At 38.6% G+C, this 123,416-nt stretch overlaps 1 protein-coding gene across 3 annotated transcripts; it reads right to left on the reverse strand.

Annotated features, from left to right (window-relative positions):
- Positions 1-2,907: 2,907 nt before the first annotated feature.
- Positions 2,908-102,389, reverse strand: EPM2A (EPM2A glucan phosphatase, laforin). 3 transcript variants are annotated; one of them, XM_045805285.2, is made up of 5 exons: positions 101,976-102,386; positions 90,426-90,524; positions 60,186-60,360; positions 13,055-13,296; positions 2,908-5,294 (listed from the first exon to the last, which is right to left on the reverse strand). In XM_045805285.2, exons 1-5 carry the CDS (start codon positions 102,274-102,276, stop codon positions 5,017-5,019), a joined length of 1,095 nt encoding a protein of 364 aa, XP_045661241.1. In that variant the 5' UTR covers positions 102,277-102,386; the 3' UTR covers positions 2,908-5,016. The 3 variants fall into 3 exon arrangements, with proteins under 3 accessions (XP_045661241.1, XP_045661242.1, XP_045661246.1); XM_045805286.2 differs by lacking the exon at positions 90,426-90,524 and having other exon boundaries at positions 101,976-102,380; XM_045805290.2 differs by lacking the exons at positions 13,055-13,296; positions 90,426-90,524 and having other exon boundaries at positions 101,976-102,389.
- Between the last annotated feature and the right edge of the window lie 21,027 nt (positions 102,390-123,416).

Consider the following 123,416-nt stretch of genomic DNA (forward strand, 5'->3'; position numbering starts at 1 on the left):
CATGTGAGGATGAAGGCAGAGGTGGGGGTGTCTACCAACCAAGGAATGCCAAAGACTGCCAGCAAACCAGGAGAGAAGGCGTGCAACAGACCTTCGCTCACAACCCTCCCAGGAAACCAACCCTGCAGATACCTTGACCTCACACCTCCAGCCTCCAGGACTAAAACAGTAGATTTCTGCTGTGTAAGTCACCAGATTGGTGGTATTTTAAGGCTGTCCTACCAAACCGACCCATGTGCTGCATGATGCCCAGAGTTTATACAGGGGGGTCCATAGGAGCTTTCTCCCCCAAACCAGGGGTGAAACTGTCTTACTTACTAAGAATAAGTTAGTGTTTTCTCTATGGCTCTTTTCTTATCTGCAAAATAGGGGTAATAACGATATTTAGCATGGCATTGCTGGGAAGATGACGTAAGCTAAGAGATGTAAAGCCTCGGAGCACACTACTCGGAGGGCGTATGCTTGCGTGTGATTAGCTATTCTTGTCCTGCACTCATTGGACTATACACCAGGCACTCTAGGTGCCTCACCAAACCAGATACAAATCTTGGCCTTTCTGAAGTTTACGTTGTAGTGAGAGGATGCAGACAATAAGACAAATAAGCAAATTATGTAACATATTGGCCAGGACTAAGTTCCATGAACAGAAACGAATCAGAGAAGGAGGAGGGGGAGGGCTGGGGTTGGGGATGGTAGTTGTTGAGAGGATGGCCCAGAGGGCATCATGGAGAAGGTTAGAGACTGAGCCGATGCACACCGGGCAGACAGAACAGCATGTGCAAGTGGCCCGTGGTAGGAGCCAGTCTGCAATACTCAAAGGGCAGGAAGTCCAGTGTGGCTACAGCAGAATGAGGTGGGAGGCGGTGAGAGAGGACATCAGAGATGTAACAGGGGACAGGTGGATATGCCCTGGAAGGGCTTAGGCTGGCACCCTGAATGACATGGCAAGTCAGTGGAGGTTTTAAGCATAGGAATGACATGACATGATCTGACACGCATTTTTATAGGATCACCCTGGCCACGCGGTGAGAGTAGATATGAGGAAGAAGAGAACAGAGAGACCAAGTTACAGTGCTGTTTCTGGAGTCCAGTCAGTGGAGGGGGTAAAACGTAATCAGGCTCTCGATGCTTTGACAAGAGAAGTGACACGCTTTCCTGATGGACTGAATGTGATGTCTGAATGGAAGAGAGGAGTTAAGAATGACTCTGAGATTCGAACCCGAGCAACAGGAAGTATTTTTCCATTAATTGAATTAGGGAAGACTTTTGGAGCAATGGGTTAGGGAGAGAACGAAGTTGTTATGATCAGTGTCCTGCCTCTTACCTTTAGTATTTTGTCTTTATTGTTAGAATGAACGAAGTAGTTGCTAATATTGTCCTTCCTCTTTCTGTTACTATGACTGCTGTTGTTATTGTTAGAATGGACGAATTTTTTGCTACAGTTGTCCTTCCTCTTCCTGTTACTATTACTGCTGTTATTATTTTTAAATTGAGAGGCAGTTTAATCCACCCTTTCCTGTTTACTCTTAATCCCATCTTCTATGGGACCTTCTTTTCTCCTTACAGGTAACAAGCCACTTTGGGGTCATACATTCCACCCAGCTGCTCCTTTTTCTTCTTCTTTTTTTTTTTTTTTTTTAAGATTTTATTTATTTATTTGAGAGAAAGAGCACGAGCAAGAGGAGAAGCAGACTCCCTGCTGAGTGCAGAGCCCAACATGGGGCTCAATCTCAGGACCCCAAGATCACAATCTGAACCAAAGTCAGACGCTTAACGGACTAAGCTCCCCAGGTGCCCCCCCCTTTTTTTAAGATTTTACATATTTACAGCTGCTCCTTTTTCCTGCTGTAATCTAGTCCCAGAGGGAAGTCAGTGGCTACAGAGCACGCCCCTCTCTCTCGGGAGCATAACCCTGACTCACCCCTGTTCCTACGGTCACACCTTCCTTCTCAATCTCCCAAGACTGTCTTTGCAAAAGGGAATTCCTGCCTTTTCTCCCTTTGGAAATGTCATTGCCCTTTGCTTTTTCTCATTTTAGCCATTTTTCTTCCACTTACTCCAATTTCCATTAATCCTCGCACCAACTCTTCCCTTCTCCCAGTACTGGCTGTTGTCGCTCATGAATTCTGCTGTGACCCTCAGTAAATCTGACGAGATCCCCTGGTCTGCCTTCCTCGCTTCTCCTTTCCCTCTGGGCCTCAATTAAAACTCGCTACAGAAATTGTTGCTTGGTGTCTCTGGGGCTCAGTTTGCTCCTCTGTACAATAAAGGGATTAACTAGGTTATCGGCTAAGATCCTCAGCTGTAACTTTTAAGCACACTGACTCGGTATTTTTCCTGTGTGCCAAGTTCTCCCTTCTACCTAACTCATCTTCAGAGCCTGCCTTTCATTACTCTCTTACTACCAAGGCCCCAAGCACATTTTTTCATCATTCTTTCTTAGGCAAAGCCAAGTGGCTTTCACCCACGTGTTAAGTTGGTCAAAAGAAGGTGTTTATTTTTCTAGATATTTCCTAACGTTGCACACAAAATATGTGAGAGATAATGATTTAAGTTTAAAGAAACAAACTCATTCAGACATTTCTTAACCATGAATGAGATTTCATGATTAAGAAATCTATCACTGGAAGGTTTTGTTAATGCCAGTGACAAGCAGCTCATGGCATCATTTCTGCTTTGATTTTCCGTGACATACTTTTGAGGTTTTCATCCTCACTTCTTTGAGGGGCCCTCACCTTTGTCTTCCTTTTGCCCTGTAACTGCCAATTTTCATCAGCGATTGAGAAAATAAGAGTGCAAGGAAAAACAATTTAGCTCAGCTGACTGCTTCTTCAAGGAAATACAGTTTGTTCTTTTAGATTTCAGACTAAGTTAATAAAAAAAAAGTTTTAATCCTATAATCAGAGGTCATTTTTAATGCTTTTATTCAGCAAAATTCCAGGTGATTTTGAAATACACTGGACATCCATTTATTGAGGACAAGAGAGGTTATTCCAAAACATTCTTTAATAGCCCAAACTGATTTTTCCTATCAGAGGAAAAAGGAAAATCCACCCAGAAAGGTCTTTCCAAAGTGGAGGTTACATAGCTGAGCTTCTTAGGCATTAGAGAAATTCACACACACACACACACACACACACACACACACACGTATATAATTGGTTAGAAATATTCCATTTTTAGGATTAAGTTTTACACAACACATTATGACCATAAATGGGTTACTTGGATATAATAGTTATCTCTAGTTATTTTTAGCAAGGGAACTAGATTTCATAATAGTCAATCCTGGCTTATCAATTGAACTTGGTAAACTTGCAGGAGAAATGTGAACTGTCTAGCGTTCTCTGACAAATCAAAAGCCATCCCCTCTGAGTCCCACAGTAAAGACAGCTCTGCTGCCTCTGAACTCCAGTGGCTCTTACCTTGTGTCCTTCTTATCCCCCATACTTCCTAATTCAGAGTCTCTTGTATCTATCAATAAATAATTACAGAAGAGAAAAAAGGAGCTGAAAAATAAGCGGGCATTGCAGTTTAATAGAAAAAGCACAGGTGTTGAATTAGACAAACCTAGCTTGGTATCTCATTTCATCTATTTCTTCACCATGTGATGCTGGGCAGTTGGCTGAAGTACCTGAGCCTTCGTTTTCTCGGCTATTTATCGGAGGTAATGAACTGCCCTCGTAGGGTACCGTGAAGGTTCAATTAAAATTGAAAAGCACCTGGCACATACAAGGTACCCGATAAAAGCTACTTCTCCTTCCTCTATTCTGGTATATTGTTCATAGATCAATCCTGCGGCATGGTTGATTGAACACCGGCTGTTTCGGGGCTGGGAGCCTTTGGAAGGCAGAGACTCGCTCCTCTTTGTATTTCCTGTAGAACCGAGGGGAGTGAGCCACATATTCTGGGGCCACAGTAACTGTGTACTGTTTTAAACTGAGGGCTGAACAGCATCGCTCCAAGCTGTGCAACAGTCATCTATGGATTTGGGCTCTTCTGGTAGGATGGCTCCTCTCGTGAGCTAGGGCTCAGGCCTCTTGGGTGTTGAGACAGCTCACCATGTTTTAAATCAGGTTGCACAAAATAGAACTACTTTCCTAAATTCCTTGGCAACTGACCAGAACGCTGTTCCATTTCTCACTGTAGAAACTGCTGCAGAGAAACTGACCGTACTCTCAGAGAGAGAAGCAGAATTCACTACACTGTGGCTGGAAAACCAACAAGTTGTGTTGAAAGCACTGAGTCACATAAACGTGGGTTTTAAACACCAGCTGGTCCCTGACTAGCCATGAGACCTTGGGCAAGCTGTCTACGCTGGCTGAGCCTCAATTAAATGAAAGAGAGGGACAGTAACTCCTCTGTGGTTGTCACAGAGGGTTGTGGGTAGATGCCCTGGAACCAACTCGAACACCTGGGAAGCAGGGTGCCAACACCAAGTCTAGAAAGCCATCACTTTTCAGTCATGGGAGCTCCTCCTCTGTCATAGTCCACACTCGTACCCATATTCCCTTCTTCGGCAACTGACCAGCTCTCATTGTATCATTTCAGTTCAGTGCAGCAGAAAAGCTGTGCACGTGTGTGTGCGTGCGTCAACACGCAAGTGTTGTAACGGGCGGGTCACATTACAATGCCACGGAAGGTGCAGTCGTTAATCCGCACTACAACAAATGAGACATCTGCAAAGCCAAGGCCTGGTGTGCCTGCAGGCAGCAGGACCTGCATGCATTGCTTTTCCGTCCGATGCTAGAACACTGCCCCATCCAATTGCTTGTGTCTTTTTCTCAAGTGTCCGTCAGTCACAGCTTCCACTGAAAAATATTTCAAAGAAAATACAGCCCAGCCAAAGCATAAGAGAAAGTCAGCCCCAGACAAAAGGGGGCAGGCTGCGGGCAAAGCACTTGACCAGTCTTTTCAGTTCTGGTGCAATCTTTGTTTCTAGGTCATTCTACTAGCATCACCTAAGGAAATTGGGTTCCTAAGGAAACTGAGAGCATGGGGAGGCAGATGGGCCACCTACATACCGCACATGGAAGAACGAACCTTCCCAAATTTCTGAATAAAGTCGGCTTCTGCCCGGGTCAGTGCGTCTTCGTCAATGTACACAGCCGGCCTTTTGGCCATGAGGAAGTACTGCACCTTCCTCAGATTCCAGCCCATCACGTACTGGAGCCAGCCGCAGACGGCCGCGGTGGACCTGCCGACCCCGGCGTTGCAGTGAACGTACACGGTGTGTCCATTCTCGAGCAGCGCGTGCAGGAGACAGACCGCCTGTGGCAGCATCTGCACTCGGCCTGGGATTGAGAAAGCACAGCACATACACATGAATAATGAAACCCCAATATCGCCACTAATGATAACTCCTCCAGTGCCTGGTGCGATCAGTGCCATGCAGGGAGATGCAGGGATATGAGAGCTCGCTCCGTTCCTTTGTTTTGATGGAAAAGGTGAGACAGTATCAAAACCTGCTAATAATAAAGTAGAAAGAACCCTCCAGAGGCAGTGGGTCAGCTCTGAACCTTCCCTGGATTTTGCTTTGAGTGACTTCTGCATCAGTGCAAATTTCCTTTCAAAGAAAAGTTAACCGTTGCCTATGGTCAGAAGAATGGATTTTTACATCCATCAGAAGGGTTTGTATAGATTGGGCAGAGATTTAGAGGATCTCACCCGGACTTTCTTTAATCCAAACAGATCTTCCAGATCAATGCAAAACACAGAATTAGTCCATACTGGTTAAAGGAGTCAATCTTATTCACTCAACATATGCCAATTTTCATTTGGCCAATGGGATGGCGAACATTAATTGACACACATGTGATAACCAATCATTCATTTATTCCCTCATGACACAGTGAGTGTTGAAATGGCTCCATTTCTCCTTTACTGGGCAATTGTGATTATAGTTATTATTACCTCATGACTACTATTTTGATTATTAGGTGATCAAATGTCTCCTTTACACACTGAGAGGATACACAATGCTCTGCTCAGGCCTGCCAGACTCTTGTCTCAAGAGGCAGAGATCCCCCTAAAGCCATCAAACTCTTGGAGGCTGGAATTTCTTCTGCACACAGGTTCTCAGAGCAAAGACAGTGGATTTGGTGGGGGATGTGGATGACGGTCAATATACATTACTTCAAAGGGGGATGAAAGAGGGACACTGGACAGAGTCCTGGATTATGTGCCCATGACTTGACATTCACCAGGTACTCTGTGTTCTTAACCACACAGGGCCACAACGGTGCTTCTCATTGCCGTCCCACTGGATGACGGGAGCGATGGGAAAAACTCCCCCCTGAAATGATTTCACTGCAGATCCTGAGGCTTAGAATTCCATGGTGGAATGGAGCCAGGAGGTCATGAGCCACTCAAGTTTAGACTTCCCTCTTTAGACGTCCTCTTTTAAAACGCAAATGCCACTTAAGGGCCAACACAACACACAGCAATCAGGCATCAGCACCTTAGAAGGACAGAGGTTACAAGACCCCATCATGGTTTGAAGGCCCTCTCAGTAACTACTCCAACCGGGTGGGTCTACCTCAGCTACATGCTAACCCTTCCCTGAGTTAGGAGCAGAAAATCTACATGGAAGCCAAGATAATACTCTAATTTTGCTGCCGGTGCTCTATCCATCTGTCCTACCAAGGTATCTCAAGCTACAGGTCCCACACAGCCGTGCAGACATTTTTAACTGGAATGCTTCTGGTCAGGACACGCTTTGCAACCCCTCAGCCTCTATCTCCCTGCTGCCTGTCACCCTGTGTTCATGTTCCCTGCCTGATCTCTGAGGGCACCTAAGGGGAGCCCCGCCTGCTCCCCTGTGCCACTTGATTTCTCAGAGTCCAAACTCAGCCATAACCTACCACTGACTTGCACTTCCTCACTAGGTTTCAGGGTACTCCGAGGTTACTGCCACACGATCAGGTGCTCATGGCACTCCCCCAGAGGCAGTAAAATAGCCCCAGAAACGGAACCAAGTGCAGACGGTCCTATGTACCAGAGAGACATCTCACCGTCTGTCTCAGGGAGAGTACTGTGTAGCCGATGCACCACTGGAGCCGGAAGATCAGAGGACGCAAAACTTCTAAGGAATGTTTGAGCAACCCTGCCAATATGGGTGAGGTCCTCCCATGTGCAAGGCTTTTGTCCTGCTGTAAGGGTGTTAGAAGTGTAGTCCCACTAATACAGCTGGGAAGGGAATGACCACTGATCAAACTGGGAAGCTGGGCTCTTCCTGCCACGGCTGGCATGCCAGGACAAGTTCCCTATTACAGATACCTCTCCAGCTACGAAGTACATTGCCAGGAGATGAGCAGAAAAAAAGACTTTTTTATTGAAATGTAGTGGACATACAGTGTTAGTGTCAGGTGTACGACGCAGGGATTCGACAATTCTATACTGTATGCTACGCTCAGCACAATAAGTGTAGTTACCATCTGTCACCATACAACGTTACTACAAGGTTATGGACTCTATTCCCTGTACTGTACTTTTTATCCCCGAGAAGTATCTTTAACATGGGTTTTCATTACATGCCCAGTGTAGAAACAGACCACAGTGGCCATGTGCAGTAGGAGCTTCTGGAAGCAGGGTCCCAGCCACTGGGGCTCAGCTTCTGCTGCATCAGTGTCACTGACCTGCCCAAACCGGGGTTCACATGGACCCATAAGGATCCCCTCCTCCCCCCCAACCTGCTCTCTGGCCACAGATTCCCTGAGGAAGGTCTGCATCAAATGGCCCAAATGATGCACTATCTCTCCCTTTCCTTTTTATCTGTAAACGATTCTTCAAGAGGCATGCACACAGTTTAGAAGTGGAAAAGGGCTATGTGTGAGCTTGGCATTCTATGACTTCAGCCATGCAATCCTGGAAGGTGAGGGACAGCTGCCAATGGGAAGCTCCGGAAGGCTCCCAGTTTAAACACAGGGTTCACCCCCCAGTGGTCTTCTCCTAGAATCACTTAGCCACCCCACTTAAGAACTATCAAACAAATATTTAAAAAACATAAAAAGGACGCCGGACAAGGACGTGGTCCAGGATGCCCGCCTGCCTCAGCCTGGTCTCCACTGGAACTCTTGCTTATTTTGATTTCTAGGGACTATAAATCACTCTGCTGTGATGGATGGCAGCTCACATTTACTGAGCCCTTTATACCTGCCAAGTGCTGTTCTAAGCACCCTGCAGGCAATGGTTCATTTGCAATCACCTTTTAACAACGATGGGATTGGTACTATTTTTATCCTCAGATTGTGTCTGAGGGAACTGAGGCAAGGAGATCTGACCAAGGTTATTCCCCCACGGCCACTGAAACCCAGCCGGCACTACTCCAAAGCCTCTGGTCTGAACCACTGCACTAATGCCCTCCCCTCACCTACCTGGCCAGTGGTACTTGCTGGCCGCCATGCTGTCAGCCGGAATTCTTAGTCTCTGCCCCCCACCTACCTGGTCACATTGTTGCTCTTAATCCTGGTGAGAGCAACATCTTCCTGGGGTGAGCCCCTCCGCCCCACCCTAAAGGGGCTCTCTGTCCTCAATGGGTCATGTGCCTCTGCTAGAAAACCCATTCTAGGGAGCTGAGCTAATCCACAACCCACCAAGGAATAAAAAGAGGGTGCCCAGAATCAGAACTTGCACAGAGTCAACAAGAGCCCCTAATTTTTTATGTTTCATATATTTAGGCTCCATTTAGAATTTAATTGGATAAAAGGTTTCCATTCATAAAATGATAATACCTAAAGGCAAGACAGAAATCCAGAATTTTTATATAAAACATTCCAAATTTTAACTGTTGACAGCTAAGTTGAAAATTTTCAACCCTGTGCAGGTCTAACAAAGCATTTCACTGTCTATGATTCTTACTCTGGAATTTAAAACAGGCCTTGGCTCTCAGTAGATGCTCAGTAAACATTCATTAAGTGCATGAATATAAAATAAAATGAAACAAAATCCAACAATCCTGATTAGAGCTGAGACACTACTAGACTCCTCCAATCTAACTTGTGGCCCACACCTGTTCCAGGCTAATCCAACTCCGGAATGATTAAAAGCTTCCTGAAGCATGCATTGAGCAAACAAAGGTGGGAGAAGAGGGACAAGGACATGCTGCTGTGGCATTAGGGCCTGAAATCAGGGAGAGGAGTGGAAATGGCCCTGAAGATGCCCTTTACCTAAGGCTGACCTTGAAAGAAATGATTTCTGGACCGACTTTCAGCCTTTCCAACATACACACACGTGCGTATATGCACGCCCCCCCCCCCCCAACACACACCCTTCCTTTTTTACTCCAGGCAGATTTAAGGCTGAATATATTATTATTTTATTTGAGCGGATCTCCTTTTCTGCCTTTGCAATGTAATAGAGATAAGGTCCATATTATCTAGTACATCCTTCAGGAGAAACTTAAGAACTTGGGACTAAAAATACAGTCCCAACTTTGTGGTTTTCAAAGTCCTTACATACCAATCGTCTTGTTCTACTGTTATAACCCTGTAAGGCAGAAATGATTACCCATTTTTCCAAATGCAGGAAGTAGCCCGCTCACTATCACGCAGCTGGGCGGTGGCGACGAGGCTCAAGGCCACGTGCCGTGGCTCCAAGGTCAATGTCAGCATCGTGGCAGATCCGCACGCAGCGCTGGGTCAGAGACAACTATCACAACAAAGGGGTAGCTGGGGACTCCGGGAAGCACACGCCCTCCTTTGGGAGGCAAGGGCAGACCATTTGTTATCACCAGCACTGCACTGACAGAGGTCAAAACACAATCTGAGTACTTCCTATGAAGGAAAACGGAATTTTAATTAACAGATTTAGGTTTTTTTCAGGTGAGTGATAGATTTGGGAGCTTTTCATGTCTCAGGTGAAAGGTACAAACCAAAATTAAAAAAAAAAAAAGAAAGAAAAAAACCTAACTAACTCTTCTGCATGTGACAAAATGTACAAGAGTAAGGATCGATAGTACAATTGATTGTAACAGGTCTGTGACAACCGGGGGTGACAGTCAGGCCTAACAAACTGTCTTCTCTCTCAGACTTTATCTGACAGCATTATGCTACAGCTCAAAACACTTCCAGATGGATTTTTCTCTAGCGTTCCAAAAATAGTCAGCTGAATTAATCTATACGTTCATTGTGCTAATATTGTCAGCCACACAGATGAATCTATTGGTCAGAACTTCCTCTACCATTCGGAATGGTCGTTAACCCTTTACTCCCCTGGTCATGCTGAACCAAAGAAAGCTTTCATTTAGTCTAAGTGTCTGGCCTTTTGCAAGTGGGGGCTTTCCTTCTGCTGTCATGGTTGTTGCCAGATTGCCTCAGTGTGGCAGGTGCTCCCCTGTGGTGACTGGGATGGGACCTGGTGACCCTGGGAGCCCTAAAAAGGTTTTAACACAACTACAGTACGCCTTTGGAGATGGAGTTTTCCCTCGGGCTTCTGCACACCCCAAAGTATCGAGCAAATGCTTACTGGTCCTCAGGGCCCTCCGGTTATCAGTGCAGGGAAGGAACGGGACGCATGCCAAAGTTAGCAGGTCGGCGATGCTAAGCTTTGTCTCACGTTATACTCCTATGGGTAACAATGCAGAAGCAAAGAAGCAAAACTCAGAATGCTCTCTGGAAGCCACAGGCACGTGAACCTAACAGTCTTCTCTGTTTTGAAACCAGAGAAACAAAGCACTTTCGTATCAATCATCTTACTCTATTGTTCTGATCCCGTAAAGCAGAAATGATTACCCCATTTTCCAAATGCAGGAAGTAGCCCACTCGAAATCACACAGCTACTCGGGAACTTTCCTTCTGCAGTCACAGGTGTTGCCAGACTGCCTCAGTGTGGAAGGTGCCCCACGCTATGGCTGCGATGGGACCCCAAAAAGACGTTAACACAACTACAGTGGGCCTAGATTCAACCAATGATCTGCTGTGCAAGTAAAGGGATTTTTTTTCTCCTTGAAAACGAGCAGAGCTCTTACGGCTACACCCAGTTTCTTTGGATCAGCGTTTCCAAGGGGAGTAACCAAACTCTCTCTTCCTTCAGGAATAAAAAATTATACCTCCTCCCCAGGGATGGATCAGTCCAGCCTGAAACCACCTGAGATTCCTAAACAGCCAAGGTGGCCAACGTCCAGGCTCTCTAGGATCCTTGAGATCTTCCATCCCCACCCGCATCTTGGACTGTTGACTCTGGGGAGACAGAGCTACCTGCCTGGCCACTCATGACTGTGTCTAACTCCCCCCCCAGGTGGTCATGACTACAAGGGACCGCAGGTGTGTTTGTCTGTACCATGTGCACGAAGAGCCCGTGGGAGCGTGCAAGGAGAGGTGTATAGCACAGCGTCTGCAGCAGTGTTCTGAGTCTGAGTGCCTGTGTTCAAATCCAGGCTGTGTCTCTTCTCCTATGACCTTGGCCATATTCCTTCACATGTTTGTACCTGTCTCTTCCTCTGTGAAATGGAGATAAATGTATCTGCCTGGAGTCTTGTCAGAATTAAACGAGGTAAGGCATGAAATCGCTTAAGAGAGTGTCTGATACATTAGGTACTTTGGGGGACAGAGGACTGATGGTAGAGACGTTTCTGACCAGGCGCAACTGCCTTCCTCCTTTCCCCCCAGAACAGCAGTTCACCAAACTCCCTTAGCCTGCACCATTCCCACAGCTCTCTGCTGCCCCCTGCTGACAGCTGGTTGGTACTAGTGTAAGAGCTCTCAGCTTCAGATATCTCCTCCATTCCTTTCCCCGCAAGCACCCTATTCGACCACCAAGCTGAAACACAGAGCACTCCTGTAAAACCCCATGCCTTGCGCCTAGACCTATGCTGTTCCTTCCATCTGGCATGCCCTTCCTCCCTCCCCATTGACCTGTCAAAACCAGGTCCACCTCAAATGCCATGACCCTGATACAGCCTCCCTGTTCTCCCCTCCATGCCCCATAACCCACCAGGAACACTTGACTCCTTCCTCACATCACATTCTTCTCTGTGTTGTAATGAGGTTTGAACTTCTCTTACCACCTCTTGCTAGGAGGTCAAAACTATGCCTTAGTTGTCTCTCGTTTCCCCAGCAGCACCCAATGTCATAAACCCCTCTTCACAAAGACATGCTTGGCCAGTATTTGTGCTGTCACTACAGCCTTGCTATTGCCACCCTGCCCCTAGCTGTGCAATCTCTCACGATCTCCCACTTCAGCTATTACAGTAATCCCCTAACTGGGGTCCTCAGATCCACTTTGGGCCCATCTCCCATCCACTGTCCACAGTGCCAACTGCACTTCTGAAGGGAAAAAAAAAAAAAAAAAAAGGTTATCTTGGCATATCCCAGCCTCCCACCCTTTCAGCCGCTTCTTACTGCTTTTAGGATAGAGTCTAAAATCCTTACTATGGTCCAAATTGGCAAGACTCCCTCCCTTCATTCCCTGACCTGCAGCCACACTGGCCTTTCAGGTCCTGTAACACTCTGTTCTCCGGCAGCAGAGACTTCCCAAGCTGGCAGCCCTCTTGCTGGGACCCTCTCTCCCACCTCACCCCCTAGCCTTCAGACTTAGCTCAAATCTACTCAAGCAAACCTTCCTGGACCCTCTTCCTACATGTGATTTGCCTGTGCATGCTCTCAGAGCAGTATCTTCCTAACAAAAATGTCATCATAGTTGTGAATTTCTATTTGTGGTCATTTGATGAGTGTGTGTCTTCCCTTTAGGACTATAAGCTTCATGGGGACAGGAGCTGTGCCTGCTTTTCCTCACCGTTGTATTCCTAGCTGCCAGCATAATGCCACACATACATTAGATACGCAATAAATACATACGCTTAATAAATAAACAAATCAAAGGAGCCATGTTAAACAGAATCTTTGCCAAGGTGCCAAAATACATTAAATATATTAAATCTAAAACATTATACTGATTCCATTTCTATCGTTCATATTTAAGTCATTCAATTATAGACAGAAAGGTATGTAGGTAGGTAGATAGACAGGCAGACAGGCAGGCAGACAGACGGACGGACAGCAAGGGCTTCTCTGAAACACATTCAACAAGAAGCCAGCAAGATTCTTCTGATGCTTACCTTCGGTGCTCATATCTGGTGTCGGCATCCAGATGTAGACCAAGCCTTCTTCCCGATAGAGCTTAATCATGGTGTCTGGTGTCATTGGCTCTGGGTAGCGGTTACAGCCGGAGGAATTCTGTACAATATCCCATTCAGTCTGGAAATTCATGACAGCTGTAATCCCCAATTCATGCTTCAGTTTGATGGTTATATGTTCCACTTGACGAGGGCAGCTACCCAGCCAGATATTTGGTAGAATTCTAATGAGAATATATAGAGGCAACTATTATTATTGTTATTGTCATGGCTTGAGATCTGAGGAGCTGCAGAAAATACATTGTAATAAAATGCAATTAACCTTTAAATCTAGCACAGGAAAAGCTGCAGTAACAATATTAGATGGTGTAACAATATTATTGATATAATAACGTTATTATTGAAAGAAAAAATACTGGTGGTGTCATTTTTAGGGAAATAATTCTATTAATGAAAATGCTAGGAAATAAGCATTAGCAAGCCAAATCTAGCAACATATTAAAATAAGCCCACTAAGTTGTATTTATTCTTTGAACGTATATATGGTTCAACATTAGGAAACTCATCAACATATTTCAAACACTAACAAGTTAAAGGCAAAACTCCAATGACTGTATCAGTAAATTCTGGAAAACATTTGCAAAAACCAGCCATTATTCCTGTTTAAAACTCTACATAAAAATTTCAAATAGTAGGAGAACTTTTAAACACCAGAAACTAACAAACAACAGTATTCTTTTAAACAAAATCAAAGTCAAGCTTATATCCATTAGTACCCAACATTGTCCTATATGTTTCATCTAATGCTGTAAGTTAAGAAGAAATAGATTTGAAACAAAAAAAAAGAGAAAAGAAAAGAAAATGTTGTCAATATTTTTTCAAGTATGTTTCTATAATATCCCAAAGGCTGGACCCAACCCTCAAAGTTTCTGAGTCAGTAGATTTGGGTTGAGAGTCCAATAATTTGGACTTCTAACAAGACTCACGCAATACTGATGCTGCTAGTTCAGTGCAAAACCTTGAGAAGCACTCCCTAAAAGATTCAATTACAAAAGCTATGTGAAGTATTAAAAGTATTAAGGTATCTGGATGAGGGAAAAGGTACAAAAATCAAACAGCTCCTCTCTGTGCTCTCAACAGCCAGGTAGAAATGGGGAAGTGGAGGTGAATCTCATTCAAAAATAAAAACAAAATTATATTGGGGCGCCTGGGTGGCTTAGTCATTAAGCATCTGCCTTTGGCTCAGGTCATGATCCTAGGGTCCTGGGATCAAGCCCCGCATTGGGCTCCTGCTCAGCAGGAAGCCTGCTTCTCTCTCTCCCACTCCCCCTGCTTGTATTCCCTCTCTCTCTATCTCTCCTTCTCTGTCAAGTAAATAAATAAAATCTATTTAAAAAAATTATAAAACATCTAGGAATACCTTTAACCAGAAAGATTTATGAAATTTTATTGTACATTAAGAAAAAAAAACAGATAGACATACTGTGATATTATGATTTATAATAAGAAATATGTATTTGGTCTTCATCTCAGTTTCCAACACAGTTTTCTGAGTGAAAAGAGCCATAAAAGTGTCGTTTGTTACCTTAACGAGGTAACTTTTGGACAGCACCTACAGTTGGGCTGGTTGTCAGGGGAACCAACTTTGTGACTAGAGGACAGAACTTTCAGTCCCACCCCTTGGCTTCCGGGAGGAAAGAGATCTGGAGGTTGAACCAATCACCAATGGCCAATGATTTAATCAATCTTCTCTATGTAATGAAGCTTCCATAAAACACAAAAGGTCAGGATTCCAAGAGCTTCCAGGTTGGCGATGCAGGAAGAGTGGGGCTCCCTTGGAGGGTACAGAAGCTCTATGCCATTTCCCACGTTCCTTGCCCTGGGCATCTATGCCGTCTGGCTGTTCCTGAGTTATACCCTCTTAAAATAAGCCAGTAATCTAGTAAAATGTTTCCTGAGTTCTATGAACTGCTCTATCAAATTAATCAAACCCAAAAAAGGAAAGGGTCATAGCACCTCTGATTTATAACCAGTCCATCAGAAGTACCGGTAACAACTTGTTTGCATGTGGCATCTGAAGTGAAGAGAAGGAGAGAGTCTTATAGGACTGAACTCTTAACTTGCAGAAGCTGATGATATCTCCAGGTAGACAGGGTCAGAATTGAGTTGAATTGTAAGACAGCAAGTTGGTGTCCAGAAAATCAGTTGGATGTATGGAGAAATCCTCTCCCCCCACACATATTGGAATTGGGCCCCAGAACCAAAAAGACATACCATGCAAACATCATAAAAATGCAAATATTTTCCAAATAATATATAAATTTAATGTAAATTATTATAACTTATTGCAGGTGGTATATATTGTCTTGCTCACTGATTATTTCACATGTGTACCTCCTCTCCAGAAGTATGGGCTCCTCCAGAACTAATACTCTATTTCAACTTTATCTGAATCTTGTCACCTAGAACTTGACTAGGTTCAATACACAGCACTCAGACAACAGTTCATAAATGATGATGGTAGACATCACTTGATGCTCACCAGTGTTCCCAGTTATCCTCTTTCAAGCATGGAGGACTAAACTACTTCTCTGCCTGAACGTTAGAGCTCTCTGACAACTTTTGTCACTAGAAAGTGAGCTGAGGTAACATGTCCCTTCCAGAAGGACATATTTAGGACATCGTGCACAATGCTCTATGCTCTGGCTTTCCCTGCTATGATGACCATGGAAGCACATGTGGATACTGAGCCGTTAGAAGACCAAAGTAGCTTAGAACGGTAAGCTACCTTGGGAGGCCAGCTGCCCTGGACAGCCAGCGGCTCCTTGACTTAAACCATGTTGACACTGTTTGTTCCCACAGTGTAATCTGACTTGTTCTAATACAATGCCTAAGTAATTAATTCCTCAAAGTCCCTAATGCGCAGGAAAGAAGCTGAGCACAGGGATTACACTTTTATTCAGTTACTTTCATATTGGGCTTAAAGCAGTCCTTCTCAGTTGGGGACAATATTTGGCAATGATTATGGAGACATTTTAGAGGATGACATCGGGTGGTGCTGATGGCACCTCGTAGATTGAGACCAGGAGTGGTGCTAAGCATCTACAATGCACAGCACAGCTCCCACAACAAAGATTATCAAGGCCAAAATGTCAATAATGCTGTGATGAAGAAACCCTGGTTTAGGGGAATAAAGTGGAACAGAACTCCTTACTATATGGAGGAAGAAAGGGAATATGGGGCAGGAATAAGACCAACGTATCTGACAGTTTGTGGCTCATCAGTGATGTCATTCTGATAATACGGTATTCCATGTCATATTTTAAAATATGTATGTATGTATGTATGCATAGAAAGAGAGAGCCTAGAGAGTGAAGCAAAAGTCTAATATTGCAAAGTTGAATAGCACTACAACATTTGAAGTGGTGTGTAATGGAAAGGGTACTAGACACAAGCAAGAAAAAATGCCAATCATAACATGATCATTTTTATTTATTTTTTTTTTTTTTAAGATTTTATTATTTATGTGACAGACAGCCAGCGAGAGAGGGAACACAGCAGGGGAGTGGGAGAGGAAGAAGCAGGCTCCCAGCACAGGAGCCCGATGCGGGACTCGATCCCAGCACGCCAGGATCACGCCCTGAGCCGAAGGCAGACGCCTTAACGACTGCGCCACCCAGGCGCCCCAACATGATCATTTTTAAAGCATTGGTAATAACTGTCTGACATTAGGCCACGTTATTTATCATCTCTAGGCCTTTGGTGCGCTCCTCTCTAAAATGGGTCTAAAAATAACTAGTTTGCAGAAAGTAAATATAATTAAATAAGGTATTTGAATGGGACTGATACCAGGGGATGTACAATAAATGCAAGTGGTGTTTATGTCTAGTTGTTATAATTTACTTATTTTAGTAATTTATTTTGTATTGTCCTGACTATTCAGATAATTTTCCTATTGTTCTGTGTATCCTTCATTAGAATGCTGCAGAGTTTAGAATACTCTCCCTATTTTCTTAAATGGAATCTAGCTTGCTTTTGTGTTTTGGTTCCTTTTTTTTTCCTTTTGGCTGTTGTTGCTGTCATCGTTAATGCTAATGTGAGAAACCAAGTGACTAATCCCCAAATATGGGTATTATCCATCCTCAATGAAAATATCGTTCAACATCTGACATCACCTAAAACTTGAATCCTACTTACCCTCCAGGAGAAGATAAACCAATTTTTTATTGCTGCTTGGGCTCTAAGTCTAATAGGTTATTAAACATTTCTTATGGGCTATTGAAGGTGATTATGGAAAAAATAAAGGCAATAAAATTTAACATAAAGAGAATATTTAAAACACAGAAAAGACTTAATGGTGTTGTGAAGATGAGCATGGGATCCAAAGGCCTTTCACTTCATTCTTGACCCTAAAGAATTCTCAGATATCCCATTAGGCCAGTAGGCTGACAGACAAATCATTAGCAGGGACAGTTTGAGAGTGCTCAAGAGATGTGTTTTGACCAGGACATTGTCAGCTGAGTATTCAGCATTCACAGGAATGGAAAGGACACAACACACACCCTGGGTCACTGGCCCCTCGCTCTGGCTGTTGAGTGAGAGCCCGGACCAGCTCTATCTAAATGCTCCATCCCTCCTTCCATTGTCCCTTAAAGATTTCTCCTCCAGTTCCCTGCTGGATGCCTAGCGGGCAGCAGGGGTGGGCTGCCATACCATGCTGTGGGGTTTAACTGAACATACTGAAGTATCCGGAGCCGGAAAAGAGGGCAGTAGACACCCCAGTGATATGACCAAGAAATATAACTTTCTGAACTACAATGGATTTTTATTGGTAAAATTTTGAAGTGGACCGGCAAAATGTTAAAAGGAATGTTCACGACAGGCAAGCTAAGTCCCGGACGTTACCCAGAGTTCTCCTGAATACTGCCCTCTTGGAGTGCACAGCACTTGGTACGCAGCTAGAGAATAAATGCCAAATGAAGTGGCTGGCATGCAAGGTTTGGATAAAGACAAAAGAAGAGTTCATGGACATATACACAAAGAGCAAATCAGACAAAATAAGAAATCAGAATGCCAAACCAGAGTCAGTATGTAGAATCACACGGTGTTACTGGGGGAGGGGGAAAAAAGGTGTTTACTCCACCATCTCATTCAGCCCTGGTCTTCAAGTGTATTTCTACTAACCGGGGACCTCAGGGAACTCAGAACAAGTCAAAGGGAAACAGGCCCAAAGTTGGTACATTTCCCACATCAAGTTTCTAATGGAAATAAGCCCTTGAAATACACACTTCCCACACACATATAAACACTAGCCTCTGAATCAGGTATTTCTAACTTTTTCATAACAATTCTTCCTCTAAAAGTGCCACAAGTCAGAGTCCATATTTAAGAAATGAGTATAAATTCTTAAATTCCTGATATGTTAAGCAAGATGTGCTGAAGCTAGGAGATAGATCACTAAAGATAAATTCTGACAAGTGCTGTGTTGAAGAACAGAGAATTAAAGTTATAAAGTAAATCGTACTGAACCGTTACATGAGATGTGGAGCCAAAGGACTGAGTTTGTTGGAAACACACAAATCAATGGCTCCTGCTTCCTCAGACAGCTAATGTGCCCTTTATATGCATCCTATTTCAGCTTGTTGTCTCTAATAATAGGTGATATATTTCTAGTTACATGATACATTGAAGGTAATAAGATGCATGATGTACTTTCTAAATAGTAATTAGACTTGTATTTATCCATTCAAAATCAATTTTTACTCATCTCATCCTACTTTTAATCTTCTTTTGGCATCGATGATACTTTAAACAATTTTAAAAATTGGATCTTTTTAGGTACAAAGAAGCTTGTTGAAATATGGGATTCAGGGAATAAAAATCCTCTGTAAAGGTAGTTTCGATGCAAGACATACCAAACTTCAAAGATATAATAATGAAAATAAAAAATATATAGCTCACAATTATATCATAAATTATACTGTAAAACTTCCAGAGAATTACTTTATGAACAGCTCACTACTGGTCATGAGTTACATCAGATTTCTGGCAGCTCAATTATAGATTATCTGAAAAGGTCAGAGGAAACCGCTGCACCTAATGGGTATTGACACCCAGTCAACCCAGAAGTTCCCAAACCTGACTCTGCATTCAAGCCACAAGAGTTTTATAAAAACTTGTATTACCAACATCTAGTCCTAAAGGTAGTCATTAAGTGGCTGTGGAGTGAGGTCTATGATTCTGTGGATTTTTTTTTTCAAGAAATTAACCAGGTTATATATATTACATATGCAGCCAGATTCCAAAACCACTAGCCTGGGCGATCCCAATAAACATGTAGAAATTTAGTATAGAGATCTCAATATCTTTCAATAGCAGCAAAAATTATGGCTATGGGAGGGCATGGATTGCTCAGCGCTAGACACGCACATAAGAGTTAGGTCCTTACCATTCTCCAAAAATACTTTCAAGACTAAAAATGATTCCCAGACAGAGAGTGTGGAATGGGAAACTATCTGTTAGGAAAGAGTAGCTATGACGATGTGTGTCTATGTGTTTAATGGGTAGCATCTTCTAAAAAGTTAAAACTAAATCTACTTCTGAGTCATGACAAATATTTAATATAGCAATATTCATTAAGAATGTACTTTGGCAAAAAAAATGAATGTACTTTTGCAGATAAAAGGTTTATTGAGTTTGGCTATTGCCACCATGACTCAACAAAATTGTATTTAAATAAAATCTATCCTACTAATATTACAATATTAGCTAAAGACTGGGTGGGGGGGGTTGCCGATTGGGGAGGGGGGATGGATGGCTGACATTCTGGAACCTTACTTCGTCGGACTGCAAATCAAAATCAATTTCACTCATTTGGGTGAATCTGGATTTGTGGTTCCAGGTAATCCCACCACAATACTCCACTGTTCGCTTCACCTGTCGGCCCAGGCCCACGTTACAACAGCAAGTGAAGTGTATGAATCAGAGCTCACTTGTTCCATCTCAGCTGTCGGTCAAAGGAGGCCTTACTGGCAATACTGAGTACATCAGAAACAATGAGCATCCGAGCATTTGCAAAAAATACCACCGGGTTTTGACAGGAGGAGGGGGCATGGGAAAAACAGAAGATATCAGCAAATAAGCCCATTGTATGGACTCCAGATCTCAAATTCTACCACTAATGGCCTTGAAAAATGGCAGAATAACCTTTTCCTGAAGGTGAAAATTAGCATCATATTTTGTCCATAAGGAAAAAAAGTTAGGAAACACAGGATGATGGGATCAGGGTATGAATATAGGATTTGTTTATTTCTTATCACCCCAAGAGACCACAACTATCTAAGGCAATGCCTTCTTCCTAGCCATAAAAACACAGCTCCATTTCAAAGAGGGAAAAAATGGATTTTGCTGAGATTCTTTATAAAACCCAGCTAATGATTTAGGAGCAAAAAAAAAAAAAATTAGCACATTTCCTAAGTTGGATAATTTTGTTGCATTTACCTTATTTAATATTTTATGGGCAAATCAATGTGAAATTAAAATGTGATCCGGCTTTTAAATAATGGGTAAAGAAAAAAAAGTCTATCAGTCCTGTCATTTAGATCTCATTAGTGGGAAAGCAAGAAAAATGTTAAAATCAACCTCCAGTAAGCTCTAAGCTTCATTAGCACATGTAAACCCTTCTGCTAAAAATCCGTCTTCTAGTGTTAAGTGTTATGTTATTAATACCAAACTTCTCCCCAAAGACTCCACTTAAGGCTGAATGACTGCACAAAGACAAATTTCAATTTAGAGAGTGATACCAATTTCTTCATTTAAAAAATAGTCTTCTCATAGTTAGCTTATAGGTTATAGACTATAGTATATAGACAGCATATGCTAATTTCCACAGGTAAAATTAGTTTCTTAGATTTTTGGGGGGATGTGCTATATAGTTTATAGCCTCATGAAGCAAATATTTTTGACATATGTTTTTATTTTCTATATTAAAAATGCCATATAATAATTATCAAGGTCTGTTACAGGTTGACTTGCATTTCCCCAAAATTTCCATGTTGAAGTCCTACCCCCAGCACCTTAGATGGGACCTCACTTGGAGACAGGGTCTCTACAGAGGTAATCAGGTTAAAATGAAGCCATTAGTGTACACTCTAATCCAGTACGCCTGTCATTCTTATAAGGGGAAATACGGACACAGACACATACAGAGAGAAGACGATGTGAGGATAAAAGAAGACAGCTGCCTACAAGGCAAGGAGAAGGGCTTGGAATAGATCCTTCTCTCGAAGCCCTCAGAATGAATCAACCCTGTAAACACATCGATTCTGAACTTTTAGCCTCCGGAACTGAGAAAATAATTTTCCGTTGTTTAAAAGCCACCCCAGTTTGTGGCACTTCGTTAGTGCAGCCCCTAACTAATACGAAGTCTAAACATGCAGACCTAAAATATATAATATCCAATCATCCAGATTCTTCCAATATCCATACATCAGGGATACCAAAGTAAAACACTTTAATAGATATTTTTCACCTTTCATCCTGATCTCTGAAATTCTACAATTAACTTTTTTGACTGTGGCATCCCAGTTGTCCTCTTATACAATAGGACTACTACCCACTCTCACTCCTTGACTCATGTCCTTCAGTCCATCACTTGAGCATCTCCAACATGGCAGATGAGATCATCAGGCCCCTGGTTGTGCTATTTGGGCTTCCTTCTTAATCTAATAACTCAGTTCTGAAGTTCTGAACTTTAGAACTAGATACCTAGTTTTGATAAATACAATACAGTCTTGGACCTCTTTGCTTGGCTTTCAGAGAATGGATCTCAATGGAGAATCACCTGAAATGTGTAAGAGCACAGTCTTCAGACTCACAACTTATTAAGATTCTGAGTCCAAGGGTGGCTCAGTCAGTTAAGCGTCTGCCTTAGGCTCACGTCACGATCCCAAACTCTAGGAATCAAGCCCTGTGTCAGGCTCTCTGCTCAGTGGGGGGGTGCAGTGGGGGGGGGTGTCTTCTTCTCCCTATGTCCTCACCCCACTCATGCTCTCTCTCATGCTCTCTCTCAAATAAATAAACAAAATCTTTAAAAAAAAAAAAAAAGATTCTGAGTCCAAGAGAGTTTGGCTTTCTTGGTTTTTGAGCATTTGTTGCCCTGAAATTCAGTTTATATGCCACATTGACAGATTATAGCAATAAATAAGGCAAATGGCATACTTCACCTTCTTAAAGTCAGTCAAGGTAACACAAAGACTGAGGCAAATAACTAGGCTAAGCAGCCTCGGCTGGTTACTGTGATACAAATTTCAACAAAATGTTCTATTAGAATAGCCTCTTGGCATGTTAATTTTGTTTCCAATGCTGAGCACTCCTTGAAAGCCTAAAATGTCACGTTTAATACTTTCTCACATAATGAACTTGAAAGGATTTGTTTAAAATTAATCACTTGCATAATGAACTAGGAACCACTGAAGATCAAGGAAGTAATTAAAAATTAAATGTAATATTTTTTTTCTGTATTTGGTTTTAAAGTCATTCCACCTATTTAACAAATACGTAAGGATGCCTGCTTTTTGCCAGGCACTCAACAATCCATGGTGAGCAAGACAGTCAAGGTCTGCCCTCAGGTAAGTCACATTCTTTGAGGAAGACAGGCAGTGAGCGAATAAATATGCAAAATGTATAAAATTTATTTGTAATGTGCTACTGAGGATATAAACAGGGAGTTAAAATAGAGAATCACAGGAAAGCCAGACTTCAGATAAGACAGTCAGGAAGGTCCCTGAAAAGGTGACATTAAAACAAGACCTGTTGTGGGAAAAGGAGTGAGACATTTAATGTTCTTATGGCGAGAAAGAGTGAGGCAGACTTTAGGACCTGAGAGAAGCCTAGAAAGAGCAAGAAAGGAGCATGGCATGAGTTACAGTGAGAAGACTCTGTCAGGCCTCACTGACGTGCTAGGGAATTTGTATAACAGTACAAATGCAATGAAAGAGCAGTGACAGGTTTTTAAGTAGAGGAGTCACATGGACTTGTTTTAGCATTTTTCTGGGTGTTATACGCAACTAATGAATCATGGAACTTTACATCAAAACCAGGAAAGTACTGTATGGTGACTAACATAATATAATAAAAAAAAGAATATAATAAAAAAAAGAAAAAGAAAGGGTGACTCTAGCTATTAGTGGAAAATGGATTGGGCAGAAGATAGAGCAGAAACTATAGAGGAAAAAGGAAGACCTTTGGGATAGTGATGGCTTGGAATACAGCTATTGGTGCAGATAGAGAAAAGTAGATTAACTCAAAATTTAGCAGTAGAACCAGCAGGATTTGCACATGAATTAGATGAAAGAGTGGAGGGACAGTGAAAAGTCAAAAATGACTCCAAGTTTACTAATGTGATATTATAATCTATAGTTTCTTAACCAGGTCTGCCTTCAGTGAAGCCTACAGCTCTCTAAGTTTGTTTACTATGTATTTTTACAAGTTTCAGACTAACCAACATTTTATATACCAGGCATTATACTAATGGTATCCACATGCTTACAGGCTTGATGATATCAAACTATTCAAGCTTCCTTTCAGTTTTCCATTCAAATCATTATTTCCATTAAAAAATGTTAGTAACATAGGGTTTTTGACGTAAGAACTTTGTACTCAGAATAAGTTGACCATCAACTAGATTTATCTCATATCAAGGAAATATCCACTGTAGACAAAGTGGTACACAGGAAACTGATTTATTTATTTAATCAACTCACTAAAGAGATATTATTAAATTTATTTTTTTATACCTGTGGGTCTTTATTTCAGCTCTAGAACAAAAAAAGAATTTAAAACACATGACAGCAAATGAAAAAAACTCATTTTTCTTCTTTTTTACAGTAATTCTTCATTGCCAACCAATCATCTGATTAATTAAAATACAAGGAATTCCTAGCATGAAAAAAAATTCTATTCAGTACTTTGAACACGACAGGTGTTTTCACTATAGTTTTCTTGACCAAAAAAAAAAAAAAAAAGGCGTGGGGTAGTTGTACGATTATTATTCATCCAGACCAGAGCTTCTCAAATATTAATGTGGAGACGCATCATCTGGGGATCAGCTTAAGATGCAGAGAGTGATTCGGTAAATCTGGGACGGAGCCTAAGATTCTGCATTTTCACAAGCTCCCCGGTAGTACCAAGGCTGCTGGCCCTTGTAGCAAGCAGTACTCTCCGAATGGTACTCAGTCTAAATACGATCATTATTGTATTATATATCACAATGGTTCGCTACAATTCAGTACTCAGCACATCAGTATTCAGGCACACTGATGAGTAAGTGAAACAAGATTGTCCTGCTAGAACAAACAGAAAGACGAGCATTTTCTCTCTACTCCTGATGCTAGTATTAGAGGCCTACTATTAACCATGTAGAGAGAATGCTATTTTTTTACATTCTAATTACAGAACATTTTAAGATCTCTTTAGCCCTCTTTCTTGATTTCCCAGTGAAGAACCTGCAAGAAGCCAAATGACTGTCTTATGTAACAACATTCCTTGGCTCTAAAACATTCCTCTTTTCTCCTTTTTTACAGTGCTCATCAGCTTCTTGATAGAGACCTACAATTTCCTTTTGTGTTATCTTTTTAAAATGTAGTTGGAGATTTTTTACAAATAAGATGCTGAAAATCAGGGAAAATTCACATAAGACTTGAAATTGATGGGGTACCAAGGGAATTAAATGGTTGAAAACTCTGAGGCCATTAGCAGTGTTGCAGCCAGGGGTGTTAGAAATTAGGTAAGGTTCCAGAAGGACAAACAAACACCTCCTCTTCCCCTATGAGATGCTAGTAGTTAGGATGGTAAGAACAGGAGAGATGTTAAACCACAAATATTCTAATGTTGAGACCTACAAAATCCCTGGGACATTTTGCTTCTTTCATTCAGCCTGAAGTCAGGGCACATAACAGTACATTTCACAATGTATAGCGAGAAGGCACGATAGCCAGTAAACCCTCCTAAGGATATGCAAATCAAAAAGGCCTCTGTTTTAAGTTACCCGGAGATCCTAAAGATCCGTAGCTATGGGAAAAGAGGCCAGGAATTAGTGACACTTCATCTCCTTATGTTATCCCTAACTAGGAAGGATCTTAAACAGACATGGAGTCTAATACAATTCACACACAGGCTAAGTCCCAATCATACCCAAACCAAAATGGTCATATTTAAATTGGTAATCCTAAATAACCTTAGTCATGGAGAGAGTGCGTTCAGTAACATGACGTTCCTATTGGCAGCTCATTTGTCCTGGCAAGACCTTCACAATACAGTTTTAGTTAAGATCGTCCATTCCACTGAGCACTCGTTGAAGTGCTTAATTGCCAGAAATTGGCCTCAACTTCTCTAAGCTAAAATTGCCTCTTCCATGTTTCATAGCCCAGGACATTGTCATCTCCACCTTGTGCTATGCAAGTGCTTAGACTTTTTTCAAGAATTCTGAAGATATTTATTCTGTATTTTACAACTGGGCTTAAGTGTATGGAGAATGATTGGATTCCAAACTTTCAACACATATCTGATATCTAAAGTATATGTCCCTCAACATAATATAATAAAAAATCATTAAAAAAATAATAAAGTATATGTCCCTCAAGCAATATGAACCACCCATAGGCTCCCATTAAGAGAAGTCAGTCTGGTGTCAGAAGTCCAACACCCATCAAGTCCCACCTAGCAAAACTGATACAAAACACAATTTAATGTATTCCTATCTCAGTTCTATCTCCGTTCCAGATTACATCCCTAGGTGGTAGCATTTATCCTATTGATCACTTCCATTACCACACATACACCCAGTTTATTTTTTACCATGCTTCTGTCTCCTTCATAAATCCTGTGTCCTCTATAAGCCTTTTAAGTGTGAGTGCTTTGCAGAGTTCCAGACTGTAAGTCATCTCCCTAATATACACGGCCATCTACAACTGCCATCTACATGCTGGTGAATTCCAAAACTGTTGCCTCCAGCTCAGACCTCAGTGCCCTACTAGAATCCTCCATTCAACGTCCCATAAGTACCAACTGACCTCATCTTCACCGTCTTCCACTCTTTGCTTCCCATCCACAAACCGACTTTTCCTCTAGTGTTCTTGGTCTTTGTAAATTATCCCACAGCTGCCCAAACATCTAAGCCAGGAAACTTTAATTCTTCTCTCTTCCCCTTCTTACAGTCATTAACCCATATAAGTCAATCTCCTAAATAGCTGTCTACATTATGCATGTCAATCTAAAGGTCCCACTCACATAAAACTGATTGAATATTATAGCCACCGGCACAATTTATCTGCAATAATAGAGTTCCATTCATGCCTGGACTGTGGTCACATTTTTATTAATTACAACCCATGGCCCACATAAGTTTTGTTTCATTCCATGTAGTATTTTAAATGTTACCTGTTAATGTAGATAGACAAATTTAGTAGACAATAACAAATGTGATTCTAGAGCAGTGATTCACAACCCTGGATACATACTAGAATCTCTTAGAAACATCTTTAGAAATACTTAGGTCAGATCCTCAATTAAAACAGAATTTCGGGGGCTCCTGGGTGGCTCAGTCAGTTAAGTGTCTGCCTTCGGCTCAGGTCATGATCCCAGGGTCCTGGGATGGAGCCCCACGTGGGGTTCCCTACTCATCGGGAAATCTGCTTCTCTCTCTCTCTCCCTTTGCCCCACCCCCTACTCATGCTTGCTCGCTCTCTCTCAAATAAATAAAAGCTTAAAATTTTTTTTTAATTTTTAAAAATTATGAAAATTAAAAAACAGAATTTCAGGGCACCTGGGTGGCTCAGTCGGTTAAGCATCTGACTCTTGGTTTTGGCTCAGGTCATGATCTCATAGGTTGTGGGATCACGCCCCATGTCAGGCTCTGCACTCAGCAGGGAGTCTGCTTAAAGATTCTCTTCTGCACCTCCCCCCACTCCCTCTCACGCATGTGCTCTCTCTCAAATAAATAAATAAATCTTTAAAAAAAAAAAATTCTGAATGGGTTAGCCCAGTGATGGGTATTAAGGAGGGCATGTATTGCAATGAGCCCTGGGTGTTATACACAAACAATGAATCATGGAACACTACATCAAAAACTAATGAAGTACTGTATGGTAACTAATAACATTAAAAAAAAAAAAACAATTTCTAAGGTTGTGGGGTGGGGCTCAGCATCAATTTTTCCAAGGACCCCAAGTGATTCTTCACTGAGTCTTGGGAATGCTAATTTAGAGCTTGAGAGAGAGGTGAGAGCTGGATATAAAGATCTGCCTATCCCATTTTTTTTAAAAGTGAAAATAATTCCACTTTTTAAAAATCAAACATTTACCCCACTGGAATGGAACTGGCTATAAAAACCTGAATTGGAAAAAGGAAATTAGAGGTGATTACTCATTTTTAAAAGGATTTTCTGTCTGTATAAAGAATTAATTAAAGCATTTCTTCAAGTGACAAGCAGTGATTTAATTGATTTGTAGACTTATCTCAGTTATTAATTATGCTTGTGACCCTTGCAAAGTCACTGGAATCTCTCTAGACCTCACTTTTCTAATGCATAAACTGAGAGAACTGGAGTAAAGCAGCACCTTCTCAGCTCACACGGCACTTACTGCACATCGAAGTCCAGATGCTATGTGGAGGCGAAGGCGGCCAAGGACACGGATTGTGAAGTCAGGCTGCCTGTCTTCGAACCCAAGCTCCACGAATTCTGTTATACCTTGGGCAGATTATTAACCTGCCAGAGCCTCAGTTTCATCGACTATAAAATGGCATTAGTACTCTATATCTCACAGAAAGATTAGATGAAATAATACATGTCAGAGCATTTAGAACCATTCCAGGCACACAGTAAGCCCTATTAAAGCCTCAGTTATCATTCCTATTACTAATGTTATAACCCTGAAAAAAGTCAGGGCCTTTAGTATATTAATGCATTGGTGAGTCTCTAAGAAGGGGAAAAATCATGTAGCACTTCAAAAATATATTTGACCAGGGAACATTTGATGCTCTTTGGAGCACATTTTCGGGAAAGCTGCACTACACGGTTGTTGTGTCCCTTTAAACTCTGGTACGGTGTGATTCATCTCTATGACTTGGAGACCCAGAAAACAATGGCCCATGGACCAAACCCAGCTCACCACCTGTTTTTTGTAAATACAGTTTCGATGGAACCCTGCAATGCTCATTTCATGACATATTGCCTAGATCTACTTTCACATTACAACAAAAGAGCTGACTACCTGCCACAGAAACCATACGACCCAGCAAGCCTAAAATACATACTGCCCAACCCCTTACAGAAAAGCTTGCCGATCCTGCCTTACATATATAATGTAGTGGGGAGCCCATAGCTCTGCCCAGAGTAACTTAATCATCAAGACAAATCTCATTTTATGAATGGGCATTTCTAGTCCATCAACCCATTTGGAAACATTGATCAATGTGGGAAGGAAAGAAAGAGTGGCTATGACGGTGGGAGGCTCTCCATAATTGGCTGGAAAGGATAAACAGCAAGGATCACAGAAGAAGAGCTGCTGATGGGAAACAAACAGAATGCAACTGGGAAAACAGAAGGTGACCTGAAGGCCTTCACCCTGGTTGAAGGTGCTAATGTATGATAGGCACTTTCTCCCACCATCTCCCCAAAAGTCTACACACCCTCCCCAAAATGTCACCTTTTGTTTATAATTACTACTATTAATCAAGTACAGTCTTGGGGGAAAAAAGGTTTTTTTTAAGGCTCTTTGATTCTTATAGGATAGGCATTATTATCCTAATTTTATAGATGAATAAACCAAGCTATGCAAAGTTTAAGCAACTTCCCCATATCTAATCAATGGTTGAGTTTATAGTCACACCCAGGTTTTTGGTCTCAGATTTTCCATCATGCATCAACTGAAGATTTTCAGTTCTAGAACTTCTCTTAAGTGCAGAGAGATGCAATCTAAAATTCTGATGCTATCTAAAATTCAGGATTTCTTAGGCATGATGTGAGATAGTTGTTTATCACTGGGCAAAATTTCTACCCATACTAATAATCTCTTGCTCTCCACAAGTCCCACTCTTGGGTGGGGGTGAGGGATATAGGAGATGGAGGGGCAAGGTGATATAAGGCATCTGCCTACATGCTGCATAGATAGCAGCCCTGATGAAATTTGTCCTACCAAGAAAGATAAAGAAATTCATTCAATATGAATAAAAACACAGGAAGCTATTAAAGAAAACACAAAAAAGGCACTGTTTGAAATGGCAGCTGCAAACCTTATCTCTTATATTCCGTTGCTACAAAGACTAGCCAGCTTTTCTTAGCCAAATGTGAATTAGAAGAAACATAATTTAGTGTTTAGAAAATATGCCTAATTTTCCACCAAAGCTATACAATTTGCCTTGAAGTAAGGAATTCAACATCAGCTTTTTAAAATGATGGTGATTAAGTAGACTACAATATACTTCCAGTGTTCTATTCTTTTCATTATTTGTGGCACCCTGATGAAAAGTAATTATGCTTGGGCGAATTTTCCTCTTAGATGTAATTTGGACCACTTATCCGAGATTCTCAGAAGGGAGCTGACTTGACAACTAGAAGAGAACACCTGTTTCTATCAATGTAAAGGAAGCTTCCCTGAGAGCCCTTACCTCTGCCTAGCAATGCATAGGATGTCTGCAGCAAGAAGTATTGAGTGATGTATTAATGAATTGCCTTCTCTATCCAGCAAACAGAATCAGGAATTAAGTTGTGGATTTTTTATATTTACATAAGGAAAGGAAGAAGAATGGTCATGAATATAAAGTAACCACAACAGAAGAGGGAGTTTGGCAGTGACTGAGAGCCCCGAATAATACTGATGGCCACCCTATTGACCAACACACCTGCCACAGCATGCCCCTCAGCTACTCAAGAGCTTTTTAAAAATTTTTCATAATTTTGGATTCTGTTATTTTATTAAATAGGTCAAAGGGAGCTGTAGAAAACGTTCATGTATGTTTTATTGTTTCCAACACAAATTACAGGCGTGAAAATTCTATCCATCCTCTTCCCATTGATATTAAAAGTAGGAAGCTGGTGTGATATTTACGGTACATAAAAGGAGGATGGTCCCATGGCTTTATTGAAACACTAAATAATTCCATTTCCTGACTAGGACCCATGAAGCTTCAAATATACTTTTAAGAGGCTTTATTTGTTTCTTTTATGACCTATAAAAAGCTATAGTGCTATTACGTTGGCTTTTCCAACATGTTTTAGCAAACATCAGAAAGCACTTTCACAAATACAACCATTTGGCCTATCACATTCTTGAGATAAACATCAACAAGCAAAATAAGTACAGTACCAGAGATCTAAACACAATTTAAGTGGATCTACTGAAAATCAGTTAATGGACTTCAAAAAAAAAAAAAAATTTTTTCTCTGCCTTTTATTTTACCATCCCTAATTGTTTACTTTGAACGGGAACCTTTCTGATGGAACCTACTGAAAAGAAATGTTGCTATAAGTCATTTTGGTTGTTTATCTTTGTAACACATTAGGATTTGTTTCACTCTGTTAATTTTTTTAAGTAATTACAAGACTGAGTACACAAACTTTTAAAAACTTTCTATTGAAAATAATATACATTAAAAATACACATAAGTGGACTGCTCAATAAATCTTTTTACAAACTGAATATAACCATATAGCCAGCACCCAAATTCAGAAACAGAACTTCTACAAACCCTAGAAGACTCTCTTCTTACTCCATTCTAATCATTACAAGCATAGCCGCTATCCTATCTTTCAGAATAAGAGAGAGTTTACCAGACAACAAAAGCTAAAGGAGTTCATGATGACTAAACCAGCCCTACAAGAAATGTTAAGGGGGACTGTCTGCATGGAAAGGAAAGACTATAAGTAAAAGAAAGAAAAGTAGGAAGCACAAAAGCAGAAAAAATAAGTATATCTATAAAAATCAGTCAAAGAACTCATAAAATAAGAGGATGTAAAGACACCATATACCTAAAATGCAGAGAGGGGAAGAGTAAAGAATAGCTTCAAACTTGAGTGACCGTCGGGGCGCCTGGGTGGCACAGCGGTTAAGCGTCTGCCTTCGGCTCGGGGCGTGATCCCGGCGTTATGGGATCGAGCCCCACGTCAGGCTCCTCCGCGGGAAGCCTGCTTCTTCCTCTCCCGCTCCCCCTGCTTGTATTCCCTCTCTCGCTGGCTGTCTCTCTCTCTGTCAAATAAATAAATAAAATCTTTAAAAAAAAAAAAAAAAAAAACTTGAGTGACCGTCAACTTAATATAGACAGAAGATGTCATGTACAAACCTAATGGTAACCACAAATCAAAAACCAGCAATAGACACTTGAAAAATAAAGAGGAAGATATACAAGTATAACACTAAATAAAAGCAGCAAACCATCAGAGAAAAGAACGAGAGAAGGATCAGAGAAGAACTACAAAAACAATCACAAAACAAGTAAGAAAATGGCAATAAATACCTACTGATAATTACTTTGGATGTAAACAGCATTTAGTCCATTAAAGTAATGTAAATGGGCCAAATGCTCCAATCAAAGACACAGGGTGATGGAAGGGATAAAAAGAAAAAAAAAAAAAAAAACAGGACCCATCTATATGTTGCCTACGAGAGACTCATTTCAGACCTAAAGATATAAGCAGATTGAAAGTGAGGGGATGGGGGCACCTGGGTGGCACAGCGGTTAAGCGTCTGCCTTCGGCTCAGGGCATAATCCCGGCGATCTGGGATCGAGCCCCACATCAGGCTCTTCTGCTGTGACCCTGCTTCTTCCTCTCCCACTCCCCCTGCTTGTGTTCCCTCTCTCGCTGGCTGTCTCTATCTCTGTCAAATAGATAAATAAAATCTTTAAAAAAATAAAAAATAAAAATAAATTAAAATAAATTAAAAAAAAAAAGAAAGTGAGGGGATGGAGAAAAAATAATCATGCCAATGGAACTCAAAAGAAAGCTGGAGTAGTGATACTTATATTGGGTAAAACAGACTTTAAAACAAAGACTGTAACAAGAGACAAAGAAGAACACTATGTAATATTAAAGGGACAATCCAACAAGAAGATATAACAATTGTAAATATTTATGCACCCAACATGGGAGCACCCAAATACATAAAAGTTAATGACAAACATAAAGGAACTAATGGATAGTAATACAATAATAGTAGGGGAATTTAACACCCTACTTATACATCAATGGACAGATCATCCAAACAGAAAATCAACAAGGAAACAGTAGCTTTGAATGACACACTGGACCAGATGGACTTAACAGATAAATTCAGAACATTCCACCCTAAAACAGCAGACTACACATTCTTTTCAAGTACATATAGAACATCCTTAAGAATAGATCATATATTAGGCCACAAAATAAGTCTCAGCACATTCAAATAGATCAAAGTCATACCATGCATCTTTTCTGACCACAATGCTTTAAAACTAAACATCAGCCACAATAAGAAATATGGAAAGGGGGGCGCCTGGGTGGCACAGTCGTTAAGCGTCTGCCTTCGGCTCGGGGCGTGGTCCCAGCGTTGTGGGATCAAGCCCCACGTCAGGTTCCTCCGCTGGGAGCCTGCTTCTTCCTCTCCCACTCCCCCTCCTTGTATTCCCTCTCTCGCTGGCTGTCTCTATCTCTGTTAAATAAATAAATAAAATCTTAAAAAAAAAAATCTGGAAAGGGCATAAATACTTGGAGATTAAATAACATGCTACTAGACAGTGAATGGGCCAACCCAGAAATCAAAGAAGAAATTAAAAATACATGTAAACAAATGAAAATGAAAACACAACAGTCCAAAATATTTGGGATGCAGCCAAAGCGGTTCTAAGAGGGAAGTTTATAACAATATAAGCCTACCTCAAGAAGCAAGAAAAGTCTCAATCTAATTTTATAGCTAAAGGAGTTAGAAAAGGAAAAATGCACAGAACCCAAAACAAGCAGAAGAAAGGAAATAATAAAGATTAGAGAAGAAATAAATTATTTAGAAACTCAAAATAAATAAATAAATAAACAAATAGAACACATCAATGAAACCAGAAGCTGGTTCTTTTAAAAGATCAACAAAATTAATAAACCTCTAGCCACATGCATCAAACAAAAGATAAAAGAAAGAAAGAGGAATCAAATAAACAAAATCACAAATGACAGAGGAGAAATAACCAACACCACAGATATACAAAGAGTTGTAAGAGATTATGAAAAATTATATGCCAATACTTGGACAACCTAAAAGAAATGGGTAAATTCCTAGAAATATATAACCTACCAAACTGAAGCAGTAAAAAACAGAAAACGTGAACAGGCTGATTACCAGCAATGAAATTGAATCAGTGATCAAAAAACTCCCAACAAACCAAAGTCCAGGACCAGATGGCTTCATAGGAAAATTCTACCAAACTTTTCCTAAAAGTAGAAGAGGAAGGAAAACTTCCAAATTCATTCTAAGAGGCCAGAATTACCCTGATTCCAAAACCAGACAGAAACACAACAAAAAAAGAGCACTACAGGCCAATATCTCTGATGAACATAGATGCAAAAATCCTCCACAAAACATTAGCAAATCAAATCCAACAAAAAATTTAAAAAATCATTTACCATGATCAAGTGGTATTTATTCCTGGGATACAAGGGGAGCTCCATATTCACAAATCAATCAACATGATACGTTACATCAATAAGAGAAAGGACAAAAACCATATGATCAAGTGATTCGAAGGGGCACTTGCACCCCAAAGTTTATAGCAGCAATGTCCACAATTGCCAAACTATGGAAAGAGCCCAGATGTCCATCGACAGATGAATGGATAAAGAAGATGTGGTATATTTATATAATGGAATATTACTCAGCCATCATAAAGAATGATACCTTGCTATTTCCAATGATGTGGGTTGAACTAGAGGGTATTATATGCTAGATAAAATAAGTCAGTCAGAGAAAGACAAATAACATATGATTTCACTCATACCTGAAATTTAAGAAACAAAACAGATGAACATAGGAGAAGGGAAGGAAAAATCAAATAAGAGGAAAACAGAGAGGAAGACAAACCATAAGAGACTCTTAACTATAGGGAACAAATTGAGGGTCACTGGAGGGAAGGTAGAGGAGAGGATGGGGTAACTGGGTGAAGGACATTATAAAGGGCACTTGAAGTAATGAGCACTGGGTATTGTATGCAACTGATGAATCACTGAATTCTATCTCTGAAATTAATAATACAGCATATGTTAATTAAATTGAATTTAAATAATTTTTTTAAAAACCACATGATCATTTCAATAGATACAAAGAAAGCATTTGACAAGGCACAACATCCATTCATGATAAAAACCCTCAACAAAATAGGTCTAAAGGGAATATACCTCAACATAATAAAGGCCTTATATGGAAAACCCACAGCTAACATCATACTCAATGGTGAAAAACTGAGAGCGTTTCCCCTAAGGTCAGGAACAAGAAGACACTTCTTTTCACCACTTTTATTCAACATAGTATTGGAAGCCCTAGACACAGCAATCAGACAAGAGAAAGGAATAAAAGGCATCCAGATAGGTAAGAAAGAAGTAAAACTTTCACTATTTGGAGGTGACATGATACTATATATACAGAAAACACTAAAGACTCCACTAAAAAACTACTAGAACTGATAAATGAATTCAGTAAGGTTGCAGGATACAAAATTCAAGGTACAGAAATCCACTACATTTCTATACATCAATAATGAAGCAGCAGAAAGAGAAAATAAGACAGCAATCCCATTTACAATTGCAGCAAAAATAATAAAATTCCTAGGAATAAACTTAACCAAAGAGGTGAAAGACCTGTACTCTGAAAACTATAAAACACTAATGAAAGAAATTGAAGAGGACACAAAGAAACAGAAAGGCATTCCATGCTTATGGGTTGAAACTACAAATATTGTTAAAATGTCTATATTACCCAAAGCAATCTACATATTTAAGGCAATCCCTATCAAAATACCAACAGCATTTTTCACAGAACTAAAACAAACAATCCTAAAATTTGTATGGAACCACAAAAGATCCTGAATAGCCAAAGTAATCTTGAAAAAGAAAAAACAAAGCTGGCAGTATCACAATTCCGGACTTCGAATTATATTACAAAGCTGTAGTAATCAAGACAGTATGGTACTGGCACAGTAACAGACACACAGATCAAGAGAAGAGAATAGAAAGCCCAGAAATAAACCCACAATTATATGGTCAATTAATCTTCTATAAAGGGGACAAGGACATGCAATAGGAAAAAGTCTCTTCAACAAACAGTATTGGGAAAACTGGACAGCTACATGCAAAGGAACGAAACTGGACCACTTTCTTACACCACACACAAAAATAAACTCAAGATGGATGAAGGACCTAAATGAAAGACCTAAAGCCATAAAAATCCTAGAAGACAGCACCAGCAGTAATTTCTCTGACACTGGCCATAGTATCTTTCTAGATATGTCTCCTGAGGCAAGGGAAACAAAAGCAAAAATAAACTATTGGGACTACATCAAAATAAAAAGTTCCTGCACAGCAAAGGAAGCCACCAACAAAATTAAAATACAACCTACAGAAAGGGAGAAGATATTTGCAAATGATGTATTCAATAGAGGATTAATATCCAAAATATATAAAGAACTTATACAGAGGCACTTGGGTAGCTCAGTTAGTTAAGTGTCTATTAATTTTGGCTCAGGTCAAGATTTCAGTGTCCTGAGATTAAGCCCTGTATCAGGCTCTGTGCTGAGAGTGCAACATGCTCCACATTCTCTCTCTCCCTCTGCCCCTCCCCCTGCTCATGATCTCTCTCTCTCTCTCTCTCTCTCAAAAAAAAAAAAGAACTTATACAACTCAACACTAAAAAAACAAAATAATCCAATTTAAAAATGGGCAGAAGACATGAACAGACATTTCTTCAAAGTGGCCAACAGACACATGAAAAGAGGCTCAGCATCACCCACCATCAGGAAAATGCAAATAAAAACCACGGTGAGATATCACCTCACACCTGTCAGAATGGCTAAACTCAAAAATACAAAAAACAACAAATGTTGGCGAGGATGTGGAGAAAAAGAAACCCCCGTTGCACTGGTGCAGCCGCTGTGGAAGACAGTACAGAGCTCCCGCAAAAAGTTAAAAATAGAGCTACCTTATGATCCAGTCATTGCACTACTAGGTATTCAGGCTAAGAATATGCAAACACTAATTCAAAAGGCTGTGTGCACCTCTATAGTTATGACTTCCAGCAGCCAAATGAGGGGCGCCAGGCTGGCTCAGACGGTAGAAAGTGAGACTCGTGATCCTGGGGTTGTGAGTTCAAGCCACATGTGGTGTGTAGAGATGACTTAGAAATAAAATCTTAAAAAAAAAAAAAAAAAAACAGGGGTGCCTGGGTGGCTCAGTCAGTTAAGTGTCTCCCTCTGGCTCAGGTTATGATCTTAGGGATCGAGCCCCATGTCGGGCTCCTTGCTCAGTGGGGAGTCTGCTTCTCCCTTTCCCTCTGACACTCCACCTGCTTGTGCTTTCTCTCTCTTTCTCTCAAATAAATAAATAAATCTTTATAAATAAATACATACACACTTACATACATACATACAACAGCCAAATTATGGAAGCAGCCCAAGTGTCCATCAATATATGAATCTTGCCATTTGCAACATGAATGGATCTAGAGAATATAATGCTAAGTGAAATAAGCCAAAGAAAAATACCATATGATTCTACTCATATGTGAAATTTAAGAAACAAATGAACAAAGGAAAAAAAGAGACACAAACCAAAACACAGACTTTTAAAAATAGAGAACAGAGGGGAGGTGGGTGGGGAACGGGTAAAACGGGTGAAGAGGATTAAAAAGTACACTTACCTTGATGAGCACTGTGTAATATATGGAATTGTGGAATCACTATATTGTACACCTGAAACTGATATAACTACACTGGACTTAAATTTTTTTTTAAAAAAAAATTTTTAAGAGTTTATTTATTTATTTGACAGAGAGAGAGAGACAGCCAGCGAGAGAGGGAACACAGCAGGGGGAGTGGGAGAGGAAGAAGCAGGCTCATAGCGGAGAAGCCTGATGTGGGGCTCGATCCCATAACCCCGGGATCACGCCCTGAGCTGAAGGCAGACGCTTAACCGCTGTGCCACCCAGGCGCCCCCTTAAAAAAAATTTTTTAAGCATAACCACTATTTGGACTTTTAACACATAGATTAGTTTTGCCTCTTTTGGTGGGTTCATGAACTTCTGTTATCTTACTTCATCCAGAAGCAGAAACAGAGGCATGGTGACATAGGGCAATTTGTATAACGCCTTGCAGCTCTCAGAGAGTGAAGTCTAGACTTCTCATCTAACGTTTTCCACAGGACTGCCTATTGTCTCTAAAAAGCCTCCTAATAACCAGTCAAGAGCAAAATCCATATGAGAAGTGGAGCTTTTTTTCTAATTTCTGACTGCCTTAAACATAGGAATTAAAGGTTATTCTCCCTCAATGTCTTTATTCACACCAGCCCTTTGATACTGTTTGCACTGACCTCTAGGATCTCATCATTTAGGAAGAAAGATTAAATGTGAGGAAAAAGAAGTAAAATATATATGACACTCAGTCTTTCAGCTAATTTTTTTCCACTCAAATCACAGCACTCAACTGCTATTAGTACTGTACTAGTCACCATTTTACAGAGAAACAAACTAGAACTGTATATGCGCACAGAGAGAGAAACAGATTTATTCTATGGAATTGGCTTAAGCAACTAGAGTCTGGCAAGTCCAAAGTGTGCAGGGTAGGCCAGCATGCTGAAGACCCAGAGAAGATCATCTGCTGGCAGAATCCCCTCTTCTGGGAAGGTCAGTCTTTTTCTATTAAGGCCTTCAACTGATTGGAAAAGGCCCACCCACATTGTGGAGGGTAATATACTTTACTCAAAGTCTACTGATTTAAATGTTAATCTCATCTAAGAAGTACCTTCCCAGAAATATCTAGAATAATATTTGGCCAAATATCTGGGTACTGTGACCCAACCAAGCTGATACATAAGATTAATAATCACGGAACTGTATCCATGCTGCCTCTAGGAGCAAGTCTATTGTTCTCTTAACTTGTTTAATTTATACATTGTTACTAAAATGTTCAAGCATTTAATGGCTTACCATTCCAAATAGGCAGTAAGCTCCAAGAAGTCAGGGAGCTTTCCTGCATTTCTTTGGTCCTCCAACTGTCCTGATCTCAGAACTCACTGTATTTGTTGACCAAATGATTTGATTTTATTTTTTAAGTGTCAATTTTACCATTTTCTGCACAGGCCATATAATTCTAATACTGCAGAAAAGCACAGACAAGCAGAAAATTATTTCAGGACGAGGAAGCAGAAACCAAGAGATATTTAACTTTCTATGTTACTGAAAATTTTGATTACAGGAAATACAGAAAAGGTTTTGATCTGCCTTACTCAGAATTCAACAGAAATTCCCGGTTGCCTTAAGAGTTTTACAAAGTCTTTCCAGTTCATTACCACTTGACCTAGATTCCAGCTCACTTCTTTATTTCCCCAGCATTGGAAGGGATGAGTGATCTGTTCTCATATCACTTCCTGGTTACTGAAAGTTTAAGAATAAATTGAAGCAGAGGATTTGGCTTATAGTTTGTTAACGAGCTACTGAGTTGCTAATATTAAAACCAATTTCTACTTAGAAAAAAAGCTCTTATTTCAATCTTATTCGTAATGGCACAGTTCACTGAATTTCAAATGAAAGTTATGTTGTTTCCATTAAAATTCAATTCATAATTAAGCAATAAAAATGTACTCTGGGATCACACATGCATTATAAGACTATTTCAAAAACCTAAATATGTAGAAAAATCTATTTTGCCTTTTATAAAGTAAAGCAGTGAAAAGCCATAACAGCTTTCTAAATTCAAAATCCAGAATTGGATTGGAATTGATTGAAGCCTTAATTTTTTAATCTCAACTTTCCTACTGTATTTAGAAATATTTTCTAAATATTTTCTAGACGTTTCTAGGGTTAGATACTTTTCCTTATACAAGCTCCAGAAAGATTTTTCAGACTGTTATCATAGCAGAAAAAATTATTTTTCCTACTACCCTTCTAGGTTCAGTGGGGGCTCTGTAAATTAGGCTGACAAAAGGCAGATTCACAAGAGAAAAGCATACAAATGTATTTATATAATATATAACTTTATATATTTAATATAATATTTAAAATGGTTTTCATGACATGGAAGACTTCAATAGGAAATGAGGACCTAAAGAAGAGGCTAAACCTGAGCATTTTTATAAGTCAGTTTGATTAAAAATGAAAAGTTGTAGGAAAATGTGATAGGGCAAAAGGATATGAGCTAAAAGTAGTAAACTGGGAGAAACTTAGCAAGGCCTGTACATTTGGAGTCCTCTCAGTCTTCAAAGACACAGATGCTCCTTTCCTCCAGGTATAAGGAAGTCACCTCCCACACACACGGGGTCTTACAATCTACTTGGGGGGGAAGATCAGAAAATCCTTTCTGTACATGCTGTTTCTCAAATTCTTTCAGCTTAAAATATTCAATATCCCAAGGTGTCATATTTTTGGGGTAGCGTGTTCTAAACCTCATCGATGTGAAGCTGGATATGCCTAAAGATAAATAACATCAGAGGCACTAGCTCAAGCAGAATCCCAAAGGAGATATGATGAGGTATTAATCACTGGACTAACAAATTTAAAAAGATTTATATAGGTAACTTCTTTGAACTTATTATATCTTGGGCCCCAAATCTACTATAAAATTTTAAAGTATATATCAGCCCAAAAGATTGTTAAGGCCCACCAACTAGATTTCTATATGGTGTCTAAAATTATTATCCAACCAAGCCCTTCACATACGGCAAAGTAGCCTTCACACTGCACGGAGCAAGTGGGGTGGGAAAGGAATGTCACACAGACTAGGACATGAATGACACACTCTGCAGTTGTGCAAGACAGCGGTCCTCTACCCAACCCTCTATGAAGTTTTATTTTTTAATAATGATAAAAACTGAAAGCACAATTTTAACGCAGCATTGCGCTTTACCCAGAAGGCATTTTCTGTAACTCAGCAGTGTAATTATTGAAAAGATTTTATTAGGATGAGAAAATAAGAATGTGAGGTAAATAAAACTGCTACTAATTTCCTTAATTCGTAAAATGTTAAATACCATGGTCTCTTCCTTTATTAAAAAAGATTAAGATTTTGTAAGCAAAGCCTCATTTTAAATATAGAGAGATTTTAACAGGAATTCAAGACCTTACTTCACTCAAAGCTACTTAAAGAAAATAAGTTGAAAAATCACAGAGAAGTTAAAAGTAAATTAATTGGATTAATACCTTCATAGTAATACATATTTTATTTGTCTCTATCATGGAACTATTAGCTTCTGAAGGAGAGACACAAGGACATGTTAACTTTGCTCCCCTAGTATTTAGCTTCTGGCAAAAAAAAAAAAAAAAGGCACTAAAAAATAGTTGAATGCCTGAATGGAACAAAAACAGACCAAAGTCACTTGATTACCATATGAAAAACAGGATGTAGAAAATGTTTTAAACATGTGTTTAGGGGCACCTAGGTGGCTCAGTTGGTTTAGTGTCTCGTCTGACTCTTGACTTTGGCTTAGGTCATGATCTCAGAGTTGTGAGACTGAGCCCTGTGTTGGGCTCTACACTGGGTGTGGAGCCTGCTTAAGATTCTCTCTCTCCCTCACCCTCGGCCCCTCCCCCCTCTAAAAATAATAAATAAATAAACAAATAAATAAATGACTTTGATCCCATATTGTGTGTGGCTAGTTAATAAAGTATCAAGAAGAAAATGAAAAAAAAAAAAAGGAAGGATGTTAGATAGGAGAAAACTGAGGAAGGGTAAGTGTCAAACAGGGAAACAGAGTCACAGCAGAAGAAACAGTGGAAGGCAAAGTGGGTGGAGAGCAGGAGAGAAGCAGACGGAAATACAGAAGTGGGAAGAGAAATAGAAAAAGTGGCAGAGAATTAAGGCAAAATCTGATAGACAAAGGTCGGTTCATATGTAAGTTTTATAAATGCCATCCCATCATCTGCAATTCACCAGGGCCTGAATTTCAGCTTAAACGTCTCCTTATGCATCTTTGAAATGTAAATGAGCGGGTTAATTACTCTTTACAGTTTTTTTTTTAAAGATTTTATTTATTTATTTGACAGAGATAGAGACAGCCAGCGAGAGAGGGAACACAAGCAGGGGGAGCGGGAGAAGAAGAAGTGGGCTCCCAGAGGAGGAGCCTGATGTGGGGCTCAATCCCAGGACCCTGGGATCACGCCCTGAGCCGAAGGCAGACGCTTAACGACTGTGCCACCTAGGTGCCCTTCTTTACAGTTTTGAAAAGGGTTTCTTTTTCTTTCTTAATTTCTCCCAGTCATAATGACAGTGACCAGGGCATAAACATTCCTCAGGTGCTTAAAATTCAGGCCAGGGAGGGGCGCCTGGGTGGCGCAGTCCTTAAGCGTCTACCTTCGGCTCAGGGCGTGATCCCGGCGTTATGGGATCGAGCCCCACATCAGGCTCCTCTGCTATGAGCCTGCTTCTTCCTCTCCCACTCCCCCTGCTTGTGTTCCCTCTCTCGCTTGCTGTCTCTATCTCTGTCGAATAAATAAATAAAATCTTTAAAAAATAAAAAATAATAAATAAATAAATAAATAAATAAATAAATAAATAAATATTCAGGCGGGGGAGTGATCGTTCCCCTCAGTTCTACCCTGGGAATGTTTACTCATCTATACATAAGGGAATCTTTTCACGAAGTGAAGAATGCTTCTGAGATATAAATAAATGCCATATAATTTCATTATTATTTAAGTAGAAAAATTTTAACAGTTCACAACACAGAACAGGATACACGGTATAGAGCCAAAATGACACTTTTCAATTCAGCCTCTTAGGTTTCTTTCTTTTCAAGTAGAGAAAAATGTTAAACAAGCTCATAAAAACAGGTATTTTGAAATTTGCTGTTCTGATGTCCAAATCTATTTCTATAATGAATTAACCACATGTATTTCCAACTTTTGTGATACCATTTTTATCGACTCTGCCCTGACTTAATTAACACTATCTGATTTGAATATCCCAAATCAAAGAACAGCTCTCAAAACCCCAGCAACTGTAAGTAGTAATTATTCTGGCTGAGGACCGTTGATCAACGCACTGCTGATCCCTCTGAGAATGCTTCCTTTTCTTTCACTGCATCCCTCGGCTTTGTTTTCTTTGAAAAGACCTGAAGTAATAAAAAGTCATCATTATGACTGTAAGCAGTGAGACACACGAGAAGCCCTACGCCCAAACCTCTGGTAGCACCAGAAACAACAGATTATTCAGAGTGAACTTTCAAGGGACAGAGTGTGCTTCCGAAGGAAATGGGGTTGAAAAAATAATCCATGTTACCACCTGCTATCCCAGAAAAACTGCATGAAAAGTAGCCACGCCACCCTCCCCCGCCAAAAAAAGTCTACATTCCTTCCTCTTTCCCACTATCTTCTCTGTCCTTCCTTCTTTTTTCTTCTTTTCTACTTTTTCTAGGATGTAAATAAACATACAAGTAGCTTTACAGATACAGATACACTTCACTTAGCACAATAAAATGGCTCCTCATAATGTGTGTAAACCTATTATTTTTATAACAACTTGACCATGTTTCTCATGGATTTGTCATTTTTGAGTTGTTCAAGTTTCACTCCTGATTGATCATTAATTTTGGCTTTAGATTTCTCTTCCCTCCTAACACTAGACCAAAAAAAAAAAAAAAAGTCTGGAAATAAACTGTTAAATCCTTGGGGACGTCACCATTTAAATAAATTTTCTGGTGACTGCCTATTGAATGCAAATATGTCTCTTTGAGCTTTGGGACTTTATATACTCAGTTCCCGTAAAACTTAGCATGAGGAATCAGACCTCAATGATGAAGTTGGAGTAGCAGTAGAAAAACAGTGTAACGTAGTTTATGCGGGAATATCTTCTCATAGAATGCCTCCCTCTAAAACCAACATGCCTATTCATAATGGCAAGTGCAATAAACATTCTGAGGAAAGGGTGTAGCCATGGGAATGCCAGCAACTAACTTAAGATTCATAATAATTGTGGGAGAAAACCAAAAGAGGCCAAACAAAGGAATCTTATGGGAAAAAGGGGTGTTGGGACAGGATCTACAATCTAGGAAAAGAGGAAGCGAGACAAGGAACTGGCACAATACTTCAAGATTATAAGGTGGGAAAGGATAAGCAAGCGAGTTAAACTACAAGGCAAAGAGCTAAATAAATATCGCTTTTCAAAAAATGGCATGAAGGTGCTGAGAGAAAGGAAAAAGTTTCAGGTTCTTCTTCTAATTAATTTAACTTATCTAGACTTATGTGGACTTTATAAACTTTAATATTGGATTAGCAATGGGTGACTAGTTGGCTAACCATCCGACTCTTGATTTCAGCTCAGGTGGTGATCTCAGGGACCTGGGACTGAGCCCCGAGTTGGGCTCCGTGCTGAGCGAGGAGCCTGCTTGAGATTCTCTCTCCCTCCCTCTCCCTGTGTCCTCCCCCCCCCTTGCATGTTTCCTCTCTCTCCTCAAATAAATAAAAGATTGCAGAAAAATAAAATAAAATTTGATTAGCAAAAATAAGTGGGCTTTTTTTGGTCATTTGTTTGCTTTCAGAAATGCAATGTGCTTTGATCAGAAGTTGACAGTAAAATACCCTGGGACAAGGAAATGGCAGCCCTGTCTTATGAGGAGAAAACAGGCACCTGGAAGAGAGAATCTGGGCATGAGTCAGCTGTTACGCAGCTTTGGTTCCCACTCTGCTCCTCTGTAACGGGAAAGGATGCTGTGTAAGGTTCCTATTCTTTCATACTCAGAAGTAGCCACGGGTTATAAAGCATGATGGTTTTACTTGCCCAGTATAATCCTTGTGAAGAGCCTTTACAAGTATGCATTGTGTGTGTGTGTGTGTGTGTGTGTGTGTGTGTGTGTGTGTGTGTGTTAATACACCCTTTATTTTTTCAGAGTAATGTTTACACATGCTAATGAATTAAGTTAATATGTTTTCTGCTATTGATTCATTTATCAAGGACAATAAATCTACATGACATTCAAAGAAAAATCTTTAAAAGACTCAGGAAAAGAAGGATGAGGGAGGCATTTTATAATTTATCAAAGCATGAAAATAAAGATCTCATTTTTCAAAAAAAAAAGTCCGTGCACAGAAAAGTCATGATAGAGTCTCTATGATATGAACATAACCAACAGCAAAATTGATTCTCATATATAGTAACATATGCATTTTGACTACTATTTCTTAATTGATCCCTCCTTCATGGGTTTGGTAACCCTTCTATTCTGTTCAGTAAAGATGAGGCTGTGAGCTGAGAAACTAATCAGTTATGATCATAATCAGTGACTGACAACAGGATCTAAATATTCCAACCCTCTGAGAAAAAGACAATCCCCCATGTATTCACTGATTCTAATATAAATACATTCACTGGTCTTCCTGAAATGGACCTTCCATAATGGGTAAGCATAATCAATTTAATTCTAGCTTTGAAAAACATGGAATATAATCCCCAACCTACCAAGACTCTATTTTAAAGTGTTAGACTCCTTTCTGATTGAGCCACACAGAAGACCATAGAAAAAGCCTATCTATCTCAGTTTGTCAAAAATATTCCATCTGTCTTCTGTATTCATTTATTATGAGAGAATAACTCTTCTTTGGTTGTCATGGCCACTACAATATTGGAATTGGGAGAGTCTTGTAAAAATTAAAATTCATGAGTCAGTACATTTACATTCCATTAGTTACCGGGTTTATATATCTCATTCAAAGCCAAAATTCCTCTCTCTTGTCACTGTCATCTGATGACCTTGCTTCCTATTTTACTAAGAAAATAGAAGCAATGAAAAATTGAACTTTTACATGTTCTCACTACCACACTGACCTACCTGCACCCATGCCCAAATAATCTGCCTTCCTCCCTTGACCATGGATGAACTATTTGTTCTGGATTCAGTTCACTCCTGCTTACACAATGATTTTGTGCCTACAACTCTCCTTTTTCTTAAACATTAATTTTTCTCAGACATCTATGGGATACTCTTTAACATTCAAACATTCTGCAGTACCACCCATCTAATAGATTACCCTCCCCTGGGGCACCTGGGTGCCTCAGTCTGTTAAGCAGCTGACTCTTGATTTCGGCTCAGGTCATGATCTCAGGGTTGTGAGATCAAGCCTGGCATCAGGCTCTGCGCTCAGCATGGAGTCTGCTTGTCCCTCTCCCTCTGCTCCTCCCCCGGCTCACTCTCTCTTTCTCAAATAAATAAATAAATAAAATCTTTTTAAAAAATAAAATAAACTACCTCCCATACCCTATATATCCTCATTTCTCTGCTTTCTTTGGTAGTAAAAAAATCCATATTTTTAGAGTAAAGTTTTCACATTTTATCTACATAATGACTTAGGAATCCCATTTGCTCAATTTATATGATAGACTATTTCCTCTTTCTTACTATGATTCCTACCATTCAGACACAAGCTGAAATCTGATAATCAAGTTTCTTCCTTCAACCAAGCTTCCCTCTCATTCGGCAGTGCCCAAAATATTTCAGTCATAATTTAAATAACAATGCTGTTGATAATATTCAGGCAGCACAGAATCCAGCTATTTTTTTTATATTTGTACGATTCCACAACAGCACACCAGCAAAAACTTATTTCTCCATAAATTTTATGTTTTAAGTGACTCTTACGAAATAAAAATTAAGGGGTATGTTTGCATTAGTCCATACTATCATTAAAATGCTATTATTTCTCACTAATAGTTTTTGATACAATGTTGAAAATAAATCATCCCAATGTAAGTATATATATAATATAAAATATCTATTTTATTTACATATTTAAATGTTTCATATAAAATATAATTTAATCATAAGTAAAAGAGGATATCCATGAATTAATTTAACCTTATAAAATATGAACAACTTTATATAGGAAAAAGGAATTCTTCGAGCAACCTCACATATTCAGTTAATACTCAATAAAAACCATTGCCTGATCAGAATTCAACAGGAAGGAGGATTACATTGTTTTCTTCTCCTACTAGGATGAACAATTACAATCTTGGTTTCAATGTTTAGAAAAATCTCAACTCATTTAATCAGATGTAAATGCCAACTGAAATTACATTCTTCCTTTAACCAATAATGTCTTGATTATGAACTACAAAAGTAGGAAAATGTGATTGGTTCCTATTGCACACCAAATTTTGTGGCTATTCTTTATTTACTCCAAAAGAGATTTCTTGTCAAAATTTGATTACAAATATAACCAATGTAAAAATATAATTATATAAGTATATACATACTTACTAATGATTATATGTATACCGGCTATAAAATATTTGTATTTCTAAATACAGCTTCTGGAGTTGAACGGAATATACATCCTGGGCTACAAAAATGAGAGAAAGTACCATCTAGAGGCAGTACTATGTTGCAGGGATTTGGTCCCTGGATCTGAAACCCGAGAAGCTTATATGGAATGTAGTCATTGTTAAGCCAATGTAACATATTGGCAAAATGTTGCATAAGCCTTAGTTTTTTTAATTATTTTTAATCCTTGTTTATTTGCAGAATTGCTTTTAACAGTCATCTAGTTCAACTAGCTCACTTTGCAAATCAGGAAACTGAATTATAGGATTGTCCTAAGGTTACCCAGCAATAAATGAAAGAGCTGGGCTGGCACCCAAGTTCCTCACTTTCTCTCCAAAGTAATTAATTTCATTCATTTTAGAAAATGTGCTAGGTACAACAGCATTTTTAAATGTGCAAAATTATTGTTCTACAGTGTTTAAAATAATTTTGAGTTTTGAAAATTATGTTATATCTTTTCTTTATAAGCCATAGGAGTTACAAAGAAAAAGCATGTTTTCATAATACATTTTCTGAAGTATAACTTTTTAAAAGCATGTAAAGTGATTTTCATAAAGTCTAATTTATGTTTCGTGAAATGTGTTTATTTGGCAATAAGCCTTTTCAAGATACAGATATTACAATCTATTTCCACTAAAGCTTCATTAACTTAGTTATCTGTTCTTTAATGCAAACATTAATTCTTTTGCATTAAAAAAAATCTACTGAAGAGGGAGATGTAGCTTGGTACCAAGTACAGCCTGAATGTGGCTGATTTTTAAAATCTTATTCTAGCAGGGTAGAATCTTACCTGGGCCAGAAGAATAGAGTACAAGCTAAATGTGAGAAATAACGAATGAATTTAATGTTTATTGAGCTATATTTACCAAGTTTTATGTTAGACAAATTGGTTCCACATATTTAATGTGACACTTTCACCAAATCCCTTTTATAAAAGAATCTAAAGAGATTTTGTGAAAAATTAAACACATAAAGACACAAGAAAAAGGGGAACAGGAGGGAAAATGACAAGATCAAAATTCTGGAAGCTGCAAGCAATTAATTACTGAACAATTTAGTAGACCTGAAAAAACTAAATCCTAAGGCCAAGAGTAGAGAAAGCTAAGAACAGACATTACAGAATCCCCAACAGCCTCGGACATTGGTATTGCCAGGCATTCTGGATACAGGTGAAAGAATAAGGAGAACTGGTTGCAAGTTGTTTAAGAAGGAGCCGGACCCTCAGATTCATTTTCCAATTTTCCTCAGCTGAAAAACTTTCCCTCCTCAGTCCTGAATAAGACTGGAAGTTTATTCTATGGGGAAAGTTAAACAAGTCTCTGTTAATTAAATGAAGAGTTCCTAAAAAATATAAATAAATAAAAACTAAAGAGCAGTGATAGAAAATAAAATAGATTGAAAAAAATATGTTAGAAGAGAAAAAAAAAAAATACAAAGATATCCAAAATATAAATGACTCAGGTCAGGGTTCCAATATCTGAATGACAGGAGTTCCAAAAAGAAAGGAAAAGAAATCATCAAAGAAATAATTCAAGAAACTTACTTTCAAAGAATTACCTGAGTTTGCAGAATTATAAAGTCTGCTCACTGGGAGCTCAGCAAAATAGATAAAAATTGGCCTACATCAAGACATACCATCATGAAATCTCATTATATTGGAAATGAAAACATTCTATAGGCTTTGGCGGGGGGGGGGAGCAATTCAAACATAAAGGATTAAGAACCATAATGATTTTGACTTCTCAATAGTAACCCTGAAAGCCAAACATTCTTCAAAGGAAATGTAGACATTTCTGAAGAGTTAGGGGTGTTAAACAGCATTTACACAGGCATACAAATAAACATGTAAAATAATGATTTCATCAAAATTACTGTATAACTATATTGGGAAGACTGAACAATAAAAGGCATGTCACTGAGGTTTGCAGGGGGAAGTGACAAAAAAAAAAGAGCTAAATCTTCATATTTTGTGGAGTGTGATCGATAGGTACTACCTAAAACTAAAACCAAGAAGTAGCAATATAATGACATTACTTATCATTTAGCAAATAATCAGCTTAAAGATGTGAAAATGGTTGCCTGTGTAAAGACCAAATTGAGGGAGATGTAGGGATATAGGCAGACTTCTTCTTTTGATAATAAACCTTGTAGATCTATAAAATTTGTTAAATATGTGTATAACTTGGCTAAATTTTAAAACCAAAATGTACCACATAAACCCACTAAACACAGTTATATAACATAATGGGTGTGGATTTCTATAAAAGAAATCCATAGTCCCAGCATGTTTATCAGTGTCTCTCTCTGAATCTAAATATTAAGAGGTACCAGAAGGTTCTCTTCTGGATGACATGTTCTTTAGGTTGCCCTATGTTCTGGTGTGCCCAGAACAGTCCATTTTAATGTGTTGTGCTGGCTAATTATTAAAAGTACCTCTTTTTACTCTCAAAATTATCCTAATTGGACAAAATTATTTGGTCAGCTGAATATTATTCTCACATCTCGACACATTTGCACTTGCTCTTGTCCTTACTTGACTTCCCTTCCCTAAATGTCCTCCTTCACATTTCCATTCAAGTTTTATTCATAAAGATTTCCTTAGACTAAATACTTCTCTTCCTATTCCTCATCACATCACATACACAACTTCAGCATAACAAGTTTCTCACCATATTGCAGCTGCTTATGTTTTCATAAGAACATGAGTTTCTAAGAACAGGGATCATTGACTCTCCATCTTCGACTGTCTAGCACTGAAGATAGGGGCTGCACACAGTAACCCACACAATTCTCACTGAGTGAATGAATTTGCCACATTATATAAAATTTAATTATTAGATATTTGTATTCTTGAAAATCTTGTCGTTATGAAGGATAGTGACAACTCTGATTAGATTTATCCCAACTGTTAAAAAAGTGCAGGCATAATTCCATTCCCCTATTCAAACTAAAAGATGACAATTTGAGGTTACAAAATTATTAGGTGAGTTTGAAAATATCTATTATTACATATATTCAAACATATATCGTGTGTGTCTATTTCAACAGCTACAATAAATTCACAAATTATTTTAGCATTATAGTCAGATGAATACAGCAAGCAGATAATTAGATGTTTTCAAGTTAATAATTAAATATGTGAATGTCTTTACAACTCTTTTCTTATAAAATGAACTCTCATTTTTATCTTGTCCAGTTTCATGTGAGGATGAATTGTGACTGGAATTGATTCATAAGGGGAGTTGAACTAAAATGACTGAAGATACATAAAACCGTCCTTTTTTAAATTCTAAGTTACCTTCTTTATTGGACTACTCACACACATTCTCAAACTTTTATGCCCATAAGAATCATATGGAGAGGATGGGGGAAAAAAGACTCCCAGGATTCAATGAGACCCACAAATCTATATTTTTAAAAATCATGAGGCAGGCTCAGGATGGCAGTGTAGGAAGACCCTGAGCTCAGCTCCTCCTCCAGACACATCGAATCTACAGCTACCCCACAAGCAGATGGGATTTCACAAACACCTACCACATGCCCAAGAAAGCATGGGTTCAAGCCCCACCTCAGTTACCCCAACCTTTGGGATCTGAACTAGAGAGAGGAGCCTGCCAAACATCCAGCTTTGAAACCAAGGGTTACATCCAGGACACCCAAAGGGCTGCTGGAAAATGAAGCCCTTAAAGAGGTCATGCACAGACTCACCCACCCTGGGCCTTGGTGCAAAAGCATCAGGTTGAAACACATTTAGACCATACGTGAAGGAGATTCATTGGCTAATCTCAAAGCATCTGCTGAAGGGGCAGTGGTCTATTGGAACTCTCTCTGAGGACAGAGGTGCTAGCAGTCATCATTAGTGCAATCTCCTTCAACCTCAACAGCACTGGCCCTGGCAGGCACCATTTTTTGCACTTCCTCTCTACCTCACTAGCACTTCTGGCTGGACCCATATACTCTCCTACGACCCTGTCGCACTAAACCCAGTTGGCAGACTTGCCCTGGCCCAATGCTCCCCCACAACTCTGCCCTGCTAAACCTGGCAGGTGGGTAAGCCCAACCCGGTGCTCCCCCACAGTCCTGCCAAAGTCAGCAGGTACGTGCAGACCAAACAGAGGACTCCCCTTAAATGCCTGGCACTTGTAGCCAGGGGGACTTATGCTTTTGGGCCCCACAGAGATGAAACATCAGAGAGATAGTTCTTGGCAGGTTACCACCCACAGGTAACTGCACAGATAGCAAACTGAAACACACCACCAGCATTCCTGTGACCATTCCTTCAAGATTGAAAAAGATATCTGTTTCACTGAATACATAAAAACAAAACAGAGTCAGGGCGCCTAGCTGGCTCAGTCCATTAAGTGGCTAACTCTTGATTTCAGCTCAGATTATGATCTCAGGGTCTGGGATCAAGCCCTGTGTTGGGCTCTGTGCTCAGCATGGAGTCTCCTTGAGATTCTCTCTCTCCCTCTCTCTCTGCCCCTCCCCCTGCTCACATACTCTCTCTCTCTTTCTCTCTCTCTCTCTAAAATAAATAAATAAAATCTTTTTTAAAAATGAAACAGAGGTAAGCAAAATGAAGAAACAGAGGAGTATATTCCAAACAGAAGAACACGATAAAACCCCAGGAAAAAACCTCACTGAAACAAAGATAAGTAAAGTACCTGATAAGGAGGTCATAAAGATGCTCACCAATCTTGGAAGAAGGATGGATGAACTCAGAGAACTTCAAGTAAGTGATGGAAAACAGAAGAAAGTACCAAACAGAAGTCACAGAGCTGTAGAATATAGTAACTGCAGTGAAAAATACACTAGAGTGGTTCAACAGCAAACTAGGTGAAGCAGAAGAAAGAACCACAGACATCGAAAACAGGGCTGTGGGACTCACCCAAAGAGAGCAGCAAAAAGAAAAAAGAATTTGAAAAAAGAAAGGAAGTCTGAAATTTCCAACTAAGAGGAACCCAAAGAGATCCATACCAAGACATATTATAATTAAAATGTTAATTAACTTTAATCAAATAGAAGTTAAAGACAAAAAGAAAATCTTAAAAGCAGCAAGAGAAAAATAACTTGTCACATACAAGGGAAACCACACACACACAAACACACACACACACAAGACTATCAGCAGATTTTTCAGCAGAAACTACAGGACAGAAGAAAGTGGCAGGATATATTTAAAGTGCTAAAAGCAAAAAAATTCCAACCAAGAATATTCTACCTGGGAAGATTATCATTCAGTATTAAAGAAAATTTTCCCAGAGAAGCAAAAACTAAACCAGCCTTATAAGAAATGTTAAAGGGACTTCTTTAAGCTGAAAATAAAGGATACTAATTAGTAATAAGAAAACATATGAAAGTAAAAATCTCTTACAAGTAAATATAGAGTAAAAGAAGTGGACTAATCACTTAAACAGCTAGCGTGAAGTTAAAAAGACAAAGGCAGTAAAAGTAATGAAAAATTAGCTAAGGGATACACACAATAAAAAGATATCAAATGTGACATCAAAAACATAAAACATGGGGGGTAGTAAAAATGTAGAGTTTTAGAATGCATTCAAACTTATCTTGCTATCAACTTAAAATAGACTGGTATAGATACAGATAGATTGATATATGCAAGCCTCATTGTAACCACAAAGCAAAAACCAATAGCAAATACACAAAAGATAATAAGAAAGGAATCTAAACATAACACTACAGAAAGTCATCAAACCACAAGGGAGGAGAGCAAGAAAAGATGAAAGGAATAGAAAGAAACTACAAAACAGCCAGAAAACCATTAAAAAAGACAACACGTACATACCTGGCTATAATTAATTTAACATAAATTTTCTAACCAAAAGACACAGAATGGCTGAATGGATAAAAAAATAAAAACCAAGACCCATCTATTTGCTGCCTACAAGTGACTCACCTCAGATATAAGGACACATACATACTGAAACTGAAAAGATAGAAAAAGATATTTCATGTAAATAGAAACCAAAAGAAACCTGGGATAGCTCTGCTTACAGCAGACAAACTTAAAAACAAAGAATGATGTAAAAGACAAGGATGGGTATTAAATAAGGATAAAGGGATAAATCTGGCAAGAATATTTAACATTTATAAATACATATACACTTAACATAGGAGCACCTCAATATGTAAAGCAAATATTAATAGACATATGGCAGAAATTGAAGACAATACAATAATGATAGGAGAATTCAATAAACCACTATATACAGAATATTCCATTCAAAAGCACCAAAATACACATTCTTTGCAGTGCACATGGAACATTCTCCAGGATAGATCATAATCCAGCAACAAAACAAGTCTCAATAAATTTAAGACAAAATCATATAAAAATATGTTGGCTAACTGAACATACTAAAAAATAAATTTTAAAAAATCATTTTTTCAGAACGCAATGATATAAAACTAGAAATCACAAAAAGAAAACTGAAAAAAGTCACAAATATGTGGAGAACCAATATGTTACTGAGCAAATGAGTCAACAAAGAAATCAAAGGAGAAATTAAAAAATACCTTGACACAAACGAAAACTACAATATACCAAAATCTACAGGCTATAGCAAAAGTAGTTCTAAGAAGAAAATTCATAGTAAGGTAGGCCAACCTCAAGAAACAAAAAAACCTCAAATAATCAAACATTACACCTAAATAACTAGAAAAGCAGGGGGAAAATGAAGCCCCAAGTTAGTAGAAGGAAGGAAATAAAGCTCAGAACAGAGATCAAGACTAAAGAAACAATAGAAAAACAAAGAAACTAAGAACTGGTCCTTTGAAAAATATTTTAAAAACTGATAAACCTTTAGCTAGACTCACTTTAAAAAAGAGAGAGAAGGCTCAAATAAATAACATCAGAAATGAAAGAGCAGAAGTTACAACTGATACCAAAAAAATACAAAAAAGAAACAGGACTATTTTGAAAAATTATATGCCAACAAATTGAACATCCTAGAAAAAAAAGGGTAAATTCCTAGAAACAGAATCTTTTAAGACTGAATCATGAAGAAATAGAAAATCTGAATAGACTAAATACTAGCCAGGAGACTGACTCAGTAATCAAAAACGTCTCAACAAATTCCAGGACCAGAGGATTCACTGGTGAATTCTACCAAACATTCAAAGAAGTTTTTCAGGTTTTTTTTTTTTTTTTTAAGATTTTACTTATTTGAGAGAGACAAAGAGAAAGAGACAGAGACAGAGCACAAGCAGGGTGGAGGGGCAGAGGGAGAGGGAGAAGCAGACTCCCTGCTGAGCAGGGAGCCCAACGTGGGGCTCAATCTCAGGACACCAACATCATGACCTGAGCCCAAGGCAGATGCTTAACTGACTGAGCCACCCAGGCGTCCCCACAACAAGTTTCAATATCTGTCCTTCTTAAACTGTTCTAAAAAATTGAATATGAAGGAATTTTTCCAAACGTATTTTACAAGGTCAGCATTATCCTATACCAAAACCAAACAAGAACACCACAAAAAAGAGAATTATAGGCCAATATCTCGGATGAACACAGATGCAAAAATCCTCAATAAAATATTAGCAGCCCAATTCAACAATACAATAAAAAGATCATACACCATGATCAAGCAGGATTTGTTTCGGGCATAAAAGGATGGCTCCGTATCTGCAAATCAGTCAACATGATTTATACCACATTAACAGAAAGATAAAAATCATATGACCATCTCAATAGATGTGTGAAAAGAATTTGACTAAATTCAACATCAATTTATGATAAAAACTCTCAACAAAGTGGATATAAAGGGAATGCACCTCAACATAATAAAGGCCATATATGACACACTTACACCTAACATCATACTCAACAGTGAAAAGCTAAAAGCTCTTTCTCTGAGATCAAGAACAGGACAAGGATTTCCAGCTCTTGCCACTTTTATTCAACACAGTACTGAAAATCCTAGCCAGGACAATTAGTCAAGAAAAAGAAATAAAAAGTATCCAAATAGGAAAGGAAAAAGTAAAACTGTCCTATTTGCAAACAACATGATTTTATATAGAGAAAACTCTAAAGGCTACACACACATACACACACACACGCAACCCTGATAAACAAATTCAGTACAGTTGCAGGATACAAAATCAACACACAAATATCTGTTGTTTTTATACACTAACAATAAACTATCAGAAAGAGAAGTTAAGAAAACAATCCCATTTACAGTTGCATCAAAAAGAATAAAATACCTAGGAGGAAGTTTAATCAAAAAGGTGAAAGACTTATACACTAAAAACCTATAAGATACTGATGAAAGAAATCGAAGAATACACAAATAAATGGAAAAATATTCTGGGTTCACGGACTGAAAAATTAATATTATTAAAGTGTACATATTATCCAAAGCAATCAACAGATTCAATGAAATCTCTTCAAAATCCCAATGGCATTTTTCACAAAAATAGAACAATCCTAAAATTTCTATGGAACCACAAAAGAACCCAAATAGCCAAAGCAATCTTGAGAAAGAAGAACAAATCAAAATCACACTCCTTGATTTCAAACTATATTACAAAGCTATAGTAACCAAAATAGCATGGTATGGGCATAAAAACAGATACATGGATCAACAGAACAAAATAGAGAGTCCAGAAATAAACTTTTGCATGTATGGCCAATTAATTTATGACAAAGGAGTGAAGAATATACAATGGGGATAGGAGAGTCTCTTCAATAAATGGTATTAGGAGAACTGGACAGCCTTAGGTAAAAGAATGAGACTGGACCAGCATTTTACACCATACACAAAAATTAACTCAGAATGGATTAAAGACTTGAATGTAAGACCTGAAACCATAAAATTCCTACAAGAAAAAGCAGGCAATAAGCTCCTTGACATCGCTCTTGGAAAAATTTTTTTGGGGTCTGACTCCAAGGTAATGTCAACAAAAGCAAAAATAAACAAATGTGCTTATATCAAACTAAAAACCACTGCACAACAGAGGAAACCATTAATGAAATAAAAGGGCAACCTACTTAATGGGAGAAGATATTTGCAACTCATATATCTGACAAGAGTTAATATCCAAAATACATAAAGAACTCACACAATCCAATTAAAAAATGGGCAGAGGATCTGAATAAACATTTCTCCAAAGAAGACATACAAATGACCAACAGGTCAACATCACTAACATCAGGGAAATGCAAATCAAAATCACAATGAGATATCATGCTAACATCTGTCAGAAGGGCTGCTCTCAAAAAGACAAGAAATAACAAGCATTGGTGAGGATATAGAGGAAAGGGAACCCTCATTCACTGTTGGTGGGAATGCAAATTTGTATAGCCACTGTGGAAAACAGTATGGAAATTACTCAAAAAACTAAAAACATAACCACCATATGATCCAGCAATTCCACTTCTGGTTGTTTATCTAAAGAAAAATGAAAACACTAATTCAAAAACATAGGCATCCCTGTGTTCATTGCAGTATTATTCACAATAGCCAAGATATGGAAACAACCAGTGTCTGTTGATGGATGAGTGGATACAGATGTGATAATCTCACGCACACACACACACACACACACACACACACACACACACACTGGAATACTATTCAGCCATTTAAAAAAAGAATCAAAATTCATTTGCAACAATATGGATAGAACTTGAGAGTACGCTGAATGAAATAAGACACAGAAAAAGACAAACCCCATATGATTTCACTTACATGTGGAATCTAAAAAACAAAACATAACTGATAGATGAAAAGAACAGATTGATGGTTGCCAGATAGGAGAGAGTTGAGAGGTGGGGTATTTTGGGAAAAAAGGGTTAAACGGTGCAAACTTATAGTCATAAAATACATAAACCATAGGGATGTAACGTACAGCATGGTGACTATAGTCAATAATATCGTATGTATATTATGTAACTTTATATAGTGACAAGGGAAACTAGACTTATTGTGGTGATCATTACACAGTGTATACCAATAGTGAATCATTATGTTATACACCTGAAAGTAATATAATGTTATATGTCAATTGTGCCTCAATTTAAAATTTTTTAAAAATCACCCACCCAACTGATTTTCAAGTAGATGACTTTGAGACTGAACTTTAAGAAAACTTGGAAGTTAATAGAACATCTTAAAAATAAACATATGGCTCCAGGTCCACTATAAACAACTGTTATTTATTACCAAGTTCCCTGTTATCTATATTATAGAGATAAATAGAGGAACAAAGGACACTATTATTAAGTCCAAAACTGATAAAGCTGAGATTTTATCCCATTATAAATACATCCCATGTATACAGGTATGCATTTCTATGTTATATATATATTACTCCTCAGGTATAAACATATGTCTGTTATATATTGTGTGTATTATTTAGATATTATATATTTTCATACATATTATATATTATTTCAACTTATTATCCTCAGGTAAAAATATATATATTTGTGTTTATATATATTTATATTTTATATATGCATATAAAGTACAAAAAGGCATAACTAAATTCAACATCCATTTATGATAATAACTCTCAACAAATGGGAATAATATACACACATATACACACACATATATACACACAAAGACATATATAATATATATATACACACACATATACACATACACAAATATATATATATATGCACCTGAGAAGGATAATAACAGGTTGAATTATCTGAGAATCCAGTAGAATAGAGATTTAGATGTAAAACTAAGTTGCTTTAAGGAAAATTTTTAAATTTAACCTTTTTTGCGTGACAGTGAATGAACTGTGAGTACATGATTCATACTCACCTCACATACAGCTATGATACTACATATGAAGCTGAAGAAATACTTTCTTTAAAAACTGAAACCTACATGGGGAGTAAAGGCTGAGAGGTGTGCCCCACACAGGTCCTCCTCATCCTTCAGTTCGGGGTGGAGTAGCAGTAGTGGCCAGGCTGCATGTCTGTTTCTTTGCTCCTCAGGGAGACATGGTCAGCCCACATGCACATACCTGTGCCAACACTGCTAGGGGCACAGAAGCTAGTAATGGCAGAGGAAATGCATGCTCACCAAATTTAATAATCAACCTCCTCTTTCTAATAATAAATGTGGACAACTAAGAATTTCCATGTATACTTAAAACTAACAACAAAAAAGAGAAAGGTCAAAATGAGTAGAGAACAACTGATTCTGGAGGAAACAAGACAATTGTGGTAAAAGAGGAGGACTTCAAAAACATACTCATTAGTATTATAAGAAAGACTCAAGAATATATCCATTTACAAACCAGAATAAGCTAATATGCAAAAAGGGTATTACAAAATAAGTAAGAGTCCATGAAAAATAAGGATACAATTATCAAAATTAAAGGAAAAAATTAGTTGAGTTGGAAGGAAAAAAAATGAAGGTTTCCAAAATGTAAAGCAATAAAACCTAGAGGTGAAAATATTTTTTAAAAGTGAAGAATAAGATATAAATCGATGAGGTCCACCATCCATCTAAGGAGGGTCTTTAAAAACAGAACAAAGACAGAACAAAGGAGGAGAAATAATCAAATAGTAGAAGAAAATCCCTAGAGCCTAAAACATGACTCTTCAGTGATTGTAGTTCAGCAAAAATGAAAAATAACTCAAAAACACAACCTCACTAAAGGTTAGTACACCTCAACAGGTGCTTCTTTTCAGTTCTTTTCTCTGGATCCTCTTCTTTGATCTCTAAATTGTATGGACCCAAGGGCTTATTATTTTCACTTCTTTTCTTTGCTCTGCTACATTTCACTCATTCACTAAATGATTTCATCTAAACTCATCATTTTGAGGGGTGCCTGGGTGGCTCAGTCGGTTGAGCATCTGACTCTTAATTCTAGCTCAGGTCATGATCTCAGGGTCATGATATCAAGGACCTCGCCGCCCCCCGCCCCCCCGCCCAACCCCGTACCGGGGTCAGGCTCCACACTCAGCAGGGAGTCTGCTTGAGGATTCTCTCTCTCTCCCTCTGCACCTCCGCCTGCTTATTCTCTCGCCCTTTCTAAAAAAATAAATAAATCTTTAAAAATAAATAAATAATAAGCTCATTACTTTGAATGTCATCTATATATTGATAACCCCAATTTTATCTGTCTATTCGCAACCTCTCCACAAAACTCCAGATATCAGATTGATTTCCTTTCTGCAATCTAACCTACATTTCAAATATATTATGTCTACAATAGAATTATCATCTTGATCCCTACTCCAAACTGCTCATCTTCTCTTCCCCATCTCAATACACAGCAACACCATTAATCCAGTTCTCAGGCTATAAAATCACATGCCACGCTTAACTCCTCTTTTCCTCATGTTCTGCCTCCAATCCATCAGCAAGGCCAACGTCTAACATGGATTTACAAGAACGGTGTGTCCAAGAAGAACATGAATTCCCTAACACTATGATGAAGTCCCATCCCCTCTTCTACCATTCACTACCCTGTTTGTACTAATGACATCTGTCATTCAAAGCAATGCAGTTTTTAAGAACATGAGAATGCTTCGTCTATGGCACAAACAGTGCACATTCTACAGTAAATAATATTTATATGATATTTTAAACGCTGAATATTGGTTTCCATTTTCAAATCATCAAACTATAAAAGACTTAATTTACTAAATTAAATTTAAATTCTATAAACCTTGAAAATGCGAAAGCAATGCAAAACAGGAATTAACAGGTGGAAATAGATGTGGAGGAGGATACAAGGACAATAAATCTCTGACTTACCCAGTAGGAAATCAAGAATCACTGTCAAAAATGTATAGGTCAAGAAATAGAATTTTTATGAAGTAACAAAAGAATTTTTTTTAATGAGCTGATAGGAAGTGGGAGTGGGGAAAGAAGACAGGTGTAAGAGAACTTAATATCTCTCATGCCACAGATGGGAAACAATAGCTATTTTTAAACAGATACATTAACAAATAAAGTATATGAATATTATTTAAGACTTGGAATTAAACTCCAGAAAAACTAACCATAAAAGCATTGGAAATAATCACTTCTGATAAGTGGTAATGAAGGAGAGTGTATTGAACCTTACTTTTCAGCTAGCATCCTCTTCAGTGTTTGACTTTTTATTATGGCACATATGGCTGGCATAAGAATTAAATAAACAAATAAAAAAATAAATATATTACTAAATAACAGAGCAAATGATCACGTATAATCCAGTTTTATGTCTACATGTTCACACATTTATCTGAATAGAAGTTTATAAAGAGAGACCAGTTTTTGTTTCAGTGTTGGTCAATTAGTATAAAAGATAAATGCTGATCTAGGAACCACTATCAAAGTACAAAGACTGGCTAAGTACAATCTGGTCAAAACATGTTGATGCTAAAGTATGTAATTAATAAAAAAAATTCTATACAAAGAATCTTGCACATCTAGAACCAGAAAAGCTCACACAGTGATTCACTGTAATTTATCTCCTCAAAGTATTTCAGGCCTATATGCCCCTCCAAAGGGAGACACCGCTGTTTTGAACACAGTAAACACTTCCATTGTCCTAATACTACCTCCCGTCCTATTTCTATGCTTATAAACATGGCACTATTTTTACCTTGAATAATGCATGGCTTGGTGGCCTGCAATATTAAAATAGAAGTCTGTGGTGTGCTTCATCTCATTGGTGTGCCCAGTGGCCTCAATCCAGTGTCCTATTGGGAGACAATAAACACCATCCACCAAGTTGTTTTCATTATAAGTACAGCAACGGTCATGGTGAGGTCCATTGCCTGGAACAAGAAGAAATGACAAACGGAGCAATTAAATCAATGTTTTGCTTAAACAGCCCTAGAGTAGCTGATGCAAAATTAATAGGAAGAAGAAAATAAATATAAAGCTGCTTAATCCACACATTTCAGTATGAACAAAAATAGACTAGAAGGAAAAAACAGAAAAAAAATTGTAGTTACATACGAATTGCATGGAGTTCTGTGGTCCCTTTGAATACATGCATATTTCCAAAAGCATATTAACTCTCAGAGTTTAATGGTACCTCTTAGCGCCCTAACTGCCCATTGTGAGTCATTTTGTAGCCTTTGTATCTTTCTGGTATGCAAATTCATAACTAAAATCAGTAATAAAAAAGAATCAGTAATAAAGTGTTTTAGTATCAGCTCAAACAACAAATGAATTTTTAAATAAATACATTAATAAATAATAAATCAAGTGATCATATCCAACCTTGTCTGCATGTAAATCAGTGGTTAGTACTATTTTCAGATCGGAAATTATCACAGAGATTAGCTACGTTGCCCAAGGTCACAAAACCAGCAAGTGCCAAGCTAATAGCAAACTGTTACCCCCCAGATCCCCATCTTTCAGGCACCTGATACCTTCATGCTGTTTTCTGCCTAGTTTACAAGCACAAGCACACACCATTCTCCCTCCACGGAGTGAACCAAGAGAGACAGAGATGGAAGAACACTTCTCTGAAAACACTAATTGCCTACATCACATTCTGCCCAGTATCTACTATACTAGTAAACAGATCCTTTATTTCTATGAAATTATAATTCATACATTATTTCTATTCACCCTTTTTTTTAAATGATTTTATTTATTCATTTGACAGAGATAGAGACAGCCAGCGAGAGAGGGAATCCAAGCAGGGGGAGTGGGAGAGGAAGAAGCAGGCTCATAGCGGAGGAGCCTGATGTGGGGCTCGATCCCATAACGCTGGGATCACGCCCTGAGCCGAAGGCAGACGCTTTACGACTGCGCCACCCAGGCGCCCCTCTATTTACCCTTCTTATGTGACCACCCCATTTCAAATCATTCCTTTCCTTAAACTACCTAATTTCCATATACTGTCTTTAATATAAAAAAAAAATAAGCAAAATAAAAAAAGGAATGTCACATTTGTTACAAATATTAAAAAATCTGACTTATTTGTTCCTTGCTCCATCTTATAAAATATTTTACCTAAAGTTGTTTAGCATAAAATCTCAAAAACAAAAAATCCTTAAGTCATTGGGCAATTCTTTAGGACATAACTCTCTTCCATCAGGTAGGAGGTACGAGATGGCTCCCTTAATAATTCATCACTCATCTTCCTAGATCAGACTTCTCTTTTCTCTTGATGGCTACAAGGCACTACACCAACTGGTCCTTTACCCTTGATATTTAATGGATGAAAACCAAACTATACTAGCAACCCCACTTCTAGAAACATATCAAATAGAAATGTAACAAGAATAAAAAAGATACATAGAGATACATGAGTGAACAATACTATTTTAATAGCACACACTCTAAACTATATAAGTTCATCTATTCATTCTTCCACAAATACTTTTTAAATGTCAACTACCTGATCTACACTGTGCTAAGTCACATTAAGGATTTTGGTATTTACATAGGAACAACAAAAAAAAATGAAATATTTTAAGTAGGCAGGTAACATAACCAAATTTTTATTTTGAAAGTATCTCTCTGGTTACAGAGTAAAAATTTAACTCAAATGCAATGAGATTAAAGCAAAAAGTCTATTTAAGAAAATATTGCTCTAGCCCAGGCAGGAGATGATGAAAGCCTGGAGGTATACATGGAAACGAGTGGGCAGATTCAGGAAGGAAAAACCAAGGACATGGTGATTAACTGGATATGGGAGGTAAAGGAAAAGGGAGGCAACAATGACTCTAGGCTTCCGGCAAATATAACTCAATATATGGTGGTACCATTCACTAAGATGTGAAATCTGTAAGAGGTTGGAAGGGAAGATCACCAGTCTGGTTTTTGGACTTGAAGTGCCATTTAGATACAAAAGAAGATGTTAAGTACAAAGTTGGCATTATCAGTTTGACACTCAGACCAGAGATCTGAAGTAGAAAAATAAATTTATGAGTCATCTAAGTATAAATGGAAATTGAGGCAAGGATATAGATGAGTCACAAAGAAAAACAATAGTGATGTAGAAGAAAAGGTTTCTAGAACCAAGTCTGAAAGCATCCCAACATTTAATAGCTGGATAAAGAAGGATGAGCTTACAAAGAATGCATAGAAAGAGAAGCTGGAGAGAAAGACTTGGAGTGAATAAGTGAGGTGGGGGAACATGATTGAAAGTGTAAAAAGACATTAAAAACTGGGTGAATGCATGTCTGATTGTTAAAAGTTACATTTGGAGAATGGAATTGGGATGAGGAGGACCATTTTACTCTAAACTATTCTGAATTTGTTGGATTTGTCACAAAGCACAAGTATTATTTTTTGGTTTAATAAAAGAATAATATCTGCAGCTCCCAATGCTCAGTACAATAGACTTACAACAATTTATTTATTTACTTTTTATTTTAAGTAGGCTCCATGCCCAATGTGGGGCTTGAACTCTCGACCTTGAGATCAAGAGTCAGGTGCTCTATTGACTGAGCCAGTCAGGTGGCCCTAGACTTATGACAATTTAAAGATTTTATTTATTTATTTATTTATTTATTTATTTATTTATTTATTTAAGAGAGAGGCAGCAAGTGCAAGCAAAGAGAGGAGCAGAGGGAGAGGGACAGAGAGAATCCTAGGCAGACTCCATGCTGAGCACAGAGCCCAACGGCCAGGGAGGAGGGGGGGGGGTTGATCTCACAACCCTGGGATCATGACCTAAGCTGAAATCAAGAGTTGGATGCTTAACTGACTGAGCCACCCAGGTGCCCCTAGACTTATGGACAACTTAAATGTTACAACTTAAATAAATACAATTACTGAGGAGCTCAAATATACATAAATTACAATGTTCAAGAAAAATTATTTACATAACATCAACTTCCTAGGAATTCTTCATTCCTGGAATTAGTTTTTTAAATTACTCACTTTTACACATACATGTTTTAGGAGAAGTAACAAAACATGTCTATTTCGTTCAGCCAGGGAGGTATCAGTGGAGGCCTAACGGAGAGCTGGAACTCCCACCCCACTCAGCAGTAATAAAGTCAATCCCTTCAGTTGTCAATGGGTAGGGAACCTGGGTAACGAGGCAGAACCCCCACCATCTGACTAGAGCAGTGCTAGAGGAATCAAAAGATTTGAATAAGATCCAGGGTCACATTATATAATATTAAAAATATCAGGTTTCAATACAGTCATTCCTCATATCAAAAAATCACAAAGATCTCAAACTGAATAAAAGTTAAAAATGCTTGAAAGATGCCAACAACAAGATGACATAAATGCTAGAATTATCTGAAAAAGATTTTAAGCATCAACAACCAAATGTGTTCTAAAACACATTCAAAACAAATGAAAAATTAGAAAGTCTCAGCAAAAAAAAATAGACGATATAAGGAAGAACAAAATGAAAATTTTAGAACTAAAAAATATAACAGTTGAAATAATAATCTCAGTGGATAGGTTCAAGAGCACAATGGAGGAGACAGAAGAAAGAATCCGCAAGCTGCAAGACAGAACAATAGAAATTACTCAATCTAAGCAACAGAGAAAAAATAGACAAAAAGAACAGAAATTTAAAGACCCATGGGACTATAACAAAAGATCTAACATTCGTGTAATTAGAGTCCTGAAAAGACAGGAGAGTGTGAAGTGAAAAATGCTTGAGAAAATAATGCCTAAAACCTATCTAACCTACAGATTCAAGAAGCTGAGCAAACTCCAAACAGGAAAAACACAAAGAAATCCATGCCACTATATACCATAATTAAATTTCTGAAAACTAAAAATGAAGGAAAAATTGTGAAGGTAGCCAGAGAAAACTAACAATTGAGGAGAACAACAATTCTAACGTCAGTAGGCTTCTCAAAAGAATGGATAACAGAAGATCTCTAAGCAGACAGGAAATCACTGAACATTAGGAAGGATGAACAGGGTAAGCAAATATATTAGTAAAAACAACAGACTTTCCTTCTCCTCTTGAGTTTCTAACAAAAATTATAATGCTACCTGATGTGGTTCTACACGTATTGGGAGAAAATATTTAAGACAATTATATGGAAAAGGGCAAAAGGATAAAAAGGAAGGTAAGATTACTCCACTTTATTCAAATGGGTAAAATAATGACACCAGTCAACTATGGTAAGTTATGTATGTATAATGTAGATAAATCAAAATGAAATTCTAAAAAATGTTCAAATATGAACCATACATTCCAATATAAAGGTAGGAAAAAACAGAGGAAAAAAAACAGAAAACTAAAAAATAAAATGATAAACTTAAATCCTAACGTAACCAATAAATACATTAAATGCAAATAGTCTAAATACACCAATTAAAATATAGAGAGTGGCAGAGTGAGCTTTTTTTAAAAAAATGAACCAATTGTATGATGTCTAGAAGAAACTCACTTCAATTTATAGGCAGGAAGAAAGTAAAAGTGTAGAAAAAGATATACCATGCAAACAATAATCAAGAGAAAGCACAGGTGGGTATGTTAATATCATAGAATGTAGAACCTTCAGAGCAAAGAAAATCACTAGAGATAGAGAGGGAAATTATATGATGTTAAAAGTATCAGTCCATCAACAAGCTATAACAAGCTAAATGTGTACATACTAAAAAATAGAGCTGCAGAATATGTGAAACAAAAACTAAGACACTTGAACACAGAATAGACAAATGGAATTATACTTGGAAATTTCAACACCTCTCTCTCAACAATTGATAGAACAACCAGACAAAAAATCAACAAGGAATAAAATAACTCAACATCACCATCAACCAATGGAATCTAATTGACATTTATAAAACACACCACCCAACAACAGCAGAATACACATTTTCAAGTGTCCACAGAGCATATGCCAAGCTAAATCATATCCCGGACCATAAGACAATATCAAAACGTTAGAATTAAATCACATAAAGTGTTTTCTCTGACCTCAATAGAATCAAACTGGAAATCAATAACAGATAATAGGAAAACATTCAAATACTTGGAACTAAGGTACATACTTCTAAATAATCCATGAGTCAAAAAGGAAGTCTCAAAGTTATTAAAAATACATTGTAATGAATGAAAATCAAATAATATAAATCAAAATAAGTGGGACACAGCTAAAGTAGAGCTGTGAGGGAAATTTATAGTACTAAAACGCATAGAGTACAAAAATAGGAAAATTTTCAAATCAATAATCTAAGCTCTACTTCAAGAAATTAGAGGGGAGTTGGTTAAGATGGCGGAGGAGTAGGGGACCCCTTTTTCAGCCAGTCCCGAGTCGAGCTGGATAGGTACCAGACCATCCTGAACATCCACGGAATCAGCCTGAGATGCAGGAAGATACATCTGGAACTCTACAAATGAACATCTCCAGTGCTGAGTATTGAGGTACGAAGCAGGGAGCCGTGAAACCGCGCACAGATATCGGAAGATAAACAGAAGGGGGAGGGAGCTGCCGCCTTTGGGCACCGGGAAGCAGTAGCCACCTGCACGGGGGAGCAGGCGAACTCACGGACCAGCACACACAAGAGAGCAGACTGAGACCGTGAGCCGGGGAGCACCCGTCACCAGACTGAAACGGAGCTCCGGTGTGCTCACTGGAACCAGACTGAGACCGGGAGCTCCGGTGTGCTCACTGGAACCAGACTGAGACCAGGAGCTCTGGGAGCGCGCAGGGGCAGCTGGCGGCTGGCGGTGTCAGAAACACAAAGGACAGAGACATGCCAGCCCTGGAAGGGAGGGCTGGGACGCCGGCTGTGGGGTGCACATCCCGGGACGCTGCAGGGTTGAGCAGCACCATCAGAAACAGAGTTAAAGTGGCCAGAACATCAGTGGAGAACAGTCCGCGATCCCTCTGTTCTGAGACAGAGGCTGAGATTCGGCCACTGCTGCTCTGACTCTCAGAAGAGGCACAGCAAACTGCCAGGGAAAGCCGCCAGAGAACAAAAGCCTGGAAATACCGGCTCACAGTGTGCCCACCCCCATACCCCCTCGCAGGGGACACGGAGACTCTACCCAAACAGGGTTGCCTGAGTATCTGCACAGCAGGCCCCTCCCCCAGAAGGCAGGCTGAAAAATCAAGAAGCCCACATCCCTAAGGTCCCTTTAAAACAAGGGCACATGGCCTGGGTCCTGGTCAATAATTTGGGCTCTGGACAACCCCGCAACCTCTCCTCATCAGAATGACGAGAAGGAGAAATCCCCCCCAAAAAAGAAAAGACAATGACTCTGTGGCCTCTGCCACAGAACTAATGGATATGGATATAACCAAATTATAGAAATGGAGTTCAGAGTAACAATGGTCAAGATGATGTGTAGACTTGAAAAAAGTATTAACGAAAATGTTAATGAGAATACAGAATCTCTAAGGGCAGAAATGAGAGCGAATCTGGCAGAAATTAAAAATTCTATGAGCCAAATGCAGTCAAAACTAGAGGCTCTGACGGCCAGGGTGAATGAGGCAGAAGAACGAATCGGCGAATTAGAGGATGGGATAGTAGAAGAGAAAGCTAAAATAGAATCTGGGCTCAAAAAAATACAAGCTCAAGAATGTAGGTTACGGGAGATTACTGACTCAATGAAACGTTCCAATGTCAGAATCATCGGCATCCCCGAGAGGGTGGAGAAAAACAGAGGTCTAGAAGAGATATTTGAACAAATTGTAGCTGAAAACTTCCCTAATCTAGCAAAGGAAACAAGCATTCGTGTCCAAGAGGCAGAGAGGATCCCTCCCAAGCTCAACCACAACAAACCTACACCACATCACGTCAGAGTGCAACTCGCAAATATTAGATCCAAGGATACAGTATTGAAAGCGGCCAGAGCAAAGAAATCTCTCACGTACCAAGGCAAAGGTAAAAGAATTATGTCAGACCTGTCTACACAGACCTGGAATGAGAGAAAGGGCTGGGGGGGGGCATTTTTAAAGCTCTTTCAGAGAAAAACATGCAGCCAAGGATCCTTTATCCAGCAAGGCTGTCACTCAGAATTGATGGAGAGATAAAGACCTTCCAGACTCACCAGTCATTGACCAATTTCGTAACCACGAAACCAGCCCGACAGGAGATATAAAGGGGGTTCTATAAAAGTAAAAAGGCCCCAAGAGTGATACAGAAAAGAAAGTCACAATCTATAGAAAGAAAGACTTTACAGGCAACATGGCATCATTAAAATCATATCTCTCAATAATCAGTCTCAATGTAAATGGCCTAAATGCTCCCATAAAGCGCCACAGGGGTGCAGATTGGATAAAAAGACATGACCCATCCATTTGCTGTCTACAAAGACTCATTTTGAACCTAAAGATACATTCAGACTGAAAGTAAAGGGATGGAATACCATCTTTCACGCCAATGGACCCCAAAAGAAAGCTGGGGTAGCAATTCTCATATCAGACAGATTGGATTTTAAACTACAGACTATAGTTAGAGACACAGAAGGGCACTATATTATTCTTAAAGAATGTATCCAACAAGTGGATATGACAATTATAAACATATATGCCCCCAACAGGGGAGCAGCAAGATACACAAGCCAACTCTTATCCAGAATAAAGAGACATATAGATAAAAATACGTTAATAGTAGGGAACCTCAACACTCCACTATCAGCAATAGACGGAGCACCGGAGCAGAAAACCAGCAAAGAAACAAGAGCTTTGAATGCCATACTTGACGAGTTGGACTTCATAGATATATATAGAACACTACACCCCAGAACCAAAGAATACTCATTCTATTCTAATGCCCATGGAACATTCTCAAGAATAGACCATGTTCTGGGTCACAAAACAGGTCTCAACCGATACCAAAAGACTGAAATTATTCCCTGCATATTCTCAGACCACAACGCTTTGAAATTGGAATTCAACCACAAGGAAAAATTTGGAAGAAACTCAAACACTTGGAAACTAAGAACCATCCTGCTCAAGAATGATTCGATAAACCAGGAAATCAAAAATCAATTTAAACAATTTATGGAGACCAATAAATATGAAAACACAATGGTCCAAAACCTATGGGATACTGCAAAGGCAGTCCTAAGGGGAAAATACATAGCCATCCAAGCCTCACTCGAAAGATTAGAAAAATCTAAAATGCAGTTTTTATATTCTCACCTCAAGAAGCTGGAACAGCAACAGAGGGACAGGCCTAATCCATGCATGAGGAAGCAGTTGATCAAGATTAGAGCAGAAACCAATGAATTAGAAACCAGGAGCATAGTAGAGCAGATCAACAGAACTAGAAGCTGGTTCTTGGAGAAAGTAAATAAAATTGACAAACCGCTGGCAAGACTTATCCAAAAGAATAGAGAAAGGACCCAAATTAATAAAATTATGAATGAAAAGGGAGAGGTCACAACCAATACCAATGAAATTGGAAGGATTATTAGAAGCTTTTATCAACAGTTTTATGCAAATAAATTAAGCAATCTGGGAGAGATGGAGGCCTTCCTGGAAACCTATAAACTATCAAGACTGAAACAGGAAGAAATTGATTTTTTAAACAGGCCAATTAATTATGAAGAGATTGAAACAGTGATAAAAAAAAAAAACCTTCCAAAAAACAAAACACCAGGACCAGACGGTTTTCCCGTGGAATTCTACCAAACATTCAAAGAAGAAATAATATCTACTCTCCTAAAGCTATTTCAAAAAATAGAAACTGAAGGAAAGCTACCAAACTCATTCTATGAGGCCAACATTACCTTGATCCCCAAACCAGGCAAAGACCCCATCAAAAAGGAGAATTACAGACCGATTTCCCTAATGAATATGGACATCAAAATTTTCAACAAGATCCTGGCTAATAGAATCCAACAGTACATTAAAAGGATTATCCATCATGACCAAGTGGGATTCATCCCTGGGATGCAAGGGTGGTTCAACATTTGCAAATCTATCAGTGTCATAGATTTTATCCAGAAGAAAAAAGCCAAAAATCATATGATTCTCTCAATAGATGCAGAAAAAGCATTTGCCAAAATACAGCATCCTTTCCTGATTAAAACTCTTCAGAGTGTAGGGATAGTGGGTACGTTAAAACCACCTATGAAAAGCCTACAGCAAATATCATTCTCAATGGGGAGAAGCTGGAAGCCTTTTCCTTAAGATCAGGAACACGACAAGGATGTCCACTCTCCCCACTATTATTCAACATAGTACTAGAAGTCCTTGCAACAGCAATGAGGCAACAAAAAGGGATAAAAGGTATCCAAATCGGCAAAGAAGAAGTCAAACTGTCTCTCTTCGCAGATGACATGATACTCTATATGGAAAACCCAAAAGAATCCACTCCCAAACTATTAGAAGTTATAGACCAATTCAGTAATGTGGCGGGATACAAAATCAATGCTCAGAAATCAGTTGCATTTCTATACATGAACAATGAGACTGAAGAAAGAGAAATTAGGGAATCCATCCCATTTACAATAGCACCAAAAATCATACGTTACTTTGGAATTAACTTAACCAGAGACGTAAAGGACCTATATTCTAGAAACTACAAATCACTCTTGAAAGACATTGAAGAAGACAAAAAAGATGGAAAAATATTCCATGCTCATGGATCAGAAGAATTAACATAGTTAAAATGTCCATGCTACCCAGAGAAATCTACACTTTCAATGCTATCCCAATCAAAATACCAATGACATTTTTCAAAGAACTAGAACAAATAGTCCTTAAATTTGTATGGAATCAGAAAAGGCCCCAAATCACTAAGGAATTGTTGAAAAGGAAAAACAAAGCTGGGGGCATCACAATGCCGGATTTCGAGCTGTACTACAAAGCTGTGATCACAAAGACAGCATGGTACTGGCACAAAAACAGATACATAGACCAATGTAACAGAATAGAGAATCCAGAAATGGACCCTCGGCTCTTTGGGCAACTAATCTTTGATAAAGCAGGAAAAAACATCCAGTGAAAAAAAGACAGTCTCTTCAATAAATGGTGCTGGGAAAATTGGACAGCTACATGCAAAAGAATGAAACTTGACCACTCTCTCACCCCATACACAAAGATAAACTCCAAATGGATGAAAGACCTCAATGTGAGACAGGAATCCATCAAAATCCTAGAGAAGAACATAGGCAGCAACCTCTACGACATCGGCCATAGCAACCTTTTTCATGACACATCTCCAAAGGCAAGAGAAACAAAAGATAAAATGAACTTGTGGGACTTCATCAAGATAAAAAGCTTCTACACAGCCAAGGAAACAGTCAAAAAAACTAAGAGGCATCCCACGGATTTGGAGAATATATTTGCAAATGATGCTACAATAAAAGACTGGTATCCAAGATCTACAAAGAACTTCTCAAGCTCAATACACGAGAAACAAATAAACAAATCATAAAATGGGCAGAAGATATGAATAGACACTTTTCCAATGATGACATACAAATGGCTAACAGACACATGAAAAAATGTTCAAAATCATTAGCCATCAGGGAAATTCAAATCAAAACCACACTAAGATACCACCTTATGCCAGTTAGAATGGCAAAAATTGACAAGGCAAGAAACAACAATTGCTGGAGAGGATGTGGAGAAAGGGGATCCCTCCTACATTGTTGGTGGGAATGCAAGTTGGTACAACCACTCTGGAAAACAGTGTGGAGGTCCCTTAAAAAGTTAAAAATTGAGCTACCCTATGATCCAGTCATTGCACTACTGGGTATTTACCCCAAAGATACAGACATAGTGAAGAGAAGGGCCATATGCACCCCACTGTTCATAGCAGCATTGTCCACAATAGCCAAATCGTGGAAGGAGCCAAGACGCCCTTCAACAGATGACTGGATTAAGAAGTTGTGGTCCATATATATAATGGAATATTACTCAGCTATCAAAAAGAACGATTTCTCAACATTTGCTGCAACATGGACGGCACTGGAGGAAATAATGCTAAGTGAAATAAGTCAAGCAGAGAAAGACAATTATCATATGGTTTCTCTCATCTATGGAACATAAGAACTAGGAAGATCGGTAGTAGAAAGGGATAAAGAAAGGGGGTAATCAGAAGGGGGAATGAAGCATGAGAGACTATGACTCTGAGAAACTAACTGAGGGCTTCCGAGAGGAGGGGGGTGGGGGAATGGCTTAGGCTGGTGATGGGTAGTAAGGAGGGCACGTATTGCATGGTGCACTGAGTGTTATACGTAACTAATGAATCATCGAACTTTACATCAATAACCAGGGATGTACTGTATGGTGACTAACATAATATAATTTAAAAAATTAAAAAAAAGAAATTAGAAAAAGAAGAGCAAAATAAATCCAAGGCAAACAGAAGGAAAGAATAAAGAATGGAAATCAATGAAATTAAAAACAGAAAAACATTAGAGAAAATCAATGAAACAAAGAGCTGGTTTGTTGAAAAGATCATTAAAACTGGCAAACCTCTAACAAGACTGGCAAAGAAAAGTGACAAAAGGCACAAATTATGAATGAAAGGAAGAAAGGAAGGAAGGAAAAGAGAGAAAAGAAGGGCTATCACTATAGACCTTGCAGGCATCAAAAGTATAAGAGAATACTATAAACAACAAAACACACATAAATTTAACAACTTAGATGAAATGTACCATCCTCAAAACCCAAATTACCACAACTCATTTAATATGAAATACATAATTTGAATATCCCTATAACTCTTAAGGATATTGGACACATAATTGTAAAATCCCCCAAAAAAGAAATCTCAAAGCCCATGTGGTTTCAATGAACAATTCTACCAAATGCTTAAATAAGAATTAATACCGATTCCATACAATCTCTTCAACATAGTGCACAGGCGTAAAGATAAGAAAAATAAAGAAAGAAAACTGTACTTATTTGCAGATGACATGATTGTCTATGAAGAAAATCCCAAGGAATCAATAATAATAACAGCTACATACAAAAGAATGAAACTTGACCACTCTCTCACCCCATACACAAAAATAAACTCCAAATGGATGAAAGACCTCAATTTGAGACAGGAATCCATCAAAATCCTAGAAGAGAACATAGGCAGCAACCTCTACGCATTGGCCAAAGCAACCTTTTTCATGACATCTCCAAAGGCAAGAGAAACAAAAGATAAAATGAACTTGTGGGACTTCATCAAGATAAAAAGCTTCTACACAGCCAAGGAAACAGTCAAAAAAACTAAGAGGCATCCCACGGAATGGGAGAATATATTTGCAAATGATGCTACAGATAAAAGACTGGTATCCAAGATCTACAAAGAACTTCTCAAGCTCAATACACGAGAAACAAATAAACAAATCATAAAATGGGCGGAAGATATGAACAATTTTCCAATGATGACATACAAATGGCTAACAGACACATGAAAAAATGTTCAAAATCATTAGCCATCAGGGAAATTCAAATCAAAACCACACTAAGATACCACCTTACGCCAGTTAGAATGGCAAAAATTGACAAGGCAAGAAACAACAATTGCTGGAGAGGATGTGGAGAAAGGGGATCCCTCCTACATTGTTGGTGGGAATGCAAGTTGGTACAGCCACTCCGGAGAACAGTGTGGAGGTCCCTTAAAAAGTTAAAAATTGAGCTACCCTATGATCCAGCCATTGCACTACTGGGTATTTACCCCAAAGATACAGACATAGTGAAGAGAAGGGCCATATGCACCCCAATGTTCATAGCAGCATTGTCCACAATAGCCAAATCATGGAAGGAACCGAGATGCCCTTCAACAGATGACTGGATTAAGAAGTTGCGGTCCAGGGGCGCCTGGGTGGCACAGCGGTTAAGCGTCTGCCTTCGGCTCAGGGCGCGATCCCGGCGTTGTGGGATCGAGCCCCACATCAGGCTCCTCTGCTATGAGCCTGCTTCTTCCTCTCCCACTCCCCCTGCTTGTGTTCCCTCTCTCGCTGGCTGTCTCTATCTCTGTCGAATAAATAAATAAAGTCTTTAAAAAAAAAAAAGAAGTTGTGGTCCATACATACAATGGAATATTACTCAGCTATCAGAAAGAACGAGTTCTCAACATTTGCTGCAACATGAACGGCACCGGAGGAGATAATGCTAAGTGAAATAAGTCAAGCAGAGAAAGACAATTATCATATGGTTTCTCTCATTTATGGAACATAAGAACTAGGAAGATCGGTAGGAGAAGAAAAGGATAAAGAAAGGGGGTAATCAGAGGCGGAATGAAGCATGAGAGACTACGGACTATGAGAAACAAACTGAGGGCCTCAGAGGGGAGAGGGATGGGGAAATGGGATAGACTGGTGATGGGTAGTAAGGAGGGCACGTATTGCATGGTGCACTGGGTGTTATACGCAACTAATGAATCATCGAACTTTATATCGAAACCGGGGATATACTGTATGGTGACTAACATAATATAATAAAAAAACATTAAAATAAAAAAAACACACACAAAATAATTTTTTAAAACCTCCTAGAACAAGAGAGTTTAGCAAGGCCACAAGATAAAGGTAAGCATGCAAAATAAATTGCATTTCTATGTACTAGCAATGAACATTTAGCCATTAAAATTAAATACCATCCACTTAGACATAAATCTAAGAAAAACATGTACACAACTTGTATGCTTAAAATCATAAAATGTGATAAAAGAAATCAAAGAAGACCTAATAAATGGAGAAACATATCATGTTAATGGATGGAGGGCTCAGCCTCTACATCTTAAACAAAAACTGACTCAAAATGGATTATGGACTCAAATACAAAAGGTGAAACTAAATTTTTAGCAAAGCAAATAGGAAAAAAATTCAGTATTGAGTTCTAAAACTTCACACTAAAAGCACAATCCAAAAAGGAAAAATTTATAAATTTGATTTCATCAAAAGTATAAACTTTTGTTCTGCAACAGACTTTGCTGGGACAAAAACAAGTTATAGATTAGAAAAAAATGCTGGCAAACCATATACCTCAACAAAGGACTAGTATCTAGAATATTAAAGTACTCTCAAAACTCAACAAAAAGTAAACCGATGATCCAATTAGCATATGGGGAAAAAAACAGAAAGTGGCATTTCACCAAAGAGCATATACAGATGGCAAGTAAGTACTTGAAAAGATGTTCAATATCACTAGCCTTAAGGAAAATACAAATTAAAGCCACAATGAGATAGCACTACACACCTATAAAAATTTTTTGTTTTTATAAAAACAAAAAATTGTGACAACACCAAATGCTGGATACAAGACTGGGAGAAACTGGATAATTAACACACTGCTAATAGGAATGTAAAACAACAATCAACCCGGGGAAATATTTGACAATTTCTTTTATAAATCAAACTTGCAAGAACTATACAACCAACTCTACTCCTGGCATTTATCTCAGAGAAACTAAACTTTTATTTACACAAAAACCTGTAGAATGTTTACAGTAGTTTTATTTATTACAGTCAAAACCTAGAAACAACCCAGACATCTTTTAGTGTGCGAATGCTTTAACAAGTTATGATACACCAACACCATGATTTAGCCATAAAAATGAATGACCTATTGATAAGTGCAACAACCTAGTGAATCTCCTACAAATTACGCTAAGTGAAAAAATGCCAGTCTCAGAAAGTTACATACTCTAGGATTCCATGTATATAACATTCTGGAAATGAAAACATTTACAGAGATAGAAAACAGATTAGTGGTTGCCTGGGGTTCTGGGGTGTGGGGGGGGGGAGGAAAGTCGGTGTGGCTATAAAAGAGTAACATGGAGATCCTTGTGGTAATGAAAATGTTACCACTGACAGAAGTAATAAAAGCTACACAGGATCTTTCCCTATTACTTCTAACAACTACATGTAAATAAACAATTCTCTCAAAATTAAAAGTTTAATAAACAAATCTTGGGTGTTTGTTTTGTTTTTTTCCGAATAGACTGGAAAATTTTTAGGCTTCCAATTCATTTTCTGTTCCATAAGACTGGCTTAAGAGTACAATATATGTAACATACTGTTTAATACCACAGTGATCAATTACGCCTAGAAGCTCAGTTAACTTTTCCGGGTCTCATCTACCTTATAAAAGCGCCAGCTGGCTATGCTGTGACGAGGTTGAAGGAATAACTTTGTGGCAGGGGAATGGGTTGGGGCGGAGAGTAGGTATATGGGAATTATCTGTCCAGATTGGAGCTGGCCATTGCCAATTATTCATGAGCGTTAATTTAAAATAAATAAACATACAAGCGTCTCACTAAGGTAGGATAAACTAATCTGTTATTGGCAGAAAAGTGGGAACGGGTTGATTTAATTAACAATAAATACCTATTTCCTTAGAGCAAATTTGGCCATCACGTTATGTCTTCATCCAGGCAAATTAGGTAAGTTAAAATAAAGTGAATAAATGTGAAGGAATAAGAGGGCTGGTTCCTGACACTCCAATAAAAACCAGAGAAGTAAGAAACTTTAGAATTTAAAATCAGAACCAACACATTACTTCAAATAGCTTTATAAGTTTCAAAGTTCAAATTAGTTTATTTTTTACATCGTCAGAAGTTTTGAAGTTATATTGCATAAGCAAAATCCACTGGATAGTGTAGTCCACTTAAAATTTTAATTATTATTCATGTTATTTTATTTAATTCTATCCTCTTTGTAGTTTAATTGCTTTGAGGTTTTCATTTCTAGCACATGAACATAAAATCTGAACCTCACACCTTAATCTCTAATTTTAGCTAGTAATTCACCCAAATCAAATCTCTCTCATGCCTCATCTGTTACTACCTCAGAAGCTATTGGTGCATAAAGCTGTACAAACATGGTATAATCATTACCAACTCTTTGGTATTTGGATATTCTGTTCTAATGGCAAAAGCAAAACAAAATAAAACATAAAAAAATCTATTTGTTCAACTGACTGCCTCTTTAAAAGAGTGGATCCTGTTCCAATTGAGCATTTTGATAAATTGCAATATGCAATGGTGGAAAATAGCTGAGTTGGGGGCTAGTGAAGGGAGACAGCTGAACTGCTTAGTAGACTAGGGGACTCAGATGCAATCAAGGAAAGAGAGGATGGGGAAAAAAGACGTGAAGATTAAGAAGAAGGAGATGGAGCAAGAGGGAAGAGAAGAGAGGATTCAGCTAGTAAACTACAGTGGTGAAGCAGATAATCAAAACAAGCTGGTCAGAACACCAAAGAGCAGGTAAAGGCAAACACTTTAATATTTAATTTGAAGTTGTCTGCGCTCCTGTTATATCCTCTCTTCTCCTCTTCCCCAACTCCCAATATAACCTCCTACACTCACACAAATTTCTTGTGTGGAGAGAGAGAAGATAGTCCACTAATAAAAATTTATTTAAAAACTGGATTCCTTGCCTACATTGACTTGACTTTAGAACAGGGCAGCCTAAACGGGGCTGCAAGAAGGTGCATCTGCTAAGCAGAACAGAAGCAGGAAGGCAAAGTCAAGGATGACCATGAGGATGTAAACCTTCGTTGCTCACACAGCCATCTCAGAGAGGTTCCAGTCTCCCAAATCTACAGGAAAAGTGACTAATTACATATATATATGAATAAATATATTCTGCACACACACAACAGAATGAAGTGTTAAGAAATAAAACAATGAGCTCTAATAAGAAAATGATAAATAATACAAGACTTACATAGAACATTTTTATTTACAAGATTTTCACCTTATTTCATTAAAGAAATGCACAAATCTTAAATGAAAAATCTAAGTAGACAACACTTCCTACTAATGGCAAAAACAATGTTATTTGGCTAATGTAAACTAGGAAATCAATGACTACACGGGGATATGAAGAAAATTCTATACTAACTCAGGCAGGTGGACAAAGCCCTGTTTCTGTATAACAGCACTGCAATAAAATAATGGGAGGTTTATATAGTTAAGAGCGCCATGCCTAGAGTTAAAGCTGAAATAACTCCTAAGAAAAATCCAGTACAAAACAACCCAACAAATTTGGGAAGAGCTCTGAGGGTTTTGATTAAAAATAATAATAACTACAAACACAAATAAGTGGCCCACTTAGCAATGATAAAAACAGAAATTAGACTTAGAGAGAACAAGGCTTTTCTACAGATATGAAAATATTACTTGTTAAGGGGGCTAGAGTTTGGAGGACCAGAAAGAAAATATCAAATGCGACAGGGTGATTATGGTAATGAATCAAACACCTGGCTCAGATGTGTGTGTGTGTGTGTGTGTGTGTATGTGTGTACATGCAAGTGTGCATGCATGCACTTGTGTATATATGTGTATGTGTCTTTGTGATTGTCTTTCAAAGTAGAAGACTAATGATTCATGCTGATTGCTATTTTTATGGAAAATAGGAAGTTGAAATGTGGGATACATAAATATCATCCTTTCAGTACCTCTGGGCATAGAAACTTACCTGACCCCTTAGTCAAAAATGAACCACTCAGCCTAAGACAATTATTTGATGGAACTCCAAGTCAGCAGGCTCATACCTTTGTATATAATAGGTCTGGCCTCAATTGTTCTCATTAATAATTAGACTTAAGACCTTTCATATATGCTTCAGTTTCTATGAGATAATCAACAAAAGTCCTTGAGACAGTTGTTTGGTAGGCAAGTATGATGTGTTGGTCCTCTCAAAGGTGAGCTTGCAGTATGCAAAAAGGGGAACAGCAGAAGTGATTAATAAAGCTTAACCTTGGACCCACTCTCTGCCAAGCCTCCAGAGGAGATCTTTTAAGTAAAACTCCTAGAAGAACCTTGATTAGTTCCAGCTAACAATTCTAAGAAAAAAAAATTAACACCTGCCAACCATACAGAGCAGAAAACATTAGAAGGGGAAATTTCCATGATTACAGAAAGATATGGGTAAAATGCATCAAGCTAGGTTGAAAAAATATAAAAGGGGAAAAAAAACTTACAGAAAAAGAAAAATTCAAAAGTTCTTTTCTTAAAAGATTTACTAATATGTAATGTCTTCATTGTTATGAACTAAATTATGTTTCCCCCAAATTTATACACTGAAGCTCCAAACCCCAATGTGGATTGTATCTAGATATAGGGCCTCTAGGGAGGTAACTAAGGTTAAATGAGGTCATAAGGGTGAGGCCCTAATCCAATAGGACTGGTGTCTTTACAAAAAGGAGAAGGGACACCAGGATATCTCTCCATGCAGGCCTAGAAGAAAGACCACACAAGGACACAGTGAGAAGGCAGTCATTGGCAAGCCAGAAGGAGTTCTCACCAGAAACCAAATTTGATCGCTCTCTGATCTGGGACTTCCAGCTTCCAGAACTGTGAGAAAATAAATTTTTGTCATTTGTCACCAGTCTATAACATTTTGCTATAGCAGCCCAAGCAGACTAATGCACCCATATATACACAAAATAGTCTAGAGTTTCATCCAGTTCATATCTAAGTATAATTAAGTGCTTACATATCCAGTTCTGTGGTAACGTGAGGTTGACAAATGAAATCTAAAACATGATTCCCACCATGAACGAACCCTTGTTCATTAAACAAAGGTTACACGAAGCAATGCATGAAACAAAGCTGCCTTAAATGATCAAAATAATTGTAAAACCATATGATAGAATACTAAGACATAAACAAAATATTCAAAAATGGCAAATGGGCTTCCTTTCCAATGCCATTTTCAACGTATGGTGACTGGAATGTTATCTTGAAATGTATTGTAAGTAGCAACTGGCTCACTAGGAAAGAAAACTATGATAGATTTATAACGCGTCCATGGATGCAAAGACTGAAAACCGGGGATGGTTGGATCAGTGTGAGCTACAATTACCAAGAAAGGATTTGTGATGGCGGGGATGGCTCTCAAGGTGTGGCTGACAACAGGGTATGTTATGGATACATAACAGAGGGCACAGCAACGTATAAATGAGTATGATTCAAGGCAGGAAATAGATAATAGCAACAAATCTGTTTATTCCAGTGGGTAGAGTGACAACCTAATATAAAGTTATTGTGGGTTCATATTACTTACCAAATTCTAAAGCAAGCATTGTAAAAACAACTGACTTGCAAAAGCAGAGAATCAGTTCCCACTTCTCTAGCCATTGTTTAAGAAGTCAGATTTTTTTTTAATGTGGAAGATTTATATTAATTAGTGATTCATGATGACACACACATCTGAAAATGGGAAGCATCTCAAGGATTGAGGCATCACTTGAAAAGTATCCCAAATAATGGCATAACCAGGAAATTATACTTCTATTTAAAATTAAATACAATAACAGAGCTCTCCTTATATAATTTTTAGAGAAAAGCTGAAACTTAGATTATTCTTGTTAGGCTTGACTCAAAGCACCAAGAATGAATTATTAATAACTCATTCAATGTGATGATAGTCAAGAGCAAAGCCAAAAGATTTGACCATCTGATTTGAAGTGATCAAATCTTTTGGTAGCTAATTATGCCATGACTCAAGGGATTAAAGAAGATCGGCATATTAAAATGCTCCATCTCTGCATAATTGGATATATTTGCTGGATAATGCGTTTCCTTTCTATGTCACATGCCGAGATGTTTATTCATGTGTTTAATAAATGTTTGTTTAATTGCTCTCATAATTTTTAAATGTTGATTTTCCCACTGTCATTTAAACAATTTTTATGGTAGTGTCTAGATTTTTGTTGTTTTTATACTGGCAGGGCATTTTTTCTCTCCATAGCACTCCTAGAATTGACTAGAAATTCCACTGTGTTTCATCATCTGAACATAAATCCAAGTCACACTCCAAAAATAGATAAAGCATCTATATTAGTATTAAACTCACTACATGAAGAAAATGCTTCCAGCCAGATTTCACTACTTCATTTTTCATACCTTCACACCCGCTACAAAAGCTCCCATATCACCTATCTTTGTGTACTTTATGCCAAACAATGCAGAGCAGAAGGTGATAACCTTCCCCAGCCGCCATATCTCAAGAGTGTGTACATTTAGATGCAAAGAACACAAAATAATCCTATTCATCCCAGGAACTCTGAAGAACATTGAGGGTTATTTCACATTTAACCTCTTCCTAACCAGGCAGACACACATTTCAGCAGTTTCACAGTAAGTAAATATTTTCTCATAAAATCTCTCTTCAATTAAGATTATCTAGAATGTGAGACAAGTGGTTTAATAAAGCATTCCCTTGAACTGACCTATTTCTGAAGTGAAAACCATCTCTAATGGCTTTATGACTTGGTTTCTCCCACAGCACAGATATTTTTTTTTAAGATTTTATTTATTTATTTGACAGAGATAGAGACAGCCAGCGAGAGAGGGAACACAGCAGGGGGAGTGGGAGAGGAAGAAGCAGGCTCCTAGCGGAGGAGTCTGATGTGGGGCTCGATCCCACAGCGCCGGGATCACGCCCTGAGCCGAAGGCAGACGCTTAACCGCTGTGCCACCCAGGCGCCCCAGCACAGATATTTTTTGATATGACAGAGTTCATGCAAACATCATGTAGGCACCACTCTAGTTATTAGAAAGAAATTAGAAATGCACAGCTAATTGACATAGAGAATAGAGTGGTCAGATATAGTTTTTAAAGACCAAATTGTTTCTGAAACTGATAAGCCATATTGTTTTCAACCCTTTTAATGAGACATTACAGGCTGTAAAAAAATAAAAGATGGTCAGTTAGAAAGATTATCTTAAAAGTTACTACAGGCATAAACTACATAGGTAAAGAGACAGCTGAAGAAGGATTTTGCTTGTCTCAGGACTTTGTCTGATGCAATCAACACAAAATCTGACCAACAGTGACTTCAAGGAGTACGGGTCTCTCTCTCTCTCATCACCAGAAGTGTAAAGCCTGGCAGCCCCAAACTGATGTAATACCAAGTGCTTTCTAAACATCCGCTTTGCCATCCTTCACACATTGACCTTGTTGTCATACTTGTCACCTCATGTTCAAAGGGTGACCTCTAGGCATCATGTCTGGACACTCCACTTTCTAGCCATGAAAAAGGACGAAGAATCTCTGTTCCTCTTCATGAGGAAAGTGAAAGCTTTCCTGGGAACCTCACGTAAAAGACTTCTTACATCTCATTAGCCAGAACTAGGTGACACAGGTATCCTCAGAAAAGCTGCTAGCCCAGGGGAATAAGGGCACCGCACAGATTAAAGCAATAAGGATCCGTCCCCAGTGCTACCAAAACAAATCAGGGTTCTGTTAGGCAAGGAAAGTGAGAGGGGAAACAAATGCTAATAATTAGGCCACCGATGGTGATTATGATAGGTCCGACCATGTCATCTTCCTCCAGCAAACCATTTTAGAGGAGAAACCACATTCTGTAAGTATCACGGCTCTACCAGATTTCATTCAAAAGTTCTCAATGCCTTAAATGTGAATTGTAAAGTATTTTTAAATAAATCAACAGTAAAACTAAAATCACTTTTTAAAGATTTTATTTATTTATTTGACAGAGAGGGGGAGAGAGAGAACACAAGTGAGGGGGGAGGCAGCAGGCAGACGGAGAAGCAGGCTCCCTGCTGAGCAGAGAGTCCGATGCTGGGCTTGATCCCAGGACCCTGGAATCATGACCTGAGCTGAAGGCAGACATTTAACTGACTGAACCACCCAGGTGCCCCTAAAACCATTTTTTTGAAGATTTATTTATTTATTTTAGAGAAAGAGAGTATGTGTGTGCAGGGGCGCGTGTGCGAGTGTGGGGAAGGGCAGAGGGAGGGGGTAAGAATCCCAAGCGGACTCCTCCAAAGAGTGCAGAGCCCAACTGTGGCTTAATCTCAGGACCCTGAGATCATGAGTAGAGCCAAAACCAAGAGTCGAATACTTAACCGACTGAGCCACCCAGGTGCCCCAAAACTAAAAGCATTTTAATGTACTTTACACTCTGGAAAACTGCACAAAAGACAGATTATTCGTCTAGTTCCTGGTATGTTTGGTTTGTAGAATCTCTTTACTATACTGAAAATCTCCTCCTTCCATTTCTAGCCATAAACCTCCCCCAAGCCTCCACTTCCAGTTTTCCTGTGGGCTGCCCGCCATCGCCTCTTATAACCTTATCTTTCCCCTGACTGGCCCTGTCCTCACCAAATATACCCTCCTTCAATGTTTACTCTTCAGGGCACTACGATTTGAAATCTGCCCTCAACACTCCACTGAAAAAACTTGAAATGAAGTCATCTCCTGTCAGATTGATTTTTCAACTTTCTTTACGTGCCTGCAGCATTTAAAGATAGTGACCACTCTCTGTTAAATCTTCCCCCTGTTGGCTCCATGATACTCCTCTTCTAGAAGACAGTCTAGTAGAGCAATTAAACGCATGGGCTCACAATCCAGACTGGGACTCCACTCCAAGCTCTACTGCTTCCTGTCTGTAAATAGTAATGAGACATTCATTTAAGCAATCTGTGCCTCCACTGTCTCATTTCTGGAAAAGGAATCCTAGTAGTATCTACTTCACAGGGTTGTTGGGAGGGAATTCTATTAGATAATCCATTTAAAGGATTTAACAGAGGACCTCCCACAGCTGGCATTCAGTAAGAACTCATAACTACTATTATTCCTCTCATATTTCTTCCAGTCCTTCTTGTCTATTTGCAAACTGTACACTGACTTACAAAACTGGTATATCCCAAAATGAGCTCAAATTGTGTCAACAACAGCTTTTTCAGACCTGTGTGTTTCAAGACAAGACTACAGTAACTCCATGTGGGCTCATGTTCCAAAGACAAAGCCCCTGATTTTTTTGACAACTCACCTATGTTATAAATTCTGACCAATTTCTGCACAAACCATGCCAGCTTCTCCCTAAAACCTAAACTAATTGAAACTCCCAAATCTTTTCACTTTGAATTGTTCTCAAGGCAAATTTCTCTAGTTCTCTATTTTTATACAATAACTTATTCATGCAAATACAAGACTTGACTTTTATTTTCTTCTTGGTTTATTCCTCGTTTGAGGACTTCATATTTTGAATACTGCTCTCTCAAACAAAATAGCCACTATCTCTCCCAGTTATCTATTATCAGGAAATTTGATAAGCATGCCTCCTAAATTACTGATAAGATTTAGCAGGAAAGGATCTAGAATAAAGTGAGTGTAACAAGCCACTTGCACTCACCCTCTTGTTCTACTGGTTCATCAATCTGGGCACATTAGGCTCAGTTGTTCAACTTGCATGAATCCACCTAACTAACCTATTACCCAGCCGCTACTTTCTAATTTGTGGACAAAAAAATCGGGAGATTGTTCTAAAATACTTTACTGAAACTAAGATGCACTGTTTCTCCATTTTCCTCCTTATACAAATCAGGACTGTTACCTGATGAGGTAAGACTTCTAAAGCAAATTTAAAGCTACTTAAAAATATGTTAATGATGGTGAAATGTCAGGGTACTTTTTTTACTTTTTGCGGGTCATAAGTCCCTTTGAGAATCAGTGCAAGGCTACAGATAATCTTCCTCAAAAAAATTGTTTCAATACTCATGCACACAGTGCATACACCTTATCATTATTATGTATACTAGAAAAAAGGAATTGTGCTTTATAATTACGGCCATCAGAGAAAGAGATGAAATTTTCATTAACTTATCAATTCAAGTTTAGACAACCATCTTTTTTTATTTATTTATTCTTTTTTTCCTCCCTGAAAACAGCAAAGACTTACTTGGGACAAAATTAAAATTTGCTATCAAATACCACCATTTAAAAATGAAGATTTCTCTATCTACATCAAGTTTTATAAACAGCCTAATTTTTTCAAAGCAGCTACCTTCTCTTGTATAGAATGCAGTAATTGCAGGCATTTAAAAATTGTATCAACAGTCTCCTTACAAGTGAAAACTAGCATGCCATTATGTTGCTAAGGAGTTTTTATTTTTTCCGTGCAACAGGACAAGACGAGTCTAGTAGACCTAGCCCACCACTTACATTGAAGCCTCAGTATCAACACAAGTCAGCAAGGAATCACTTACCAAGCTTTATAAGGGTACTTGTCTTAAACTCATCTTGTAGAATTAATTCTCTAAGAAATTCTGGCAGAGTTAACTGATAGGGAGCCATGACAAAGTGTTTCTGAAACATATCATAGACATCAAAAGAATCAGTATAACAATTTTATGATCTTACAATACAAGGGATAAAATAAATAAGCATCCATGGTATTATCCGTCGAACTGTCTACGTGAGTTTATTGAACAAAATAATTGTGAAAGCATTCACCACAAAAGCCAATGGCAAGATTTTCGTAGGTGATTTTTAACTGGTTTTAATTACCTATATTAAAGTAATTTGCTTACATCTGAGCAAAATTAAGCTTTCTAACACTTCTTCCCAAACGAAGCAGAAGTTCTGGATAAACTGAGGTCTTCGGGTGGTTATCCTCACATTTATGTCATTATATCTTTTTTAAATGGATGGTAACTGTTTTTCAGAATTGTTTTGGGAGATAGGGAGTGCATAGGATGAAAAAGCGGAAAGATAAGGTTGGGAGAGAATGAGATTGTGACTGAACTCTTTGAGATTATAGACAAACTACAGAATTAGAGTACAAGTGAAATACTGCCACCCAGTGGAATTATAACATACATAAAATCTTCAAATTTGGAAAGATTGGAAGAATTTCCTATCAATTTTCAATTGGAATGATAGAGCTTAATAATTTTCAAAGTAGTTTCAAGTACATTATTCCTCAAAAATAAAATCCAGTGGTACAGAGAGCAGTTGGTTGAGTACATCTTTTCCCGAGTCTGAGGTTCTAGTCAATTAAATGACTTGACAGAGTCCTATGCATATTCAGTAGCAAAGCAAACACTGGAGCCCAAGGCCCCGGGCTCCCAATTCACTGCTGCTTCCACCTGGCAGCCCCTCCTAAGAAGCCTTTGACTGCTCTCATCTAGACACTGTATTTCCAAGAAGAGAAAACGGGGACTCAAAAATTATCACAGCTTCTCAAACATTTCCAAGTGGTCTCAGGAACATAGCTTGATGCAGTACTCTACCACCACGAAAATTCTTTAAAGATTTGTATTTTTCCTTTAAAAATTCCTGTGAGGGGCACCTGGGTGGCTCAGTCGGTTAGGCGTCTGCCTTCGGCTCAGGTCATGATCTCAGGGTCCTGGGATCCAGCCCTGCATCAGGCTCCCTGGTCTGTGGAGAGCTTGCTTCTCCCTCTACCTCTGCCTGACGCTCCCCCTGCTTGTGCTCGCTCTGTCAAACAGACAAATAAAATCTAAAAATATATATACATACATACATAAATATTCCTGTGAGGTTGTGGTCTATTCTATATCACATGTCTTCTTCAATTTGAAATAATGGGTTTTTTCCCCTCAAATATCTTTTAGAAAAAATGCTGCTTTAAGACAATGATGCATTTCTATGCTGGGCTACAAACTCACAAGTCCAGAACCATACTGAAGATGGGAACACAGAGGGCATGAGTATACCAATGTGAGACATCTGGAAAGTGCCTTGCTCAAGTTCATTCATTCATCAAGTATTTAATGAACACCTGCCAAACACTAGGCATTGTTTTAGATCCTAGGACATGCTATGATACTAAACACCCAAGTCATCAGGTAGCACAGAAGAGCAAAGGTTTACTTCTTGCTCACACTAGAGTTCAATGTAGACTGGCTAAGTAAGGGCCATTCTTCACATTTTCATCATCTTCACACTGAGACCGTCAGACAGAGCAGTCACTATTTGGAACATCGATAATAATCTCTTGGCAGAGAGAAAAGAGTACAGCAAAGCAACAGGAAGTGACATACATCATTTCCTGTTATATTTTATTGACCAAAATAAGCCATATGACAAAGATTTTCTTCTTCAATAGGGCAAAGAAGAATAATCCATCCACAGGGAGAGGATGTGGACATTGGTAAATAATAGCAGTATGTCACACCCAACTTTTCCAAATATGCTGAGGAAAGGTGGTTCTAGGTAACATAGAGGAAAGAGGTAAGATCTCTCAGTATGTCAGATAGGAACTCAAGCAATTTTACTTAAATGTTAAAAGAAAGGGTTATCATAGAAGGCTAGAGGACTTGGAATGTGCAGGCATCAGATGTGGGAGATATACATGAGTATGTATTAAACAAGTAGACAGAAAGGTACTTAGAATGTTTATAATTTTGACTTATGGCTCTAAGCCCCAGTATTGACATAGAATTTTATCAATGTAAATTCATGAAAGTTGGGGTATCTGGGTGGCTCAGTTGGTTAAGCATCTGTCTTGGACTCAGGTCATGATCCCAGGGTCCTGGGATCAAGCCCTGCATTGGGCTCCTTGCTTGGCCAGGAGTCTGCTTCTCCCTCTCCCGTTGCCCCTCCCCCCTGTTGTGCTCTCTCACTCGCTTGCTCTCTCTCTTTCAAATAAATAAAATCTTTAAAAAAAAAATTCATGAAAGTTGCCTGTGTCTAATGAAGGATACCACATCTGATCAGAAGCCACAAGTCAGGGTTGCTTAATGTACATATAAATAAAACTATAGCCACGTATGTGGGGGCATCAGAGCCAAATGTACACAAATTATATCTAGAATCAACACATTTGAGTTGCCTAACTTAAATCTATATAAAAGTCACAAGCGGTTGAGTGGAGGCAACAGAGGCAGCATATGCACTAATCATATATATGACCAAACCACGTGAACTCACTAAACTCCGTGCTATTTTCATAGCTCAGTAAGACATACTCCGGCTGGAGGGGTGAATACTATTCCTTCCCTCTGCTAATGCTGGAAGGTTAAGTCTCTGACCAGGGGCTCTAATGAAAGTCTTCATACTGAATCCAATCAACTCTGATGGCCTCATCGGCTGCCGGAAAAGAAGAAAGGGATCTTTCCTACAATGCCACTAATGGACCATGACAGACACCCCATGGAGATTAGGATACTAATCCCCTATATCCCTAATCCAAAGAAATAGGTATGTGCACGTGTGAGTGTTGTGCATTAATCAGGTTTGGTTTAGATACGCCCAATAACTTTACATTGTATAATCATTTGTTGTATTTAAAAATTATATAATAAATATAAATTATTTGAAGAACCCACCTCTGATTGGTTTTCATGTTACTCCACCAAAATCAACGGAATACTGAAGCATGGTTCACTGCAGACCTAAGACTGCCACAGTTGTGACAGAAATCGAAGAAAAGGGCAAGACACTATCAAAGAGTTGCATGAAATGGTAGGGAAAATAAGAGTCTGGGTGGCTGAAACTTAGACTGTTTTCAGGAAGTGGCAGAAGTGCAGACAGAAGTACGCAATTGTGAGGAAGCTCAGAGGTCATAGTAAGAAGTTTGGATTTATTTTATAGGAAATAAGAACTCATCAAAGAATTTTTAATTGCACATGTGATATTACCCAATCTGTATTTTAGAAAGATAATTCTGGTAGCGGCATGGAGGAAGGATTGAATAGAGAAAGGACACAAAGGAGTTAGACCACGTAAAAGGCCACTGATATGCCAAGGAACCAAACCATAACAGAGGCAGCAGGATGAAAATAAAAAGAGTTAGTTGGGGGTAGGGTGGAAGGAGAACTGAAATATTTCAACTTACAGAATCTCTTATAGTGACCTCCCAAACCAGCTGGTTATCAAAAGCACCTGGGGAAACTATAAAATTCTTAATCTCTGGCCAAAACCAGAACTATTAAATCAAAATCTCTTAAGGATGTGGACTAGGAAATGCTTGGCATACCTCAGGGATTCATCATGCAATCAGCTCAGCCTAAGAAGTTATGCTTCCACATACTTAAGTGATTGAGATAATGTTTTTAAATCAGAAACACAGAAAAAAAAAGCTCTGTGAAGATTGCTCAGTAGCTGAGGTTTTGATATATTGAGTTTACAGGACTTACAGGACATCCAGATGAAAAAGTCTTATAGACAGTAGACTCTGTCAGTCCAGAAGAGAGCTTAGGGCTAGGGCTGTTTCATCACAAGATCAGAGACAATTCTTTGAAAGGAAGAATGCAGTTTAAGATAAGAGGTGATCTGAGGAAAGAGGCTCATAGAGCACCTAAACGTAATAGAAGTGCACAGAAAGATGGACTTGGTAATAGTAGGGTTGGCCAAGGAAGAGAAACGTACCTAACAGAAAATTCCATTAAGTCACCATTAAACCATTATGCCTTACTTGTTTATAGCAAAGTAAAGTACCATACAATGCAATTCATGCATTTCAAGGTAAAGGCTTCAATGTTCAGCCCAAGTTAGGTATGTCAGTGGCCTACCCTAGTCTCCTACTGCCCATTCAAGTATTATCTGTATAGCCACCAGGCATAGATTTTTAAAAAACAAGGGATCTTACAATGCAGCAACTGAAAGACAAATAACCCAATTAAAGATGGACAGATATAAATACATATTTATTTCTCCAAGAAGATACATTCACAAATGAGTATCCCTTGGTTGACATATGGCCAATAGGCACATGAAAAGAGGTTCAACATTATCTATCAGTTATCAGAGAAATGCAAATCAAGGCCATAATGAGATACTTCACATCCCCTGGGATGGTTAAAATTGAAATACAGGCAATAACAAGTGTTGTGAAGGATATGGGGAAACTGAAGTTCTCATGCAGTGTTGGTGGGAATATAAAATGATAGTCACTTTGGAAAACAGTTCCTCGGATGATAAACCATGGAGTTACCATGACTCAGCAATTCCACTTCTGGATATATACCCAAAAGAAGTGAAAACAAACAAACAAACAAATAAATAAAGATGTGAAAACATGTCTCTGCAAAAGTTCATAGCAGCATTATTCAAAAGTGAAAATAACCCATATGTCCATCAACTGATGAACGAATAAATGGAATATGGTATACCACACAATGAATTATTACTCAGCAATAAAAGTATGAATGAAGCATGTATAGCCAGTTACAAGGAGCCACATGTTGCATGGTTCCATTTATACAAAATATTCAGACTAGACAAATTCATAGATACTGGAAGTACATTACTACATTTGCCGGAGGATGGCGGAGGGAGAAATGGGGACTGATTAGTAATGAATACAGAATTTCCTTTTGGAGTGGTGAAGATGTTGGATAATTCACATTGACTTTGTAAATATACTAAAAACCGTTCAGTTTTATGCTTTAAAGGGGTGAACTTTATGATATGTGAATTGTATCTCAATAAAACTCTTAAAAATACGGATTTCCAGGCTCCATCTTTGGAGATTCTGTTAAGTCTGTGATTGACTCAAGGATACCTATTCTGCATGTTTCAAAAGCTCACCAGGTGATCCTAATGCTCAATCAGGTCAGGGAATCAGTGGTGTATCTAAGAAATTCGCTAGAGAGTTACCCGAGCCACATTTGAAGAAAAAGAAAAGATGTCAACAGCAGTGGTCCAAATAACAAAGCAGTGAGATGAGGGTGACCCTGGCCCAGTCTTCCAGGCCTCAAGAGAGAAGGCCCTACTCACCACCCCATAAGCGCTGCCCCCCTGCTTCCCGCAGTCCCCACCCCCACCTTCCTCACCAGCTGGCCCCCAGCACTGTCCCTCAGCATTCCTCTCCCAAAAACCCTGAACGCCACCCATCACCACAAAAGGCTTAAACACTTAAATGCCTTTGAACCCCCAGACTCTGGCTTTTCCCTTGTCACTTTAATAAAACCAGGATTCTCACTCATAGAAGATCAAGTCAAAGCACCAATTTCCTTTTGGATTCACATCAGACAGATCTTGAAGAATGATTGTGTTGTTTTTATTTTCATAATTACAGAAAAAAATCACGAAAGAAGATCTTGTTTTTCTTTAAATACCAAGTTTAAAATACTATCCCCTCCATAAAGACTTCCTCAACCCCTCTCCCACTCCTGATGACAGGGATGAACTTCTTCCACTCCACTGCATATAGATTTTCAGATTTCTGTTATCGTCCTTCCTTGATGATGTTTTTTTTTTCTCAGCTAGAATGTAAATCTCTTAAACTCAAGAGCTGTGAATTTTTCATCGTTTCCCAGCACTTACCACAATGCCAGGTGGATAGATAACTGAGCCTCATAATTGTGTGTAAAATGAGTTGAATAGATGAATCAAATACCTCTTCTGATTTCTTAGGGTTTTTACCTAAACGAGGAAAGGAAAATTATAGACACCCTTTCTCAATGGCTAATACCAAAATAAGGTTTTAAACAATAATAAAATGTGAGCTTTAATGAAACTAATACATTTTTATTTTCATGGCATTTTTTTCACCTTTGTGATAGCACAGTACCCAAAAGAGTTCCCTTTTTTAAAGTCTGATTTGGGTTATATCTTTCTACATTCCTCACATCTAATTAGATTGATTCACTAATGAATTCTAAGTGCATCTCTCTGAAAAATAATAAAACCTATTCAACCACAATCAAAAGACATCATCAAGTGAAAATTGCAGATTCAAATTTCTAAACAGATTAAGTAAGTGAAGACTGAAGCCTTTGCAAAAATGTATACACAGCTCAGGAGTAAACTGCTTTTCTAATAAAATTTTTATGGGATACCCCTTCATTACAAATAAATGTGAAGTATCACCGAAAAATGATAAACATAAATAAGCCAATGACAAAATATTGTCAATATTTTTAGTACAAAATAATTATTACTTCCATTTACAAAGAATGTTCACATGTATTAGCTCAATGCTTTCTCATAATTATTCTGAACTAGTATTAAAGCAACACTTTAAACCAATGTCTTCTTGTATTCAACATTCATAATTTGCACAACCTCAGAATTCAGTAGATGATATTTAGAATAGTTCCAAATCTAAGATCATGGAAATAACAGTGTAACCCCCAAATATAGTCTTCTGTGTGTGGGAGTTCAAAATTTCTCCAATTCTGTAATTATTCTAGGATGGTTGTCATGCTCATCAAATAGATAGATTTTTAGTGATTTCAATCAATGAAGAAGGTAATAAATTGGTAATTTATGACATAAGACATGAATTTAAATGTCATATTAACTTTTATCAAAGGTACAAATAGTTCATAAAATCTACAAATATAATGTCCAGAAATTTTGGCAATCATGGGTGAAACATTGATAAAATTTTTCTTTGCTCATGGACATAATATAGTGCCTTTTAGAACTAAACTGAAAAGAAAATGATTTCATAGTAACCATTTCTCTAATTCTCTATGGTTTAATTAGCAAAAATTCAGGATCAAGCTCTGTGTTATGTTAATGTGACATTATGATTTAACATTTAAAAACATGAAGGTCATAGTACGGAAAATGTCAAGCTTCTCACTCAGTGTATACTGGCTGTAATACAGACCTGAGCTAGCTGGACACAGCCCAGGATCCCACCATCGGAGCAGAAAACAGAACATTTTCCAGGTAACGATATTCAAGTTGAGGATGATCTTGGAATAATAAAACATTTTAATGAGCTTTCCAGTTCGGAAGCCCTGGCACCCATGACGGTCCAAAGACACAGAGCCATCTCTCGCACCTCGTGGAAGCCCAGCGAGCCAGACCTGACCTGCCAGCTGAGCCCATCTCGCTTGCAGAAGCTGAAATGTTCTCAGACTTTTCTCATCTCATTAAGCTACCCATCCATTGTCTGGCCTTCTACAAATCCAATTTGTAAATCTTTCCCTCATTCACACTCACATCCCAAATACTCATGAGCATTATCTTTACACAAAGAAACATATTTAGTGAAGTATAAAATCTCCACTATATGCATTTTATCTCCTCAAATTAAACACTGTAAAATGCGTTACACTTGTTTAAACTAATGCTTTATCCAACTGATTATTTTCTCTCCACGGGAGCCCCAAAGAACATTGTTAAGATTGTAGTTGCTTTACTGCCTTTTGAAAAAAAAGAAATGTTCATAACTTTTCTCCTTCCCCACTGTGTGAGCATGCAACAATATTTTCTTTAACTTTTCCTAAAATTAGAACCTCATTCTGCTTCTAGGGGACAGGAACAAATCATCTAAAAGCAGCAAGCATTTTCATTTCAGCTCCCATTAACTCACTGGCAAATGATGGAAGATCAGGTGCTGGGGAGACGGAATAAGAAACTGCAGTAATATCTACTCCTGGATTATTGTCCTCTGTCTGATATAACTGGTTTTGATCCAAGAGAGGGAAAAAAATGCCTTTCATTTTAGTTTGAATATCCTTCTTGATGTTGTTAAAACTTCTGGTCGTTTTGGCTGATATAACACATTCAGTGAATACTCTGAAGAAAAAGGGGGGGCAGGATGAGAGAATATCAAGAGAAGAATCCCTTGGAGTAAATAGAGTCATAATTCACCTCTCCATTTGTTCTCATTCTCTGTCATTTCCCTTCTCATCGATAATACAGAGATATCTTAAGCAGCCAGCATGAACTCCTTCTCATCTATGAAGTCCTAGAGTTAAGAGTTTGTGTATGGAATATGAAAATTCACTCACCAAATCTCCATGTCCTGCCTAGTGCCAAATCATGACACCTGACTAAAGAAGGTGTTTCCCACAGCCAGTGCCTCCCACAGGCTAGCAGTATGTGGGCTTAGGATATCTGCTAAACCTCTCAGGGCCCCACTTTCTCCATCATAAAATGCAATCATCATACAATAATTTCAGCTGACGAAGAAACGGTTAAATTTCATCCATCATAATTTTTAGTTAGAATTTTTCGTTCAACAGTAATAAACTATTACTAAAATAAATCTTTCTTTCTTGACCATGTCACATGTCACTCTTCAAAGTTTTCTTTATACTTGTCTCTCATATCTCATTAAGTTATTCTCACGTAACTCTCTACCACGTCCCTCTCTCTGTATTGCCTTTTTAATGGTTCCTTTGATGGTTCCTTTGAGTGTAGTAAGCACAGCTGTTCTTGAAAGGCTCTCACCTCATAATGGATGAAACAAAGAACTAAGGTTATATTTAGGAGTTCTTTCTTCTAGTCAAAGTTTATCCAATTAAAATTGAGTGCACCGAACCATAAGAGAACTACAAGAACTATAAGAAACAAACTGAGGGTTGCTAGACGGGAGGTGGGTAGGGGGATGGCGTAATTGGGTGATGGGCACTAAGGAGGGCACTTGAAGCGATGAGCACTGGGAGTGTAGACAACTGATGACTCACTAAATTCTACCTCTGAAACTAATAATACAGTATATGTTAATTAAACTGAATTTAAATTAAAAATATAAAAGAACTGTGCAATTAGACAAAGAAAAAAAAATGAGTGCACTCTATCCACAAAATTCAGCTGGAATGTGGATGACATCCCTTATGCAGTACATGTCCATCTATCCTCCACTCAAACTCAGCCTTCACCAAGGTATAGCACAGCTGGAGTAGAAAGCACAAGTAGAAATGGGTACGGCAAATAATTATTGGAAGGTGCAGCATTATCTAGAATACAGTGGCAATGCTACTACAAATGGTAGTTTGGGGTCAGTATATGGATTAGTCCAATATTATATAAAACTGCTGCTGCTTTATAAGCATAAACTACCTTTAAGGTCAATAAATTTCATCTTGAAAATGGAAAGACTGAGGAAATTCAGCTGCTATAAATTGTTGGCTATCTTAAAGTCATAGCTACAACTTTGTTCTAGGCACTTTATAAACTAGTCCTCATAACAACCCTAGTGTGGTTATCAATCATCCCTTTTAGAAGATACTCCCAAGGAAAACAACTTAATTTAACAAGAAAGATACAGATTAGACTGTGTATGTGTCTGTCTCTGTGTGTGTGTGTGTGTGTGTGTATGTGTGTGTCTGTGTACGAATATATGCACATAAATATACACACATATACATAATTATATTAGAAATAAATAACAAAATCAGGACTTCTTTTGCAAAATTTTAAAAATATGCTGGAAAAATACCTACCCGCAAACTTTCAAAAATCAGTCCAAGACTTCTTCTCCTGCCTATAAAAGTAACAACTAAAAAAATGGCACAATGTATGATAACATTGTTTAAATGTTGAACAAAAGGCAGCACAGGACTATAATCTCTGAGAGAAGAAAAAGAAACAAGGTGAACAATATGAATGCCACGGATTACTGCCTGTGGAGAATTTCTGAACCATGAGGCAGGAATGGGATTCAAATAGAACTCAATGGTTTCAGTGACTGAGGAAACAGAAATCCAAGTTTGGGGAGAACAGGGTGATTGGAATTTGTAGGGCCAAATTCCAGAGATGAGAAAGCCTTGAAGAGAAAGCTCCATAAATCTGCATAAAGGTCTCTTAGATTCATTCTTTGGCTTCATGCCAATCTGTGAATGCATAAGATGAAATTTGATAGAGCCATACAAAGAATGAATAGCAAGCCACGCCAAAAACAAACAAAATAAACTTCTGAATATTGTACGCCAAAGAATTGGCAGAGCTCACACAGAATTGGGAAACATTTGTATTTCCATCAGAGTGAGGAGATCTTATTTAATACATGGGGCATTCAAAAGAGAATGTAGAGATGCCTGGGTGGCTCAGTCAGTTAAGTGGCTGCCTTTGGCTCCCAGGGTCCTGGGATCTAGTCCTGTATCAGGATCCTTCCTCAGCAGGGAGGCTGCTTCTCCCTCTGCCTCTGACTACTGCTCCCCCACTTGTGCTCTCTCTCTATCTCTGTCAAATAAATAAATAAAATCTTTTAAAAAAGAGAGAGAGAGAGAGAGAGAACATAGACAGGTCCTTGCTTAGTAGTAGGGCTAAATTAGCCCTACAGTAAAAGCTACTATAGACCTGCCATATAAACCTTCAAGATAAACTTCAAAAGTAACAAACTAATCCACAAATAATTGCCATAAAAAAATTCCAAACTCTAAAATAATGAAAAACTACAATATCCAGCATCCAAACAAAAATCAATAGATATGAAAGTCAATTTCTTTCCTATGTATCAACAATGAACAATTGAAATCTACAATTAAAAAGTTTATAAATATGCCATTTAAAATAGCACACACACCCCAAAAAATGTATAAATTAAACAAAACATGTACAGGATCTGTATGTGGAGAACTACAAAACACTAAGGAAAGAAATCAAAGAAGACCTAATTAGATGGAGATTATTTCAGGTTCACACATTGAAAGACTCCATATGGCTAAGATGTCAGTTTTTCTGAACTTGATATATAGATTCAATGCAATCCCAATCAAATCACAGCAAGCCATTTTGTAATATCACCAAATTTAACCTAAAATGTAAATGAAAAGCCAAAACACCAAAAAGAGCCAACACAATACTGAAGAAAACAAAAATGCAGGACTCATACCACTAATATTTCAGGATCAGCATAAAGCTACAGTAATCAACACAGACTGACATGTGTAAAAGAATGGGCACATTGGGGCGCCTGGGTGGTACAGTCGTTAAGGGTCTGCCTTCACCTCAGGGCAGGATCCCAGCGTTCTGGGATCGAGCCCCACATCAGGCTCCTCTGCTAGTAGCCTGCTTCTTCCTCTCCCACTCCCCCTGCTTGTGTTCCCTTGCTCGCTGGCTGTCTCTGTCAAATAAATAAATAAAATCTTTAAAACAAAAAAAAAAAAAAGAATAGGCACATAGATCAGTGCAAATATAGGCAACTGAATTTTAATGAAGGTACATCAAAAAAGGAATGAAAGAATTTTCAACTAATGGTGCTAGAACAATTAGATGCCCATTAAAAAAAAAAAAAAGAACCTAGACACAGACTTCGTATCACAGATAAAAATTAACACAAAATGGGTTATAGACCTATATGTAACATGCAAAACTATAAAAAGCTTCTAGAAGATAACACAGGAGAAAATCTAGATGACCTTGGGTTTAGAAATGAGTTTTTTGATTCAAAACAAAAAGCATAATCCATAAAAGAAAAAAAAATGAAAAGCTGGACTGCATTAAAACTAAAAGTTTTACACTGTAAATAACACTGTTAAGAGAATGAAAAGACAAGTCACAAACAGTGAGGAAATATTTGCAAATCACATATCTCTTTAGGACTTGCATCCAAATATTCAAAGAACTCTTAAAAATCAGCAATAAGAAAACAAACGCTCTAACTCAAAAGTGAAGAAAAGACCTCAGCAGACACCCAATTAAAAAAGATATACAGATGGTAAATAAGCATATAAAAAGATGCTCAACATCATGTATTTCTACAAATTTAAAAAATCAGATACTCACTGCACACCTGTAAGGATACTTAAAACCCAAAATCTGGGGCGCCTCGGTGGCACAGCGGTTAAAGCGTCTGCCTTCGGCTCAGGGCGTGATCCCAGCGTTGTGGGATCAAGCCCCACATCAGGCTCTTCCACTATGAGCCTGCTTCTTCCTCTCCCACTCCCCCTGCTTGTGTTCCCTCTCTTGCTGGCTGTCTCTATCTCTGTTCAATAAATAAATAAAATCTTTAAAAAAAAAAAAAAACCCAAAATCTGAACAAAATCAATTGCTGATGAGAATGTGTAGCAACGGGAACTCTCATTCATTGCTGGTGGGAATGAAAAGGCTATGGCCACTCTGGAAGCCACGTGGTCTGGCAGTTTCTTATAAAGCTAAATACAGTTTCATAGGATCCAGCAAACCCATTCCTTGGTATTTACCCAACTGATTTGAAAACTTGAGGTTTACATAAAAACTTGCCCATCACTGTTTATAGCACCTTTATTCATAATCATCAACTGAAAGGAAGTGTGTGTTTTGCGGGGAGGAGAGTACGCCACTGAAGTTACAGCTCTCCAGATACAAGGGATACCCCCCACCACCCGCTGACGCTGCCACTCTTCTCTCTCCTCCCATATTCCAAGGAATGCAGACGTGATGACTAGACTGGCACCTGTTGTCTTGAGGAAAAAGCCAAGAAAATGCAATGGTACCTCTCCTGACATCCATGCACTGTGGGCCACTACCATCACCATCTATCTATGTACTTTTTATAGCAGAAATATTAACCTTTATTTGTTTAAACAACTGTTTGTTGTGTTTTCCTGTGCACTGACAGCCCACCGTTTTCTAAACTGCCCCTGAAACAGTATGGGAGAAGGGTTCCTCCCCTACTCCAAGAAGTGTTTGCTGTTGGCAACGCTCATGGGACTCCCACCTCCCTGGCAAGAATGATTGGTTCAAGAAAGATAAATTCCCATTTTTCCCACATATTTTTCTAACTAGAGCTATCAGGGAAGAATATTTTTTCCTTCTCTGGCTTTGAGTATGTAAGCCTGGAGCCCCCCACTGGGAAGTCTAGCTTGGTAGAGTCCGTGTGAGGGAATGAAGTCAACAGGAAGTAAAGCAAACCTACGGGGAAGAGAGACAGCTGGAGAGCAAGCGAGGGCAGAGAGGTTAAACTCCAGGTTTCTTTTAGTTTGGTTCTATGAGTTAATAATTTTTTTTTTTTTTTTGGCTGGTTCACACTCCATTTCTATTACTTGCAATCAAAGAGTCCAGGCCAATATAACTGATGTGATTTTAAACTGTGAGATGAGGTATGAGGAAAGGAAGGGCACTATGAGAAAGATTAAGGGGGGAGTCAGGGAAGACTTCTAAAAAAGCAACAGGTAAGAAGAGACCTAACAAATACACAGAGGCCAACCCAGAGAAGATTGCAAGGAAAGGTTTCCCCCATGCCTCCTTCCGGCCCACCCTCCCCTCAACATGAATTCAGTATGCTCTAAACATAGGAGGGAAAGGTTTTCCTGGAAAGGGCCCCAGTGGGGCATGGGCTAGAGCTCTAGGTGAAACAGATCTTGAGATGTCTATGGATTCACCCAGCAGAGGTGAAGGAGAAGGTGAAGGAGGAGGAGGAAGAGAAGAAGAAGAGAAAAAAAAGAAAAGGAAAGAAAAGGCAACTCCATTTAGGAATAAAATATGCTAAAATACCTTTCCCCATAGTAAAGTTTCATTTGCTTGTTTTTCTGCTTTTGCTTCCCTGATGGAAAGGACCTGGAGCCCACTGGTTCTCCAGGCTTACATCCTAAAGAGGGAAACCCCACTCTGCAAAATCTGCCAAATTACACAGTATCCCATGCGTGTACCCCCATTTAGAGGGGATTTTGGGTAAACATAAGCAACTTAAAAAAGAAACCGGCCAGCAGCCTATACTAATCAACATATCCTTTTTCATAAAAATGAATGGTCATCCAAGGATTGTCCAATATTTGAGGAAAACCTATAGTATAAAAAAAATTGCCTTCAGACAAAAAAAAAAGTTAATGCAAAACAGAAACAATTTTTAATGAATTCTATCTAATGTCATCGGAAAGATTCAGGCATTAATTGTATCTATACAGGAAGAAGCAGCAGCTCTGGAAAAAAGAAAAGAAATCAGAGAACAACAGAAAAATGTGGAAGATCAAAAATATGATTGCCAAAAGTAAAAAATCCAGTGTAAGGACTAAATGATGGAATAGCTAGTATTAAAAATGAAGCAGTGATCTGGGAAACACTGTCAGGAAAATCTATCCAAACACAAACCACAGAAAATATAAGAGAAAACTTTAAGAGATACTCAAATGTATGCAGAAGGTACATTATATGACTGACAGCCATTTCAGAGGAAAGAACAGAGAAAACGGGGAGGAAATGAAATAATAAAAAATTTCCCTGAGTTTAAGGAAACAATTCCTGAAATTGAAAGAGCCAACCCCTTGTCAAGTGATATAAATAAAAGAGACTCAGATACACCCTGGTAAAATAATTTAAGGAAAGGTTGCAAAGCATCAAAAACCAGATTGCCTATAGAGGATTGGACTCAGTTTGACATCAAAATTATCCATTACAATGGGTACTACAAGGTACTGAGGCAAAGCTTTCAAAGGGAAAATTAATTTATCTCCCATTTACCGTTTCTTCAAAATTATTTTAAGATGCAATTCAACAAAATGAGCAAGATATTTAAGAAAGAGGAAGACATGGAATCCAAAACAATGTAACTAACACAGGAATTCAATCAAAAAAAAAAAAAAAAAAGTCCCAGATAGCTGTGCTCTGAAAGCTCTACATCAGTGAAAATTAGAACAAGAATCCCAATTTTTCAAGGAAAAAATTTCAAAAATTGAGATGTTTGCATTCATCAAATACTGCAATCAAGCTAGGAAATTTTGATGATCAATGTACTGCTTCTGGTAAAAAAAAAAAAAAAATAACTAGAAATTTTCAAACAAGGTGTAGAACATTACCACCCAAATATGAAGTAAAACAAACCCTGTTATCATTTTAAGTAAAATCTGATCATGATTTATAGTGTAAGAGAAGAGAATTTTTCCTTCTGGTGGCACGTGTTCCACGTCACATAATTACATTTCCTTTTTTATGAGTCTAATTGCACTACCTCTTTCTGCAATAATTATTTCCTAACAGTAAAGGTAACGATCACTAACATTTACTTAACACTTAATAGAAGCCCTATTCTAATTCCTTTAGATTCATTAGCTGGCTTAGTTCTTTCAACAACAGCACAGTAAGGGTAATAACTTGCCCAAGATCATACATGTGTTGGTGAACCCACGCGTTCTGGTCCAGAATCCTTACTCTTAAACACTGACCATGATGCTTCTCGTAATGCTCTTTGCTAATTTACCATTCTTAGACTCAACCTATCAATCTAAAACAAGAAGGAATAGTAACAATTATAAAACAAAATATAAATTACATAAAACTTAACAATGTAGAGAAAATAATTAACCAAAGGAGAGGGAGAAGAATGTATGTCAGCTATTTTTCTTATCGTCTTATACAAGAGTAAACTTCTACATAATAGAATTATTATAACACAACTTTCTACATAATAGCAAGTCAACAATATTATACATATATAATTTTATATAAAATAATAATACAAATATCAGGTAGGAGAGAGATAATAAACTTAAATTCCTCATATTTCACAGCAAGTATGATGGTTAAATTTGATATTATCTAATTATAATTTTAAAATGTTATATATAATTTATATAGTAACTCAGAAAATCTAAGAACAGAAAAGTTAAACTTGATACATTAAGAAACAGCAATATAAGCAAACTATTTAGAACTTTGGGAGAAATATCAGAAAAGCTAAAAATAGAAAAAGAGGGGGACTAGAGAGGAGAAAGTCTTTAATTTTCATTAAAATTATCAGATGTTTTATTGTGAAAACATTATATAATATTATTAATAAAAGTAGTAATCTGTAAAGAAGGGCATAAACTGGTGAGGACACCTTTCCATTCAGGTATGGGAACACAAAATGACAATAAATCCCACCCGTCCATAAAACCCAGTGTGACGAGGATAATATGTAAATGTAGTATAGAATACTCGTGTTCTTTACTGATTCTGTTTCCACATCATTATGGACTAAATGGCCCATTTTTGTCATATAAACTTCTAAAGAGATTTTCATTTCATCAACGTTAGACCACTATAGCATTACACATACTCCAATCCTCTACTCTGCACACCACATTTAAAGAAAGAGCTGTCTAAATTCACACATCGCAGGGGGAGTCTACGTTGGTATAACCTTTTCAGGGTATAATTTGGCAGTCCTTATTGAAATGTAAAATATGGCCACACTCTGACCTATCAGTTTCACTTCTCAGAATCTACCCTACAGCAACACTTCAAATACTCAAAGATCACTCTATACTCGGACTTTTAATTAAGCTACTACTGCTTGTAACAGAGGAAAACGAAAACAACCTAAATGCGCACTAGATAGACGCAGAATATTTTGCTGCCTTTTAAAATATAAAATACATCTATATGGAGTGACACTAAAAGGTATCCGCAACATATCGTTAAGCAAGAAAAGGCAAGATACAGAAAAATATATTATACAATCTGTGTGTGAGATACATACACGATAGCTAGATAGACACAGATACGGGGCAGACGGCAGTGGGCTTAAAGTGTGTGGAGGAAACAAGTTTTTACCTTGAAATTTGATTTTTTTTTTACAACCAGCATATATTGTTTTTATATCTTAGGAAATCAGAGTATATCTCAGTAAATTAAAAAAATCCAAAAAGAGAAACAATGTCTTTGCGTTAGTTCAGCCTCAAATCGAAGAAGGAAAAGAAATTCCATGCACTAACAGCACGTGGATCAGAAACCAGGCTAGCTTCACTGGTGGGGTCATTTCTTAGTGAACGAGCGGGGGAAATGAGGACACAGAAACCACTAAGGCAGAGCTCAGGAGTGAACCCGGAGTCGCAGGGAGGGCCACGCGGCCGGGGACTCGCGCGGGGCTGACACGGTGACGGGGGGTGAGGGGGGGACATAGGAAACTGGGCCGCGAAGCTGGGATGCCGGGAAAACCACCCCGGGACCCGGGCGTGTGGGAAAGAGGGCGGAGGGTCAGAGAGCGAAGGGGCGGCCGGCCGGAACCCGGCACGAATCTTTGGACGCCTCCCGACCCCGAGGCGCGGCGGGCGGCGACAGTTTGGCCCGCAGCCAAGGGTCGGCCCGGGTCGCCCGGGGAGCTGGGGGCGGCTTTTGAAGCCGGGGAGACGGGCAAAGCGCCCGAAGAGCGCGCAGAGGGCACGGGCGGGCGGCCGAGGCCAAGGCCGGAGCCCCCTGTGCCCGCTCGGGGCGGACGCCAGCTTCCAGTACCTTCCCAGGAGAGCTCTCCTCCCGGCTCTCGCTTCAGGAACTTGTACCAGAACGTGTCCACGCGGCCCGGCTCCGCCCCGTCCTGCGCCGCCTCCGCGAGCGCCAGCTCCACCTCCCCGAGCCACAGGCCCGGCTCCTGCAGCGCCAGCGCCCCCGCGCCCGCCGAGCTGCCCGCCGGCCTCAGGCGCACGGCCCCGCGCGGCTCCCAGCGCCCCAGCTCGGGCCGCGACCCCACGACCAGCAGCTCCGGCCGGGCCCCGGCGACCGCGGGCGGCACCACCACCCCGAACCGGAACCGCATGGCGGCGGGCGGCGCAGCTCCGGGTGTCGGTGCCCCGCGGCCGGCGGACGTGGCCGGAGCGCGAGGCGGCCGCGGCGATTGGGCAGCGGCGCGGGAGGCCTGGTCGCCAGAGGCCCGGGCGCCGGCGGGGACACGTGCGAGGCTGCACCTTTTTTGGGCTGCATCACGCGGCCCAGGAGCCGGGCCTGGCCCAGCGCGGGGCCTGTGGCGACGGGAAGCGGTCGCGGGAGAAGTGTCCTCTCGCGGAGGACACCGGCCCGGGCCGGCAGCCTCTTCCCGCAGCGCGGCTCCGCGGGGCGGCCGGGCACGCGGCGGAGGGAGAAAAGGGAGTCCAAGCGGGTTAGAAAAGGGAGGAAAACATCTCAGAAGCCCTGCGAGTTTGCAGTTATCTTTCCCAAAGGCTCGAAATTATGTTTATGGCGGTCGTAAAGAAGAAAGGTATGGCAGGTAGAAAGCAGCCTCTGTAATAGTGAAATTGGGGGGAGAGCCTGGCCGCGGTGTCTGGAGAGCTCGGACCCTTAAACAGGTCCCTTATCATGGGCCTCCGGTTCTCTCTCCGCAAAGTGAGGGTATAAACTAACCATCTTGAAAGACCCTGCTAACTCTAAAGGTTTCTCTCATTGGTGGAAGAGACGCCATTCAGAACTAAGAGCTGATGCAGAAAAGCGCTGGTTACTTTTCCCTCGCCTAGTCCACTTTGATGCCTGAGATAACACATGATCCAAAATGTTATATTTTTAGTACATGTAAAACGGATTTGGAGTAAATACTTTAAAGTCCTTTTCGAGGTAGAACAAAATAAAGACCATAATTTTGTGACTACAGATGTGTGACATAATTTTTTTTATGCCATAAAAATAAAACCTGATGTTTAAATTTGCTTTCAGTAAACTAAACACTTTTGTGTCAAAAAATACAGATTTATAGCTGTTAGGTCAAAAAAAAAGAAACCTGTCTGTGGGTGGGGAGAGGGCTTTAATTTTTGTCATCACTTTAAGATAACCATCCTTTGTTTACATATTTATTTTTTGATTCTTTAATAAAATTGTTCCCCTGTTCTTACATTTGTATATTCAGCACTTAACACAACAATCTCTTATGCAAACCAGAGACACATAAAAGATCTCTAGTTTACGTTTTTACCAGTATTTGAAAGCTTGTGAAAAAGGGGGGGGGGAGGCAAAATTTCATGCATTAAGAATATCCTAAGTAAAACAAAACGAAGTACAAAAATGTAAACCATACAAGCTCAGTCTCTCAGTGGAACACTTAGTAAACTAATATGCTTTCCTCTTAAATATTGATATTCCATTCAGTGTTTGGTTGGTTGCTAAGCTTAAGGATAAACACAAAAATGTGAAGACAGCAAGGCTGGCCAGACATGGCTGATTCAGTAGCAAAGCAGACATTAAATCACAGTGGCATGTGAATCCGTTTATTCAAATTACTCTTAACAAAATATTCTTAGACTAATTTTAGGAAATTAAGAGTCATTTGGCCATGCAAGGACCCTGGGAGCTGACAGTCAGGACTTTCTTGTGTTGTGCTACGCAGCCTGTGCGTATATTTTCCAAAAGGCATTATTCCCCCCAGCTCTTCCAAAGTGAGTACTGTCCATTCCGTAGATAAAACAAGGAGAAGGAGGGGGAGGAGAGAAAGGGGAAGAGGGAGAAAAAGAAGGAATGAAGGAGGGAGGGAGGGAGGGAGGAAGGAAAGAAGGAAGGAAGGAAGGAAGGAAGGAAGGAAGGAAGGAAGGAAGGAAGGAAGGAAAGGAAGGCAGGTGAAGAAAAGGGACAATATATTTGTTCAAGAGGCATTCTTTCCTTTCCTTTTCTCTCTCATCATAAAGAAGTTGAGTAATTTTAACAGTTGAAAGTACCCCTTTAATCCCCCCCAAAATATGTAATATTTTATGGCATAGATTGAAATACAGTACAAATATGATGGCTACATTGTGTACTAAGTAAAATACAAATGGAAGGAACAAAACCAAAAGGACATATTCCAAAGCATTAATCATACTTTGTCAATCATTTGAACTTATTAACGATAAAAATTATAATAGCCATTGAACCCTTTTTATGAACTAAGCATGTGGTTTTCAAACTCATATTATCTCATTTAATTCTCTCACCAATCCTCTGAAGTAACTAATATTGTATCTCCATTTTCATATGTGAGGAAAAGGTGCAGGAAGTTTCAGTAAGCAGCCCAGAGCAAGGAAGGGACAGAGCCAATGCTAAAAGTCATCCGTTCAGCTTACAGTTGAAGGTATATATAATATATTTTATAATATATATATTATATATATATATATAACTTGATTTCTAGGAAAATCATTTACAGACTGCCTTTAAATCCCAGCATATTTCAATGAGTTATTCTCCACTAGCTCTTAATGAAAAATTAACTTCCTATAATTATTTCCTACAACCAATTTCATCCTTAGGAATGATGAAACAGATGAATCTAAACTAATAGACAAGTCTATAAAGACATAAATATCTTGGTACTTAGAATGGATTTGACCTCAGGCCCCAGAAAATGGTCATTGTTATTCCTTTATACACCTATCCTGTTGACAATGGAAATACAGATTTGGGAAGTCAAGGTGAAGGGGTGCCTGGGTGGCTCAGCTGGTTAAGCATCTGCCTTTGGCTCAGGTCAAGATCTCAGGGTCCTGGGATTGAGAGGTCGTGTCTGGCTCCCTGCTCAGCAGGGAGTCTGCTTCTCCCTCTCCCCCGGCCCCCCCAACCCTGCTCCTGTGTGCTTTCTCTCTCAAATAAATAAATAAAATCTGTGTAAATGAAAGAAAGAAAGAAAGAAAGAAAGAAAGAAAGAAAGAAAGAAAGAAAGAAAGAAAGAAAGAAAGAAAGAAAGAGAGAGAGAAAGGGAAGGAAGGAAGAGAAAGAAAGAAAGAGAAAAGAAAGAAAGAAAAAAGAAAGAAAGAGAAAGAAAAGAAAAAGAAAAGAAAGAAAAAGTCAAGGTGAAGATTTTTCTGGTTATTAAACTGTGTTATTCCCAGCTTTTTTTCCTGGTTGATTTCTCCATGTGAGATTTCTTTTTACATTTCGAAGAATTGTGGTGTTTATTAGAAGTGATTATTTATGGAATCCTTTTGAGGTCACATTCTTGATGCTATAAAGACAAGCTGAATTTAGAGCAAGAATCAACTCAGTAAAGTAACATAATTCTGCTAATAATTTTTAAAAGACCAAACTAATTTGCTGTCATTGAATTTCATTTCTATAGTGCTATCTTATATATAACCACGATATTTCTTGAAGAATGGGTGATAAATTCACATTTAGAGTTTCAGGATCCAATTCAAATGTAAATTCTTTCAAAGCTCCCTCAGGGAAAGCTATTATTTGGAACTATAGTAATTTATGTTTTCTGAAGCAATCTTTCACTAGTCAGTGAGTTATCATAAATCTTCCTTTATACTCTTGTATATGTATACACACACTCACTGATGCAAACCATATTTCATCCAAATAGTCCAGGTACCGTTATAAGCATTAGTTTATTACTTGTCAGGACATACTAAGAGTTAAATGTGCCACATATACTATTTCCAATTTTGTGGCTTAAAAAAAAATAAAAACAAACAAAACCTCCCTGAAAGAATTTGATTATAGCTTAGAAATTTTGCATATTGCAGCTTACTTTTTTCTGGGTTGGAAAATTGTAGGTTAAGCTACTTGAAATCCCTTTGAGGATCTGGAGCAATAGAGAGATTTGAACTATACCAAGACCTTGTCCAAAAATTTCACAATGTTTTTCAACTATTTAAAAAATCCATGCCCCTTTCTGATACATATAAAATCTCCTATCTGCAGAAGATTCCAATAATTCCACCTCCCACCCCATCCCACCATATAGACAAGTACTGCATTTTTAGTACATCACCAACAGTCAGTTCAGTCATGCATTTTTATGCAATTTATGCTATAGAAATATTGATTTTTTTTAAAGATTTTTATTTATTCATTTATTTGCTAGGAGATAGAGGCAGGGAGAGGGAGAAGCAGGCTCCCTGTTGAGCAAGGAACCCAATGCGGGACTCCATCCCAGGAACCTGGGATCATGACCTGAGCAGACCTCAACCGACTGAGCCACCCAGGCATCCCAGAAATATTGATTTTTTTAAATGGTCCTAGTATGAAATTACAGCGAAGCATATGCCTTTTCAAAAGACACTGACCTGCCCCTTCCCTGGTTCCATCCCCCCCCAACATGGTAAAACCCACACTTCCTCTCCGCACTTCTCAACTGAGGGCTTCTTCTCAACAGGTCCATCAAGCCTGGATTCTGTCAAGCAATGACCTCAACTGGCGTTTCGGAGGGAAAGTAGAGGGCCAAGGCAGAGAGCTGGACCTGGAGCTTAGAGACACCAGTTTAGAGCTTCCTTCAGACTGAAAAAGATCCTCCTAGGTCTGGGGTAATTTGAATGGCAGGCTAATTAACACCTTTCTCAAAAAGGGTAGAGGGCTTGACAACTCAACCCCTAGGAATAAAAGAGGGGTGGCTGGAAGGGATGATTTGAAACTCCCAAGGAAACCTTCAGAGAGTTTGAGTAAAGGAAAAGAAGTGAGCTAAAAGCAGAGCTGGCTCCTTTATAGTTAAATGGAGAGCGGAGACTGAGGTGGGGAAGGAGGGCAGCCCTGGGTGGGGGAGGAGTGGGAGGCAAGCCAGACCAGGACTTTTTAAGAATTTGACCGCTCTGTAATTCACCCTTCTCTTATTTTTCCTGATCATTGTACGTGTTTATAGCAAGAGTAAAAGTATTTTAAACGTGACAATGTTTAGTATGCTTATTTCTGGCATGGGGAAAGGAGGACAAAGAGAAGGTCGGTTTGGAAACGTTGCTTTACTTCACCGTAACTGGGCAAAGATGAGGATCCCAGAGAAGAAAGCAGGGGTTGGTGGTAACTGGAAAGGAGAAGCCTGAAGTGAAACCCCATTGACCTTCGATAGAAAAGAAAGGGTAAAGCAGGAGCTGAGTGAAGACCGTGGGCTTCTCTCCTAATCTCTAGTTCATACTAGGTACTCAGGGATTCCGCGAAATGCAGAAATAGCTGGGGAGGAGGAGGCGGACTCATGCTTTAATTAGTGGAACTAACCACTTATTTAAAACTATATGCTTGTCCAAGCACGCACTATGGACACTGTCAAAGTATAGTTTTCCAAAATGACTCTCATATAAATTAATGAAGGAAGCAGCAGAACGGTAAGAATGGTTCAAAAAGAATTGCAGGTCTAACGTATATAGACTCGGAAAGACTGCGAGAAGATGACTGAGTTAGATACAGAACTGATTCATTTCAGCTGGGCAATGAAACTGTAACCTTTGGATTTACCTATTCTACCACATAGAAATCACTTGCATTTTAGACAGATAAACATCTACAATATTGAATATATAGCTTTGAGGGGGAGGGCCCTAAGCAACAGTAAATAGTAACATAAACCAGGCACAAATAATCTTGTAGAGAATGAAATAACTGAGGGCAGCTCCAGCATGCAGGACAGGCAGTCACCCTTATACCTCAGTTCTAGGTTTGGGCTACTTTTTCTGTACAATGTATAATAATAACCATAATAACATCCCGATCATTGAACTCTTATCTACCATGGGCTAAGCACCGTGCTGGGGGTCAAACACACCTTATTTAATCCTGTCCACATTTCCGTGATGTGGTTATGATCTCCATATCCAGAAAAGGACACAAATTGTTTAAACATTAACTGATTTGCCTAAGGCCATACAGCTAATAAATGACAGAGCTAGGAACTGCACCCTGGAAAGCCTGACCCTGGAGCCTCCCTTGGCAAGGACACAGTGCATGCTTGTACAGCTCATAACTGCACAGAAGCCCTGGGCTGAGGGGATGAGGGGTGGGGGGGCGGTGCTGAAATTCAATCCATGCTCTCTTGCAGGGCCTTTTGTTCTGAGCGCCCTTTTCCTCCTGGGTAAGCCTCGTGCCACAAGGCAAATCTACATATAAAGCCTTGGGGGCTGCGATTGCTCAGGGCCAACACATTTCACCATTTCCTTCTTCTGGCAGGGAATTTTTCCAATTCTCACAAAGGCATATATAAGCTAAAGCTCCACTCTAAAAGTGTAAAAAAAAAAAAAGTTTATAGCTCATTAGATACAGTTAGCAAACCTCAATATTTTCACTCATTGGGACAGATCCTTGGTAAAATTACAGCTGTAAACAGATTATCTGCAGCAGCCTGGACAAATGCAGATGTGTCTAACCGGATTTAGAACAGTAGCCTAGACTTTATATACATTCACTACATCTATATATCGTCTGCCTTTGGGGTCTGCCCTGTGGTATAGTTCGCCCTCTCTGCTAAGACTTAGTTATGCAGGAACTTTACCAGAAACCCCACAGCCCTTCTGTAGCTCAGGGAACTCCAAGAGATGAATGAAACAGGAAACAAAAATTCTAAAGCTTCCTTTCTTGGAAGGAAGCCAAAGCCGCTATTATGAGAGAAACCTTTTTCTTTACCTGACTTAGAAAGTTTCCCTCAAGTTCAGGTAGAAATGTGACCAAATAGAGTGAGGTGTTATTCTTTCTGTACCTCTACACAAAAAAGGGCTTGTAGAATTTACAAAGTCCCATGATGGCGGGGTGGGGGTAGGGATAAGTGTAGGGAGGAGTTCCTCTGGATGGAGAAATTGAAACGAGAGGAACTATAGTTCCCTCTGAGGGAAGTAACATAGTGGCTGCAACATCATTGGTCTGTGATCTTAGAAACTTCTGGTACTCTCCACAAAAGAGCAGACCACAACTGACAGACATACATGAGCTTTTATTTAATTCATTGCCAAAATATAAATATTGGAAGCTTTCACAGGAATATCCAAATTTTTGTCTTCTCTTGAGTAACCCGGTTTGGCAAGAAGGGGCCACAGGTTCCAGGGCACAGTGGGCTGGAGCTGAGAAGGGACTGTCTCCCTCTTTGGATGGGCTTGAACTCTTGACACTGCAGTCTCCACCACGCCCACATTGTCTCCCTGACATTGGGGCCAAGTCGCTGTTTGTCCTGATACTACAAGAGTTTTTGTTGGTTAGTCTTCATGATAGCATTAAAAAGGAAGTCACAAGGATGTGGAGATACTGAAATTGTTGATGAAAATGTAAAATACTGCAGCCACTTTGGAAAACAATCTGACAGTTCCTCCAAAGGTTAAACATAGTGCTACCATATGACCTAGCAATCCATTCCTTCATACGATATGAAAAAATATGTCCATTCAGAAATCTGCACGTGAAGGTACATAACAACATTATTCCTAATAGCTAAAAATTGAAAACAACTTAAATTTCTATCAACTAATGACTAAATCAACAAAATGTGTTATATTTGGCCATAAAAAGGAATAAAGTACTGATGTATGTTTATAACATGGCTTGACTTTGAAAATGTTATGCTGAGTCAAAAAGCCAGTCACAAAAGACTACATATTGTGTGATTCCAATTACATGAAATGTCCTGAATAGGCAAGTCTACAGAGACAGAAAGGACATTAGTGGTTGTCTCAGGTCAGAAGCCATAGGGAGAATGGGGGGAAATGAGGAATGACTGATAAAGGTATAGCGTTTGGGAGTGGGAATGTTAAAAATATTCTAGAAGTGACCGTGGTGATGGTTGCACAGATCTGTGAATATACTAAAAACCATTGAACTGTACACTTTAAATAGATGACTTATATGAATAATATCTCAATAAAACTGTTACCAAAAACAGCACATCAACTATTAGACCAGCTGTGGGCCTCTTAAAGTCATTTGGGTTTTCAACACTTTTTCTTTTTTTTTTTTTTTTAAGATTTTATTGATTTCTTTGAGAGAGAGAGTGGGTGAGAGAGAGGGCACACAAGCAGGGGCAGACGGAGAGGGAGAAGCAGACTCCCCTACTGAGCAGGGAGCCCAGGACCCTGGGATCATGACCTAAGCTGAAGGCAGACGCTTAACTGACTGAGCCACCCAGGCACCCCGAACCCCTGTTTTTCAAAGGAAAATGCACATAAACCTGATTTCTAAGAATCTGGAAAAGGAGGATTTGCTCCCTCCAGCATCCAGAAAGGACTGATTTGAGGCGGTGGATAGGAAGAGTAACCTTTGTATCTTTTCAACTTCTTCCAAAACAGATAACTATTTCACAACAGACAATCTATACACAAATACTTTGAAGATTTATTTATTTAATTTATTTATTTATTTATTTATTTATTTATTTATTTATGAGAGAAAGAGAGTGCGAGCACAGAGGGGAGGGGAAGAGGGAGAAGGAGAGAGTCGTAAGCAGACTCCACGCTGAGTGCAGAGCCCAGCATGGGGCTCCATCTCATGACCCTGAGATCACGACCTGAGCCTAAACCAAGAGCTGGTCGCTGAACCGACTGTGTCACCCAGGCACCCCAACATACAAATACTTTTGAAGTACACAGCATTGGGTAGGTGACTTGGAACTCACCAACAAATTTAAGATGTGAATCTTGCTCTCAAAGTGTTCATCGGTATAGTTGCTGGAAATAAATACACATGAAAAAGTGGCCTACAGCACAAAAATTATTTTTTTTCAGATTTAACAATACTAAATTACTTGTCACCAAGCAGCTACTAACAACTAGCAACAGGCATCATAAAGGTCACAAGAGGATTGAAGCACCAAGGACCTGGATGGGTTGGGTCTGATATCAGGTCACGAAGGCCTTGCAACCAGTGCTTGGAATGGACAGAAAACAAGAAAGAGGTGGGGGCGAGGGGACACTGGTAATCCGAGTCGAGCAACCGCAGCAACAAAAGCAGAGACACAGAAATTGTCAAAGCATGTTTAATGTAAAGTCGTGTTAGCTTAACAAAGGATAAGGATCCCAGAAATTGTTTTTTCTCAGATAACTGTATGACATATTCTGCTTTAATGAATTACACGTTAGACTAGTTATATGCTCTCACTTATATGTTTCATGATTTTTATTAAAAATAATAAACAAGCATATTATGGTAGTTCTATAATGAAGAAATAGGAAATAGAGAAAAAAAATGTCTTGAGTGTTTACTGTCCAAAGAGAATATCAAAATTATTAAAATCAAGAGGTGAACCATTTCATGGTTCATGAGTTCAATTATGCTATTTCATAATAGCAAAAATTAGTATATTGTAAATTGTTATAATCTCTTTTCTATCACCTTTGGCAGTGAGTATGTGAGGACACCACCCACAAGCTTACCAGGCAAACAATATTAATCATGGCAAGGCTAATATATACTTAATCATCTCATTTAGCATCAAACTTCCTGAAGTACTACGTTAAGTACATGAGATTGTGTTTTTTAAGTAAATATCTTTGAGATGCAGTAACATTCTTTTTAGAAAGTATGATTTATTTCACTTTAAGGAAAGGATTGATTTTCCAGAATGTTTAATTTGCAATAAATGTCCAGCTCTGACATAGTCATTGCAGGGCCAGTAAATTCACCTGGAAAAAAAGTACTGTGATTTAATTAAGTTTGTTTGTCCCAGGTGGGGGAACAGTTGATTCTATGATCAATTTAAAAATTCCTCCATAGAATAAACGAAAACATAATTTGTTTCACCAGATTAATGCCTTTAGTAGTCAGTCAGTTTAATATAGTTGGTTTCCCACATTGCCCTGAGTTAGAAAATTCAAAGAAAGAACAATTGTGTTTGGAACAGCAGAGTTTTAAGAGCCAGAAGGAGCTCCATGTTCCTTTGTTTGATATACGAGGAAACTGGGACGCTTATAAAAACATGTTTTAAGTTTCTCATTTATTTGTTTTCCTCTATACATCTAAATTTCTAAAACATAAAGGATTATCAGAGAGACACACTTCCTTTTGTTTCTGTGTCCTTCCTCTCCACTCCGTGTGGTCACCTCATGTGTCAACGATACCTCCACCAGAACATACATGATCTATGATTGAAAAAAGTGATTTTCCTCAAGAAAATAAATATTAGTGATATTCTGGTTTTGTGAACAATACAATTACAGAGCTTTTTTAGAATATCTTCTATTATTTAAAACTAATGGTCCCATACACCATCAGCATTTTAAACTTACTCCCTCCCTTGAGATTTTCCAGGAAGCTGTATTGTCCTGGGTTATGTTCAAGAGCAGCCTTGATGTTATTTAGAGTAGAGAAATTTATTGCACTACCTTCTTTCCAAATTAACCCGTCCAAAAAAGGAAGAGTATCTTTGACACCTTGCAGTAAAATGCACTGATCCGTGTACTCAGGCGGTAGAGGTTTTCCATTCCCATTATATGTTACTTTACCTTCCGGGTGGACAACTCCCTCACCCCCAAGGACCTCAGGGTAAACGGGGATCAATCTTGATGCTGTTCCTTATCTTCCTAGCCAGGAGACCACTTGCACACCCCCTTGACTTGAGAGGAATCTCTCCTCCCAATTTCCAACCTATGAAATATTCCCCATTGTTTTCTCTTTCTCGGCACTCCCTTCAAATGGCCCTTTTGGCAAAGGCTTAAGCACTAGGTGTTCAGTCAGGATTAGGAGATGCTTTGGTAACAAACGTCCTCAAAATACCCATGACTTAAAACCACCAGCATGTATGTCTTACTCATATCATGTGTCCTTCTTGGGTGGGCTGCATTATCTGCCCCACAACATTCACTGCATGTCCTCCCACAACAGCTAACAGAAAATGGTGTATAAATATCTTAACTTCTTTGCCTCTAAAATAAGTTAATTCTGGTATGTCCAGAATTCTGGCTCCCTTGAGTTTCCCTGATGGGATTAAGCTCGTCATCTGCAGTGGTAACTGCCTTAGAAATATTCCCTAGATCGTCTGCTTCTGTCCTTGTCTATTTCCCCACCTCTACTGCTCTTTTTCCTTCCTTCCCAAATAAACTATTTCACTGAACCATATTTGCCATTTGTGTAAGTCACAAACTATTGAGTGTCAGTAGTTTCATAAATTTCAACTTATCCTTGAACCTGAATCCTTGATTTAGGATTTGCTTCTAGGGCACCCATACAAAGAAACTAAGTTTCACCTATTTTTTTGAATTTCCTATAAATGAAACTATTCTGCATGTTTTCTTTTGTAACTGAAGCCTTTGGCTCAACACTATGGTTTTGAAACACATACATGTTGCGGCATGTAAGTATATCTTAACTATTGTTGTTCATGTACAGCGTATTTCGTTGTTTGAATATCCCATACTTTATAAACTTTCTTGTTAATAGATAGGTGAATTATTTTCAGGATGGTTCTATTACAAACATAAAGCTATTAACAGCTTGGTATGTACCTCCCAATGTACATTTGCACAAGTTTCTCTAGGACCTATCACTGTGCAAGTAGTTCTATAAAAGTAGGATTGCTAAACCATAGAGCATGTTCATATTCTATTTGTTCTTTAAATAATATTCAAAATAGGAAACAATAACATTTACTGGGTGCAATCTAGTATGTACGTCGTCCAAATAGCTACTTTCTACACAACGTATCTTCAGTGTAAGAGCGTTAATTCTATACAGACCTGAGTTGGAAAGCAGGCTGAGGCTTTCGATTCCTCTTAAAGTAACTTCTTCTGGATTTTCTCCTTGAAGAGTGTAATCTCCGTAAGTTTACCCTTTCCTTCAACCAATAAATAAATCCAACTCCTTTAGTCATTTCTTCATAGAAGCTTTTACCTCTAATTATTTCCTTTGCTCTCTTCTGAACTGCCTCCAAATTTTTCAGATCCAGGGTGACCACGGAATTTGTTGTCCAAAGCAGATAAATTTTGAGAATGAAAAGAGGTGTTAAAATAATTAAAGGTGTTAATTGATTTACGACAGATGTAAACTAGATTCATCCAGGCAAACCAGAATGTACTGTTACCTTACTCATATTACACTTTATTTATGTGTTCTCAAAGAAAATAAGGAATGCTTCTGGAAGATGGGCACATATTAAGTATTAAAGAGGCATGGTTGGCTACATGACGTGTTCCCATTTATAGCCCCAGTCTCAGCGACTTTATTATGAATTTATTATGCATAAGTAACAACACATAATGATATTTCTAAACAGGAAGTGTAGAACATTGGGCTCTTAGCGGCGAGGAGGTAATATCAGCTAGGTTTCAACTGTGTCCTTTAGGGAAATTGTGATTGCATATTTGATCTTCTGTTTGGCAATAGACACAAATCTCAGTGATAATTTAGTACAAAAAGGAGATTTTTCTCAAGCATTAGCTGGTTGCTAAGTAACAGTGGAAAAAAGGTAAAATCGGGAAAATTTTACTAAATTCCCTTATATTTATTTACTGGTTCAGAAAACAGCTCTCTTTTAGATAGGACCTGTTTGACAATTTGTACTTGGAAAACTGAAAGTGTGACATTTTTCTACAAGCAGAAATATGTAAAACAAAACTATTTTAGGCATCAAGAAATTTCACAGGGTTAGTATTTGTTTATACAGAACAGTCTATAATGCATCTCATTGTTTAGATAAGCAAAACATCTGAATAAAAATGCAAAATATTTAGGAAAAAATCTAATTGCTTCAAAATACTTGGATGTTCTCAAATAGTTGGGTAATAATAGAAGCGATCATTTAGTGGGAGCTACATTGTGGCAGTCACTGAGCTTCAGACTTTGGTTATATTATCTCATAAAATCCCCTTAACTAGAAATTAGGATTCCATTTTGCTGGTTAAGATACTGAAACTTCACTGGTTAATTAAATTTTTCTCTGTTATAAGTTAGCAAGTGGCTGAGTCGATATTTGAATCCAAAGCTTTTTTACTCCAAAGGCCTTACACTTTTTATAAAATAGTTGGAGGCTTTGGTTTTATTGCTACCTCATAAAAAATCCTTCAGTTCAAATGATATTAAATTAATTGACACAGCAAATATAATACTGAGACCTGAGGATATTATGTTATCAAAACAGTTCAAAATGATATAAGTAGAGATTTGGGGGCCCACTTTAAAAAATAGAAGCTATACCTTCCTTAAAAATGTATTTCTAACCTAAAAAAGGTAATAATTAATATTTAAACACTAAAGAGGTTGACTTACTCTAAGAAGTATAAAAAACACTACTTTTTTAATGTTGAATTTCATATTCTTGGGAATCAATTTAAGCAACGTCAATTTAGGGGGAAAGTATGTATTAATTAGTACAATAATGTAGATAATCAAGCAGGAGGAATTTAACCCCCAAATTCACAGAGGTAAGATATTTTCTGGTTGCCTCTCAAGTCTATCCAATTTTTGCTATGATAAAAGTACACTTTGGTAGAGAAATTTTTAACCCATCTTGTATGAGTTTGATATTATTCTGAAGCAGAAAACTTGAGATCTTTGGAGTAATGTTCCTGTGCAACCTAACCTTTTCAAGATATATCAAAAGGAGAAGCTTTAAAAAGTATTCTTGGGGCGCCTGGGTGGCACAGCGGTTAAGCGTCTGCCTTCGGCTCAGGGCGTGATCCCGGCGTTATGGGATCGAGCCCCACATCGGGCTCCTCTGCTGGGAGCCTGCTTCTTCCTCTCCCACTCCCCCTGCTTGTGTTCCCTCTCTCGCTGGCTGTCTCTCTCTCTGTCGAATAAATAAATAAAATCTTTAAAAAATAAGAAAAAATTAAAAAAAGTATTCTTTCTCATGGTTTTCATTGCCCATCATGCGTAGGAATTCTTTTGTTTTCTATTTTATTTTTCCATCTAATTTCCATAAGTTAATCATTATTTTCCTCTAATCTTCTCACCCTCTGGCCTACCTTCTTTTATTTATCTTAGTTTTTAACTTCTAGCAAATTCTTTTGAAATGCCTGAACCATGTTAGCTGTCTTTCTTCCTTCACAGTACATTAAAAGTGATCCTTTATTAGAAAAAAAGGTCATACTTGAAAGATCTATATGTATTAGGAACTTTAGTCTTGCTGAGAATAAATCCAAAGCTAATTACTATGGTATGAGGAAAAAAGTTTTCAATTGCCGAATTACATATAAGTTCCCAAACATAATGCAAGCCACATCTTCAGTGGAAAATATTAAAAATGTCAAGATAACTTTTCTACTCACTATCTAGATGTGATTTTTTTATTGCTAGCTAAGCTAAAGATAGCATATGAAGAAAACTCTGGACAATAATTCTAACTTAGTGTCTCAAAATCAAGAATGATAGATTTCTATGAAACTTACACTACTTCAAAAGAAGATGAAAGGAAGCATTTTTCTTGATTTCTGAAAATTGTAAAGTAATAAAGTAAATGTGATTGTATAGTTCTATAAGGAATATCATTTCAATGCCTGATCAGTGAGATTTGATTTTGAATGACTTGAAGATTTGGTTAAACTCTAATACCATAATGTTTGGGATTGGCAAATCCTAAAGGGAATTAGTGAGTCTTTTTCAATAAAATGAAAAACTGTATCTGCTTAGTATGTGTGTGTGTGCTGATTAATTATATTAGAAGAAAAATAAAGCATTAGATGAGTAATGAGGTCAATCATAAATAATCACCTTTCAATGTAGTTTGGCTGTGTGTGTGTGTGTGTGTGTGTGTGTGTGTGTGTGTGTGTGTGTGCAGGAACATTAATGGGTCTGGGGATAGAGGAGAGAGATCATTCTAGTTGTGGGGAAAAACAGACATGAGAAGCCCCAAATCACGAGGATGTGGATGGGAACGCTGTCTACTACGAGATCATCTCAGGGGAAAAACAGTGATAGGAAGATATTTAATGTTTGAAATAAAAAGAGAGGTGACTTACTGACTTACGGTTACTTGTCTGGGTTTGAAAGCATTCACTAAGCACCGATCAGGTACACAGCTGACATATCACAGCACCAATATTCATCAGGAATGCAGAGGCTTTCATTGCCGTGGCCAATGATGATTAGTCCAAACTCTGCTTCTACGTGTTAGGTGTTTCCAGAAAAAGTACAGGCTTCTGCTAGATCATGGGTCAGAAAACTGGTCAAAGGGACCCTCGCCTGTTTTTGTAAATGACGTTTGTCAGAGCGCAGGAAGCGTCACTCATTTGCAGATTGTCCTCAGCTACTTTCACGCTCTCCTGGCAGCGTTGAGAACGTGCAGCAGAGACCAAAGTGCCTCCCAGCCTGAAATGTTTACCATCTTACCCTTTACAGAAGAGCTTGGTCACCACCGCTCTACACCAAGCCATTCTCTGCCTCGGCACTGTTGACCGTTGGGGCCACATAATTCTTTATTCTGTGGGGCTTTTCTGTGCATTGGAGGATGTTGAGCAGCATCTGTGGCCTCTACCCCCTAGACGCCGGTAGCACATCGATGGTTGTGTCAACGAAAATGTCTCCAGATGTCACCAAAGTCCCCCGGGGGTATAATAGCGCCCCTGATTGAGAACCAAGACTCGAGACAAGTATCATTTTTCTGAACTTCCTACAAGTTTCTGACACAAATTGCTCTTTCATGTTGACTTGCATAGCAACATATGAAAAAGCCAATTTGAAGAAATTTTTATTGAAAATATAGAAATAATGGAAAAGGACTACATGCTCTTGCTTCTACCTTTTCTACCCAATAAAACGTATGTGGACTCATACACTCTGCCTTTCCTGTCTCATAGTACATGTCAGTCCTCCTGGCTATGGCCAACTCCAATTCTGCATGATCTCAGCTACTCAAGGGCATGACAACAACCCCTCCCCACGGTGCCACCAATTTCTCCTTCTTTACTGGATCAGATACATAGGTGACATTTATGCTACTATTTCTCTCATCTTGAAACAAACTACTAAACCTCTCTCTTTCTCCATCTCCTTCTATTTGCTGTTCATGTTTCTTTGATACCATTTACAGTACGTCTTCTTGAAGGATAGAACTCTTCAGATTCAAGAATTATGATGAATCCCAAGTGGGATAAATAAATAATCCATACCTAGATCTATCATAATGAAAACAAAGCACACCAGGGACAAAGAGTTTATCTTAAAAGCAGGCAGAGATTTAAAGAAAAGGTAACATACAAAGGAAAGATAACTAGACTGACAGCTGTTTCCTCACAGCAAAAATGGAAGCCAGAGAACGGTTGAATACCTTTGAAGTACTTTGGGGAGTACTACTTACTCATGAGACTTCCTCCTAAAGAATTCTCATCTTCTCATGCTGACTCCGTTGCATCATCTTTAATACAGGGACCATGACAGTAGCTTTGTACCTGCACTTCATACCTCACAGCACGCTGAATAGATGCTGATTCCCAGGCAGAAGACTAATTTTGTCCTTCGTTGATCTTGGCCTCCTAATTACATAACCACTTTTTGCATTATTATAAGTATATTTCACATTAAATAAATGTGCTCATATAATTACTAATCTTTTCATGTTTAACACTTTAATAGTTCAGTATCAAAGCAAAAAGCCGTCAAATAAATTAAAATGTAACTAGTAAAATATTCTAGGACCAGTGATATATTTGAACTGTTCATTGCACAAATCTGTAAACTGTGAACAAATTCACTTTTTTAAAAGATTTATTTATTGGGGCACCTGGGTGGCACAGCGGTTAAGCATCTGCCTTCGGCTCAGGGCGTGATCCCGGCGTTATGGGATCGAGCCCCACATCAGGCTCCTCTGCTATGAGCCTGCTTCTTCCTCTCCCACTACCCCTGCTTGTGTTCCCTCTCTTGCTGGCTGTCTTTATCTCTGTTGAATAAATAAATAAAATCTTTTAAAAAAAAAAGATTTATTTATTTACTTACCTATTTATTTTTAGAGAGAGAGAGCAGGGGGAGGAGCAGAGGGAGAGAATCTTTCAAGCAGACTCCCCACTGAGCTCAGAGCCCCACACAGAACTCAATCCCAGGACCCGTGAGATCATGACCTGAGCTGAAACCAAAAGTCAGACACTTAACCGACTGAGCCACTGAGACGCCCCTGAACAAATTTACTTTTTACTTAAACAAGTAAGTGGTAAAAACTTTGGGTGTATTAGTATTAAACCAGTGGTTATATATAATCAATATCTAAGGCAATTCTAAACAAGCAGGTAGGTCAATGACATACAGCTGAATAGGTTTTAGAAAATGAAATTATTTGGTAACTGTCAATTGTCGGGAGTTAATAATGTGATTGTAACATAAACTTATTGCATTTGTGCTTGAAAATTTTAAAACTTTTTGATGCTCGGTATTTATCTCTAGATAAATAAAAAGATTTTTAAAGATATTTATTTTATATATGTGGCAAAATGGAATTTTCTCTCTTTTTTTCTTATCAAATTTTTCATGTAATGGGACTCATACACACACACAAACACACACACGCACACACACATGCCCCCTTCCCACTGATTTCTTCAGGCTCTAGTCCATCCCAAACTAGAATAATCAAAGAAGGAATCTAAGGCTTTGGCAAAGAGAAAAGATTCAGAGACCCATTCAGGTTATACTATAAAAAAGCAGTCTATTGGTAAGAAAAAGTTTTCTCTCATGGAAGTTTCTCTTTGAGAACTAAAGGAATCAAAGCACCCCCACCTAGGGAACAGCTAAATGGAAACAGAGGTAGTCTGGCCTCAGCATCTATGCTGCTAACAACCGATCAATACTCTTATTAAGGAATGCTTTTGGCAGGAGAGGTGAGGAAGGCTTTGCGCATGTTGAACTGTGGTATTTGCAGGCTATCCAGATGTTAACTGGAAGACAATTGGTCAGTCACTCTGGAATTTAGAAGAGGTTTAAATTTAGAAGTTACCAAATCTGGTGTACCTGAAAGTGCAAAGTCAACGGGATTATCCAGTTAAATGGGCAGAATGCGTGAAGAAGAGGACCAAGGACGAAGCTCTGGTGCACCCTGGCATTGGAGAAGAGCCTTGAGATGGAGAAGAGACACTTATTCATTTATTTGACAAATATTTGTGTGTCTGCTCTGTCTGATGCACCGAGCTTGATAAGAAGACAGATAAGATGTAGTTCCTGCCCTTCAGAAGTCCAGCTAAGAGCAGCCAAAATAAATGCAAGGAAAATTGGGAGGAGGTAGCTTAAGAGTTTCAAGTGTCACAGAGAGTTTGTGTAAGAGAAGAACGTGAAAACATCCTAATGGAATTGGCAATTCAAAAGGTTTTTGCTGAGAGTGATTTCTTTGCCTGTGTTGACGGGAAATCAAGTCGCTCAAGGTGGTTGATGATAAGGCGCTAGCTAAGGTAGAGTGAGAGCCAATGGCTCTTTCAAGGGGCTCGACAGGAAGAGTCAGGAGATGGGATGGGATGGACGGAAGTGAGGAGGGCACTGAAGCACGTGTGGAGGTTTCTGCTTTAAAATAGGATGGAGAAGACAATCATTTTTACACGCTGAGGGAAAGTTAGTATGGAGATAGAATTTGAATGTACAGAGCAATAAATGCTGGTCAATGGAGCACATTCCCGCTAAGGGATAGGAGAGAAAGATGGAATCCCAAGCACTTGTACAGGGCATTAGCTTTGTCATCAAGTAGGAATGAGTGTTTAAGGATAAAAAAAAAGGGGGGGAAGAGGAGTAAAGATGAGTATACATGCAGAAAAAGTTGGAATAAATATTGGTAGGAAAATGCCGGGTCGTCTTACAGAGTCTTCTGTGATCTGTGACATTAGAACCAAGTTTCCCTGCTGATAAGGAAGAGATGGAGATGCTCCAGACGGTTCAGGAACGCAGAGCGGCTGGGTGGCTCTGCATTCCTTGTAGTGTTTTGTCTAGAAAATACTTTTTTGGCATTCAGTCTTATCAGCACCCTGACAGCCCTCAATGAGAACAATGAACCATAAGTCCCCGCATACCCTTTGATAGTAGGACTTCCTAAGGCCCACCTTTACCTCCGTAAGGTGGCAACTGCCACTCCAAGAAAGCATTGATTTAAGGTAAAGTAGAGCTGAAAAATGGTAGAGTGTCAATATGAATACAGTAATCCAAAAAAGAGATACTAATTTTAGGAGGCTATTTTAGGAGGCTAATATTCAGTAACCTAAGACTTGCATTGTTCTCAAGTTCTCAGCTCCAGCATCTCTTATAATAGTTTCTATTAGCGTCAAAGATCTGAAGTTTGACAGGAATGCACTGCTTAAAATTCATCCCTGTACAAACACCATTTCCACTCACTGGCTTTCCAGAAATGTTTGGTTGAGTGGGCAAGAATGGAGAGGATGTTAGAGTTAACATGAAGAGAATGGTAAATAGCCCAAGTCTATTTCTGTGCCACATTCATTAATGGGTGACTATGGCTGCTGGACCTTTTCCTTTGCAGGATTAAAGAATAATTGAAAGTACTTATGAGTTGTGATGTAGTTACCAATTTTGTTTTATTTTTCATTTTATGCATGGATAAATTGTTAACGCAGATAAAAGCAAGGATAAGTGAGGAAATTATGAGTGGTAGACCCACTCTGCAGCGTGGAGAGGAGATTCCTGCCCTGAACATTTCTGTTTGTGACAACACACAGTGTCGATGACCACATTAAAAGCAGACAAACCAAGGCCCAGATGAAATTTTCAAAACCCTCTTTAAGCCAACAATATTAAACTCTGTCAATTTTACATACTGGGTATTTTCATTTTTATTTTTGAGAGAGAGAGAGTGGGGGAGGGGGAGGCAGAGGGAGAGGGAGAGAGAAAATCCCAAGCAGACTCCATGCCCAGCATGGAGCCAGACACGGGGCTCGATCTCATGACCCTGAGATCATGACCTGAGCTGAAATTAAGAGTCTGAGGTTTAACCGCCTGAACCAGTCGGGCACCCCTCTATTGGATATTTTAAATTGAGACATATTTGTAGAATATGCCATAGAATTCATTCTATTTAAATGTAAAATTCATTGCTTTACAGTATATTCACAAAATATTTTCACTATCCCCAAAACCCAATACCCATAAATAGTAACTCCCCCACACCCTTTTTTACTTCAGCCCTTGGAAACGACTAATAAACTTTCCTTCTCTATGGATTTGCTTATTCTGGACATTTCATATAAATGGACTAATGCAATATGTGGCCCCATGTATGTGGCTTCTCTCACATAACACAATGCTTCAAGGTGCAAGCAAATCTTAGAATGTACTAGCAATTCATCCCTTTTTATTGCCAAATAACATTTCATTGTATGGATATACCATACTCTGTCTCTCCATCTCTCATTGACAGACATTTATGTTGTTTCCCCTTTTTGGCGAATATGAATAAAGCTCCCATGAACATTTGTGCACAAGCTTTTTGTAACCATATGTTCACAATGATCTCAGGTATATATGCTTAGGAGTGGAATTACTAGGCCATACAGTAGCTCTATTTTTTAACTTTTTAAAATTAAAAACTTAAAAAAAATTAAAATTAAGACAAAATTGTACTGTTTGTGAGTGGCTGCATTTTCCATTCTCATCAACAATGTATGAGTGCTCCAACTTCTCCATATCCTTGCTAATGCTTGTTATTTTTCTACTTTTTAATTATAGTTATCCTAGTGGGTGTGAAGTGTTATCTCATTGTAGTTTTGATTTGCATTTCCCTAATGACTAAGGATTTTGAACAGCTTTCCATGTGCTACTGGCCATTTGTATATCATCTTTGGAGAAGTGTCTATTCAAATCCATTGCCTGTTTTTTGTTTGGGTTGTCTTTTTATAGTTGAGTTTTGAGTTCTTTATATATTCTTGATACTGTAGATATCTGATATGTAATATGCAAATGTTTTCTCCCATTCTGTAGATTGGTTTTTTCTCTCTCTTGGTAGTATACTTTGACATGAATTTTTTTTTCATGGGTGTGGAGCCTACTTAAAAATGAAAAGAAGAGAAAGACTTACCTGTAGACTCTGACATGATTTCGAAAAAGCAAAATCAATATATGACAACTTTAAGTAAAAGGAAGATAAAGAATCTAAAGCTGGAAAATTTAATGCCAGCAAAGGATGGTTTAATAGTTTTAGAATGTTTGGCTTCTAAAATGTCAAGTTAAGACATGAAAATTTTTTAATTTTGATGAAGTCCAATTTATCTGTTTTTAAGTTTGTTGCTTGAGTTTTGATGTCATACACAAGAAAACATTGCCTAATCCCAAATCACAAATATTTATGCCTGTGTTACTTTTTTCTTCTAAAGGTTTTATAGTTTAGTTCTTACATTAGATTGTCCAAATACC

The sequence above is a fragment of the Ursus americanus genome, chromosome 11, assembly GCF_024610735.1.
Source record: "Ursus americanus isolate L20-20 chromosome 11, mUrsAme1.1.p, whole genome shotgun sequence".
NCBI lineage: Eukaryota > Metazoa > Chordata > Mammalia > Carnivora > Ursidae > Ursus > Ursus americanus.

What these genes read in the sequence shown, in the direction of transcription:
- EPM2A (XM_045805285.2), bottom strand. Translation starts at nt 102,276, where the DNA reads ATGCGGTTCCGGTTCGGGGTGGTGGTGCCGCCCGCGGTCGCCGGGGCC. An exon ending in CAAGCCATGCATTATTCAAG is followed by an intron (nt 13,297 to 60,185) that starts GTAAAAATAGTG and finishes TATTCTCATTAG; the next exon opens with AATTCTACCAAATATCTGGC. An exon ending in ACCAGATATGAGCACCGAAG is followed by an intron (nt 5,295 to 13,054) that starts GTAAGCATCAGA and finishes TCTCAATCCCAG; the next exon opens with GCCGAGTGCAGATGCTGCCA.